The sequence below is a fragment of the Lampetra planeri genome, chromosome 5, assembly GCF_965212315.1.
Source record: "Lampetra planeri chromosome 5, kcLamPlan1.2.h2, whole genome shotgun sequence".
In the NCBI taxonomy this organism is placed as follows: Eukaryota; Metazoa; Chordata; class Hyperoartia; order Petromyzontiformes; family Petromyzontidae; genus Lampetra; species Lampetra planeri.
In genome coordinates this window covers 17,804,648-17,931,434 of record NC_136111.1, presented here as the reverse complement: position 1 = coordinate 17,931,434, position 126,787 = coordinate 17,804,648, and the positions used below count along the sequence as shown (strand labels likewise).

The window sequence follows — 126,787 nt, the reverse complement described above, 5'->3', positions numbered from 1 at the left end:
GGTTCCCGAGTCGCGGTTAGCGTCGTGGGGGGGGGGGGTGGGAGGGTGCGGCGCGTTCGCGAGGCGTTTGGGGCGTCATTGAGAAACCGCAACGTTCTAATCGTCGCCAAGGATCGTGGAAAATTCGTGGCTTCATTCTGTCGTCGAAAACCCACCTCTACCCCCTACCCCAAACAAGAAAGGCAAGGTCGGGCTCAAGTTTTAACAAAAATTAACAAAAAGTTAAGAGCGGGAAATGTGGAAAGCAAAATGCATTCGGTCGCAATGAATGAGGCGCGTTCCCCGACGTCCTCGGATTCGGTGACGGCTGATGGCGGGCACGTTTCGGTGACTCGCGCTTGGCGAACGACGACGACGACGATGCCGTCGTGTCGTGGTCTCCGTGTCGTCCTTTCGTCCGGCCAGCGGACACGAGCGCTTCCGTTGACTCCCGTGTGTCAAACGGAGCGCGCCAGACGGATTTGCGGTGTGTTTCGCGAACTCGGCGATCCGCGATTTTGGCTGTCCGCGAATCTCGCATCTGGAACTCTCCACGACTACTGCGTCGCGAGAGAGAGAGCGGGAGAGATAAAGTGATGAGATAAAGTGATGAGATGTGGTGATGCGTATTTAATATTTGAACGTACGTTTCATTTACTTCATGTTTATCACGACAATCTTTTCGTGTTATGATGAATTTTAATGTATTTAGTAGCTTATTTATTTCATGTCAATCATTACAAAAGCTACGTTTTAGTAGGCCAACATCATCTTGCGCGTAATGTGCTGGTCACGAGCATCTCCGCGAATAACGAGGGAACGCCGTACAGTGCGTCTGGCAACGCAACGCAGTATACCGGATCTCGACAAGCACAGGACATTCCGTGTCTGGTCAATTGAGAGCCGGTAGCCTGAACCCCGTGTCGCAATCACGAGCAGTCGATTCCTCAACGCTTTGCCTTGCTCCCCCAATTGAAAGGAATCGACAGGGGGAAGCTGGAGCTGCCAAGTCGTGGCGGCGACCTCGCTAGGTCGTCGCACAATTCTCACCGCCGCCCACCACACCACACCCCCACCACACCACACCACACCACACCCCCACCACACCACACCCCCACCACCCCCCCCACCACACCACACCCACACCCCCACCACACCACACCCCCCACCACACCCCCCACCACACCACACCCCCTCACACCACACAACACCACACCCCCACCACACCACACCCACACCCCCACCACACCACACCCCCACCACACCACACACCCCACACCCCCACCACACCCCCCACCACACCACCCCCCCACCCCCCCCCCCACCACACCACCCCCCCCCCACACCCCACCACACCACACCCCCCCCCACCCCACCCCCCCCCCCCCCCCACCACACCCCCCCCCCCCCCACACCCCCCACCACACCACCCCCCCACCCCCCACCACACCACACCCCCCACCACACCCCCCCCACACCCACCCCCCCCACCACACCTCCACCACACCACACCCCCCACCCACCCCCACCCCCCCACCACACCCCCACCACACCACACCCCCACCCCACCCCCCCACCACCCCCCACCACACCACCCCCCCACCACCACCACCCCCCCACCACACCACACCCCCCACCACACCCACACCCCCACCACACCACACCCACACCACACCCCCACCCCACCCCCCACCACACCACACCCCCCCCCACACCACACCCCCACCACACCCCCCCCACCACACCACACCCCCACCACACCACACCCCCACCACACCCCCCACCACACCACACCCCCCCCACCCACACCCCCCACCCACACCCCCACCACACCACACCCCCCCCCCACCACACACACCCACACCCCACCACACCCCCACCACACCACCCCCCCCCCCCCCCCCACCCCCACCACACCACACCCCCACACACCACACCCCCACCACACCACACCACACCCACACCCCCACCACACCCCACCACACCCCCCCACACACACCCCCACCACACCCCCACCACACCCCACCCCCCCCCACCACACCCCCCACCACACCCCACCACACCCCCCCCCCACCACACCACACCCCCCACCACACCCCCCACCACACCCCCACCACACCCACACACACCCCCACCACCCCACCCCCCACCACACCACACCTCCACCACACCCCCCCACCACACCACACCCCCACCACACCACCACCCACACACACCCCCACCACACCCCCCACCACACCACACCCCCCACCACGCCACACCCCACCACACCACACCTCCACCACACCACCCCCCCCCACCACACCACACCACACCCCCCCCCACACCACACCACACAACACCCACACCACACCCCCACCACCCCACACCCCCACCACCCCCACCCCCCCCACACCACACCCCCCCACCACACCCCCACCACACCCCCCCCCCACCCCACACCCCACCCACACCCCACCCCCCCCACCACACCCCACCCCACCCCACACCCACCCCCCCACCACACCACACCCCCACCACACCACCCCCCCCCACCACCACCCCACCACACCCCCACCACACTACACCCCCCCCACACCCCCCCCCACCCCCCACCCCCACCACACCCCCACCACACCACACCCCCACCACACCACACCCCCCACCACACCCCCACCACCCCACCCCCACACCACACCCACACCACACCCCCCACCACACCACCCCTCCACCACACCACACCCCACCACACCCCACCCCCCACCCACCCCCACCCCCACCACACCCCACCCCACACCACACCCCCCCACACCCCCCACCACCACCACACCCCCACCACACCACACCCCCCCCACACCACACCCCCCCACCACACCACACCCCCACCACACCACACCCCCCACCACACCCCCACCACACCACACCCCCACCACACCACACCCACACTACACCCCCCCACCACACCACACCTCCACCACACCACACAACACCCACACCACACCACCCCCCCACCACCCCACACCCCCACCACCCCACACCCCCACCACACCCACACCCCCATCACACCACACCCCCATCACACCACACAACACCCACACCCCCACCACACCTCCACCACACCACACCCCACACTACACCCCCACCACACCCCCACCACACCACACCCCCACCACACCACACCTCCACCACACCTCCACCACACCACACCCCCACCACACCACACCCCCCACCACACCCCCCACCACACCCCCACCACACCCACACTACACCCCACCACACCACCCCTCCACCACACCACACCTCCACCACACCCCCCACCACACCACACCTCCACCACACCACACCCACACTACACCCCCACCACACCCCCCACCACACCACACCCCCACCACGCCACACCTCCACCACACCACACCTCCACCACACCACACCCCCACCACACCACACCACACCCCCACCACACCACACCACACAACACCCACACCACACCCCCACCACACCACACCCCCACCACACCACACCCACACCACACCCACACTACACCCCCACCACACCCCCACCACACCACACAACACCCACACCACACCACACCCCCACCACACCACACCCCCACCACACCACACCCCCACTAGACCACACACACCACACCCCCGCACACCACACCCCTACCACACCACACCACACCCCCACCACACCACACCCCCACTACACCACACCACACCCCCACCACACCACACCCCACCCACCACACCCCCCACACCCCCCGCACACCACACCCCACCACACCACACCACACCCCCACCACACCACACCCCCACTACACCACACCCGCACCACACCACACCCCCACCACACCCCCACCACACCACACCCACACCACACCACACCCCCACCACACCACACCCCCACCACACCCCCACCACACCACACCCCCACCACACCTCCACCACACCACACCCACACCACACCACACCCCCACCACACCCCCACCACACCACACCCCCACCACACCACACCCCCACCACACCACACCTCCACCACACCACACCACACCCCCACCACACCACACCACACCCCCACCACACCCCCACCACACCACACCCCCACCACACCCCCACCACACCACACCCCCACCACACCACACCCCCACCACACCACACCCCCACCACACCACACCCCCACCACACCCCCACCACACCACACCCCCACCACACCCCCACCACACCACACCCCCACCACACCACACCTCCACCACACCACACCACACCCACACCACACCTCCACTACACCACACCACACCCCCACCACACCCCCACCCCACCACACCACACCCCCACCACACCCCCACCACACCACACCCCCACCACACCACACCACACCACACCCCACCCCACTACACCACACCCCCACCACACCACACCACACCACACCTCCACCACACCACACCCCCACCACACCCCCACCACACCACACCACACCACACCTCCACCACACCACACCCCCCACGCAGCGTATCCACAAATTGTCACAATTCGGGGGTTCCCGATGCCACTCGAGAATGCTTTCACCGCCCCTTGTGCGTGTTACGGTTTGTCTGACCCCGTTCGCTCCATCAGCTGATGTGAAACGCGGGCTACGTAGTGCAGTGTGTATGCTGAACTTCTTTCGCGCCGTACGTAGCCATCCGTGCTACGCGGAGGTGCGGGTGGAAGGGCAACAAACCAAACGCGGAAAAGTAGTTCTAAACATTAGAGTTTTCTATTTAGTAGAGTGGTGTCGTGTATAGTCGTAGTGTATTGTATAGTGACGTGTTTTGTAGTGTTTAATGTAGCATAGTGCGCAGTGTATAGCGCAGTGTGTGTAGTGTATAGTGTAGTGTATAGTACAGTATGTATGTTGAACTTCTTTCGCGCCGTACGTAGCCAACCGTGCTACGCGGAGGTGCGGGTGGAAGGAAAGACAAAACTAAACACGAAAATCAGTTCTTACGAAATTCGATTTCAATCTAGATTTAGATTGTGTCGTGAGCGTGAAGATTGATCTTGATCCGAATCGACGCGTCGCGACGCGCCGCATGGTGACCTGTCGCTGCTACTGCTGGTACTGCAAATACTGCTGCTGATGTTGCTGTAGTCTTCTCGCCAGAGGTCGCAACCGGGTACCCTATACCCGTACCCTACCCGATACCCGGCTACCCGTACCCGGCCGGGTACGGGTACCCGTTTGCGACGCTGGTGCGGCCGGGTACGGGTAGGCCGTGAGTCACTGGTGAGTCACCGTTTGCCACTCATTTCCCAACGTCTTGTCTCTTCTCACAATTCAAGTTCCTCGAATCAACCCACCCGCGCCTGCAACATGGCTTCATCCCAGAGGTCGCAATCAGGTACCCGATACCCGTACCCGGCCGGGTACGGGTAGGGTACGGGTACGGCCGGGTACGGGTACCCGTTTGCGACCCTGGTGCTGCCGGGTACGGGTAAGGAATCAAAACCCGTTTGCGACCTCTGCTTCTCGCTGCTGCCGCCGCCGCGACTGACCACCCTGCTGCTGTGGTCCCCCCCCCCCCCCCCCGTGCCCTGCTGCAGGTGCTGCTGGGAGAGATCTTTGCCGGCTTCAGCCCGTCCCGCGTCGTCGTCAAGGAGCTGCGGTCGGGCGCCCCCCCCCGATGAGCAGCGCAGGTTCCTCGAGGAGGCGCAGCCGTACAGGTAGCCCCCCACATCACCACCCTGCCCCACCGCCCCACCACGATCCTGCCCCACCACCACCCTGCCGCACCGCCTCACCACGACCTGGCCCCACCACCCCACCACGATCCTGCCCCACCACCACCCTGCCCCACCGCCCCACCACGATTCTGCCCCACCACCACCCTGCCCCACCGCCTCACCACGACCTGGCCCCACCACGACCCACGACCCTGCCCCACCATCGCACCACGACCCTGCCCCACCGCCTCACCACGACCCTGCCCCACCACGACCCTGCCCCACCATCGCACCACGACCCTGCCCCACCGCCTCACCACGACCCTGCCCCACCACGACCCTGCCCCACCGTCGCACCACGACCCTGCCCCACCGCCCCACCACGACCCTGCTTCACCGCCACGACCCTGCCCCACCACGACCCTGCCCCACCGCCCCACCACGACCCTGCCCCACCACCACCCTGCCCCACCGCCTCACCACGACCTGGCCCCACCACGACCCACGACCCTGCCCCACCATCGCACCACGACCCTGCCCCACCGCCTCACCACGACCCTGCCCCACCACGACCCTGCCCCACCGTCGCACCACGACCCTGCCCCACCGCCCCACCACGACCCTGCTTCACCGCCACGACTCTGCCCCACCACGACCCTGCCCCACCACCACCCTGCCCCACCGCCTCACCACGACCTGGCCCCACCACGACCCACGACCCTGCCCCACCATCGCACCACGACCCTGCCCCACCGCCTCACCACGACCCTGCCCCACCACGACCCTGCCCCACCGTCGCACCACGACCCTGCCCCACCGCCCCACCACGACCCTGCCCCACCGCCACGACCCTGCCCCACCACCTCACCACGACCCTGCCCCACCACGACCCTGCCCCACCACGACCCTGCCCCACCGCCCCACCACGACCCTGCCCCACCGCCTCACCACGACCCTGCCCCACCACCTCACCACGACCCTGCCCCACCACGATCCTGCCCCACCGCCCCACCACGACCCTGCCCCACCACCTCACCACGACCCTGCCCCACCACGACCCTGCCCCAACGTCTCACCACGACCCTGCCCCACCACGACCCTGCCCCACCACCCCACCACGACCCTGCATCACCACCACCCTGCCCCACCGCCTCACCACGACGCTGCCCCACCACGACGCTGCCGAGCTCCGTCAAGATCCTAACCGACCGTTGTGCTCCGCCTCTTGGTCGATTAAGTTGACAAAGTTAGAATTGGTTGACCAAAACAAAAACCGTGTAATTAATCACACGTCTCTTTTTGTGCGCTCTGTTAACTCGGAAGAGCCGTTAAAAATGGCGGCTGCCCCCTATGCGCCATGGATAGACCCTGGAACGTGATGATGTGCATGGTGAGCTCAGCAGTGGATAGCAGAGGTGTGGACTCGAGTCATGTGACTTGGACTCGAGTCAGACTCGAGTCATGAATTTGATGACTTGCGACTCGACTTGGACTTGCATAACAATGACTTTGTCCCACCTCTGGTGGATAGACTCTGGCGAGTGATGATGTGGATGGTGAGCTCAGCAGTGGATAGACTCTGGCACGTGATGATGTGGATGGTGAGCTCAGCAGTGGATAGACTCTGGCGAGTGATGATGTGGATGATGAGCTCAGCAGTGGATAGACTCTGGCGCGTGATGATGTGGATGAGGAGCTCAGCAGTGGATAGACTCTGGCACGTGATGATGTGGATGAGGAGCTCAGCAGTGGATAGACTCTGGCGAGTGATGATGTGGATGATGAGCTCAGCAGTGGATAGACTCTGGCGCGTGATGATGTGGATGGTGAGCTCAGCAGTGGATAGACTCTGGCGCGTGATGATGTGATGGTGAGCTCAGCAGTGGATAGACTCTGGCGAGTGATGATGTGGATGGTGAGCTCAGCAGTGGATAGACTCTGGCACATGATGATGTGGATGGTGAGCTCAGCAGTGGATAGACTCTGGCACATGATGATGTGGATGGTGAGCTCAGCAGTGGATAGACTCTGGTGCGTGATGATGTGGATGGTGAACTCAGCAGTGGATAGACTCTGGCACATGATGATGTGGATGGTGAGCTCAGCAGTGGATAGACTCTGGCGCGTGATGATGTGGATGGTGAGCTCAGCAGTGGATAGACTCTGGCGCGTGATGATGTGGATGTTGAGCTCAGCAGTGGATAGACTCTGGCGCGTGATGATGTGGATGGTGAGCTCAGCAGTGGATAGACTCTGGCGCGTGATGATGTGGATGTTGAGCTCAGCAGTGGATAGACTCTGGCGCGTGATGATGTGGATGGTGAGCTCAGCAGTGGATAGACTCTGGCGCGTGATGATGTGATGGTGAGCTCAGCAGTGGATAGACTCTGGCGCGTGATGATGTGGATGGTGAGCTCAGCAGTGGATAGACTCTGGCGCGTGATGATGTGGATGGTGAGCTCAGCAGTGGATAGACTCTGGCGCGTGATGATGTGGATGGTGAGCTCAGCAGTGGATAGACTCTGGCACGTGATGATGTGGATGGTGAGCTCAGCAGTGGATAGACTCTGGCGCGTGATGATGTGGATGGTGAGCTCAGCAGTGGATAGACTCTGGCGAGTGATGATGTGGATGGTGAGCTCAGCAGTGGATAGACTCTGGCACGTGATGATGTGGATGATGAGCTCAGCAGTGGATAGACTCTGGCGAGTGATGATGTGGATGGTGAGCTCAGCAGTGGATAGACTCTGGCACGTGATGATGTGGATGATGAGCTCAGCAGTGGATAGACTCTGGCGAGTGATGATGTGGATGATGAGCTCAGCAGTGGATAGACTCTGGCACGTGATGATGTGGATGGTGAGCTCAGCAGTGGATAGACTCTGGCACGTGATGATGTGGATGATGAGCTCAGCAGTGGATAGACTCTGGCACGTGATGATGTGGATGGTGAGCTCAGCAGTGGATAGACTCTGGCGAGTGATGATGTGGATGGTGAGCTCAGCAGTGGATAGACTCTGGCACGTGATGATGTGGATGGTGAGCTCAGCAGTGGATAGACTCTGGCACATGATGATGTGGATGGTGAGCTCAGCAGTGGATAGACTCTGGCACGTGATGATGTGGATGATGAGCTCAGCAGTGGATAGACTCTGGCACATGATGATGTGATGGTGAGCTCAGCAGTGGATAGACTCTGGCGCGTGATGATGTGGATGGTGAGCTCAGCAGTGGATAGACTCTGGCGCGTGATGATGTGATGGTGAGCTCAGCAGTGGATAGACTCTGGCGCGTGATGATGTGGATGGTGAGCTCAGCAGTGGATAGACTCTGGCGTGTGATGATGTGGATGGTGAGCTCAGCAGTGGATAGACTCTGGCACGTGATGATGTGGATGGTGAGCTCAGCAGTGGATAGACTCTGGCACATGATGATGTGGATGATGAGCTCAGCAGTGGATAGACTCTGGCGTGTGATGATGTGGATGGTGAGCTCAGCAGTGGATAGACTCTGGCACGTGATGATGTGGATGGTGAGCTCAGCAGTGGATAGACTCTGGCACATGATGATGTGGATGGTGAGCTCAGCAGTGGATAGACTCTGGCACGTGATGATGTGGATGATGAGCTCAGCAGTGGATAGACTCTGGCACATGATGATGTGATGGTGAGCTCAGCAGTGGATAGACTCTGGCGCGTGATGATGTGGATGGTGAGCTCAGCAGTGGATAGACTCTGGCACATGATGATGTGATGGTGAGCTCAGCAGTGGATAGACTCTGGCGCGTGATGATGTGATGGTGAGCTCAGCAGTGGATAGACTCTGGCGTGTGATGATGTGGATGGTGAGCTCAGCAGTGGATAGACTCTGGCGTGTGATGATGTGGATGGTGAGCTCAGCAGTGGATAGACTCTGGCACATGATGATGTGGATGATGAGCTCAGCAGTGGATAGACTCTGGCACGTGATGGTGTGATGGTGAGCTCAGCAGTGGATAGACTCTGGCACGTGTTGATGTGGATGATGAGCTCAGCAGTGGATAGACTCTGGCGAGTGATGATGTGGATGGTGAGCTCAGCAGTGGATAGACTCTGGCACGTGATGATGTGGATGGTGAGCTCAGCAGTGGATAGACTCTGGCGCGTGATGATGTGGATGGTGAGCTCAGCAGTGGATAGACTCTGGCGAGTGATGATGTGGATGGTGAGCTCAGCAGTGGATAGACTCTGGCGCGTGATGATGTGATGGTGAGCTCAGCAGTGGATAGACTCTGGCGCGTGATGATGTGGATGGTGAGCTCAGCAGTGGATAGACTCTGGCGAGTGATGATGTGGATGGTGAGCTCAGCAGTGGATAGACTCTGGCACGTGATGATGTGGATGGTGAGCTCAGCAGTGGATAGACTCTGGCGCGTGATGATGTGGATGATGAGCTCAGCAGTGGATAGACTCTGGCGCGTGATGATGTGGATGGTGAGCTCAGCAGTGGATAGACTCTGGCGAGTGATGATGTGGATGATGAGCTCAGCAGTGGATAGACTCTGGCACGTGATGATGTGGATGATGAGCTCAGCAGTGGATAGACTCTGGCACGTGATGATGTGATGGTGAGCTCAGCAGTGGATAGACTCTGGCGAGTGATGATGTGGATGGTGAGCTCAGCAGTGGATAGACTCTGGCACGTGATGATGTGGATGGTGAGCTCAGCAGTGGATAGACTCTGGCGAGTGATGATGTGGATGATGAGCTCAGCAGTGGATAGACCCTGGCGAGTGAAGATGTGGATGATGAGCTCAGCAGTGGATAGACTCTGGCGAGTGATGATGTGGATGGTGAGCTCAGCAGTGGATAGACTCTGGCGAGTGATGATGTGATGGTGAGCTCAGCAGTGGATAGACTCTGGCGAGTGATGATGTGGATGGTGAGCTCAGCAGTGGATAGACTCTGGCGAGTGATGATGTGGATGGTGAGCTCAGCAGTGGATAGACTCTGGCGAGTGATGATGTGGATGATGAGCTCAGCAGTGGATAGACTCTGGCGAGTGATGATGTGATGGTGAGCTCAGCAGTGGATAGACTCTGGCGCGTGATGATGTGGATGGTGAGCTCAGCAGTGGATAGACTCTGGCGCGTGATGATGTGATGGTGAGCTCAGCAGTGGATAGACTCTGGCGAGTGATGATGTGGATGGTGAGCTCAGCAGTGGATAGACTCTGGCACTTGATGATGTGGATGGTGAGCTCAGCAGTGGATAGACTCTGGTGCGTGATGATGTGGATGGTGAGCTCAGCAGTGGATAGACTCTGGCACATGATGATGTGGATGATGAGCTCAGCAGTGGATAGACTCTGGTGCGTGATGATGTGGATGGTGAACTCAGCAGTGGATAGACTCTGGCACATGATGATGTGGATGGTGAGCTCAGCAGTGGATAGACTCTGGCGCGTGATGATGTGGATGGTGAGCTCAGCAGTGGATAGACTCTGGCACATGATGATGTGGATGATGAGCTCAGCAGTGGATAGACTCTGGCGCGTGATGATGTGGATGGTGAGCTCAGCAGTGGATAGACTCTGGCACATGATGATGTGGATGATGAGCTCAGCAGTGGATAGACTCTGGCACATGATGATGTGGATGGTGAGCTCAGCAGTGGATAGACTCTGGCGCGTGATGATGTGGATGGTGAGCTCAGCAGTGGATAGACTCTGGCGTGTGATGATGTGGATGGTGAGCTCAGCAGTGGATAGACTCTGGCACGTGATGATGTGGATGGTGAGCTCAGCAGTGGATAGACTCTGGCACGTGATGATGTGGATGGTGAGCTCAGCAGTGGATAGATTCTGGCACGTGATGATGTGGATGGTGAGCTCAGCAGTGGATAGACTCTGGCGAGTGATGATGTGGATGATGAGCTCAGCAGTGGATAGACTCTGGCACGTGATGATGTGGATGATGAGCTCAGCAGTGGATAGACTCTGGCACGTGATGATGTGGATGGTGAGCTCAGCAGTGGATAGACTCTGGCACGTGATGATGTGGATGGTGAGCTCAGCAGTGGATAGACTCTGGCACGTGATGATGTGGATGATGAGCTCAGCAGTGGATAGACTCTGGCGCGTGATGATGTGGATGGTGAGCTCAGCAGTGGATAGACTCTGGCACGTGATGATGTGGATGGTGAGCTCAGCAGTGGATAGACTCTGGCACGTGATGATGTGGATGGTGAGCTCAGCAGTGGATAGACTCTGGCGCGTGATGATGTGGATGGTGAGCTCAGCAGTGGATAGACTCTGGCGAGTGATGATGTGATGATGAGCTCAGCAGTGGATAGACTCTGGCACGTGATGATGTGGATGGTGAGCTCAGCAGTGGATAGACTCTGGCACGTGATGATGTGGATGGTGAGCTCAGCAGTGGATAGACTCTGGCGCGTGATGATGTGGATGGTGAGCTCAGCAGTGGATAGACTCTGGCACGTGATGATGTGGATGATGAGCTCAGCAGTGGATAGACTCTGGCACGTGATGATGTGAATGATGAGCTCAGCAGTGGATAGACTCTGGCACGTGATGATGTGGATGATGAGCTCAGCAGTGGATAGACTCTGGCGCGTGTTGATGTGGATGGTGAGCTCAGCAGTGGATAGACTCTGGCACGTGATGATGTGGATGGTGAGCTCAGCAGTGGATAGACTCTGGCACGTGATGATGTGGATGAGGAGCTCAGCAGTGGATAGACTCTGGCGAGTGATGATGTGGATGATGAGCTCAGCAGTGGATAGACTCTGGCACGTGATGATGTGATGGTGAGCTCAGCAGTGGATAGACTCTGGCACGTGATGATGTGGATGGTGAGCTCAGCAGTGGATAGACTCTGGCGCGTGATGATGTGATGGTGAGCTCAGCAGTGGATAGACTCTGGCACGTGATGATGTGGATGGTGAGCTCAGCAGTGGATAGACTCTGGCGCGTGATGATGTGGATGGTGAGCTCAGCAGTGGATAGACTCTGGCGAGTGATGATGTGGATGATGAGCTCAGCAGTGGATAGACTCTGGCGCGTGATGATGTGGATGGTGAGCTCAGCAGTGGATAGACTCTGGCGCGTGATGATGTGATGGTGAGCTCAGCAGTGGATAGACTCTGGCGAGTGATGATGTGGATGGTGAGCTCAGCAGTGGATAGACTCTGGCACATGATGATGTGGATGGTGAGCTCAGCAGTGGATAGACTCTGGCGCGTGATGATGTGATGGTGAGCTCAGCAGTGGATAGACTCTGGCACATGATGATGTGGATGGTGAGCTCAGCAGTGGATAGACTCTGGCGTGTGATGATGTGGATGGTGAGCTCAGCAGTGGATAGACTCTGGCGCGTGATGATGTGGATGGTGAGCTCAGCAGTGGATAGACTCTGGCGCGTGATGATGTGATGGTGAGCTCAGCAGTGGATAGACTCTGGCGAGTGATGATGTGGATGGTGAGCTCAGCAGTGGATAGACTCTGGCGCGTGATGATGTGGATGGTGAGCTCAGCAGTGGATAGACTCTGGCGAGTGATGATGTGGATGGTGAGCTCAGCAGTGGATAGACTCTGGCGCGTGATGATGTGATGGTGAGCTCAGCAGTGGATAGACTCTGGCACGTGATGATGTGGATGGTGAGCTCAGCAGTGGATAGACTCTGGCGCGTGATGATGTGGATGAGGAGCTCAGCAGTGGATAGACTCTGGCGCGTGATGATGTGATGGTGAGCTCAGCAGTGGATAGACTCTGGCGCGTGATGATGTGGATGTTGAGCTCAGCAGTGGATAGACTCTGGCACGTGATGATGTGGATGGTGAGCTCAGCAGTGGATAGACTCTGGCGCGTGATGATGTGATGGTGAGCTCAGCAGTGGATAGACTCTGGCGCGTGATGATGTGGATGTTGAGCTCAGCAGTGGATAGACTCTGGCACGTGATGATGTGGATGGTGAGCTCAGCAGTGGATAGACTCTGGCGCGTGATGATGTGATGGTGAGCTCAGCAGTGGATAGACTCTGGCGAGTGATGATGTGGATGATGAGCTCAGCAGTGGATAGACTCTGGCACGTGATGGTGTGGATGGTGAGCTCAGCAGTGGATAGACTCTGGCGCGTGATGATGTGGATGATGAGCTCAGCAGTGGATAGACCCTCGCGTGATGATGTGGATGATGAGCTCAGCAGTGTAAAGGTTCTCCGTGTGGCATGGCTGAGAGGTCACCCCACGCTGCGTCTATCACTCACTGCAGTCTGCATGCGGACGCTGTGCTGCAGGGAATGTGAGGAAGTCGAACTTCTCTCGCACCATACGTAGCCCCCCCCCCTTCCCTTCCCCCACCCACCGCGCCAATCGGAAGTTCTTCCAGTCAGATTGCCACGGCAGAACTGTTTCCAAGTGTTCATTTTATTATGTTTTATTTTTATTATTTTATTACTTCCCTTCTACGTGACTTTACCGAAAGAACCAAGAAGATGAATCCCTGCAGTCACGAAAGCTTTAAATCGAAATTTACATAATATTTTATTATGTTTTATTTTCATTATTTTATTATTTCCCTTCTACGTGACTTTACCGAAAGAACCAAGAAGATGAATCCCTGCTGCAGTCACGAAAGCTTTAAATCGAAATGTTTCCAAGTGGCGACGCAAGTACTCGTCACCCGTCTCAAATGCGAGAGTCGGCGTCACGGCCTTCCCTTGCCCCGGCGCACCGAACGTCGGGTCTTCCTCGTAACCGACCGTAGCGTCCCCCACATACTCCGTCCGGACCGCGCTGTCAGGATGACCTCCGTCACTGTGGCCGTGAACGCGGCGGCCGAGCTTACTTATGTCCGAGCCCGTTAGATGAGTGTCCTAAGTACTATTCTTAGGTTTTTTCGGTAAAGTCACGTAGGTAAAACATTAAAATTAATAAAAGTAAAATAAAAAAAGAAAACGGAGGCTTGTGTTGCCTCCGAAACGCCGTGATTTTTTATTTGTTTATTTTTTTATTTTATTTTACTTTTATTAATTTTAATGTTTCACCTACGTGACTTTACCGAAAAAACCTAAGAATATGAATCCTTGCAGTCACGAAAGCTTCAAATCTAGAATGAAGTCCTAAGTACTGTTTTTTTATCGCTTGTCCTGTTTGCGCTCAGCTCTGGTGCGGGTTTCCTGTGTAATGGGTTCCGGAGACACTTGTAGAGGAAACTTCTTTATTACAATACAACAGCACTCCAACAGTCCTGATACTCTGTTACAGCCTAGGTACACAGCCTAGATACACGGCCTAGATACACGGCCTAGGTACACGGCCTAGGTACACGGCCTAGGTACACGGCCTAGGTACACGGCCTAGGTACACGGCCTAGGTACACGGCCTAGGTACACGGCCTAGATACACGGCCTAGCGACACGGCCTAGGTACACGGCCTAGGTACACGGCCTAGATACACGGCCTAGATACACGGCCTAGCGACACGGCCTAGGTACACGGCCTAGCGACGCGGCCTAGGTACGCGGCCTAGGTACGCGGCCTAGGTACGCGGCCTAGGTACGCGGCCTAGGCACGCGGCCTAGGCACGCGGCCTAGGCACGCGGCCTAGGCACGCGGCCTAGGCACGCGGCCTAGGCACGCGGCCTAGGCACGCGGCCTAGGCACGCGGCCTAGGCACGCGGCCTAGGCACGCGGCCTAGGCACGCGGCCTAGCGACGCGGCCTAGGTACGCGGCCTAGCGACGCGGCCTAGGTACGCGGCCTAGCGACGCGGCCTAGGTACGCGGCCTAGGTACGCAGCCTAGGTACGCAGACTAGCGACGCAGCCTAGCGACGCAGCCTAGGTACGCAGCCTAGGTACGCAGCCTAGGTACGCAGCCTAGGTACGCAGCCTAGGTACGCAGCCTAGGTACGCAGCCTAGCGACGCAGCCTAGGTACGCAGCCAAGGTACGCAGCCTAGGTACGCAGCCTAGGTACGCAGCCTAGGTACGCAGCCTAGATACGCAGCCTAGGTACACAGCCTAGGTACACAGCCTAGGTACACAGCCTAGGTACACAGCCTAGGTACACAGCCTAGGTACACAGCCTAGGTACACAGCCTAGCGACACAGCCTAGGTACACAGCCTAGGTACACAGCCTAGATACACAGCCTAGATACACAGCCTAGGTACACAGCCTAGGTACACAGCCTAGGTACACAGCCTAGGTACACAGCCTAGGTACACAGCCTAGATACACAGCCTAGCGACACAGCCTAGGTACACAGCCTAGGTACACAGCCTAGGTACACAGCCTAGCGACACAGCCTAGGTACACAGCCTAGGTACACAGCCTAGGTACACAGCCTAGGAACACAGCATAGGTACACAGCCTAGGTACACAGCCTAGATACACAGCCTAGGTACACAGCCTAGGAACACAGCCTAGGTACACAGCCTAGGTACACAGCCTAGGTACACAGCCTAGGTACACAGCCTAGGTACACAGCCTAGGTACACAGCCTAGCGACACAGCCTAGGTACACAGCCTAGGTACACAGCCTAGGTACACAGCCTAGGTACACAGCCTAGGAACACAGCATAGGTACACAGCCTAGGTACACAGCCTAGGTACACAGCCTAGGTACACAGCCTAGGTACACAGCCTAGGTACACAGCCTAGCGACACAGCCTAGATAGACAGCCTAGGTACACAGCCTAGGTACACAGCCTAGCGACACAGCCTAGGTACACAGCCTAGGTACACAGCCTAGATACACAGCCTAGGTACACAGCCTAGATACACAGCCTAGGTACACAGCCTAGGTACACAGCCTAGATACACAGCCTAGATACACAGCCTAGCGACACAGCCTAGGTACACAGCCTAGATACACAGCCTAGGTACACAGCCTAGATACACAGCCTAGGTACACAGCCTAGGTACACAGCCTAGATACACAGCCTAGCGACACAGCCTAGGTACACAGCCTAGATACACAGCCTAGGTACACAGCCTAGGTACACAGCCTAGGTACACAGCCTAGGTACACAGCCTAGGTACACAGCCTAGCGACACAGCCTAGGTACACAGCCTAGCGACACAGCCTAGGTACACAGCCTAGGTACACAGCCTAGGTACACAGCCTAGCGACACAGCCTAGCGACACAGCCTAGGTACACAGCCTAGCGACACAGCCTAGGTACACAGCCTAGGTACACAGCCTAGGTACACAGCCTAGATACACAGCCTAGATACACAGCCTAGCGACACAGCCTAGGTACACAGCCTAGGTACACAGCCTAGGTACACAGCCTAGGTACACAGCCTAGGTACACAGCCTAGGTACACAGCCTAGGTACACAGCCTAGGTACACAGCCTAGCGACGCGGCCTAGATACGCGGCCTAGGTACGCGGCCTAGGTACGCGGCCTAGGTACGCGGCCTAGGTACGCGGCCTAGGTACGCGGCCTAGGTACGCGGCCTAGGTACGCGGCCTAGGTACACGGCCTAGGTACACGGCCTAGGTACACGGCCTAGGTACACGGCCTAGATACACGGCCTAGCGACACGGCCTAGGTACACGGCCTAGGTACACGGCCTAGATACACGGCCTAGATACACGGCCTAGCGACACGGCCTAGGTACACGGCCTAGCGACGCGGCCTAGGCACGCGGCCTAGGCACGCGGCCTAGGCACGCGGCCTAGGCACGCGGCCTAGGCACGCGGCCTAGGCACGCGGCCTAGGCACGCGGCCTAGGCACGCGGCCTAGGCACGCGGCCTAGCGACGCGGCCTAGGTACGCGGCCTAGCGACGCAGCCTAGGTACGCAGCCTAGGTACGCAGCCTAGGTACGCAGACTAGCGACGCAGCCTAGCGACGCAGCCTAGGTACGCAGCCTAGGTACGCAGCCTAGGTACGCAGCCTAGGTACGCAGCCTAGGTACGCAGCCTAGGTACGCAGCCTAGGTACGCAGCCTAGCGACGCAGCCTAGGTACGCAGCCAAGGTACGCAGCCTAGGTACGCAGCCTAGGTACGCAGCCTAGGTACACAGCCTAGATACACAGCCTAGGTACACAGCCTAGGTACACAGCCTAGGTACACAGCCTAGGTACACAGCCTAGGTACACAGCCTAGGTACACAGCCTAGCGACACAGCCTAGGTACACAGCCTAGGTACACAGCCTAGATACACAGCCTAGATACACAGCCTAGGTACACAGCCTAGGTACACAGCCTAGGTACACAGCCTAGGTACACAGCCTAGGTACACAGCCTAGATACACAGCCTAGCGACACAGCCTAGGTACACAGCCTAGGTACACAGCCTAGGTACACAGCCTAGCGACACAGCCTAGGTACACAGCCTAGGTACACAGCCTAGGTACACAGCCTAGGAACACAGCATAGGTACACAGCCTAGGTACACAGCCTAGATACACAGCCTAGGTACACAGCCTAGGAACACAGCCTAGGTACACAGCCTAGGTACACAGCCTAGGTACACAGCCTAGGTACACAGCCTAGGTACACAGCCTAGGTACACAGCCTAGCGACACAGCCTAGGTACACAGCCTAGGTACACAGCCTAGGTACACAGCCTAGGTACACAGCATAGGTACACAGCCTAGGTACACAGCCTAGGTACACAGCCTAGGTACACAGCCTAGGTACACAGCCTAGCGACACAGCCTAGATAGACAGCCTAGGTACACAGCCTAGGTACACAGCCTAGCGACACAGCCTAGGTACACAGCCTAGGTACACAGCCTAGATACACAGCCTAGGTACACAGCCTAGATACACAGCCTAGGTACACAGCCTAGGTACACAGCCTAGATACACAGCCTAGATACACAGCCTAGCGACACAGCCTAGGTACACAGCCTAGATACACAGCCTAGGTACACAGCCTAGATACACAGCCTAGGTACACAGCCTAGGTACACAGCCTAGATACACAGCCTAGCGACACAGCCTAGGTACACAGCCTAGCGACACAGCCTAGGTACACAGCCTAGGTACACAGCCTAGGTACACAGCCTAGGTACACAGCCTAGCGACACAGCCTAGGTACACAGCCTAGGTACACAGCCTAGGTACACAGCCTAGATACACAGCCTAGGTACACAGCCTAGGTACACAGCCTAGGTACACAGCCTAGGTACACAGCCTAGCGACACAGCCTAGGTACACAGCCTAGGTACACAGCCTAGGTACACAGCCTAGGTACACAGCCTAGGTACACAGCCTAGGTACACAGCCTAGGTACACAGCCTAGGTACACAGCCTAGATACACAGCCTAGGTACACAGCCTAGGTACACAGCCTAGGTACACAGCCTAGGTACACAGCCTAGGTACACAGCCTAGCGACACAGCCTAGGTACACAGCCTAGCGACACAGCCTAGGTACACAGCCTAGGTACACAGCCTAGGTACACAGCCTAGGTACACAGCCTAGGTACACAGCCTAGGTACACAGCCTAGGTACACAGCCTAGGTACACAGCCTAGGTACACAGCCTAGGTACACAGCCTAGCGACACAGCCTAGGTACACAGCCTAGGTACACAGCCTAGGTACACAGCCTAGGTACACAGCCTAGGTACACAGCCTAGGTACACAGCCTAGGTACACAGCCTAGGTACACAGCCTAGCGACGCAGCCTAGGTACGCAGCCTAGGTACGCAGCCTAGGTACGCAGCCTAGGTACGCAGCCTAGGTGCGCAGCCTAGGTGCGCAGCCTAGGTGCGCAGCCTAGGTACGCAGCCTAGGTACGCAGCCTAGGTACGCAGCCTAGGTACGCAGCCTAGGTACGCAGCCTAGATACACAGCCTAGGTACACAGCCTAGGCACACAGCCTAGGTACACAGCCTAGGTGCACAGCCTAGATGCACAGCCTAGGTGCACAGCCTAGGTACACAGCCTAGGTACACAGCCTAGATACACAGCCTAGATACACAGCCTAGGTACACTACTGTGGCTACGCTCTGGGGTTCCTTCCGGCTACAATTACCCTAGGGGAGGCTACCTGACCCGATCCTAAGTACTGTTTATTTATTGCTTGTCCTGTTTGTGGTCAGCTCTGGTGCGGGTTTCCTCTATATAATCTGTTGTTTTTGCTCTTGTTATGTTGCTTGTTCCCACCCTGCGTTGTCCAGTAAGTGCTGCTACTACCAGCGGCCTTTCACTGTGGCCCATGAGTCTCCGTGTAACTCTACGGATCTATTTAACTCCATGTATCTCGATGAAAATCTACGGATCTCTATGTAACTCCGCGCGTCTCTGTGGAACTCTTATGTAGCTATGAACTCACATACTCGTTGGTTCTGTCGGTAAAGTCACGTAGGTAGAAAAAGAAAACAAAACAAAAAACGATTTTTTCTTTTGTGGTTTTATTCTTCTGCTTGTGTCACGTTACCAAAAGAACCAAAGAGTTTGGATTCCTGCAGTCACGAAAGCTTCAAACCAAGCGATGTGCTACTCGATGCAACTCGATGGCTGCATGCAACTCTACGGATCGCTACGTAACTCTGTGCAACTGCAACGGTCGTGGGCTGCGGTCGTCATTGTAACAGAGCCACTTATCGCAATGGGGCCTTGCTAGCTGAGTCTATGGATCTATATGTAACTCTGAGTCTTTAGGTCACTCTATGAGTCTGTATGTAACTCTATGAGTCTGTATGTAACTCTATGGCTCTGTATGTAACTCTATGAGTCTGTATGTAACTCTATGAGTCTGTATGTAACTCTATGAGTCTGTATGTAGCTCTATGAGTCTGTATGTAGCTCTATGGCTCTGTATGTAACTCTATGAGTCTGTATGTAGCTCTATGAGTCTGTATGTAGCTCTATGGCTCTGTATGTAACTCTATGAGTCTGTATGTAACTCTATGAGTCTGTATGTAGCTCTATGAGTCTGTATGTAACTCTATGGCTCTGTATGTAACTCTATGAGTCTGTATGTAGCTCTATGAGTCTGTATGTAGCTCTATGGCTCTGTATGTAACTCTATGAGTCTGTATGTAACTCTATGAGTCTGTATGTAGCTCTATGAGTCTGTATGTAGCTCTATGGCTCTGTATGTAGCTCTATGGCTCTGTATGTAACTCTATGAGTCTGTATGTAGCTCTATGAGTCTGTATGTAGCTCTATGAGTCTGTATGTAACTCTATGAGTCTGTATGTAACTCTATGGCTCTGTATGTAACTCTATGAGTCTGTATGTAGCTCTATGAGTCTGTATGTAGCTCTATGAGTCTGTATGTAGCTCTATGGCTCTGTATGTAACTCTATGAGTCTGTATGTAGCTCTATGAGTCTGTATGTAACTCTATGAGTCTGTATGTAGCTCTATGGCTCTGTATGTAACTCTATGAGTCTGTATGTAGCTCTATGAGTCTGTATTTAACTCTATGAGTCTGTATGTAGCTCTATGGCTCTGTATGTAACTCTATGAGTCTGTATGTAGCTCTATGAGTCTGTATGTAGCTCTATGAGTCTGTATGTAGCTCTATGAGTCTGTATGTAGCTCTATGAGTCTGTATGTAACTCTATGAGTCTGTATGTAACTCTATGAGTCTTTATGCAGATCTATGGCTCTGTATGTAACTCTATGAGTCTTTATGCAGCTCTATGAGTCTGTATGTAGCTCTATGAGTCTTTATGTAACTCTATGAGTCTGTATGTAGCTCTATGAGTCTGTATGTAACTCTATGAGTCTTTATGCAGCTCTATGGCTCTGTATGTAACTCTATGAGTCTGTATGTAGCTCTATGAGTCTGTATGTAGCTCTATGGCTCTGTATGTAACTCTATGAGTCTGTATGTAGCTCTATGAGTCTGTATGTAGCTCTATGAGTCTGTATGTAGCTCTATGAGTCTGTATGTAACTCTATGAGTCTGTATGTAACTCTATGAGTCTGTATGTAGCTCTATGGCTCTGTATGTAACTCTATGGCTCTGTATGTAACCCTATGAGTCTGTATGTAACTCTATGAGTCTGTATGTAACTCTATGAGTCTGTATGTAACTCTATGAGTCTGTATGTAGCTCTATGGCTCTGTATGTAACTCTATGGCTCTGTATGTAGCTCTATGAGTCTGTATGTAACTCTATGAGTCTGTATGTAACTCTATGAGTCTGTATGTAGCTCTATGGCTCTGTATGTAACTCTATGGCTCTGTATGTAGCTCTATGAGTCTGTATGTAACTCTATGAGTCTGTATGTAACTCTATGGCTCTGTATGTAACTCTATGAGTCTGTATGTAACTCTATGAGTCTGTATGTAACTCTATGGCTCTGTATGTAACTCTATGAGTCTGTATGTAGCTCTATGAGTCTGTATGTAACTCTATGAGTCTGTATGTAACCCTATGAGTCTGTATGTAACTCTATGAGTCTGTATGTAACTCTATGAGTCTGTATGTAGCTCTATGAGTCTGTATGTAGCTCTATGGCTCTGTATGTAACTCTATGAGTCTGTATGTAACTCTATGGCTCTGTATGTAACTCTATGAGTCTGTATGTAACCCTATGAGTCTGTATGTAACCCTATGAGTCTGTATGTAACTCTATGGCTCTGTATGTAACTCTATGAGTCTGTATGTAGCTCTATGAGTGTGTATGTAGCTCTATGAGTCTGTATGTAACTCTATGAGTCTGTATGTAACCCTATGGCTCTGTATGTAACTCTATGAGTCTGTATGTAACTCTATGAGTCTGTATGTAACTCTATGAGTCTGTATGTAACTCTATGAGTCTGTATGTAACCCTATGAGTCTGTATGTAACCCTATGAGTCTGTATGTAACTCTATGAGTCTGTATGTAACCCTATGGCTCTGTATGTAGCTCTATGGCTCTGTATGTAACTCTATGAGTCTGTATGTAACTCTATGAGTCTGTATGTAACTCTATGAGTCTGTATGTAACTCTATGAGTCTGTATGTAACTCTATGAGTCTGTATGTAACTCTATGAGTCTGTATGTAACTCTATGAGTCTGTATGTAACTCTATGAGTCTGTATGTAGCTCTATGAGTCTGTATGTAGCTCTATGGCTCTGTATGTAGCTCTATGGCTCTGTATGTAACTCTATGAGTCTGTATGTAGCTCTATGAGTCTGTATGTAGCTCTATGGCTCTGTATGTAGCTCTATGAGTCTGTATGTAACTCTATGAGTCTGTATGTAACCCTATGGCTCTGTATGTAACTCTATGAGTCTGTATGTAACTCTATGAGTCTGTATGTAACTCTATGAGTCTGTATGTAACTCTATGAGTTTGTATGTAGCTCTATGGCTCTGTATGTAGCTCTATGGCTCTGTATGTAACCCTATGGCTCTGTATGTAGCTCTATGGCTCTGTATGTAACTCTATGAGTCTGTATGTAACTCTATGAGTCTGTATGTAACTCTATGAGTCTGTATGTAACTCTATGAGTCTGTATGTAGCTCTATGAGTCTGTATGTAGCTCTATGGCTCTGTATGTTAGGACCCGCTGAGCTGCGTGGCTCAATGTGGCCTTGCCAGCTGAAATAACAAGCCCGAGTCTGAGCCTCTCCCTGCTCAGGCGAGCAGCACTCACCTCCACTGTCAGCCCTGAGCCACAGCAGTGGAAATTCCACATTACCATGACGGGTCCCGGTCTCCTCCACACACTTTTATATAACATACATATATATATATAAATAACCAGCCAACCGTGAGATCTGCTGGCTCGATGAACAAAGCGCGTAACGCGAATCAAATTCAAACGTCACACATTTTTAGCGCGACGGTCTAAAAACCGGGGTCGCGTGATGCCGCGTGACAGAGAGAGAGGCAGAGGTGTGGACTCGAGTCATGTGACTTGGACTCGAGTCAGACTCGAGTCATGAATTTGATGACTTGCGACTCGACTTGGACTTGCATAACAATGACTTTGTCCCACCTATGAGATGTGGACTCGAGTCATGTGACTTGGACTCGAGTCAGACTCGAGTCATGAATTTGATGACTTGCGACTCGACTTGGACTTGCATAACAATGACTTTGTCCCACCTATGAGATGTGGACTCGAGTCATGTGACTTGGACTCGAGTCAGACTCGAGTCATGAATTTGATGACTTGCGACTCGACTTGGACTTGCATAACAATGACTTTGTCCCACCTATGAGATGTGGACTCGAGTCATGTGACTTGGACTCGAGTCAGACTCGAGTCATGAATTTGATGACTTGCGACTCGACTTGGACTTGCATAACAATGACTTTGTCCCACCTATGAGATGTGGACTCGAGTCATGTGACTTGGACTCGAGTCAGACTCGAGTCATGAATTTGATGACTTGCGACTCGACTTGGACTTGCATAACAATGACTTTGTCCCACCTATGAGGTGTGGACTCGAGTCATGTGACTTGGACTCGAGTCAGACTCGAGTCATGAATTTGATGACTTGCGACTCGACTTGGACTTGCATAACAATGACTTTGTCCCACCTCTGGAAAGAGGCCCCCCCCCCCAACCCCCTTCTTCCGATGGGCGACGTCAGCTTCGGTGTCAGCGCTTTCCGTCGCTGGCCGCGTCCCAGGCAAAATAAATGTTGCGCTCGGGAAGAAAGGGGGCCCGCGGGGACCGAGAGCCGCGAATGTAATTACCCCGGGAGTTTCGTTCTTCCCTCGGCCTGGCCCCGTCGCGTCCCGCATGCGACGTCTCTCTCGCCGCTGAGGGCCTCCGCGGACAAGCTCCCTCGCTTGCCGCGTGCTGATACAGCCCCGTCCCCACGCCCGGAGCCATGGGGGACTTGAAACGAGCGCTGTTCATTTTGGGGGCGCATGGGGGAGGGGGGCATCAAAGGGAGATGCCGAGAGGGAGAAGGGGGGGGGCGGGGGTGGGGGGGCTGGCTCCCCGTGACAGTCGCTTTGCCTCGAGGGGCTGTCGCTCGCTCGCTCAGATGCTCGCCCGCTCGTCGCTCACTTAACCGCTCACTCACTCGCTAGGTCATCGCTCACTTAACCGCTCACTCACTCGCTAGGTCGTCGCTCACTTAACCGTTCACTCGCTCACTCATCATTCACTTAACCGCTCACTCACTCGCTAGGTCATCGCTCATTTAACCGTTCACTCGCTCACTCATCATTCACTTAATCGCTCTCTCGCTCACTCATCATTCACTTAATCGCTCTCCTCGCTCGCTCGTCGCTCACTTAACCGCTCACTCACTGGCTCATCATTCACTTAACTGCTCACTCGCTCACTCGCTAGGTCGTCGCTCACTTAACCGCTCACTCACTGGCTCATCATTCACTTAACTGCTCACTCGCTCACTCGCTCGCTCGTCGCTCACTTAACCGCTCACTCGCTCACTCATCATTCACTTAATCGCTCTCTCGCTCGCTCGTCGCTCACTTAACCGCTCACTCACTGGCTCATCATTCACTTAACTGCTCACTCGCTCACTCGCTAGGTCGTCGCTCACTTAACCGCTCACTCACTGGCTCATCATTCACTTAACTGCTCACTCGCTCACTCGCTCGCTCGTCGCTCACTTAACCGCTCACTCGCTCACTCATCATTCACTTAATCGCTCTCTCGCTCGCTCGTCGCTCACTTAACCGCTCACTCACTGGCTCATCATTCACTTAACTGCTCACTCGCTCACTCGCTAGGTCGTCGCTCACTTAACCGCTCACTCACTGGCTCATCATTCACTTAACTGCTCACTCGCTCACTCGCTCGCTCGTCGCTCACTTAACCGTTCACTCGCTCACTCATCATTCACTTAACCGCTCACCTCGCTCACTCGCTCACTCATCATTCACTTAATCGCTCTCTCGCTCGCTCGTCGCTCACTTAACCGTTCACTCGCTCACTCATCATTCACTTAACCGCTCACTCGCTAGGTCGTGGCTCACTTAACCGTTCACTCGCCCGCTCATCATTCACTTAACCGTTCACTCGCCCGCTCATCATTCACTTAACCGCTCACTCGCTCGCTCATCATTCACTTAACCGCTCACTCGCTCGCTCATCGTTCACTTAACCTCTCACTCATTCGCGCGCTCGTCAATTACGTAACCACTCACTCGCTCATTATTCACCTAATCGTTCACTCAGCCGCTCGCTCACCCACATAATCAATTCCTCGTTCACTCACTCGCTCATTCACTCAAACGCTCACCTATTTGCTTCTTTGCTTTCCCGCCCATGCAACCACGCACTCAACCACTCATTTTCGTGCGCGTTCGTTCACTCACTCGCTCACTTACTCAACCGCTCACTTAACGGCTGACTCACTTCCTCAATCACTCACCCGACTGCGCACTTTCTCGCTTTCAGTCTCACGCGTCCGCTCGCTCATTGGCTGGCTCGCTGTTTCGATCGCTCGCTCGCTCGCTCGCTCGCTCGCTCCGTCTCAGAGCAATTCAATCAGTGACTGACGCGCACAATTTTACTCACTCGGTCAGTTATCCACCCACCCATCCAAGAACTCGGCCATCCACTCAGACGCGGGGATAGAAGCCGCATTTATGTGGCCGTGCGTCAATAGGAAGCTAGACAGAGGCTGTGATTGGAGAGAGAAGAGGATGCAGCGATGGGAGAAAGCAGCAAGGGTAGAAGAAACAAGCGGGGATGGGAACAAGAGAGGCGGTAATGGCAGAGAGAGTTGGTGATATGCGATGGGAGAGAGAGGTGGAGATGGTGGGGAGAGGCGGGTGATGGGAGAGAAGCGGTGATGGGGCGAAGGCGGTGATGGGAGTGGGAGTGATGGGAGAGGGAGTGATGGGAGAGGGAGTGATGGGGGGGAGGTGGTGATGGGGGGGAGGGGGTGATGGGGGAGTGATGGGGGAGAAGCGGTGATGGGAGAGAGGCGGTGATGGGGGGGAGGGGGTGATGGGGGGGAGGGGGTGATGGGGGGAGAGGCGGTGATGGGGGGGAGGGGGTGATGGGGGGAGAGGCGGTGATGGGAGAGAGGCGGTGATGGGGGGAGGGGGTGATGAGGGGGAGGGGGTGATGGGGGGGAGGGGGTGATGGGGGAGAGGTGGTGATGGGGGTGTGGCGGTGATGGGAGAGAGGCGGTGATGGGGGGGAGGGGTGATGGGGGAGGGGGGTGATGGGGGGGAGGGGGTGATGGGAGAGAGGCGGTGATGGGAGAGAGGGGTAATGGGGGGGATGGGGTGATGGGAGGGAGGTGGTGATGGGGGAGTGGCGGTGATGGGGGGGTGGGGGTGATGGGGGGGAGGTGGTGATGGGGGGGAGGTGGTGATGGGGGGGAGGCGGTGATGGGGGGGAGGGGGTGATGGGGGGAAAGGCGGTGATGGGAGAGAGGCGGTGATGAGGGGAGGGGGTGATGAGGGGGAGGGGGTGATGGGGGGGAGGGGGTGATGGGGGAGAGGTGGTGATGGGGGTGTGGCGGTGATGGGAGAGAGGCGGTGATGGGGGGGAGGGGGTGATGGGGGAGGGGGTGATGGGGGGGAGGGGGTGATGGGAGAGAGGCGGTGATGGGAGAGAGGGTGTAATGGGGGGGAGGGGGTGATGGGAGGGAGGTGGTGATGGGGGAGTGGCGGTGATGGGGGGGTGGGGGTGATGGGGGGGAGGTGGTGATGGGGGGGAGGTGGTGATGGGGGGGAGGCGGTGATGGGGGGGAGGGGGTGATGGGGGGGAGGCGGTGATGGGGGTAGGGGGTGATGGGGGGGGAGGGGGGTGATGGGGGGAGGGGGTGATGGGGGGGAGGGGGTGATGGGGGGGAGGGGGTGATGGGGGGGAGGGGGTGATAGGAGAGAGGCGGTGATGGGGGGGAGGCGGGTGATGGGGGGGAGGGGGTGATGGCGGGGAGGGGGTGATGGGGGGGGGAGGGGGTGATTGGGGGGAGGCGGTGATGGGGGGGAGGGGTGAATGGAAGGAGGGGGTGATGGGAGGGAGGGGATGATGGGAGGGAGGGGGTGATGGGGGGAGGGGGTGATGGGAGGGGGTGATGGGAGGGAGGGGGTGATGGGGGGGAGGGGGTGATGGGGGGGAGGCGGTGATGGGGGGGGAGGGGGTGATGGGGGGGAGGCGGTGATGGGGGGAGAGCGTGATGGGGGGGAGGGGGTGATGGGAGGGGGTGATGGGGGGGAGGGGGTGATGGGGGGGAGGGGGTGATGGGAGGGGGTGATGGGGGGGAGGGGGTGATGGGGGGGAGGGGGTGATGGGGGGGAGGGGGTGATGGGGGGGAGGGGGTGATGGGGGGGAGGGGGTGATGGGGGGGAGGGGGTGATGGGGGGGGAGGGGGTGATGGGGGGGAGGCGGTGATGGGGGGAGAGCGTGATGGGGGGGAGGGGGTGATGGGAGGGGGTGATGGGAGGGAGGGGGTGATGGGGGTGAGGGGGTGATGGGGGGGAGGCGGTGATGGGGGGAGAGCGTGATGGGGGGGAGGGGGTGATGGAGGGGGTGATGGGGGGGAGAGCGTGATGGGGGGGAGGGGGTGATGGGAGGGGGTGATGGGGGGGAGGGGGTGATGGGGGGAGGGGTGATGGGGGGGAGGGGTGATGGGGGGAGGGGGTGATGGGGGGGAGGGGGTGATGGGGGGGAGGCGGTGATGGGGGGAGAGCGTGATGGGGGGGAGGGGGGTGATGGGAGGGGGTGATGGGAGGGAGGGGGTGATGGGGGTGAGGGGGTGATGGGGGGAGGCGGTGATGGGGGGAGAGCGTGATGGGGGGGAGGGGGTGATGGGAGGGGGTGATGGGGGGGAGGGGGTGATGGAGGAGGGGTGATGGGGGGGAGGCGGAGTGATGGGGGGAGATTACCGCAAGTGCCCTGCTGAGTCTGCGTGGCTACTGAGTGAACGCGATAACACATTTATTAATTCTTCTCTAAAAGTTCTGAAACTCTTTGTGGCATTTGCGCCGTTTGGCTCAGCCTCGTCCGGCCCAAGTGGTGCCGTGGTCGGGGCGCTCCACCCGCGATCGCAAGGTCATTGGCGTTTAACTCCCGGTCAGGGTGTCCATCCTGACCTCATCCCTCGGGGGGGGTGGATCGCATTCCTGCTACTTGGTGTGACATCACCTGTGACTGTTTAGTGGGTACAGTGGCGGCCCCTGTCATAGGAACGTGGTATTGCCACTGCCCAACCCGGGGGCTTTTTACCAACTCGTTTTTGGAGACACGGACCCAGCACTGCTGAGAACCTGGGTTCGAATCCCAGGCTCCCACCCATCCGCGATGTTAACAACTCGCTCACTCGCTCAGATGCTCATCCAGTGAGCACAAATCCAACGAGGTAAGAGCTCATCGCAATAACAAGCTGCCCAATCAATCCCGGCTGTTAAATGAGCCTCGTTGGGATTTAACCGTACAAAGAGATGCGTGCCTTAGGCACCCGTTCAACAATTACCCTCGTACGTAGCGCAATGTATCTATATACGTGTATCTATAAATCTTATAAAAATGTTTATTTTGTAAATATTTCATTGCCAAAGTCACCCAAAATTGCTAAGAATTGTCAACCTTTTACCCGTGACTGCACACCACGGAAAGGGGAGCAGAGTCAAGGATGTGATGCATGGGGGAAATTGAGTGAACGAGGAAATGGGAATAGAAAAGAGAAAGAATGGGGAATCGGGGGAAATGGGAGGCAAAGGGATGGAGAAATGTGAGCAGAGACTCCGGAGAGATGAGGATCGGGAGGAAGAGGCTCCTATCAGGGCGTCCACGCTGCTGCTGCTGCTGCTGCAGCTGCTGCTGCTGCTGCTGCTACTGCTGCTGCTGCTACTGCTGCTGCTACTGCTGCTACTGCTGCTGCTACTGCTGCAGCTGCTACTGCTGCTGCTGCTACTGCTGCTGCTGCTACTGCTGCTGCTACTGCTGCTGCTGCTGCTACTGCTGCTGCTGCTACTGCTGCTACTGCTGCTCCTACTGCTGCAGCTGCTACTGCTGCTGCTGCTGCTACTGCTGCTGCTGCTACTGCTGCTGCTACTGCTGCTGCTGCTGCTACTGCTGCTGCTACTACTGCTGCTGCTACTGCTGCTGCTGCTACTGCTGCTGCTGCTACTGCAGCTGCTGCTGCTGCTACTGCTGCTACTGCTGCTGCTACTACTGCAGCTGCTGCTGCTGCTACTGCTGCTGCTGCTACTGCTGCTGCTACTGCTGCTGCTGCTACTGCTGCTGCTACTGCTGCTGCTGCTACTGCTGCTGCTACTGCTGCTACTGCTGCTACTGCAGCTGCTGCTGCTGCTACTGCTGCTGCTACTGCTGCTGCTGCTACTGCTGCTGCTACTGCTGCTGCTACTGCTGCTGCTGCTACTGCAGCTGCTACTGCTGCTGCTGCTACTGCTGCTGCTACTGCTGCTGCTGCTACTGCTGCTGCTACTGCTGCTACTGCTGCTACTGCAGCTGCTGCTGCTGCTACTGCTGCTGCTACTGCTGCTGCTGCTACTGCTGCTGCTACTGCTGCTGCTACTGCTGCTGCTACTGCTGCTGCTACTGCAGCTGCTGCTGCTGCACAGAGTCTGTTTTCTGAGTGGGCGGCGACAGGGAGAGGGGCGGGGTGCAGAGTGGGCGTAGCCACACACAGAAGTCACGTGATTTACAGGAAGCTTTGGCTTGATTTAGTTACCGTACATGCATTTAGAGTATTTGGCTGCAATACATTTCCACGTGATTAGCCACTTAATTGAGCTGTCATTTGTGGCCAGGTCGCTTCTGAACAAGTAAACCCGTAAAAACAAAGTTTTTCACCATAAATCCTTTATATGCGTGGCGGCTAGAGTCCTCTCGTCCTCTGGCTTGAGATGGCTGCCACCTATGGGTCAGATGATTGTCTGCCACCATTAAGCAATTGGTAATTAAATATTTAATTTGTTTTCCCTAAACAGTGTAAAATTTTGGAATATTTTTTTCACGAAAATTAATTGTCACACACAACGAGTCTGTGTGGAAAATGTCAGCTCGATTGGATCACGGGAAGTGGGTTAAAAAACGACCGAAAGATTTGCACGGTCGTAAGCAAGCAAGCAAGCACGCAAGCAAGCAAGCGAACTTAATATAAAGGATTTAAAAAGAGCTATGTAGCCCAGTGGGCCTTACCTGGTAACATAGAAGAAATGTGATAATTGGTTTTTTACCCTTCTATCTGGCAACAAAACTGACACCTTTTTTTTACAAGGAGTCATGTTTGTATAGACCACAATACCTGCAGTCATAATGCAAAAAAAACACAACTCTGATAATGTATGCACTGTCCTTGAAGTTGATTGGTCCACACCCGAGACAGCTTTCCTTGGAGCCTAGTCTCACATGGTGTTGGACCAGATGACGCCAAAAGGCGCACAGCTCAAAGACAACGCACCATCAGAGTATCAGAGCTCGGGGTAAGCATTTACACCATTGGAACCTCATTTGCCAGTAAAAATATGATAATTGTTTTTTTACCCTTCTATCTGGCAACAAAACTGACACCTTTTTTACAAGGAGTCATGTTTGCATAAACCACAATACCTGCGGTCATAATGCAAACAAAAAACACACAACTCTGATAATGTATGCACTGTCCTTGAAGTTGGTCCACACCCGAGACAGCTTTCCTTCGAGCCTAGGCGAAAGCGTGAGGAGTGACTCTCACAGTTGAGTTCTGGGTTAGACCACAGAGGAGTGATGATCTGGGCCGCGGTTGTGTTGCCGAGACCCTCCACCGCCTGACGCGGTATACGAGCGTTATTTAATGACGCACAAATTACTGCTGTTTAGAGCTCGACTTGGCGATTCTCGCGACCAAAATGTAGCGATTAACCCACACCTCAATCGCGCATCGTAAGGTAGGCTATAAAACTACAAACTAAACTTTTGTTTTATTTTACCAGGTAAGGCCCACTCAGCTACGTAGCTCTTCGTCAGAAGGGACCTAGACACAAATGATAGCCCCACGAAGTGGCTCATCGTGGGGAAATGTATCGCAACCAAATACTCTAAATTCACGTCGATGATGATTCTACACATGGAGGGAAAACCCGGAGGACCTGGAGAAAAAATCCACGCGACCACAGGGAAAGAGAGAGACCTGCAAACTTCAAATGCACAACAGGGGTCGGGAGCGAACCCACGGCCTTGTGGTACACCAGGCTAGGTAGTTAACATCTCGCCACGCGAAAGTCAACGTGCAAGGTGTCTGATGGATAGACACACACGGACGGACAGACGGACCGACGTATATCTATTTCACAGGCATAGCACGAAGCATCGTGGTTCAGCCTCCCCGATTAAAAGGGGGCACTGTTTTCAAAGTGAGACTTGGGGGAGGAGGTGGGGGATGGGGGCCGGGCGGGGGGGGGCAAACAAACACATGGGCTAGGCACAGCCACCAAACGCTGTACAGAGCCCCCCATTGTTCGAGTGTAATACATTTGCCTTTGATCTTAATTCAGAAAATGGAGCAGTCGTGGAAGGAGGGCGTGCGGGTGGGCGGCTCTCCGGCACGGGGCGGAGGCGGCGAGGGTTGATGGATCAGCGCCGCGAATGGTTGCGCAACTCCCTTAACGCCTATCCCCCCGTTCCGATGACGCACGCGTACGCCATCAGTTGTTCGTCTCTTTCCGATGCCGTTCGGGATGACGTGTGTGTGTGCGGAGCCGGAAGAAGGAAAAAAACTAAAATAGAATAACTTCGATAATTGCATTTTTTAAATCCTTTATATTAAGTTCACTTGCTTGCTTGCTTGCGCGCTTACGACCGGGCAAATCTTTCGGTCGTTTTTAACCCACTTCCCGTGATCCAATCGAGCTGACATTTTGCACACAGACTCGTTGTGCGTGACAATTTATTTTCGTGAAAAAAATTCCTAAATTTTCCACTTTTTAGGGAAAACTATTTTTCATATTTAATTTAAAATACCAATGTGATAAAAATCAAACTCTTACTCAAGAAAAACAGAAATGAATAATAAAATAAAACCGATGCCACGCATATAAAGGATTTATAGTGAAAAACATTGTTTTTACGGGTTAATTTTTTACCCTTTTATCTGGCAACAAAACTGACACCTTTTTTTACGAGGAGTCATGTTTGCATAGACCACAATACCTGCAGCCGTAATGCAAACAAAAAACATAACAGTGCATACATTATCAGAGTTATGTTTTTTGTTTGCATTACGACTGCAGGTATTGCGGTCTATGCAAACATGACTCCTCGTAAAAAAAGGTGTCAGTTTTGTTGCCAGATAAAAGGGTAAAAAAACCAATTATCATATTTTTTTACTGGCAAATGAGGTACCAATGGTAGGATAACTTCATCGCTACCGAGGCTCCCACAGGGCCACGCGGGGGTTGGGGGGGGGCGGCAGCTGACGTAGAGTGTGGTTCGTGCCGCTGCCGAGGTTCTCTGCGGCGGCGAGTACAGTTGTCTTTAAAAGCAACGCCGTCACGACGCCTCTCGAAATCAAATTAACGCCAAATCGCTCGCGCGCTCCCAGATTCAGCGGTGCGAACGGGACCCCCCCCCCACCACCCACCCACCCACCCTGCAACTTGCAGTCGTCTGGGAATAATGGAAAAGGGTTCCATTCCGCCAGAAGAATAATTAGAATAAGAAGGCGGTCACAGCAAAGAGCGCGGACTGACATCACCCCTGTCGCTTTTCTATGATGGGATAGAGTGTTGCCCCCTCGCACGCAAGCGTGGGTTTTCTGCGGGTGCTCCCACACGTATAAGCACTCGTTAATTGGATGTAAACATATTCACATCGACATACATGGACACGTGCAGAGGACTGTTCACCGCCTCGCTGCTGCCTCGTAGCTTTGTGTGGTTCCCGAAGGATTGTGGAGATGCAGTTTGCATGAACAACGCTGTAGAGAACTCAACGGAGTTAGACCCTCGGAGGAGTCTGACCACAGATATTTCACATCCATCCGGGGGGTCAATCTGCAGCGCTAATGGGACCCTAATCGGTGTAAACGTAACGGTAAATATCAATAATTGAGTGTCTCTGTCTGTCTGTGCTTGTATCTCTCTCTGTCTGTCTGTCTGTGCGGCTCTTAACTCCCTTTGCTTCGCTCTCTCTATCTGTGCCTCTGTCTGTGTGTGCCTCTGTCTGTGTGTGACTCTGTCTGTGTGTGTGTCTCTGTGTGTGCCTCTGTCTGTGTGTGACTCTGTCTGTGTGTGACTCTGTCTGTGTGTGTGCCTCTGTCTGTGTGTGCCTCTGTCTGTGTGTGCCTCTGTCTGTGTGTGACTCTGTCTGTGTGTGTGCCTCTGTCTGTGTGTGTGCCTCTGTCTGTGTGTGCCTCTGTCTGTGTGTGCCTTTGTCTGTGTGTGACTCTGTCTGTGTGTGTGCCTCTGTCTGTGTGTGCCTCTGTCTGTGTGTGCCTCTGTCTGTGTGTGACTCTGTCTGTGTGTGTGTCTCCGTGTGTGACTCTGTCTGTGTGTGCCTCTGTCTGTGTGTGCCTCTGTCTGTGTGTGCCTCTGTTTGTGTGTGCCTCTGTCTGTGTGTGACTCTGTCTGTGTGTGTGCCTCTGTCTGTGTGTGCCTCTGTTTGTGTGTGCCTCTGTCTGTGTGTGCCTCTGTCTGTGTGTGTGCCTCTGTCTGTGTGTGCCTCTGTCTGTGTGTGCCTTTGTCTGTGTGTGACTCTGTCTGTGTGTGTGCCTCTGTCTGTGTGTGCCTCTGTCTGTGTGTGACTCTGTCTGTGTGTGTGTGTGTCTCTGTGTGTGACTCTGTCTGTGTGTGACTCTGTCTGTGTGTGTGCCTCTGTCTGTGTGTGCCTCTGTTTGTGTGTGCCTCTGTCTGTGTGTGCCTCTGTCTGTGTGTGTGTCTCTGTGTGTGCCTCTGTCTGTGTGTGTGTGTCTCTGTGTGTGCCTCTGTCTGTGTGTGTGCCTCTGTCTGTGTGTGCCTCTGTCTGTGTGTGACTCTGTCTGTGTGTGTGTGTGTCTCTGTGTGTGACTCTGTCTGTGTGTGACTCTGTCTGTGTGTGCCTCTGTCTGTGTGTGCCTCTGTCTGTGTGTGCCTCTGTCTGTGTGTGCCTCTGTCTGTGTGTGCCTCTGTCTGTGTGTGCCTCTGTCTGTGTGTGTGTCTCTGTGTGTGCCTCTGTCTGTGTGTGCCTTTGTCTGTGTGTGACTCTGTCTGTGTGTGTGTGTCTCTCTGTGTGTGCCTCTGTCTGTGTGTGGCTCTGTCTGTGTGTGTGTCTCTGTGTGTGCCTCTGTCTGTGTGTGTGTCTCTGTGTGTGCCTCTGTCTGTGTGTGTGCCTCTGTCTGTGTGTCTCTGTCTGTGTGTGTGTCTCTGTGTGTGCCTCTGTCTGTGTGTGCCTCTGTCTGTGTGTGCCTCTGTCTGTGTGTGCCTCTGTCTGTGTGTGACTCTGTCTGTGTGTGTGTGTGTGTCTCTCTGTGCGTGTCTGTTTCCCTCCCAGGCTTCTACAGCACCCGAACATCATGCAGTGTTTGGGACAGTGCACGGAGTCCTCGCCGTACTTGCTGGTCATGGAGCTCTGCTCGCTGGTGAGACAACACACGCACAACAAAGACAAAGATCCCCCCGTGTAGCCTTCACAGACTGTTGGGGCAAGTGCTGTTAGCGAGCACCAATGAAAAGCCGGCAGGGCACAGGAGCGGGTGGGTGGCCAGCACCACGCCCGGCCGCCTTTGTCTCCGCAGTGACGATGTTTACTACACACCGCACCAAGGTACTCATTAGGGGCCGAGTCGACCTAGGGGAGGCCCAGGACCGGTTCAGATAATCGTCACCGGTGTTGGCCGTGAGCGGGAATCGAACCCGGGTTGCTGGGTTCGTAGCGCAGCGCGCTAACCGCTGCGCCACCGCTCCCCAGACAAGACACGCACACACAGACGTGCACACGTGCACACATGCACACATGCACACGCATGCGAACCCGTGCACGTGCGTTTTGTATGCACTGTCTAGTACTGTGAGAGTCTCTTTACATTTCTGAGTGCATTTTGCACAACTCCTTGTGGAGCGTATGCAGTAGCCACGTTTTTGGGGATACTTTCAAAATATACTTGTGGGTGGAGCTACTTCCGAGACTTTTTCGGTGCATTGTGTGAATTTGTTAGTGGGAGTGGCTACCCCCAGTTTTTTGGGTACACTGTGTGAATGTGCAAGTGGGAGTGGCTGTCCCCAGGTTTTTGGGTACACTGTGTGAATGTGCACATGGGAGTGACGACTACCCCCAGGTGTTTGGGGTACACTGTGTGAACGTGCACGTGGAAGTAGCCACTACCCCCAGGTTTTTGGGGTACAGTGTGTGAATGTGTGCATGGGAGTGACCACTACCCCCAGGTGTTTGGGGTACACTGTGTGAATGTGTGCATGGGAGTGACCACTACCCCCAGGTTTTTGGGGTACAGTGTGTGAATGTGTGCATGAGAGTGACCACTACCCCCAGGTGTTTGGGGTACACTGTGTGAATGTGCACGTGGAAGTGACCACTACCCCCAGGTTTTTGGGGTACACTGTGTGAACGTGCGTGTTGCAGTGACCACCACCCCCAGGTTTTTTGGGTACACTGTGTGAGCGTGCCATCGGGCTATGAATGGTGTGGCCAAACCCTCACTGGACATCTGTTGCACCATGGGGCTTCTCTAACCTTGTTACTGACATCGTTTAGCTCCAGAGTTACAAATACCTGTCCTCAAATCTCTCATAGTGGCCATGTGTGGGCAGTGAGTTCGTGGCTGTGCGTGTGTGTCTGTTTATGTATGTGGGGGGTGGTAGTGTAGTGGTTGGTGTCCCGCGCTATGAACCGAGTTCGATTCCCGCTCACGGCCAACATCAGTGACGATTATTTGAACCAGTCCTGGGCCTCCCCTTGGTCGACTCAGCCTCAAATGAGTACCTGGTGCGGTTTATGTGGAAAAAAAAAAACATCAGCACTGGGGAGACAAAGGCGGCCGGGCGTGGTGTTGGCCACCCACTCCCTCGTGTGCCGTGCCGGCCTTCGTAGGTGCTCGCTAACAGCACGTGCCCCAAAAACGTTTTAAGGCTGTACAGGGAGTCTTTGTTTTATTTTTGTCTATGTTTGTGCGCGTACAATATATGCGTGCGCGTGTGTAAGTATGCGTGTCTATGTTAGTGTGTGTGTGTGTGTCTTTGTTTGTGTGCATATGCATGCCTATGTTTGTGTGCATATGCATGCCTATGTTTGTGTGTATGTAGGCGACTGTGTGTGTATGCATGGTGGGTCTCTACGTGTCCGCGCGTATATAGCGTGTCTATGTTTGTGTGTGTGTATGGATTTACTGCTATCGTCAGACGCACACACGCACGCACCCACACACGTTGCTGATCCACGACCCCCGGGGAGGGCAGCCCCACCTCCATGTAGGGATGGTGTGGCCGGACCAGGGACGGACCCTCAAGCGTCGAGCCGAGTACACACAACGGCGTGTGTACGTTTGTGTGGCTGTGTGCGCGTGTGTACGTTTCTGTGCGCGTGTGTACGTATCCTGTGTGTCTGTGTATGGCGTCAAAGTGCACGTGGCCTGGCACAGGTGCCGTGGTGACGTCATCGCCACTTAGTGGCGAATGGCGATTGTTGTTGTTGTGTGAGTATCTCTGTGCGCGTGTATGAGTATCTGTGTGTGTGTGTATCTGTGTGTGTATGAGTATCTGTGTGTGTATGAGTATCTGTGTGTGTGTGTGTATCTGTGTGTGTATGAGTATCTGTGTGTGTGTGTATCTGTGTGTGTGTGAGTATCTGTGTGTGTGTGAGTATCTGTGTGTGTGTGTATCTGTGTGTGTATGAGTATCTGTGTGTGTGTATGAGTATCTGTGTGTGTGTATGAGTATCTGTGTGTGTGTGTGTATCTGTGTGTGTGTGAGTATCTGTGTGTGTGTGAGTATCTGTGTGTGTATGAGTATCTGTGTGTGTGTATGAGTATCTGTGTGTGTATGAGTATCTGTGTGTGTGTGTATCTGTGTGTGTGTGAGTATCTGTGTGTGTGTATGAGTATCTGTGTGTGTGTGTATGAGTATCTGTGTGTGTGTGTATGAGTATCTGTGTGTGTGTGAGTATCTGTGTGTGTGTGTGTGTATCTGTGTGTGTATGAGTATCTGTGTGTGTGTGTATGAGTATCTGTGTGTGTATGAGTATCTGTGTGTGTGTGTATCTGTGTGTGTATGAGTATCTGTGTGTGTGTGTATGAGTATCTGTGTGTGTGTGTATGAGTATCTGTGTGTGTGTGTATGAGTATCTGTGTGTGTGTATGAGTATCTGTGTGTGTGTGTGTATGAGTATCTGTGTGTGTGTGTATGAGTATCTGTGTGTGTATGAGTATCTGTGTGTGTGTGTATGAGTATCTGTGTGTGTGTGTGTATGAGTATCTGTGTGTGTGTGTATGAGTATCTGTGTGTGTGTATGAGTATCTGTGTGTGTGTGTATGAGTATCTGTGTGTGTGTGTATGAGTATCTGTGTGTGTGTGTATGAGTATCTGTGTGTGTGTATGAGTATCTGTGTGTGTGTGTATGAGTATCTGTGTGTGTGTATGAGTATCTGTGTGTGTGTATGAGTATCTGTGTGTGTGTGTATGAGTATCTGTGTGTGTGTGTATGAGTATCTGTGTGTGTGTATGAGTATCTGTGTGTGTGTATGAGTATCTGTGTGTATGAGTATCTGTGTGTGTGTATGAGTATCTGTGTGTGTGTGTATGAGTATCTGTGTGTGTGTGTGTATGAGTATCTGTGTGTGTGTATGAGTATCTGTGTGTGTGTATGAGTATCTGTGTCTGTGTGTATGAGTATCTGTGTGTGTGTGTGTATGAGTATCTGTGTGTGTGTATGAGTATCTGTGTGTGTGTGTATGAGTATCTATGTCTGTGTGTATGAGTATCTGTGTGTGTATGAGTATCTGTGTGTGTATGAGTATCTGTGTGTGTGTGTATGAGTATCTGTGTGTATGTATGAGTATATGTGTGTGTGTGTACGAGTATCTGTGTGTGTGTGTATGAGTATCTGTGTGTGTGTGTGTATGAGTATCTATGTGTGTGTATGAGTATCTGTGTGTGTGTGTATGAGTATCTGTATGTGTGTATGAGTATCTGTGTGTGTGTATGAGTATCTGTGTGTGTATGAGTATCTGTGTGTGTGTGTGTATGAGTATCTGTGTGTGTGTGTGTATGAGTATCTGTGTGTGTGTATGAGTATCTGTGTGTGTGTATGAGTATCTGTGTGTGTGTATGAGTATCTGTGTGTGTGTGTGTGTATGAGTATCTGGGTGTGTGTGTATGAGTATCTGTGTGTGTGTGTGTATGAGTATCTGTGTGTGTGTATGAGTATCTGTGTGTGTGTATGAGTATCTGTGTGTGTGTGTGTATGAGTATCTGTGTGTGTGTATGAGTATCTGTGTGTGTGTGTGTATCTGTGTGTGTGTGTATGAGTATCTGTGTGTGTGTGTATGAGTATCTGTGTGTGTGTGTGTGTATGAGTATCTGTGTGTGTGTATGAGTATCTGTGTGTGTATGAGTATCTGTGTGTGTGTATGAGTATCTGTGTGTGTGTATGAGTATCTGTGTGTGTGTATGAGTATCTGTGTGTGTGTATGAGTATCTGTGTGTGTGTATGAGTATCTGTGTGTGTGTATGAGTATCTGTGTGTGTGTGTGTATGAGTATCTGTGTGTGTGTGTGTATGAGTATCTGTGTGTGTGTATGAGTATCTGTGTGTGTGTGTGTATGAGTATCTGTGTGTGTGTGTATGAGTATCTGTGTGTGTGTGTGTATGAGTATCTGTGTGTGTATGAGTATCTGTGTGTGTGTGTAGGAGTGTCTGTGTGTGTGTATGAGTATCTGTGTGTGTGTGTGTATGAGTATCTGTGTGTGTGTATGAGTATCTGTGTGTGTGTGTGTATGAGTATCTGTGTGTGTGTGTATGAGTATCTGTGTGTGTGTGTATGAGTATCTGTGTGTGTATGAGTATCTGTGTGTGTGTGTATGAGTATCTGTGTGTGTGTGTATGAGTATCTGTGTGTGTGTGTATGAGTATCTGTGTGTGTATGAGTATCTGTGTGTGTGTGTATGAGTATCTGTGTGTGTGTGTATGAGTATCTGTGTGTGTGTGTGTATGAGTATCTGTGTGTGTATGAGTATCTGTGTGTGTGTGTATGAGTATCTGTGTGTGTGTATGAGTATCTGTGTGTGTGTGTGTATGAGTATCTGTGTGTGTGTGTATGAGTATCTGTGTGTGTGTGTAGGAGTGTCTGTGTGTGTGTATGAGTATCTGTGTGTGTGTGTGTATGAGTATCTGTGTGTGTGTGTGTATGAGTATCTGTGTGTGTGTGTATGAGTATCTGTGTGTGTGTGTGTGTATGAGTATCTGTGTGTGTGTGTATGAGTATCTGTGTGTGTGTATGAGTATCTGTGTGTGTGTGTGTGTATGAGTATCTGTGTGTGTGTATGAGTATCTGTGTGTGTGTGTGTGTATGAGTATCTGTGTGTGTGTATGAGTATCTGTGTGTGTATGAGTATCTGTATGTGTGTATGAGTATCTGTGTGTGTATGAGTATCTGTGTGTGTGTATGAGTATCTGTGTGTGTGTGTATGAGTATCTGTGTGTGTGTATGAGTATCTGTGTGTGTGTATGAGTATCTGTGTGTGTGTATGAGTATCTGTGTGTGTATGAGTATCTGTGTGTGTATGAGTATCTGTGTGTGTGTGTATGAGTATCTGTGTGTGTGTGTATGAGTATCTGTGTGTGTGTATGAGTATCTGTGTGTGTGTATGAGTATCTGTGTGTGTGTATGAGTATCTGTGTGTGTATGAGTATCTGTGTGTGTGTGTGTATGAGTATCTGTGTGTGTGTGTATGAGTATCTGTGTGTGTGTGTATGAGTATCTGTGTGTGTGTATGAGTATCTGTGTGTGTGTATGAGTATCTGTGTGTGTGTATGAGTATCTGTGTGTGTGTATGAGTATCTGTGTGTGTATGAGTATCTGTGTGTGTATGAGTATCTGTGTGTGTGTGTATGAGTATCTGTGTGTGTGTGTATGAGTATCTGTGTGTGTGTATGAGTATCTGTGTGTGTGTATGAGTATCTGTGTGTGTGTATGAGTATCTGTGTGTGTATGAGTATCTGTGTGTGTGTGTGTATGAGTATCTGTGTGTGTGTGTATGAGTATCTGTGTGTGTGTGTATGAGTATCTGTGTGTGTGTATGAGTATCTGTGTGTGTGTATGAGTATCTGTGTGTGTGTGTATGAGTATCTGTGTGTGTGTGTGTATGAGTATCTGTGTGTGTATGAGTATCTGTGTGTGTATGAGTATCTGTGTGTGTATGAGTATCTGTGTGTGTGTATGAGTATCTGTGTCTGTGTGTATGAGTATCTGTGTGTGTGTGTATGAGTATCTGTGTGTGTATGAGTATCTGTGTGTGTGTGTGTATGAGTATCTGTGTGTGTGTATGAGTATCTGTGTGTGTATGAGTATCTGTGTGTGTGTGTATGAGTATCTGTGTGTGTGTATGAGTATCTGTGTGTGTGTGTATGAGTATCTGTGTGTGTGTGTATGAGTATCTGTGTGTGTGTGTATGAGTATCTGTGTGTGTGTGTAGGAGTATCTGTGTGTGTGTATGAGTATCTGTGTGTGTGTGTATGAGTATCTGTGTGTGTGTGTAGGAGTATCTGTGTGTGTGTGTATGAGTATCTGTGTGTGTGTGTGTGTGTATGAGTATCTGTGTGTGTGTGTATGAGTATCTGTGTGTGTGTATGAGTATCTGTGTGTGTGTGTGTATGAGTATCTGTGTGTGTGTATGAGTATCTGTGTGTGTGTATGAGTATCTGTGTGTGTATGAGTATCTGTGTGTGTGTGTGTGTATGAGTATCTGTGTGTGTGTGTATGAGTATCTGTGTGTGTGTATGAGTATCTGTGTGTGTGTGTATGAGTATCTGTGTGTGTGTGTAGGAGTATCTGTGTGTGTGTGTGTATCTGTGTGTGTGTGTATGAGTCCGCACGTGTGTATGTCGTGTGTTGGGCTATGCTATTCTGGGTGGCCCCTCCGGTGAGAAAGAGCCAGTGAACTTCCAGGCCGGTTTTTCATGGACCTAATTAGGTGTCTGACGTTATCCCTTGAGGCAGCTGGGGGGAGGGGGGGGGGCAAAAAATGCCCCCCCCCCTCCCCTCCCCTCCTTCGCAACACGTTTCACCACATCAGACACCGCGTTCAAAAATATCATCCTCACAAGCCTCCTACGCATCCAGCGCCGTCATCTCTCCACCTCCCACTCCTGCTGCTGCTGCTCCTCTTGAGCTGACCGTGAACCAAGGCACTGGGGGGGTGACAAAGGCGGCCGGGGCGGCGCGCGCAACGTGCTGTTGTGCGTGCGACGCGGCCAAGCAGATGGGACAGTGCCCCGGCGATGGACTTTGAATCCATCTGTGCGGCTCTTCGAACAGTTAGTTGGCTTCTAGATTTGAAGCTTTCGTGACTGCAAGGATTCATATTGTTAGGTTTTTTTCGGTAAAGTCACGTAGGTGAAAAATTATTTTTGCATTTTTTTATTTTACTTTTATTAATTTTAATTTTACTTTTTTTTACCTACGCGACTTTACCGAAAAAAACCTAAGAATGTAGTTAGTTGGCTCCTTCGCGCATGCGGTTGGGGGGTGGTGGTGGGGGGGCAGTCTCTCCAGGCTCTCCGGTTTCCTTTCCACGCGAAGGCAAACAACTCGTGAGATGGGATTGGCCGAGCGTCACCGACGCGGCAACCCTCCTGAAGACGGAGTCTCGGGACTCGACGAAGCTCCCTTGAGTGTAGCGGCAACGCGGTACAACAGGTGCTCGCTAACAGCACTTGCACCCCCCCCCCCCGCCCGCACCCACCCACGTGCTCTATGAGACTGCATTCCATCCGGGGCATTATCGCCTTTTCTTTTGTCCAATCTGTGGACGATGTGTCGTCATCACCCCGGCAATTCCAGAGCGGTCGTTGTTTGGACAGGCTTGCCCCTGCCATGGGAACGTGGAATGCCCCACCGCTGGCTCAAGGCTACCAATGCATGCGCGCACCGTTCAAGGCTCGTTTGAGCAGGGAGACTCGTTGACTTGGGGTTCAAAATAAACACAAAGGCGCGGCCGCACCTCCCAATCTGCTTCCTTCTGCCAGTCAGCGAAACCAAACTAACAAGCAGAGGCATTTTATTATGTTAATGACATTTAAAAAGCGCCTTCACTAAGGCGCTATTTACTACGTATGGCGCTTTGCAGCGATGATACAATTTACACGTCGCATGATAATAGTTTTAAATGAAGAATTGGGTTATTGTAAGTTCTATGCAGAACCTCCAAGTTGCTTCCCGTGTCCTCTTCCACCGCACGCGTCAGGCTCATCACAGCCTCCGCTTCCTGATTACATCCAGCACGCCTTCCTGCCACGTTTTGCTGGTTACCCTTCCCCGTACGTACACTTAAAGCCCTTCTGTTTATCCGCTGCTGGATGAGAACCTCCCCCACCCCCCCCCACACACGCCCTGTGGGTCGTGTGTGGGGGGGGTGGGGTGAGTCATTTGACAATGCTTCACCACGCCGGTTAGAACAGGTTAATGAATGCGTCCCACTTATCTCCGAGTACCGCAGAGTCACGTGACGTAACTACGGTTACAGCACGGCGTTGGATTTAGCCACCGGTGCCCTCCGCTGACCCACAGCGCAGCGCCGGGACCGCCTACGACGCCCGGGCGTGCACACGGCTGGGTCGCCCGCCCGAGCGCTCCCCAGGGTCGACCCTTGCCCGTCCACCCCGGACACCTGGCGGGCGACGTGTCGCGGCGGGTCGGTCTGTGGCAGGGGTCGCAACCGGGTACCCGATACCCGTACCCTACCCGATACCCGGCTACCCGAACCCGGCCGGGTACGGGTAGCCGTTTGCGACCCTGGTGCGGCCGGGTACGGGTAGGCCGTGAGTCACTGGTGAGTCACCGTTTGTCACTCATTTCGGGTAGGTTCGGGTAAGGAACGGCTACCCGTACCTGGCCCGGTACGGGTACCCATTTGCAACCCTGGTACGGGTGCGGGTAAGGAATCAAAACCCATTTGCGACCTCTGATCTGCGGCCCGGCCGTGCGCAGGACCACGGTACGTTTCAAGGCCACTTTGGGTGACGAGGCCCCCATCGTGAGACCCCGAGGTCCACCCCACCCCCACCCCCTTCCCCATTATCGAGGCCTCTCGTGTGGTGGCCGGCCGGCTCAATGGGCCGAGCGCCGAGCTGGCCGCACCTCCGATTAGCGCGGTTGGCTACGTACGGTGCGAAAGAAGTTCGACGTGCGTACGTGCACGGTGGCGCCAGCGAGTTCGTGGGCACGGATCAGAGTGTCGGCCGGGCTGCGTTTAAGCCGGCCTGCGTTTAAGCCGGGCTGCGTTTAAGCCGGCCTGCGTTTAAGCCGGCCTGCGTTTAAGCCGGCCTGCGTTTAAGCCGGCCTGCGTTTAAGCCGGCCTGCGTTTAAGCCGGCCTGCGTTTAAGCCGGCCTGCGTTTAAGCCGGCCTGCGTTTAAGCCGGCCTGCGTTTAAGCCGGGCTGCGTTTAAGCCGGCCTGCGTTTAAGCCGGCCTGCGTTTAAGCCGGCCTGCGTTTAAGCCGGCCTGCGTTTAAGCCGGGCTGCGTTTAAGCCGGCCTGCGTTTAAGCCGGCCTGCGTTTAAGCCGGCCTGCGTTTAAGCCGGCCTGCGTTTAAGCCGGGCTGCGTTTAAGCCGGCCTGCGTTTAAGCCGGCCTGCGTTTAAGCCGGCCTGCGTTTAAGCCGGCCTGCGTTTAAGCCGGCCTGCGTTTAAGCCGGCCTGCGTTTAAGCCGGCCTGCGTTTAAGCCGGCCTGCGTTTAAGCCGGCCTGCGTTTAAGCCGGGCTGCCTTTAAGCCGGCCTGCGTTTAAGCCGGGCTGCCTTTAAGCCGGCCTGCGTTTAAGCCGGCCTGCGTTTAAGCCGGCCTGCGTTTAAGCCGGGCTGCCTTTAAGCCGGGCTGCGTTTAAGCCGGGCTCCTGCAGTGCGGAGGGTCGACGGGCCCAGCCCGGACTCCACGCGAGGAAAGCCATCGCAGCTCCCGTTGAGATGTTTCAGTCAAGAGTGAGAATAATATCGGCTTAACCGTCGCTTGGCGAGCGTTTCTCTTCAGTGGCAGAGCGGGGTTTGTTAAAGTGCTGCCCCCTCAGTCCGTGGACCTCGGAGGTCATTCGAAGTGACCTCGGAAGCAGTTCTCCGATATCCGATTCCGCGGGGAGATTTCCCGAAGGCATTCCTCTTGGGCTCCAGACGCCGCGACGCCGATTAGCACGATCGGGATGAAAGTTCGCGGTAAAATTACCGATTAAAATGCGAAATATATAAATATTTTTTGGGAAACCAAAGGGTCCCTTTGTGAGACCGTGCGTGGCGCTTTGCGTCTGGCCCCACCCCCACCGCACTCGCGCGTGCCACCGCGCGGTTCGGTGACCCTGGGGTAGCGCGCCCCGGTAAACAGGATGTTGCATCAGCCCTGTTTACACGGCCGCCGCCACAGAGGCGTTTCAATAATCCTACGTCTAAAATCACAGCGTTAAGAAAATAAGTACGTACATATCTCTCTTCCTCTCTCTCGCGACTGAAATTCGTCTAAAATTAAACCCGCTCACTGCTCGCTGGCCAAGGCAAACGTATCGCAGGCCCAGAGAGCCGCCATTTATCCCTCTAGTCGGCTTATTGCAGTGGAGTGTTTTTGTTCGCTTGACAGCGCTTTCATGCTTTATAGTCAGAGCTATTAATATTATAAGACGATCCGATGGGTAAGGCGCACCCCAAACTTGTGCCCAGTGTAAAGTTACGCAAAAGACAAAGATCACCTTATAGCCTTAACAGACTGTTTGGGGCAAGTGCTGTTTGCGAGCACCTATTAAAGGCTGACATTGAGGCACACGAGGGGGGGCGTGGCGAGCAACACGCACCCCCCCCCCTCCCCAGGTCGCCTATGTGGCGATGTTTACACACCGCACCAGGTACTCATTTGAGGCTGAGTCGACCTAGGGGAGGCCCACAACCGGTTCAGTTAATCGTCACTGGTGTTGACCCGCGGGGATCGAACCGGGTTGCCGGGAATCGAACCCGGGTGGCCAGGTTCACAGAGCAGCATGCTTATCGCTAACCCTTACCACTGAGGTCGTCAACAAGTGATTCTCACACACTCACACACACACATTGACAACGACAACAACCGCCATTCGCCACTAAGTGGCGGTGACGTCACCACGACGCTTGTGCCAGGCCATGTGCACCTTGAGGCCACGCGAAGTGTCGAACGCCCGCTGGCAGGAGGTCACGGGGCAGACCCAGCAGGTGCCACGGGTCGACTGACCGAGATGACCTAGATGACTGGCTGATGCACCACCTGTGCCCCCTACTGTGCCAACTTGCTGTGCTTTAGCCACCCGGCGCTCCGCTCGTTGTTGTGAGCGTCGCTCCTCCACCCTCCGTTGTTGTTGGAGGGCGACTGCCTCCAACTGCCCAGTAGCAGCGTCCTTCACGAGCCTCCTCCACAGAGGCCGATCTTGACACCGCTGGTACCAGTCATCGGCAAATCCACTCAGCTCCACGTCCTCCTGTACCACATCACTCCATCTCTTCTCTAGCCCGTGCTGCGCCCGTTTAGCCCCCTCGATCCGGCCGAACAAAAGCTGTTTAGGCATGCGGTGGCTGGGCATGCGGGCTACATGACCCAGCCAACGCAGCCTTGCCTGCCGGAGGAGCTCACCGATGGGACTTTGTCCAGATCTGTCAAGGATTTGTGAGCTCCTCACACATTCCAGCCTGGTTAAACCCAGGATGGATCGTAGGCAGGCCAGCCTAAATGTTTCCAACCGGCGAAGATGCTCCATTAGGGGGGTCCACGTTTCGCAAGCGTAGAGAAGGGAGGGATTCATACACACACAAAGACACTCGCACGTGCGGGTACACACACGCACACACACAAAGTGGCATTCTTACCGCTTTCGTTTGTAAGACTCGTCTCTGCCGTTTGCTTTAAAATCGCTAACGGGGGAAACAAAGTAACGCTTTATATTCGCAGAGAAGACAGCAAGACGCGATCCCCGGTTTTGCCAAATTCCATGCATTAAATAGACAGAGGGGGGCGGAGGCCACCCCACAGAGATGATCACCCCTCTCTGTACCTGTGTTGCTCTCTCTGTGTATCTTGGTGATATCTGTCTGCTTATATGTCTGTCTGTGGTTTTCTGCTTAGATTTTGTGTCGCTATTTCATTCTACCCGATGACGTTTGCTTGTGTTGCAATCGAAACGTCGTATGCTATTATTTTATTTATTATTTTATCTTTATACGTGACTTTACCGAAAGAACCAAAGAATAATTCCTGCAGTCACGAAAGCTCCAAAATTAAGATTCCATGCAGAAGATGGCATTAGTTAGGATCGGGTCACCGTGGCGAGGAACATTCGTCTCACGATCGGAGAAAGGTTGTAAATTTGATTCCTGGTCAACTTAGACCATCATGTACATCATGGGACCTCCTTTGCCAGTGTCACAATATAGGTTTTCTCCTTTTTTTCTGGCAACAAAACAGCTGTGTTAAGATGTTAAAACAGCAAACTGAAACCTTTTGCAAGGAATCATTTGCCAGTAAAAAATATGATAATTGGTTTTTTACCCTTCTATCTGGCAACAAAACTGACACATTTTTTGCGCCTTTTGGCGTCATCTGGTCCAACCCATGTGAGACTAGGCTCTAAGGAAGCTGTCTCGGGTGTGGACCAATCAACTTCAAGGACAGTGCATACATTATCAGAGTTATGTTTTTTTTTGCATTATGACTGTAGGTATTGTGGTCTATGCAAACATGACTCCTTGTAAAAAAGGTGTCAGTTTTGTTGCCAGATAGAAGGGTAAAAAAACAATTATCACCTGTTTTGTTGCCAGAAAAAAGGAGAAACCATCATGGTCATGATGATCATCATCATCAATCATCCTGACTTTGTGGGCCGGTCAACAGTGATCGTTAGTCGTGAACGTGGAATTTCCACCGCCGCCAAACTGAGATGAGCGCCCGGCCCGTGGTCGATTGAACGCTTAGACTCTCTGAGACGCTTAAATTACGATAATAAATGATAATATACGACGGCGACGGGGTTAATCTTTGCGTTCAATAGCCGTACGATGCACGTGCTGTTCAGCCGTCATTTGCATTAATTACCATAATTGTGCTTTTAAATGCAGGATGCTGAGACACGCAAAAACATCAACGCCCGCAGCTGTTGTTTTTGTACAGAAAGGTTTTTTTTTTACTTCGTCGGATGCAAAGTGCAGTACGCACTTGCGCGCGTGTCTATTTTTACGACGATATAAGTTTTTTTTTTATCTTTACATATACATCAAAAACTAGAACATCCGAGCGCGTTTGACGACGCCACCTCGGCCCGCTTGACTGACGAATCCCACGAAACGGCCATGAAGGAATGTGTCGGGGGCCATTATCGTGGCCGCCCCGATGCCATCGTTGCGTTGTTCGGGAGGAGCGGCGGCGGCGGTGGCAGCGGCGGCGGCGGCGAATGCCCCACACTGAGAGGCAGGAAAGTTAAGGGGGGTCCCCATCGTTTGTGTTGGGGCAGTCGGTCCACGTCGCCTGCGCAGAAGCCATCGGATTCCTCCAGCCTGAGATGAAGATTCTGATCATAGGGATTATGAGCAAAGGCCTTGCCCAGCTACAAGCAGCCGGAGAAATCCAAAAGGGTTGGTCGTTGTGCAGTAACTACCCCAGGTTTTTACGTTTGGGGGGGGGGGGGGGGGGGGGGTCGGTGGGGACGCGTTCCTGCATCCGACGACGAATATCGAAACGACGTCAATGAAAGCGATTGACGGTGCAGGCTGAGAGGCGACCGGGGTAACGAGGAAGGACGGGTGACGATGCTGTCGGCCACGTGGGTGTGGGTTGAGGTCACGTGGGTGAGGGTTGAGGTGACGTGGGTGAGGGTTGAGGTCACGTGGGTGAGGGTTGAGGTCACCTGGGTGAGGGTTGAGGTCACCTGGGTGAGGGTTGAGGTCACGTGGGTGTGGGTTGAGGTGACGTGGGTGAGGGTTGAGGTGACGTGGGTGAGGGTTGAGGTCACGTGGGTGAGGGTTGAGGTCACCTGGGTGAGGGTTGAGGTCACGTGGGTGTGGGTTGAGGTCACGTGGGTGTGGGTTGAGGTCACGTGGGTGTGGGTTGAGGTGACGTGGGTGTGGGTTGAGGTCACGTGGGTGTGGGTTGAGGTCACGTGGGTGAGGGTTGAGGTCACGTGGGTGTGGGTTGAGGTCACGTGGGTGTGGGTTGAGGTCACGTGGGTGAGGGTTGAGGTCACGTGGGTGTGGGTTGAGGTCACGTGGGTGTGGGTTGAGGTCACGTGGGTGAGGGTTGAGGTCACCTGGGTGAGGGTTGAGGTCACGTGGGTGAGGGTTGAGGTCACGTGGGTGTGGGTTGAGGTCACGTGGGTGAGGGTTGAGGTCACGTGGGTGTGGGTTAAGGTCACGTGGGTGTGGGTTGAGGTCACGTGGGTGTGGGTTGAGGTCACGTGGGTGAGGGTTGAGGTCACGTGGGTGTGGGTTGAGGTCACGTGGGTGAGGGTTGAGGTCACGTGGGTGAGGGTTGAGGTCACGTGGGTGTGGGTTGAGGTCACGTGGGTGAGGGTTGAGGTCACGTGGGTGTGGGTTGAGGTCACGTGGGTGAGGGTTGAGGTCACGTGGGTGTGGGTTGAGGTCACGTGGGTGAGGGTTGAGGTCACGTGGGTGAGGGTTGAGGTCACCTGGGTGAGGGTTGAGGTCACGTGGGTGTGGGTTGAGGTCACGTGGGTGAGGGTTGAGGTCACGTGGGTGTGGGTTGAGGTCACGTGGGTGAGGGTTGAGGTCACGTGGGTGTGGGTTGAGGTCACGTGGGTGAGGGTTGAGGTCACGTGGGTGAGGGTTGAGGTCACCTGGGTGAGGGTTGAGGTCACGTGGGTGTGGGTTGAGGTCACGTGGGTGTGGGTTGAGGTGACGTAAAAGGGGGGGAGACGTGAATCGGGGTATTACATACAGACTCATAGAGTTACACAGAGACTCATAGAGTAGCATAGAGATCCATAGAGTTACACAGAGACTCATAGAGTAGCATAGAGATCCATAGAGTTACACAGAGACTCATAGAGTAGCATAGAGATGCATAGAGTTACACAGAGACTCATAGAGTAGCATAGAGATGCATAGAGTTACACAGAGACTCATAGAGTAGCATAGAGATCCATAGAGTTACACAGAGACTCATAGAGTAGCACAGAGATCCATAGAGTTACACAGAGACTCATAGAGTAGCATAGAGATCCATAGAGTTACACAGAGACTCATAGCGTAGCATAGAGATCCATAGAGTTACACAGAGACTCATAGAGTAGCACAGAGATCCATAGAGTTACACAGAGACTCATAGAGTAGCATAGAGATTCATAGAGTTACACAGAGACTCATAGAGTAGCATAGAGATCCATAGAGTTACACAGAGACTCATAGCGTAGCATAGAGATCCATAGAGTTACACAGAGACTCATAGAGTAGCACAGAGATCCATAGAGTTACACAGAGACTCATAGAGTAGCATAGAGATCCATAGAGTTACACAGAGACTCATAGAGTAGCACAGAGATCCATATAGTTACACAGAGACTCATAGAGTAGCATAGACATCCATAGAGTTACACAGAGACTCATAGAGTAGCATAGAGATCCATAGAGTTACACAGAGACTCATAGAGTAGCATAGACATCCATAGAGTTACACAGAGACTCATAGAGTAGCACAGAGATCCATATAGTTACACAGAGACTCATAGAGTAGCATAGACATCCATAGAGTTACACAGAGACTCATAGAGTAGCATAGAGATCCATAGAGTTACACAGAGACTCATAGAGTAGCATAGACATCCATAGAGTTACACAGAGACTCATAGAGTAGCATAGAGATCCATAGAGTTACACAGAGACTCATAGAGTAGCATAGAGATCCATAGAGTTACACAGAGACTCATAGAGTAGCATAGAGATCCATAGAGTTACACAGAGACTCATAGAGTAGCATAGAGATCCATAGAGTTACACAGAGACTCAGAGTAGCATAGAGATCCATAGAGTTACACAGAGACTCATAGAGTAGCATAGACATCCATAGAGTTACACAGAGACTCATAGAGTAGCATAGAGATCCATAGAGTTACACAGAGACTCATAGAGTAGCACAGAGATCCATAGAGTTACACAGAGACTCATAGAGTAGCATAGACATCCATAGAGTTACACAGAGACTCATAGCGTAGCATAGAGATCCATAGAGTTACACAGAGACTCATAGAGTAGCACAGAGATCCATAGAGTTACACAGAGACTCATAGCGTAGCATAGAGATCCATAGAGTTACACGGAGACTCATAGAGTAGCATAGACATCCATAGAGTTACACAGAGACTCATAGAGTAGCATGGAGATCCATAGAGTTACACAGAGACTCATAGAGTAGCATAGACATCCATAGAGTTACACAGAGACTCATAGAGTAGCACAGAGATCCATAGAGTTACACAGAGACTCATAGAGTAGCATAGACATCCATAGAGTTACACAGAGACTCATAGCGTAGCATAGAGATCCATAGAGTTACACAGAGACTCATAGAGTAGCATAGACATCCATAGAGTTACACAGAGACTCATAGAGTAGCACAGAGATCCATAGAGTTACACAGAGACTCATAGAGTAGCATAGAGATCCATAGAGTTACACAGAGACTCATAGAGTAGCATAGAGATCCATAGAGTTACACAGAGACTCATAGAGTAGCATAGAGATCCATAGAGTTACACAGAGACTCATAGAGTAGCACAGAGATCCATAGAGTTACACAGAGACTCATAGAGTAGCATAGAGATCCATAGAGTTACACAGAGACTCATAGAGTAGCATAGAGATCCATAGAGTTACACAGAGACTCATAGAGTAGCATAGAGATCCATAGAGTTACACAGAGACTCATAGAGTAGCACAGACATCCATAGAGTTACACAGAGACTCATAGAGTAGCATAGACATCCATAGAGTTACACAGAGACTCATAGAGTAGCATAGAGATCCATAGAGTTACACAGAGACTCATAGAGTAGCATAGAGATCCATAGAGTTACACAGAGACTCATAGCGTAGCATAGAGATCCATAGAGTTACACAGAGACTCATAGAGTAGCATAGAGATCCATAGAGTTACACAGAGACTCATAGAGTAGCATAGAGATCCATAGAGTTACACAGAGACTCATAGAGTAGCATAGAGATCCATAGAGTTACACAGAGACTCATAGCGTAGCATAGAGATCCATAGAGTTACACAGAGACTCATAGAGTAGCACAGAGATCCATAGAGTTACACAGAGACTCATAGAGTAGCACAGAGATCCATAGAGTTACACAGAGACTCATAGAGTAGCACAGAGATCCATAGAGTTACACAGAGACTCATAGAGTAGCATAGAGATCCATAGAGTTACACAGAGACTCATAGAGTAGCATAGAGATCCATAGAGTTACACAGAGTCTCATAGAGTAGCATAGAGATCCATAGAGTTACACAGAGACTCATAGAGTAGCACAGACATCCATAGAGTTACACAGAGACTCATAGAGTAGCATAGACATCCATAGAGTTACACAGAGACTCATAGAGTAGCATAGAGATCCATAGAGTTACACAGAGACTCATAGAGTAGCATAGAGATCCATAGAGTTACACAGAGACTCATAGCGTAGCATAGAGATCCATAGAGTTACACAGAGACTCATAGAGTAGCATAGAGATCCATAGAGTTACACAGAGACTCATAGAGTAGCATAGAGATCCATAGAGTTACACAGAGACTCATAGAGTAGCATAGAGATCCATAGAGTTACACAGAGACTCATAGAGTAGCATAGAGATCCATAGAGTTACACAGAGACTCATAGCGTAGCATAGAGATCCATAGAGTTACACAGAGACTCATAGAGTAGCACAGAGATCCATAGAGTTACACAGAGACTCATAGCGTAGCATAGAGATCCATAGAGTTACACAGAGACTCATAGAGTAGCATAGAGATCCATAGAGTTACACAGAGACTCATAGCGTAGCATAGAGATCCATAGAGTTACACAGAGACTCATAGAGTAGCACAGAGATCCATAGAGTTACACAGAGACTCATAGAGTAGCACAGAGATCCATAGAGTTACACAGAGACTCATAGAGTAGCACAGAGATCCATAGAGTTACACAGAGACTCATAGAGTAGCACAGAGATCCATAGAGTTACACAGAGACTCATAGAGTAGCATAGAGATCCATAGAGTTACACAGAGACTCATAGAGTAGCACAGAGATCCATAGAGTTACACAGAGACTCATAGAGTAGCATAGAGATCCATAGAGTTACACAGAGACTCATAGAGTAGCATGGAGATCCATAGAGTTACACAGAGACTCATAGAGTAGCACAGAGATCCATAGAGTTACACAGAGACTCATAGCGTAGCATAGAGATCCATAGAGTTACACAGAGACTCATAGAGTAGCATAGAGATCCATAGAGTTACACAGAGACTCATAGAGTAGCATGGAGATCCATAGAGTTACACAGAGACTCATAGAGTAGCACAGAGATCCATAGAGTTACACAGAGACTCATAGCGTAGCATAGAGATCCATAGAGTTACACAGAGACTCATAGAGTAGCATAGAGATCCATAGAGTTACACAGAGACTCATAGCGTAGCATAGAGATCCATAGAGTTACACAGAGACTCATAGAGTAGCACAGAGATCCATAGAGTTACACAGAGACTCATAGAGTAGCACAGAGATCCATAGAGTTACACAGAGACTCATAGAGTAGCACAGAGATCCATAGAGTTACACAGAGACTCATAGAGTAGCACAGAGATCCATAGAGTTACACAGAGACTCATAGAGTAGCATAGAGATCCATAGAGTTACACAGAGACTCATAGAGTAGCATGGAGATCCATAGAGTTACACAGAGACTCATAGAGTAGCATGGAGATCCATAGAGTTACACAGAGACTCATAGAGTAGCATAGAGATCCATAGAGTTACACAGAGACTCATAGAGTAGCATAGAGATCCATAGAGTTACACAGAGACTCATAGAGTAGCATGGAGATCCATAGAGTTACACAGAGACTCATAGAGTAGCATGGAGATCCATAGAGTTACACAGAGACTCATAGAGTAGCATAGAGATCCATAGAGTTACACAGAGACTCATAGAGTAGCATAGAGATCCATAGAGTTACACAGAGACTCATAGAGTAGCATAGAGATCCATAGAGTTACACAGAGACTCATAGAGTAGCATAGAGATCCATAGAGTTACACAGAGACTCATAGAGTAGCATAGAGATGCATAGAGTTACACAGAGACTCATAGAGTAGCATAGAGATCCATAGAGTTACACAGAGACTCATAGAGTAGCACAGAGATCCATAGAGTTACACAGAGACTCATAGAGTAGCATAGAGATCCATAGAGTTACACAGAGACTCATAGAGTAGCATAGAGATCCATAGAGTTACACAGAGACTCATAGAGTAGCATAGAGATCCATAGAGTTACACAGAGACTCATAGAGTAGCATAGAGATGCATAGAGTTACACAGAGACTCATAGAGTAGCATAGAGATCCATAGAGTTACACAGAGACTCATAGCGTAGCATAGAGATCCATAGAGTTACACAGAGACTCATAGAGTAGCATAGAGATGCATAGAGTTACACAGAGACTCATAGACCACAGCCCATAGGCCGCCAGAAGCGGTGGCAGTTACCGGACATCGCAGGGTGGGAATGTGCAAACTAACAAGAGCAAAAACAACCAATTATATACAGGAAACCCACACCAGAACTGACCGCAAACAAGATAAGCAATAAATAAACACGATTCGAGACACTGATCTAACGGAGTCGGACTTCACGAGCACGGCTGCAGCGTTCACAGCGACGGTGGTGGAGGTGATCGCACGTGACACGGAATCACTCGTTAGTTTTGAAAGGGACTTGGGCCGAACATCTCACTAGAAGTAGTGCTCTCCTTAAAAAAAAAAGTGTCTTGTATGTTTGTTGAATTAATTTCGCACCGTAGCCGACCGCGCTGATCGAATGTGCGGGGGGAAGATCAACAAACGGGAGATGTGGGAGAGCAAGGGCGCCACGGTGGCTAGGAGATGTTAACTACCTCGCCTGGTGTACAGGAGGTCGTGGGTTCGATCCCGACCCTGACGCCTGCTGCTGTATATTTGAAGATTGCGTGCCTCTCTCTCATCATCATCATCACCACGGTGGCTAGGAGATGTTAACTACCTCGCATGGTGTGCAGGAGGCCGTGGGTTCGATCCCGACCCTGACGCCTGCTGCTGCATATTTGAAGTTTGCCTGCCTTTCTCCCCGTGGTCGCGTGGGGATTTTTGGATAATAAAAACTAATTATTCAGCTGAAGAAAAATACTCCTTTGACATTCCCTTGCTGAAAAGAACGCGTCAACGTTGCGCCCGTGGCGCGATTAAACATCTCGGAGCGTGTTTTATTTTTAGCCGAGGGGGACAGTGTCGCTGTGCGGCGCAAGGTGCACTCAGCAGCAGCTGCCTGGCGGCGGGCGTTCGTCTGCCCGGATGAGGCGACGGGGCCCCACAGGTTAGCGCAGTCAAATAGCTTGCGAGGAATTCTTCTTTTCAAAAATCGGCAAACTTGGCCCGTGACGCCGCCTCCGAATAACGCCGTGGGGTTATTCAGCAATGTTCCTAGGGTTTTTCGGTAAAGTCACGTAGGTAATTAATTAATTTTAATTTTCTTTTTTACCTACGTGACTTTACCGAAAAAACCTAAGCGTATGAATCCTTGCAGTCACGAAAGCTTAAAATCTAGTCTTCAGCAATGTCTGCCGTGAAGCAGATGCCACTTTTCAGTGACGGTCGACGCACCCGCGGCATTGGTCCCGGACAATTTTTCCGTGGCCTCTGACCTCTGCGCCGTGACCTCTGCCCCCCCCCCCCCTCCCCCGTGCCCTCCTAACAGGGGGACGTGAAGGCGTACCTGCGCGGGCTGGCGGGGGTGACGGGCAGCGTGGTGGACGTGGAGCAGCTCCTGCGCATGGCCTTCGAGGTGTCGGCCGGGGTCACGCACATGCACCGCCACGGCTACACGCACAGGTGGGCCGCTCTCCCCGTCGCCCGCTCGACAATTCCCCGCAGCTCCATCGCTCGGTCCGTCGGTCGCTCCCTCGCAGCCGCGAATCGCTCGACCGCTCGAGCGGCCAGGGCCGCCCCCCGTCTCTCCGTCTCTCCGTCTCCCCGCTCTTCTCCGCGTCTTGCCCCCCTGGGTCTCCACTCCGCGTGTCTGTGGCGCCACTTTGCCGCGCGTGCCTCCTGCGTCTCCGCGCTGTCCCGTTGTGTCTGCGTGTTTAAGCTGGGAGCGTGCGACTCTGCTCGTACCCAGTGTGTCCCTGTGTTCCCGCACTTACCTGCATCGCCATCCTTTCCTGTGCCTCTGCTCAATCTGCTGTGTCTCCCCCCGTCCCCGTCCCCGCCCGTCTCGTGAGCGTTGTTGGGAGCGCGCGGTTCGGCCCCGTGGGCCGCGTGGCTGTTGGAGAGCGCCCCGTTGAGTTCCGACAACAACATCCTGGTGCTGCCGAGTGGCAACTGAGACTCCAGCATCAGTGATTTTGTTGCCGGAGCCAGGCACAAGCAACTTCCTCTCCTGCAACAACCACCGCCGGGCACCACCAACACCACCACCAGTCCCGCCGCCACTCTCACCACCACCACTCTCACCACCACCACTCTCACCACCACCAGTCCTGCCACTCTCACCACTCTCACCACTACCACCACTACCACCACCACTCTCACCACCACCACTCTCACCACCACCGCCACTCTCACCACCACCACTCTCACCACCACCACTCTCACCACCACCACCAGTCCTGCCACTCTCACCACTCTCACCACTACCACCACTCTCACCACCACCACTCTCACCACCACCACTACCACCACCACCACCACTCTCACCACCACCACTACCACCACCACCACTCTCACCACCACTACCACCACCAGTCCCACCACTCTATCGTGCTGTGACGGTTCCACCTGAAGACGGAAGCTTGCGTTGCCTCCGAAACGTCGTGATTTTTATTTTCATTTTACTTTTATTAATTTTAATTTTTTACCTACGTGACTTTTTACCGAAAAAAACCCAAGAATGTGAAGAGAGTGGAGTCTCGGCAGATGCAACTCTTTCATGAAATCATGGGGGGGGGGGGGGGGGGGGCTTCTGCAGCACAGCCGACCAATGTGCCTGTCAGCAGAAGCAAAGCACGTGGGTCACATCTCCTGAGATGCCCTGCAGAGCAAACGGCGATGCTACTCCTCAAGATTTCGCAATGCCACCACCTGAAGCGGGGGGGGGGGGGGCCTGCGCAGCACGTTGGGAAAGGACCCGTGTCGGTTGGACAGGAGACGCGGGGAAGAAGAGCTGTCGTCTCAACAAGACAGCCGCACACCGCCCTCTACTGGAGGACGCTCAGAGAGAAGGCTCCTCCCCTCGCCCCTAACGTCCCAGCATCGATTCAAACAAGGCCTCCTGACCCTGCTGAGAGGAGACACCGTCCGTGCGTCGAAAACCGGTCCAGGGTTTTGCTGATGCCGAATCGTGTACAATAATTCTTTGCACACTGCTGCCCTCGTACGCGAGAGCGGAGTAGTAGAATGCAGTTGGGGGCATTTTCACGCTTCCCCCCCCCCACCCCAAATCACTCCCCCTCCCTCTCTTTCTCTGGGAGCTTAAAAACCCGAATGCCCTCTCGTAGACGCCGACTTTGGCATTCGGCTGCGGAAACCGCATCGCCGCTACTACCGCTTGGGCGTCGTGCGCATGCGTAGCATCGGGTGGACTCTCGCTTTGCCGTCGGGCGGACGGCGTCGGATTGGCAGCGGCAGTGGGAACAAATCACAGTGACTGCAGAGTCGGAGATGTGCACAGAACTCCAGTGTCTGTGATTTCGTTCTCCACTCGGCTAGCCCCAAACATCGTTCCCACCTCCACCCGCCTCCACACCCGAACTGTCGACCCGCGACCTCGTCATCTCGAGCCTTTGGCGGCGGCGACGCGGCCACCCGGGGGGTAACCGCGTTCGCCTGCTCGCTTGCGGAGGTTCTGCGGTTCGAACCCTGGCCGGGCCGCCCTGGGTAATACTGCGGAGCGCGAGAAGCGTACATTTTGTTTTATACTTCTGCCGACAGTAAGTACCTGAAAAGTGCCGCTGTTAGCGGGAATCGTGTTAAGCGGAAGCAGTTTCCCTGTGAATAATGTAACGATAAACATTTGGCGAGACACAATGTACTACGCACACACGGGGGGGGGGGGGGGGGAGGGAATGGCAGGACAAATAACCGAGGGTACCGCATCACTGCATCATTCCACGTACCGCATCACTGCACGGCTCAAGAAAGTAGTTCGGTGTCGACCGCTCACGAACCGCGTTGTAATGTCGCTCCTTCCGCGTGATAACGGACGAACAAGTCGTCACGTCTTTCACCCGCCCCCCCTGCCCCCCCGCGACCCCCCCCCCCCTCCACCACCAGGTGCCGCCACCACCGCGTGTTGAGTCACGTAATGGGGTAATTGTGCCATGGCGGGGGGGGGGGGCGTGCACAGAAACTCATCCGTGGGTCTATCACGATGGCCAGGGATGCATTGCATTGCGAAGTGTGTCCGTGCGTGTGCCGGGTCAATGTGACCAATATTTGACCGTTCGCGAGCCTCCCCTAGGTCGACTCAGCCCTAAATTAGTATTGTAGCTGGTGCGGTGAGTAAACATCAGCACCGGGCGTGGTGTTGGCCGCCCTCCCTCCTCGTGTGCCGTGCCGGCCTTCATAGGTGCGGCTCGCTAACAGCACTTGCCCCTACAGTCTGTTAAAGGCTTCATGGGGGATCTTTGTCCATGCATGTGTGTGTGAGTTGTTTGTTTGGTCAGGTTTTTTGGCCGGATGCACCGCGCTATATTTAGCCGCACGTTTAACCCTCAATTAGTTTAATTGCCGTGCGATTAGTGTCGCTGTCGCGTGCTCATTCGCCCCGCGTGCGTGCGCTTTCACTCACTTCTCCACCTCACCTCATCTCGGTCACCACCACACTCGTTTCTTCACTCGTTTCTTCACCGCACTCGCCTCTTCGCCCCCCCCCCCCCCCCCACCTGTCCCCCACTTCCGTCTTCACCTCATCATCTCGCTCCCTTCGACTCACCTCTTTACCTCTCCACGTCACTCCTCTGTTCGCCTCGCTCACCTCTTCACCTCGCTCCCATCATCACCCCCGTCGGTTTCCCAGTGACCTTGCCCTGAGGAGCTGTCTCTTGACCTCTGACCTCACGGTGAAGATCGGAGACTATGGCACATCCGCCACCAAGTACAAGGTGAGACACCCAACCCTACAGCCAACCCTACAGCCAACCCTACAGTCAACCCTACAGCCAACCCCAAGTCATCCCTATAGCTACTCCTACAGCCATACCTCCAATTTGCACGGTTCATGATGTACGGTGCGAAATAAGTTCAACGTAAATACATGCCTACAGCCAAGCCGATATCCACCCCTACTGCCAAATCTACAGCCTTCTCTAAAGCCATCCCTACAGCCATACCTACAGCCATCCCTACAGCCAACCCTACAGCTACCCCTACACCCATCCCTACAGCCAACCCTACAGCCAACCCTACACCCATCCCTACAGCCAACCCTACAGCTACCCCTACACCCATCCCTACAGCCAACCCTACAGCCAACCCTACACCCATCCCTACAGCCAACCCTACAGCTACCCCTACACCCATCCCTACAGCCAACCCTACAGCCAACCCTACACCCATCCCTACAGCCAACCCTACAGCTACCCCTACACCCATCCCTACAGCCAACCCTACAGCTACCCCTACACCCATCCCTACAGCCAACCCTACAGCCAACCCTACACCCATCCCTACAGCCAACCCTACAGCTACCCCTACACCCATCCCTACAGCCAACCCTACAGCTACCCCTACACCCATCCCTACAGCCAACCCTACAGCTACCCCTACACCCATCCCTACAGCCAACCCTACAGCTACCCCTACACCCATCCCTACAGCCAACCCTACAGCTACCCCTACACCCATCCCTACAGCCAACCCTACAGCTACCCCTACACCCATCCCTACAGCCAACCCTACAGCTACCCCTACACCCATCCCTACAGCCAACCCTACAGCTACCCCTACACCCATCCCTACAGCCAACCCTACAGCTACCCCTACACCCATCCCTACAGCCAACCCTACAGCTACCCCTACACCCATCCCTACAGCCAACCCTACAGCTACCCCTACACCCATCCCTACAGCCAACCCTACAGCTACCCCTACACCCATCCCTACAGCCAACCCTACAGCCAACCCTACACCCATCCCTACAGCCAACCCTACAGCTACCCCTACACCCATCGCTACAGCCAACCCTACAGCTACCCCTACACCCATCCCTACAGCCAACCCTAGAGCTACCCCTACACCCATCCCTACAGCCAACCCTACAGCCAACCCTACATCCATCCCTACAGCCAACCCTACAGCTACCCCTACACCCATCCCTACAGCCAACCCTACAGCTACCCCTACACCCATCCCTACAGCCAACCTTACAGCCAACCCTACACCCATCCCTACAGCCATACTTACAGCCATTCCTACACCCACGTGTGTACACATGTACTTGTGCATGCCAATGCGTGTGTAAATGCATTGCTCGTGCATGCCTGTGCATTCGCACACATGTGTTGCGTGTGTGCACGCGTCTGTGTGTGTGCGTGCGTGTGCATGTGTACACGTGTGTGCGTGTGTGCGTGTCTCGCTCGTGTGTCAGTGGTGGTGCGGCAGTCAGCGCGCTGCGCTGCGAACCCGGCGACCCGAGTTCGATTGACGTTCACGGCCACCAACACCAGTGACGATTATCTGAACCGGTCCTGGGCCTCCCCTAGGTCGACTCAGCCTCAAATGAGTACCTGGCGTGGTGTGTAAACGTCGACAAAGTCGGCCGAGGCGGGCGTGGCGCCGGCCACATCACCCCCCCCCTCGCGTGTGCCACATGACGGGGTGACGTGGCCTACACATGCGCTGCTCCGAGCGGCACTTGCCCCAACCAGTCTGTGTCAAGGGCTACACGTGGTGGGGGGACCTTTGCCTTTGTGTCGCAGGACGACTACCTGGTGACGTCGGACCGGCAGAGCGTGCCGCTGCGGTGGATCGCGCCCGAGCTGGTGGACGACGTGCACGGAAACCTCCTCGTGGTCGACCAATCCAAGCAGAGCAACGTGTGGTGAGCGAGTGAGCGAGCGCCAGAGTCGTCCCGTCGTTTGTGTCGCCTCGTTTGTATTGTCCAACTCTGCTGTTCGTCCTGTCTCCTTTACGGCGTCCGGTTGTGCTGTCCGTCTCGTTTGCGCTCGACGCGCGTCGCTGCAAACCGCCCGCGAGAGGATGGCGATGGCCGCTCGAATCTCCAGAACGGCGGATCCCTCCTCGCGCGAGCGTCGTCCGCTCCCGCGCCCCCGGAGCGTCTCTCGCTCCCGCGCTCGCCACAAATCTCTCAATCGCTCGCCAAGGAACCGGCCAATGAGCTCAAGGCGTTGAGATATCCTCCCAGAAACGTCGCCGATCCTGTATCTCGTTAACGACGTCCACCCTCCCCGCCCCCCAACCCCTCCTCCTCGCGAACTCGTGTTGTCAGGTCTCTCGGCGTGACGCTGTGGGAGCTGCTGGAGCTGGGGTCTCAGCCGTACAAGCACCTGACAGACAAGGAGGTGCTCTCGTATGTGGTGAAGGAGCAGCAGGTGCGCCTCGCCAAGCCTCGCCTGCAGATGGTGCACTCGGACCGCTGGTGCGTGCTGCGCTGCCGCCACGATGATGATGACGACGATGACGACCATAACAACGGAAATGATGATGACGATGATGGTGATGACAATGATGATGATGACAATGATGATGACGATGATGACTACGATGATGATGATGATGACGATGACGACCATAACAACGGAAATGATGATGACGATGATGACTATGATGATGACTGTAACAAAGATGATGATGATGATGACGGTGATGACTATGATCATGACCATAACAAAGATGATGATGATGACGATGATGACAATGATGATGACCATAACAAAGATGATGATGATGGTGATGACAATGATGATGACGATGATGACTATGATGATGACCATAACAAAGATGATGATGATGACGGTGATGACAATGATGATGACCATAACAAAGATGATGATGATGATGACTATGATGATGACCATAACAAAGATGACGATGATGACGATGATGACAATGATGATGACCATAACAAAGATGATGATGATGATGACTATGATGATGACCATAACAAAGATGATGATGATGATGATGACAATGATGATGACCATAACAAAGATGATGATGATGACGGTGATGACAATGATGATGACCATAACAAAGATGATGATGATGGTGATGACAATGATGATGACGATGATGACTATGATGATGACCATAACAAAGATGACGATGATGACCATAACAAAGATGATGATGATGGTGATGACAATGATAGCTATGACGACGATGATTATAGCGGTGCGCGTTCCGAGCTGTAACGGTGCGAAAAGTGTGTTGAAATAGAAAAACCGCGTTGTAGCGAAAACGCGTTAAGCAAGGACTTGCCGTGTTTGTTTCCACCTTACATGCATATCGATGATTGTAATGCTGCTGTTGCTGCTGCTGCTGCTACTACTACTGCTGTTACTGCTGCTGATATTTCTGTTGCTACTGTTTCTGCTGCTGCTGTTACTGTTGCTACTCTCACTGCTGCTGCTGTTGTTGCTGCTGCTACTGCTGCTGATACTGTCACTGCTGCTGCTGCTACCGCTGCTGCTGCTGTTACTGCTATTGCTGCTGCTGCTGCCACTGCTGCTTTTACCGCTGCTCTTACGGCTGCTGCTGTTACTGCTGCTGCTCCTAATGCTGTTACTCTTATTGCTGCTGCTGCTACTGCTGTTGTTGCTGCTGCTACTGCTACTGTCACTGCTGCTGCTGTTACTGCTGTTGCTGCTGCTGTTGCTGCCGCTGCTGCTTTTACTGCTGCTCTTACGGCTGCTGATGTTACTGCTGCTGCTCCTAATGCTGTTACTCTGCTGCTGCTGTTTCTGCTGCTGCTGCTGCTGCTACTGTCACTGCTGCTGCTGTTTCTGCTATTGCTGCTGCTGTTTCTGCTGCTGCTGCTGCTGCCGCTGTTCCCACCGCCGCCGCCTGCAGGTACGAGGTGCTGCAGCTGTGCTGGCTGCCGTGTGAGCAGCGGCCGTCCGTGGAGGAGGTGCACCTCCTCCTCACCTACCTCTACAACCGGCGCCTCTGCTCCAGTGACGACGCCAGCTTCGAGCGCCAGTGGAACGCGCTCAAGCCGTGCCTGCCGCTCGCCCACCACCACCAGCAGCAGCAGCAGCAGCAGTCGGCGCCGGCGCCCGCCTACCCGCAGCTGCGCCGCTTCTCCAGCGAGGGCCTGCAGGAGGAGCTGGACGACATCCTCACTGTCACCGAGACCAGCCAGGGCCTGAGCTTCGAGTACTCGTGGGACCGGCCCTGCTACTACGGCCGCGCCAGCGGCGGCGGCGGAGGTTGCGAGGGAGGAAGCGGCGCCGGCGGCGGCGACGGCGGCGACGACGGCGCCGACGACGACGACGCCGACGACGCGGCCCGGGCTGACGACGCGGCGGGGGGGCGGCCGCGGCGCGCCAGCGGCGGCGGCGGCCGCGGAGACTTCTCTCGCCTGCGCTTCTACTCGGGCGAGGCGGACAGCGACGTGGACGCGGCTCCGTTCGCGCCGGACCCCCGGGGGCTGGCGCCGCCGTCGAGCAAGCTGCCGGTGCTGGCGGCGGGGAGCCCCTCCGTGTGCGGCGACTACTTCGTGCGGCTGGAGGGACGCGCCGGCGGCGCCGGCCGGGACGAGGACGAGGACGAAGGCGGCGGCGGCGGCGACGACGACGACGACCACGACGGCCGCTGCTCCGTCGACCTCGACGGCGCCGACAACGACCTGGACGGCGACGGCGACGGCTCCGGCGGCTGCTGCGGCCGACGGGACGACGACGACAGCAGCAGCAGCGGTAGCAGCGGCAGCAGCGGCGGCAGCGGCGCGGCCGGGGGGCCGTCGGAGCACGGGGGCGACTCGCTGCTGCGCAACCGCTTCAGCATCCTGCAGAGCGCCGGCATCGAGGAGATGCGCACCGAGTTCCTCAGTCGCCACGGCAACAGCCTGGGCAGCCCCGCCGCCTCCCTCGCCATGGAGCCGCTGATCCGCGTGTGCGGCGGGGCCGGCGAGCAGCGCGGGGACGACGACGAGGAGGGGGAGGACGGCGGCGATGACGACGGCGTCGATGAGCACCGGCACCACCACCATCACCAGCGGCAGCAGCAGCAGCAGCAGCAGCTGGACAGCCGCTACGACCGCGTCTTCGCGGACAGCTCGGACGAGGACGACGACGAGGAGGACGACGACGACGACGGGGAGGCGGAGACGGCGCACCTGCTGGGCGGGGAGGGTAGCGAGCGGGCGGCGTGCTACACGACGGCGCACGACCTCCGCGCCGGCTACCGCCGCCCACGGATGTCGCTGCAGCAGCAGCAGGCGCCGCCGCAGCCCCCGACGCCGGCCGCGGCGTCGAGCGCGGTGGCGCCGTTCTCGGGGCCGGGCCGCCTCACGCACGCCTTCTCGGCGTCGGCCGCCAGCCGCTCCTTCGACGCCGGCTGCTGCGGGCGCCTCCCTCCCGCCGGCGCCTGGAACCCGCCGGCGAGCCTCCCCGAGCTGGGCGACGGCCGCGCCGCCCCCTCCGTCCCGCCGCCGCCGCCACCGCCACCTCCGCCGACGCTGCCGCCGCAGGCGAAGGCGCGCGGCGCCGGCGTGCGGCGCTCGTACTCGCAGCAGGAGCGGCCCGGAGCGGCCCGGCGCCGCGCGCACGACTCGTCCGACTTCGGGCTGCTGCTCACGGACCGCGCCAGCATGGGGCCCTTCGCCGGTCACGCCGCGTTCTCCTTCCGCTACGGCGCCGGCAGGACCGGCGGCGGCACCGGCGGCGACGACGTGGTCGACCTGGGCGACGCCGGAGGCCCCGGGCTGCTGATTCTCGGCGGCGGCGGCGGCGCGGCCCGTCGCGCGGGGATGTGCGGGGAGCCGGAGGCGGCCGCCGGGGTGGCGGCTCCGATGCGCTACGCGGACAAGCTCGGCGGTGGCGCGGGCGGCTACGGCGACGGCGGGCGGGCGGAGGCCTGCTACTCGCCGGGCGAGTGCGGCCTGCTGCTGTACGACGGCCCCGTGCGGGCCTACGAGCCGGAGCCGCGCGACTTCTACGCCGGCGCGCCGGGCCCGTTCGGCGTCCCCGTCGCCTGCAAGGTCGCCGGCTGCTACTCCCGCTGCGGCGGCGGCGGCGGCGCCGGATCCAGCGTGATGGGCGGGGGCGGAGTGCTGCCCGTGAGCTGTTGCGGCGGAGGCGGCGGCGGCATTCCGGGGCCCGTGCCGGTGCCGGCCACGTACGCCATGGTGCCCTCGCACGGCGCCGGCTGCCCGCAGTGCAGCTACCGCTGCGGGAAGGGGTTCGCGCAGCCGGCGGCGGACGTCGCCGGCGGTCTCCTGCTCGAGCAGCGGTGCTGCGCGCTGGCGGGCGGCTGCCACCCGGCCGCCTGCTGCGATGCCGGGGTTGGCGTCATGATGCCGCGCGTCGCCGGCAGCGGCGGCTGGGGCGACGTCTCCCGGCCGTGCGAGAAGAGCTCTTACGCACGTGGCAGCTACGGGGGCGGCGGCGGCGGCGGCGGTGGCGGTTACCACCTGGAGGCGTGCGGCTGCACGTCCGTCGACGAACGGCACTTGCCGGTGCGAGGATACTGCGAGGGCGTGCACCAGCAGCAGCAGCAGCAGCACGTCCTGCTCGACCGCTACCGACACGGTGAGCGCGAGGAGCTCGCCCTGGACGCCTGCGCCGCCAAGTACCCGCCGCGACGGGGCTCGCCGGGCGTAGAGGAGCGCTCCGGCTGCTACGGGGAGGAGAAGTACGTCGCCATCACAGCCGGCGCGGGCCTCGCCGTCGGGGAGAAAGCGGACGAAGCGAGGCAGTGCGGAGGCGGCGGCGCCGGCAACATCGCCGGCGCCGTGAGACGCGTCGAGCCGGAGAAACCGGCGTTCGCCCAGGACGCGGCGCCGGTCGCGACGGCGTCGGCGGCGACGTCGGCGGCGACGGCGCCGAAGAAGCAGCCGGAAGCGCAGGCCGACCCGTTCTACGGGGCGCGGGCGATGGACGGAGGGGACTCGCGGCGCGGGGCGCCGGCGCCGGCGGCGGCGGCCCCGGACGCCGCGGATGCGGCGGCGCAGGAGGCGAAGGCGGCGCTGTCGGACACGTCGAGCCCCCCTCCGGACTCCGGCGCCGACTTCGACAGCCCCCTGTCGCACCCGTCTCTCCAGCAGGCCGGTGCCGGCGACAGCGGTTACGACACGGAGAACGTGGAGTCGCCGGCGCCCAGCGGGCTTGAGCCGGCCAAGCTGCGCGGCTGCCACGCGGGGAAGGACGACGGCGCGGATGGCGCCGTCGGCTCTCCCGCCGCCGGCGCCCTCGCCGTGGAGGTCGCGGTGACGACCGACGCCGACGAGGTGGACGAGGGCGACGAGATGGAGGGCGGCGCCGGGGATGCGATGGCGTCGCCGCTGGCGCTGGAACCGCCCAATAGGGACTCGGCGTACTTCTCGGACGGCGACGCCGACGCCGGATTGGGAGACAAAGCGCCGGTGGGGACGATGGCGCAAGGCCAGCGGGCGGGTGGAGACGACGCCGTTCTGGGCCGGGCGGTGTCGGCGGCCGCGCAGACTTTCTGCCAAATCGATTGTGGCGGCGGTGGAGGTGGAAGGCCGCGGTGCCGCGAGCATCGGCCGTCCCCGAGCGAGGGATCGGACCGGGCCGGAGGCTCGAGTGGGGAGCCGGCGCCCGCGAGGCCCCCGCTGGCGCGCGGTCACATCGTGCTTTGCGGCGATTACAACGACATTGACGCCAACGAGGAGGAGGAGGAGGAGGAGGAAGACGACGGTGCCAACGACAGCGCGGTGCCGGACGCACGAGTGACGGACGGGTGGGACGCGCGGACGGACGGCGCGGTAGGAGACGAGCGCCGTCGCGGCGCCGCGGCCTGGCCGGTGGCGGCGGGGCCGCGGCGCCGCTCGGGCGACGGCCCCGCCGGTGCCGCCGACGCCGACGAGCGGCGGGCGGACGAGGAGGAGGACGAGGTGCTTGCGAGCGATGACAGAGACGTCCGAGCAGAGGTCCCAGACGGAATCGCCGAGCAGCCGCCGCCGCCGCCGGAACCCACGGCGCCGGCCGCCGTCGCCAAGGAAGCGGTGGCGGCACGGCGCGGCGACGAAGAGGAAGAAGAGGTGGATGACGTGCACAGCGAGGACTCGGAGGAGGACATGGTGGTGTACAGCGTGCAGGGCAACAGCTCGGACAGCGACGACGACGACGACGACGACGGCGGCGGCGGCTTCGGCGATCGCCGCGGGGGCGACGGCGGCGATGGCGACGATTGCGGCGATGGAGCCAACGCCGGGGGAGCGGAGCCGGTGCCCGTGGTGGTGACGGAGTCGGAGGGCGATCGCTCTCTGCGGAGCATGCTGAGACCACCCGGCGACCTCCGCGGCCTCCCATCAGAGGCCGCCAAGGGGGTCCGCTCCAAGAAGATGGTGTCGTTCTTCGACGACGTCACCGTCTACCTGTTTGACGAGGTGTGTGGCGGCTCGCCGAGTCCCGAGGCTCATTGTCGGGGGTGGGGGGGGGGGGTCCTGCTGCATTGTGGGTAGTCACAGCTGCAATTACCAGCAGCGCCGCGGTCGCTGCTACACTCACCAGCAACACCGTGATCACTGCTACACTCACCAGCAACACCGTGATCTCTGCTACACTCACCAGCAACACCGTGATCTCTGCTAGAGTAATCAGCAACACCGTGATCACTGCTACACTCACCAGCAACACTGATCACTGCTACACTCACCAGCAACACTGATCGCTGCTAGAGTCATAAGCAACACTGATCACTGCTACACTCACCAGCAACACTGATCACTGCTACACTCACCAGCAACACTGATCACTGCTACACTCACCAGCAACACTGATCACTGCTACACTCACCAGCAACACTGATCACTGCTAGAGTAATCAGCAACACTGATCATTGCTACACTCAACAGCAACACTGATCGCTGCTAGAGTCATAAGCAACACTGATCACTGCTACACTCACCAGCAACACTGATCACTGCTACACTCACCAGCAACACTGATCACTGCTACACTCAACAGCAACACTGATCGCTGCTAGAGTCATAAGCAACACTGATCACTGCTACACTCAACAGCAACACTGATCACTGCTACACTCAACAGCAACACTGATCGCTGCTAGAGTCATAAGCAACACTGATCACTGCTACACTCACCAGCAACACTGATCACTGCTACACTCACCAGCAACACTGATCACTGCTACACTCACCAGCAACACCGTGATCGCTGCTACACTCACCAGCAACACTGATCGCTGCTAGAGTCATAAGCAACACTGTGATCACTGATAACAGTCACCGGCAACACCGTGATCACTGCTCGGGTCACCAGAATCTCTGTGATCACTGCCGGTGTCACCAGCAACGCCGCGATCGCTGCTAGGGTCACCGGCAACAGCACGACAGCTATTCCACAACACTTTGAAGGCCTGCACGGTCGCCAGTGTCAGTGCGCTGCTCAGAGAGTGAGCAGAGTGCACCCCCATTGAGGCGGACATTTCTCGAGGAAGTTCTGAATAAATTATGAATGGCTCTGAAAGGTGCTCGCTAACAAACGGCGTTAGAGGTTACTGTGGGGATAGCGGTTAGCGCGCTGGGCTACGAGCCAACACTAGTGATGATTATCTGAGCCGGTTCTGCGCCTCCCCAAGTTCTCCCCCGCCTCAAATGAGACCTCGTTCAGTGTGTGAGAACATCGCCACATGGGAGACAAAGGGCAGCCGGGCGTGTTTACTGGCCACCCCACCCCCTCGTGTACCGTGCCAGCCTTCATAGGTGCTCGCAAACAGCACTTGCCCCAACAGTCTGTTAAGGCTACACGGGGAATCCTTGTCTTTGTTTGTGTGCATGCGTCGGGCAGGAGAGCCCCACAAGCGAGCTTGGAGACCGTGGCCTAACGGAGGATGACGGCGCCGAGGGGACGCAGCTCGGCGCCAGGGCGCCCTGCTCCTCCGAAGGGGATGAAGGGGGCCATCACGAGGAAGGCAAGGGTCGTGCTGGTGGTGGTGCCGTGGTGGTGGTGTTGTGGTGGTGGTGCCGTGGTGGTGGTGCCGTACTGGTGATGGTGCCATGGTGATGCTGCTGTGTTGGTGGTGCCGTGGTGGTGGTGCCGTGGTGGTGGTGTTGTGGTGGTGGTGCCGTGGTGGTGGTGTTGTGGTGGTGGTGCCGTGGTGGTGGTGCCGTGGTGGTGGTGCCGTGGTGGTGATGGTACGGTAATGGTGATGGTGCCATGGTGATGCTGCTGTGGCGATGGCCATGTTAATGGTGGTAGTGCTGTTGCTGCTGCTACTGCTGCTGGTGTTAATGGTGGTGGAGACGATGATGGTGGTCACATTGCTGTTGCAGCTACAGCGCCTGTTGCATGTGGTGCTGGTGCTGGTGTTGGCTTTGTTAATGGTGGTGGAGGTGATGATGGTGACTGTGCTACTACTGCTACTGCTGTTGCGTGTGCTGCTAATGCTGGCGGTGATGATGGTTGTGCTCATGATGGTGTGCTGCTATGGTAGCAGCTGTGGCACTAATTTCACGAGGTAAGGCCCACTGAGCTATATCGCTTTCTTTCAGAAGCGGCCTGGCCACAAGTGATAGCTCGCCGAAGTGGCTTATCACGTGCAAATTTATAGCAGCTCAATACTCGAAACGCACGTTGATACTAAGAGTGGAGTAAAAAACCGGAGGAGCCGGAGAAAAATCCACGTGACCACACGCAAACTTCAAATTTACAGCAGGCATCAGGGTCGGGATCGAACCCACCACCTCCTGCATACCAGGCGAGGGAGTTAACAACTCGGCTGCTGTAGGAGTGGACCTGGTGGTGCTTCTTGTTGCTGCTGCTGCCAGTGTTGTGGACAGTTCCCTTTGAAGTGCCCGGCCGCTCGTAACTGGGACCCCACTCCCTTTGTCCAACAGTCGGCGGTGGCAGCGGCGGCGGCGGCGCCGGCTACGAGTGGGACGATGAAGACCTCCCCCCGGGGCCTCGCCTGGTGCGGCAGGACACGCCACGGCACGCATCACCTACACTCCGCGCCGGCGCCGGGGACAGCGATGACGACGCGGGGGCCGCTGCTGATGGTGACGACGACGACGGTGGAAACGGCAGCAATTTCGCCACGTGGTTGGGGTGTGATGAAAACGCGCAGGCCTCCGTTTTGCCAGCGTCGTCGCCGACAGGGCCTGTTCTGCTCTCCGCAAGCACCGAGGATGGCGGCCAGCCCTTGTCCGGCAACCAGGCCTCGCCGGGCATCCAGACCTCACCTGTTGCCGAGGCCTCACCCGGGATCCAGGCCTCGCCTGTTGCCAAGGCCTCACCCAGCAACCAGGCTTCACCTGTTGCCAAGGCCTCACCCAGCATGCAGGCCTCACCTGTTGCCGAGGCCTCACCCGGGATCCAGGCCTCGCCTGTTGCCAAGGCCTCACCCAGCAACCAGGCTTCACCTGTTGCCAAGGCCTCACCCAGCATGCAGGCCTCGTCTGTTGCCAAGGCCTCACCAGACATCCAGGCATCGCCTGTTGCCAAGGCCTCACCCAGCATGCAGGCCTCGCCTGTTGCCAAGGCCTCACCCAGCATGCAGGCCTCGCCTGTTGCCAAGGCCTCACCCAGCATCCAGGCAACGCCTGTTGCCAAGGCCTCACCAGACATCCAGGCGTCGCCTGTTGCCAAGGCTTCACCCAGCATGCAGGCCTCGCCTGTTGCCAAGGCTTCACCCAGCATGCAGGCCTCGCCTGTTGCCAAGGCCTCACCGGGCAACCAGGCGTTGCCTGTTGCCAAGGCCTCACCCAGCATGCAGACCCCACCGTCTCGGTTCCGGGTGTCGACGCCAGTGCTGTCCCGATTCTCGGTGACGCGCGTCTGTGATGCTGTACACGGTGAGTGACACGGGTAGGATGGCAACCATCAGCAACACCACAACAAATGAAACCCCTCCCCCCCGCCATAAGCCATGTCATACAGAGTGTGCTGTTGTTATTGAGCACATATTACCATGTCTCTCTCCAACTCTGCTGCTTATTCACTACACATGCACTCATTTGATTAATAATACCGAGATGACCAAGGGAGAGGCCTGGTAAACATGCCAACGTTGGGCCAACTCGCTTGGCTCGCAACTTTGGTTAGCGTGAAGACACCGAGGACAGTGGAACGAATATTCTCCCTGGACAGAAGCTCCCATCACTGTGCTGTCCGAATATGAAACTGCCTCCCTGAACAGATTGTCAGCGAAATCACTGATTCTGGTCTGCAGGTGCCTCAAATGCCAAGCACACATGGCACATCTCCTAACTTTGCCACACGCCTTGCATTGTAGGGACTGAGTCTTTGAGCTGCAGTGAACCAATGATCATGCCGATTATATGCACTAATGTCTGATATTGCACCAAATAAAAAGGAAAAAAATAGGGGACTGGGCAAATATTCCCAGCAGGGACCCTCACGAAAGACAGTCACGAGGCTTTCCTGTGCAAGGAAATCATTTGAATTGTCACGATACACTAATTGTGGCGAGGAGCAGTGGCGCTTTGGTTCGCACAATGCACCACGCCCCCTCCCCACCGGCTCCCGGCCACGGCTAACGTTGGTGGCAAGCGACGTCTGCAACGGTCGGTCCTGAGCAGCGTGGTGCGTTTTGTTGGCGCGGTTTTGGTTAAAAGTTCAAAGTTCATTTATTAGGTATAGCCCTGTGAGCCATTCGGCTCTTGAATCGGGTGCAACCGCAACAAAACAAAAACATGAACAAGAAAACATCTTAAAGTGACTATGTGTAAACAGAAAATCCAAGAAAAGACAGCAAAATATTGCAGAAAAATCACCGTACACCAACACTGTGCAAATATCCCAGTGGGATGCAAGTCAAACAACAACTACCCCCCACAACCGGCACGAAAGCACGAAAGTAGCGAGGCCTTCATCCAGCAGTAGATTGACGGGAGGCCTGTGAATTATTTTAATGTTCATTCCAAACGGAGGCTTTCGCCACCAATATTATCCATTACAGAGGGTTTTTTTTTGTTTAGGTCGCGTAAATATGAATGTGTCGTCAAATCCTTCACAGTCACCCCCTCTATTTAAGACCGAAAGAGACGGAAGGTTTCTCCACAACTCTGGCTGTCGCCCGATGAGGCTGGTTGTTATAATTACCAGCGAAACGTCACGGTAATCGAATTGTAATAAATGTTGTGGGTTCACTCCCCAACACAACCGGTGTGCTGAACTAGTAACGAATTGGCACATTTTTGTTTACGTGACAAACCTTAACTAGTTGACTGTGTCGGGTGGTGGCGGGTTAAACGACACACATTTATATTTACACGATCTAACCCAACAAAAAACCTCTATTATGGATATATTGTATTGTTTATTGCGCCGAGTGTAACAAGCAGCTTCACCACCACCACTGCTCACTAACTAAGGTGCAGTGGGACGTTGGGTGCATTGGCAAGCGGCCTTCATTTGCAAAGGAAATTAGGAAAATGTCCCTCAAGCGTTTCCGTCAACACCATGGGCCTTTAATCCGAACGTCTGAGGTTCGGCGCTGAGGCAACAGTCACCGCTGGTAACAGCAATGCCTCAATTTGTTCATGTACATAATTTGAGTAGAAATAAAAGCAAGATTTTAGGGTTTCCCTCCCGAAGAGAGGCGTGATTTTATGGCTGGTTGCCCAGCCTTACTCGAACAAAGATCCCTCATTTGGCCTACGCCTGTGGATCTTAGCCTGGGGTTGCACACTGCACCCCCTGGGGGTGTGAGATGTCCTTTCTGAGGGTGGCCACATTTTTTTTAAGGTAAATCATCCAAACACAAACTAAGCACGGGCACGTAAGTTACAACCTTGTTTCATGAAACCCATGTATTTATGAACGTACATTTGTTTTTTCACAATTGAGAACCAAAGGGGTGCAAGTCTGCAGTCAAGGTTAAGAACCACTGGCCTGCACAAACTCTTGGGGTTGTCAGCGAGCACCTATCAAGACCGGCACAGTGCAAGAGATGTTTGTGTGGGGCACTATTACGACACCGTGGCCGCATTTATCTCCACATTCGGGGGAGGCCCAGGACCGGTTGAGACACTTCCCACTGTTAACTGTGGTCAGGGGAATCGAAGCCCCGTGACCAGTTATATTGGACTGACCACTGGCTCGAGTGCTTCTAAAACAAACACACATACACGTGCTCCCTTTCTGGCTTTAAGAGGGTCTCTCTAACATGCCTTGTCTCAGAGCTTTGTCCAGGCTAGAGGGAGGATAGTTGTCTCTGCTGTTCAGTGTTTGTCCTTCCATCTTTGTGTTTTATTTGGCTTCTCTTCAGTGTCTATGCGCGTGCCTGTGTACGCGAGTGTGCTCGCTAATAGCACTTTGCCCCAACTTTCTGTTGAAAGCCATTCTGGGGATCTTTGTACGGGGAGCAGCGGCCTGGTGCTTTGCGCACTTGGCTACAAAAGCCGCAAACCTGAGTTTGACTCCCAGGCCATCATTAGCAAAGTAGTGTCTTAACCTTTCCTGGCCTCTCCTAAGTCTACTCAGCGTTAAATAAGTACCTGGCGCGGTGTGTTAAAAATCGCTATTGCGGAGGAAAAGGCGGCCAGGCGTGGTGTTGGCCACCCCACCCCCCCTTCGTGTGCCATGCCGGCCATCATCGGTGCTCGCGAACAACACTTGTCCCAACTTTCTGTCGAAAGCTATACGGGGGGAACTTTGTCTTTATCTGCACGTGGGCCCACAGTATCTCTTTAAGTTTATAAAACAAATACCTTAAACGGCATCGCACAAAGCCTCTGCCCCCCCCCAATCCCACCCCAGCCAAGGTAACAGCGCGGTACAAACATCGCCCTGCGTGCCGGCACCTGACTTTATTCCCACCGTGGTGGGTTGGGGGGGGAGGGGTGAGTTTACAGCCCAGGAACGTTGGGGGCATACCGCACCCTGCACTCAGAATGTGGCGGCACGTTTCCCTGCTGCAAAGGCAACACGATGAAGTCCGCGGACGATGCAGATCCAATAAACGGAGAAACGTTGGGCCAACGTTGGTCCAACGGTTCCAACCACGTGACAACGTGGGCATGTGTTGACTGGGGGAGCACATGTTTTTGTTGTCGTTTTTTTTGTTGTTTTTTTTAATTGAATTCGTGCTCTCGGTGTCAAATCGTCATGAGACAGAAACTAACTTCCATTTGAAACTCTCCCCTTTGAGCGCGTTGACGTCAAAACGCGTCCCGGAATGGCCCTGGATGGAAGCGAGCCGGTTAAAATTAAACTGAGTTATCGATTGTTCGAATCCAATCGTATGCCGCAATTTGCCCTTGACGATTCATCGAATCGTAAATTATCAAGGGCAAGCAGTGGACGCGTCTGGGCCGACGTTGGCCCAAGCGGTTCCACCGACATGTCAAACTTCGGCCCGACGTTGCGTGCTCTGGAGAGGAGCGTTGAGATTGGGACAAGTTACGGTGTCTGCGGGATGAAGGACGACGGGGTCTCTTGTTCACCGTGACCGCTGACCTTTGCATCGTTGTGCCAACAGGTGGCGGCGAGACGGCCGGGGAATGACCCCGCGGGCGCGGGCTCGCATCGACGTCGACGGCGCCACGATCACAACGCTTCGATTGCTAATTGCCACACGCGTTACTAGCGGGCGGGAGACATTTAAAAAACAAAAAAACTATTACTGTAACAGCGATAACGATGAAGAATATATCAGTAGCGCTTCTTCACGAAACACTGAAACACTCACAAACCTCGTCCTGTCGCGTCCTAAAAGATTGATCGGGGAGATGCCTGGATTTTGGGCCCCCCCTGTGTGTCGTGCGGTCAGGCGGTGTGACGGTGGTCAGAGAGTCGCATGGAGTGGAGAGCCCCTGGCCTCCTGTGGGGAACACCACGGGGAGACTTGCGATGAAGACGCGTCCACCCACGCCGCTTGCCTGCCCATCGCCCGCCCGTTAGCTCGCTCGTTAGCTCGCTCGTTAGCGCGCTCGTTAGCGAGCCACGGACGCGTTTGCACGAATTCACACGCTTCACGTTAGTGCACGGGGTACCCACAAATCTTCTCCCGAGGTGTCGTGACCCCCCCCCCCCCCCCGAGTGGATGCCCACTGCGCTGACCTGGGGAGGTCGGCGGAGGGGGTGGTGGGGGGGGCGATCGTCTCCGTTGGCGATGCTGGATCGGCGGTGGCAATTCCATGTTCCTATGGCGGAAAAGATGTCTCTCCCCCCTCCCCCACTCCCGCCACCGTAGGAACAGCCACTGTTGACTTTGCTTTGAAACCTCAGTTGGGGTGATGCTCATTTTACTGACCCCGGAGGGATGATGATGATGGTACTAATGGTATTGTTGATGGTAGTGATGGGACCGAGTTGACTCTGGTCAGGATTTCACACACTCCTGGGATCTCTTGATTGGGAACTCTGTATCTCAGCTACCCGAGCTGTTATCTTTGGCGTTGAGTGCGATCGTTATAATGCGCACGATTTTTGGTGAACAGATTGAAAAAGAAAAATGCGAAAGAGCGATCGTTGGTGAGGGAAATCGTTGCCATAATTGTGGTTCGGAGTTTTTCTAAGCACTTTTGAAAAGGTCACTTGAAACTAAATAATAAGAATAACGATAATAATCACAAGCTGTGAGCCTGTTATACACACAAAGGATGTACGTGTAACATTGGCGGTGTCTTGTAAACAGTATTTATTGATAAGTTACATTTGTCGTTGCTTTATCGATCGTACGCAAGTTGGGTTTAAAATAATTTTGACTGCCGAGAGAAAAATTTTTTAAAGGTTGAAGAGTATAACAATAAGCTTCAAATCAAGATTGAGTATAATGGAGTATAATAATTTTGACGTTTTGGCCGACTGACCTCCCATCGCGAGACACAAAAACAAAGAAAAGTCGTTTTTGAAAAGAGGTCAACTCAACCTGTCGAATAAGATCAAAGCGAACTCAGTATTTTCACAAATGTAGCGTTGATACGATGGCAGCGGCAATCGCAATTTGACTAACGTGTAGAGTTTAATTAGAGCACCATGAAAATGCAGCGACGTAACACAATGAAGAAAAGCGCCCGCCATTTTGTGTCAACACCCGGGGCCTGGGATTTGTTTTGTTTGTTGCTTCAGATGAGGGAGACCTCCGCGAATTGACCGTCGACATTGAATTTGACCGATCGATTGCCGTGGTCTGTGGTGCTTGCCCGTGTTCAATGGCGTCCGTTCATTTGCCTCAACAACAACAACAACAAATCCTTATTCACCCGAGATTTTATCCATCTCTCTTCTCTCTCTATCTCCCGCCGCCGTTCCGTCAGTGGTGAAATCGACTGCTCACTTGACTGTATTTGAGGGCTATAAAAAAACGCGATAGGAAATGTCACCGTTGCATTTACGCCAGAGAACGCAAGTCGCTCTCTTTAGTTTTGCTCGTCCTCCGTTAAAATTGAATTACGTTACATAAAAATGCGGTACGTCGTGATCTTAACATCCTTTATTTAACTTTATCATCCTGTCTCTTTCCAGTGCTTTCAAGGTACAGCTTTATCAAAAGCATTATTCCAGTGTATTAATGAAAAAGAGTCCACGTGGCGCCCATTTCCTTCGCCGGCCCCGAGATAGAGGTGTAAATTCCACGTTCATATGCCGGGGGCGAGTTTCTCGCGAAGGACATTTACACCAATTCTTAGCTGCGACTACGTGGGGAGCAATTTCCTGAACGCCCTTTCTTGCTAGTCCAGTCCACGTGTATTAACAACACGAAACGTGTAACATGTTGATTATGCTGACCTATTGGATATTTTTCTATCGTAAACGGTGTTAACGATGAAGGAGCCGAGATGTGTTTTTTCGTATTGCCTGAGGGTTACGTTAGAGATGGTGAGGTGATGATGGTTATGAAGATGATGATGGTTATGAATATGGTGATGATGATGGCCAAAACTGAGGGGAAGTTATTGCAAAAAAAACTAAATGGTGGTCACTTTGACAACCCAAAGGCAATATTTTGTACGACTTCAAGACAGAGTCACTCGTTGTGTTACAATTTCGCACGTGCCATTCGAAGCGCTGTAAATGCCAACATGCTCTAGGTTTTATGTTGAAACTTGTGGAAAGTTTGTCGCCGTTTTTGTATTTCGTTTGCCGTAGGGGACCGCGACTGCGACTGCTGCCATGGAAACGGGACGTGGGTTTTTTCCCGCCAAAATAATCGAGGTGGGGGGGAGGCGAGGGGAGCGCGCTGGGTTGTGCATGTAAACTAGAGCGGGTCACGTGACGCACCCTGAGCCAATCGGCTGGCGGGGAATCGGTCGACGTCAGAGGTGTAGCGCATAATAGTGGCACGTGCGCGCGCGTCGATGTTACGGTAGATGTAGTCGGCCCGGCAATGGAGGAGGAAGCGAGTTTCACAGACGACTTAAAATCGTATGATTATTCCGACACAACTCATCGACGTACACTTTACTAAAGCAGGGGTCGGAAAGCCTGCGGCTGTTCAAGGGACAACTCCGCGCCGTTATTTATTAATGACCTGCCGTCTCTTGTTCACCATGTGGCACCTTGAAATATTGAGTTGGTTCACCGAATTCAAACGAAAAAAACGCCTCTTGCTATTTTGGTTTTGCCCGACTCCCCCTGTGCGTCAGAGACGTGCGAGGAAGACAATTGACTACGTAATTCGACGCTAGGCGCTTTTTCTAAATATATCTTGCAACAACAAAAAATCATCAAGTACGCGTAACTATTGCCATGCCACATTTTTGTTGTTGTTGCTGCTGCTGTTGCTGTTGTTGCATATCTTTACAAAGGAGCGTGGATCGGGGTGATGGTGTAGAACACAGTGTAATATTTTGTATTGCTACGGAGAAGATATATTATAGCTATAAGATGTAAAAAAAAACAAAAGATATGCCATGGGTTTACTATCAAATTGCATATACATTATATATGATATATATAAACACACACGCACGCACTCAAACATACTTAATAAGGTGTATAATGTCGCAGTTGTCTGTGCAGTGTGTTCATGTGTAACTTGCCAAGCCTTCGCGCGCACAGTAGTCTTATTATTATAAGTTAAAGTTTTAAATGATGATGACGACGGCGGTGGTGATGACGATGATGATGTTAGAGAATGTTGATCCCACATATCGCGTGTGCGCCTCTGGTTGTTCGTGCGGGATCAGGCGAAGATTTACTCGAGTGCTCAGTCATTCATTCATCCAGTCATTCACTCACTCACTCGTTCGCTCGTTCAAGGAAGGAAATTAAGCAGGAGGACCCTACCAAAAAAACCGAGTGTATCTTCTTGTAGACGCGCATCTCGGCTGTGTCTTCATGTCCTGGGCTTCCAGCAAACGTGAAACCGTTGGGAACAACATTGGCCCAATGGTTCCAACATTGAGCCGACATTGGGCCAATCGACGCCAACGTTGATCCAATCACACACCAACATTGATCCAACCACACACCAACGTTGATCCAACCACACTCCAACGTTGATCCAACCACACACCAACATTGATCCAACCACACTCCAACGTTGATCCAACCACACTCCAACATTGATCCAACCACACACCAACATTGATCCAACCACACTCCAACGTTGATCCAACCACACTCCAACATTGATCCAACCACACACCAACGTTGATCCAACCACACACCAACGTTGATCCAACCACACACCAACATTGATCCAACCACACTCCAACGTTGATCCAACCACACTCCAACATTGATCCAACCACACTCCAACATTGATCCAACCACACACCAACATTGATCCAACCACACACCAACATTGATCCAACCACACACCAACATTGATCCAACCACACACCAACATTGATCCAACCACACTCCAACGTTGATCCAACCACACACCAACATTTATCCAACCACACTCCAACATTGATCCAACCACACACCAACATTGATCCAACCACACACCAACATTGATCCAACCACACTCCAACGTTGATCCAACCACACACCAACATTGATCCAACCACACTCCAACGTTGATCCAACCACACACCAACATTGATCCAACCGCACTCCAACGTTGATCCAACCACACACCAACATTGATCCAACCACACTCCAACGTTGATCCAACCACACACCAACATTGATCCAACCACACTCCAACGTTGATCCAACCACACACCAACATTGATCCAACCACACTCCAACGTTGATCCAACCACACACCAACATTGATCCAACCACACTCCAACGTTGATCCAACCACACACCAACATTGATCCAACCACACACCAACGTTGATCCAACCACACACCAACATTGATCCAACCACACACCAACATTTATCCAACCACACTCCAACATTGATCCAACCACACACCAACATTGATCCAACCACACACCAACATTTATCCAACCACACTCCAACATTGATCCAACCACACACCAACATTGATCCAACCACACACCAACATTGATCCAACCACACTCCAACATTGATCCAACCACACTCCAACGTTGATCCAACCACACACCAACATTGATCCAACCACACACCAACATTTATCCAACCACACTCCAACATTGATCCAACCACACACCAACATTGATCCAACCACACACCAACATTGATCCAACCACACACCAACATTGATCCAACCACACACCAACATTTATCCAACCACACTCCAACATTGATCCAACCACACACCAACATTGATCCAACCACACACCAACATTGATCCAACCACACTCCAACATTGATCCAACCACACACCAACGTTAATCCAACCACACACCAACATTGATCCAACCACACACCAACATTGATCCAACCACACACCAACATTGATCCAACCACACACCAACATTGATCCAACCACACACCAACATTGATCCAACCACACACCAACATTGATCCAACCACACACCAACGTTGATCCAACCACACACCAACATTGATCCAACCACACTCCAACATTGATCCAACCACACACCAACATTGATCCAACCACACACCAACATTGATCCAACCACACACCAACATTGATCCAACCACACACCAACATTGATCCAACCACACACCAACATTGATCCAACCACACACCAACATTGATCCAACCACACACCAACATTGATCCAACCACACTCCAACGTTGATCCAACCACACACCAACGTTGATCCAACCACACTCCAACATTGATCCAACCACACACCAACATTGATCCAACCACACTCCAACATTGATCCAACCACACACCAACATTGATCCAACCACACACCAACGTTGATCCAACCACACACCAACGTTGATCCAACCACACACCAACATTGATCCAACCACACACCAACATTGATCCAACCACACTCCAACATTGATCCAACCACACACCAACGTTGATCCAACCACACTCCAACGTTGATCCAACCACACACCAACATTGATCCAACCACACTCCAACGTTGATCCAACCACACACCAACGTTGATCCAACCACACTCCAACGTTGATCCAACCACACACCAACGTTGATCCAACCACACTCCAACGTTGATCCAACCACACACCAACGTTGATCCAACCACACACCAACGTTGATCCAACCACACTCCAACGTTGATCCAACCACACACCAACGTTGATCCAACCACACACCAACGTTGATCCAACCACACTCCAACGTTGATCCAACCACACACCAACGTTGATCCAACCACACTCCAACATTGATCCAACCACACACCAACATTGATCCAACCACACTCCAACGTTGATCCAACCACACACCAACGTTGATCCAACCACACTCCAACGTTGATCCAACCACACACCAACATTGATCCAACCACACACCAACGTTGATCCAACCACACTCCAACGTTGATCCAACCACACACCAACATTGATCCAACCACACACCAACATTGATCCAACCACACTCCAACGTTGATCCAACCACACACCAACATTGATCCAACCACACTCCAACGTTGATCCAACCACACACCAACGTTGATCCAACCACACACCAACGTTGATCCAACCACACACCAACATTGATCCAACCACACACCAACATTGATCCAACCACACACCAACATTGATCCAACCACACACCAACATTGATCCAACCACACACCAACATCGATCCAACCACACACCAACATTGATCCAACCACACACCAACATTGATCCAACCGCACACCAACATTGATCCAACCACACACCAACGTTGATCCAACCACACACCAACATTGATCCAACCACACACCAACATTGATCCAACCACACTCCAACGTTGATCCAACCACACTCCAACGTTGATCCAACCACACTCCAACGTTGATCCAACCACACACCAACATTGATCCAACAGCACACCAACATTGATCCAACCACACACCAACATTGATCCAACCACACACCAACATTGATCCAACAGCACACCAACATTGATCCAACAGCACACCAACATTGATCCAACCACACTCCAACGTTGATCCAACCACACTCCAACATTGATCCAACCACACACCAACATTGATCCAACCACACACCAACATTGATCCAACCACACCAACATTGATCCAACCACGCACCAACATTGATCCAACCACACTCCAACATTGATCCAACCACACACCAACATTGATCCAACCACACTCCAACATTGATCCAACCACACACCAACATTGATCCAACCACACACCAACATTGATCCAACCACGCACCAACATTGATCCAACCACACACCAACATTGATCCAACCACGCACCAACATTGATCCAACCACACTCCAACATTGATCCAACCACACACCAACGTTGATCCAACCACACTCCAACGTTGATCCAACCACACTCCAACATTGATCCAACCACACACCAACATTGATCCAACCACACACCAACATTGATCCAACCACACACCAACATTGATCCAACCACACTCCAACATTGATCCAACCACACACCAACGTTGATCCAACCACACTCCAACGTTAATCCAACCACACTCCAACATTGATCCAACCACACACCAACATTGATCCAACCACACACCAACATTGATCCAACCACACACCAACATTGATCCAACCACACTCCAACATTGATCCAACCACACACCAACATTGATCCAACCACACTCCAACATTGATCCAACCACACACCAACATTGATCCAACCACACACCAACATTGATCCAACCACACACCAACATTGATCCAACCACACTCCAACATTGATCCAACCACACTCCAACATTGATCCAACCACACACCAACATTGATCCAACCACACCAACATTGATCCAACCACACACCAACGTTGATCCAACCACACACCAACATTGATCCAACCACACACCAACATTGATCCAACCACACACCAACATTGATCCAACCACACACCAACATTGATCCAACCACACTCCAACATTGATCCAACCACACTCCAACATTGATCCAACCACACACCAACATTGATCCAACCACACTCCAACATTGATCCAACCACACACCAACATTGATCCAACCACACACCAACATTGATCCAACCACACTCCAACGTTGATCCAACCACACACCAACGTTGATCCAACCACACACCAACATTGATCCAACCACACACCAACATTGATCCAACCATACACCAACGTTGATCCAACCACACACCAACATTGATCCAACCACACACCAACATTGATCCAACCACACACCAACGTTGATCCAACCACACACCAACATTGATCCAACCACACTCCAACATTGATCCAACCGCACTCCAACGTTGATCCAACCACACACCAACATTGATCCAACCGCACTCCAACGTTGATCCAACCACACACCAACATTGATCCAACCACACACCAACGTTGATCCAACCACACACCAACGTTGATCCAACCACACACCAACATTGATCCAACCACACACCAACGTTGATCCAACCACACACCAACATTGATCCAACCACACACCAACATTGATCCAACCACACTCCAACATTGATCCAACCGCACTCCAACATTGATCCAACCACACTCCAACATTGATCCAACCACACTCCAACATTGATCCAACCACACACCAACATTGATCCAACCACACTCCAACATTGATCCAACCGCACTCCAACATTGATCCAACCACACACCAACATTGATCCAACCACACTCCAACATTGATCCAACCACACTCCAACATTGATCCAACCGCACTCCAACGTTGATCCAACCACACACCAACATTGATCCAACCACACTCCAACATTGATCCAACCACACTCCAACATTGATCCAACCACACACCAACATTGATCCAACCACACTCCAACGTTGATCCAACCACACTCCAACATTGATCCAACCACACACCAACATTGATCCAACCACACACCAACATTGATCCAACCACACTCCAACGTTGATCCAACCACACTCCAACGTTGATCCAACCACACACCAACATTGATCCAACCACACTCCAACATTGATCCAACCACACACCAACATTGATCCAACCACACTCCAACGTTGATCCAACCACACTCCAACGTTGATCCAACCACACACCAACATTGATCCAACCACACTCCAACGTTGATCCAACCACACACCAACGTTGATCCAACCACACACCAACATTGATCCAACCACACACCAACATTGATCCAACCACACTCCAACGTTGATCCAACCACACACCAACATTGATCCAACCACACACCAACATTGATCCAACCACACTCCAACGTTGATCCAACCACACACCAACATTGATCCAACCACACTCCAACATTGATCCAACCACACTCCAACGTTGATCCAACCACACACCAACATTGATCCAACCACACTCCAACGTTGATCCAACCACACACCAACATTGATCCAACCACACACCAACGTTGATCCAACCACACACCAACATTGATCCAACCACACTCCAACATTGATCCAACCACACTCCAACGTTGATCCAACCACACACCAACATTGATCCAACCACACTCCAACGTTGATCCAACCACACACCAACATTGATCCAACCACACACCAACGTTGATCCAACCACACACCAACATTGATCCAACCACACTCCAACATTGATCCAACCACACTCCAACGTTGATCCAACCACACACCAACGTTGATCCAACCACACACCAACATTGATCCAACCACACACCAACATTGATCCAACCACACTCCAACATTGATCCAACCACACTCCAACGTTGATCCAACCACACTCCAACATTGATCCAACCACACACCAACGTTGATCCAACCACACACCAACATTGATCCAACCACACTCCAACATTGATCCAACCACACACCAACATTGATCCAACCACACTCCAACGTTGATCCAACCACACACCAACGTTGATCCAACCACACACCAACATTGATCCAACCACACTCCAACGTTGATCCAACCACACACCAACATTGATCCAACCACACTCCAACATTGATCCAACCACACACCAACATTGATCCAACCACACACCAACGTTGATCCAACCACACACCAACATTGATCCAACCACACTCCAACATTGATCCAACCACACTCCAACATTGATCCAACCACACACCAACATTGATCCAACCACACTCCAACATTGATCCAACCACACACCAACATTGATCCAACCACACACCAACGTTGATCCAACCACACACCAACATTGATCCAACCACACACCAACGTTGATCCAACCACACACCAACATTGATCCAACCACACTCCAACATTGATCCAACCACACACCAACGTTGATCCAACCACACACCAACATTGATCCAACCACACCAACATTGATCCAACCACACTCCAACATTGATCCAACCACACACCAACGTTGATCCAACCACACACCAACATTGATCCAACCACACACCAACATTGATCCAACCACACTCCAACATTGATCCAACCACACACCAACATTGATCCAACCACACACCAACGTTGATCCAACCACACACCAACGTTGATCCAACCACACACCAACATTGATCCAACCACACTCCAACATTGATCCAACCACACTCCAACGTTGATCCAACCACACACCAACATTGATCCAACCACACTCCAACGTTGATCCAACCACACACCAACATTGATCCAACCACACACCAACATTGATCCAACCACACTCCAACGTTGATCCAACCACACACCAACATTGATCCAACCACACACCAACATTGATCCAACCACACACCAACGTTGATCCAACCACACTCCAACGTTGATCCAACCACACACCAACATTGATCCAACCACACACCAACATTGATCCAACCACACTCCAACGTTGATCCAACCACACACCAACATTGATCCAACCACACACCAACATTGATCCAACCACACACCAACGTTGATCCAACCACACTCCAACGTTGATCCAACCACACACCAACATTGATCCAACCACACACCAACATTGATCCAACCACACACCAACATTGATCCAACCACACTCCAACGTTGATCCAACCACACACCAACATTGATCCAACCACACACCAACATTGATCCAACCACACTCCAACGTTGATCCAACCACACTCCAACATTGATCCAACCACACACCAACATTGATCCAACCACACTCCAACATTGATCCAACCACACTCCAACGTTGATCCAACCGCACACCAACATTGATCCAACCACACGCCAACGTTGGGTCAACGTGATCGGGCTTGGTCGTGACGCTCCTTGGAGCCTCTTGCCATCGTGACGAAAGCTTCAACATCCGTGTGCGACAGCCCGAGACGCAGCCTGGTGCTTGCGTAGCGATCACTAGAGACGAGTCGTTTCATTTGGGGTTCGGATTTCCCCTGGCGAGCGAGCGAGCGGGTGCATAGCGCTGTGATGAGAAGAGAATTTAGTTCGTTGTAGCCCTAACTCCTAGCCCCCTAGCACGACCCTTTAGCACTCGCACTAAACCAGCACCTATAGCTCCAACATCATCGCAGCCTGGCCCCCTTTCTACAACTGTAGCTTCAACCTTAGCCTCAACCCTTAACTCGTCAAGGCCTGCATTGACACCTGACCCTGGATACACGAACCCTCCCGTCGCCCTCACACTCTCACCCTACGATCTCTCAACCACGCGGTGTTGAGAGCTTGCTGTCAGTCGTCGTTCGCTGTCTTATAATCGATTCGCGTTGCTTGGCTTTCTCTTTTTTCCTTTCTCCCTTGCCTACCGCGTAACGTCAACGGCGTCTTGTTCCGAGCGGACTGAGCGACGCTTACGGATATAGTTGGAGGGGTGGGGGGGGGGTTTGTTGTTGTTTTGTTTGGGCCTCGAACCTCGCTTCTCTGAACGGTTTCGCGTTGGAGGCACGGGGTGGGCACGTGGTGGGTTAGGGTGGGAAGACGGGAGGAGAGGGCACGACGGCTAAACCCCCGTGCGGTGGTGTCATCCTCGCTGACGGACGAGTGCGGTCACGATGCGACCCACGTGGTTAGCTTGAAACTATTTTGACTCTCATCTCGAGAATGAAATCCGCGTGGGGATGATTCGCACGTGTTTCGAGAAGTAATACAGCTGTGCAAAGACGACTATTTGGTCGAATCACTGTTTTTAATATTACAAATGCACCTGCTGCTAAAATTAGGGGGGTGGATGGGGGGGGAAATCACACGCGCACGCTGCAAGTTGAGTTGATATTCAACAATCACACCGCAATTAAAGCAAAAATGCGATTTAAATCCGATGTAGAGTTTCGTCCTTGCCCGAAAGCTCACGCATACACCGCAGCAATGGCAGTCCATTTCCTAGGCACGGCTCACGCACGGTGCCTCGTGAACACGAAGACCGATTTCGAGGACCCCGGCCACCTCCTCGGCTGTTTGGACGCGTGTCGGGCTTGGCTTCTCCGACGACCTCCGCTTGAATTTCGATGTAAAGCTTTCGTGACTGCAGGGATTCATCTTCTTGGTTCTTTCGGTAAAGTCACGTAGAAGGGAAATAATAAAATAATAAAAATTAAACAATAAAATATTATGTAAATTTCGATTTAAAGCTTTCGTGACTGCAGGGATTCATCTTCTTGGTTCTTTCGGTAAAGTCACGTAGAAGGGAAATAATAAAATAATAAAAATAAAACAATTAAATACAATTCTCACGACGTTTCGGCCACAACGCAAGCAGCCGTCGGGTGAAGAACAGGTCTGTCGGAAAGACAGCGTCTGAATGGGCACCTGTTCTTCACCTGAGGACGGCTGCTTGCGTTGTGGCCGAAACGTCGTGAGAATTATTTTATTATGTTTTATTTTTATTATTTTATTACTTCCCTTCTACGTGACTTTACCGAAAGAACCAAGAAGATGGACCTCCGCTTGTTTCACGAGATCCCAGACGGACAGCGACAGACTCTGAGGTTGTCCGTAGCAGTTTGCAGCTGTCGCACGGCTTTTTAAAATCCTTTATATTAAGTTCACTTGCTTGCTTGCTTAGGACCGTGCAAATCTTTCGGTCGTTTTTAACCCACTTCCCGTGATCCAATCGAGCTGACATTTTGCACACAGACTCGTTGTGCGTGACAATTAATGTTCGTGAAAAAAAAATTCCAAAATGTTACACTTTTTAGGACAAAAATATTATATTTAATTACAAATTGCTTAATGCCGCCATGCAATCATCTGACCCATAGGTGGCAGCCATCTCAAGCCAGAGGACGAGAGGACTGTAGCCACCACGCATATAAAGGATTTATAGTGAAAGACTTTGTTTTTACGGGTTATACTTGTTCTGTGATGATCTCCACCATCGGAATATGTATTCATTACCGAAGGAGGAATCCCATGAGCTATGAAGCGCTTGTTCGCGTATGTCCAGTATGGGGCGGGTCAGCAAGTTACAACAACAGCGACAAACTATATGATGATGATGATGATGGTAATAATTCGTACAGGGTTGAGATGTGTCCAGATCTGCAGTACAGGCTGTCAAATTGGATTTCTTAAAAAGGTCCCGTCGGTCAAAGCCATCCGAGATCACTCGGCGAGCACTCTTCTCAATTGGCATGTGGTGATGGTGGTGTTGGTGGTTTAGCGATTCAAGTATACTGTGCAGTACCGTCATGAAGCTCACGATACAAGCGTGGAATGCTCGTACGGGTAAACGCTCGATTATTTATACGTTTCGTGCACAACAGATCCTAACACTATATATTGTTGCCAGCATAAAAGTATGAAAAAATAGGAATAGGGTTGATCCTTTTCTGGCAATAAAACAGTTGCGTTAAAATGTTCAAACACCTAATTTTCTACATTTTGCAACGAGTCAAGTCTGCGTTGACCACACACGGGTACTTGTGGTGAACATGATCGCCTTTTGGTGTTTTTCCCCGGTCTAACACCGGTGAGACGATGACATAAATAAGGCTGTCTCTGGTGTAGGCCAATCCGTTTCAAACACAATGCATGTAATATTGTTTGCATGTTCACAAGTACGCGTGGTCAACGCAGACTTGATTCTGTGAAAAAGGTCAACTCTATTTGGCGTTTGAACATCTTAACGTAACTGTGTTCTTGCCAGCAAGGGGGTAAAACAGATCCTAACACTACTGACGATTCGATAGTTTGGTGAAACGCACGAGGGTCAATTCTGTCAATGACGAGGAACTCCCCCCCCCCCCCCATAACAGAATAACGTAAAATAAAAACTTAACACATTCGTCAATAACAACGTGTGCCTTTCAAAAGGGGGAGGGGATATCTATAAGGCGACTCTTGGGACAATGACCCTTCGTCGTTAGCGTTCGTCGTTGATGAGCTATGGAGGGCCATTGCCCGAAACGTCACCTGTTATATTTTCCTTTTTAAGGTTACAGGTGTTGCGTCTAGGTTGTTGTTGTTGTTGTGCGTCAACGCAGCAGCATCACCACTGATATGATTTTTAGTAACTTTAATTAGAGAACAAGAGTTGCAGGCTGGAGGAAGAAAACCACAAAAAAGTTCCATCAAACAACTCAACAGAAATGTGTACACAACAAAACAATTACATATATACACACCGTCACACGCACTTACATTTATTGCGACGGTGACTTCAGGCAAGGGGACCACAGTTGCAGTTCTGCAGGAACTGCTGTTGGGACGCAGCGGTGACGAGATGTTAACCATCTCGCGTGGCAAGCAAGCGGGTTCGTGGGTTCGATCCCGACCCTGACGCCTGCTGCTGCTGTATATTTCGATTCTAGATTTGAAGCTTTCGTGACTGCAAGGAATCATCTTCTTAGGTTTTTTCGGTAAAGTCACGTAGGTAAAACATCAAAATGAATGAAAATAAAATAAATTTTATTTTATTTTCATTCATTTTGATGTAGGTAAAACATCAAAATGAATGAAAATAAAATAAAATCAAAATGAATGAAATGAAAATAAAATAAAATTTATTTTATTTTATTTTCATTCATTTTGATGTAGGTAAAACATCAAAATGAATGAAAATAAAATAAAATTTATTTTACATCAAAATGAATGAAAATAAAATTTATTTTATTTTCATTCATTTTGATGTTTTACCTACGTGACTTTACCGAAAAAACCTAAGAAGATGTATATTTCGAGTTTGCGTGTCTCTCTCCCCGTGGTCGCGTGGATTTTTCTCTGGGTCCTCCGGGTTTCCCCCTCCACGTTTAGAATCAAATGTCCACAAGACGTGGCTATCATTTGTGATAGCCACGTCGCTTCCGAGAAAGAGCTACGTGGCTCAGTGGGGCCCTTACCTGGTAAAATAAAATACATATCTAGTTTAAATAGTTTAGGAACTTGCATAAGACACTAAGGCTGGCTGTGTGCTTAATCACACGTTCCTGAGGAAGACTCGGACACAGACGATGCGAACGAGACGAGAGCGAATCGTGACGATTAGGTGAAATCCCATTAATTAGCACGCTTCCTTGGCATGAACCGATGCTGTTAAATAATCGACTTGAAATCGATTATTTACACAAAAACACCGAATATTTTTTTTGTTAAATCGATAGTTGTACATTTTTTTCGATAATCCATTTCATATTTTTTGCAAATATATAGTCGATAATAATGAGTGGAAAATAATCGATTTTATCTTTAGTTCTATATTAATCGCACCTCCGATTAGCATGGTTGGCCACGTCCGGAGCGAAAGAATTTCAACATACATACATACATACATGGAAAAAATCTAATTATTTTGTATCGATTATTCTCTGGTGTTTTTGCATTCCGTTTATATTTCTCCCTCTCCCGTTTCTGTCTCCTTTTTAGTTGTGCTACCCGCACACTTCGCCTAAATGTAAGCGTAGACCCTTAATTCCCCCCTTTTATCAAACATGGATTGTCAATAATCGATCATACACACACGATTCAATGCACTCATCCTGAGCGGTGTGTCCACGCATCGTGATCGCACGCGGATCCACGTTCACGGAGACCTTTCACACCCTACGCTGACGATCCTCCAGCAGAATGCAAAGTTGGGAAATTAAAGACGCGAGCCAGAGTCGTACGATTGTGGCCATACGACTCCCACACTATTGGCCATATCGCGAAGCCAGAGATACACAGAGAGAGATATACATAGACCCACAGAGACTCACGAAGATACATAGAGACTCGTAGAGACACAAAGACTCATTGATATACATTCAAGACACGAGCCACAGTCGTGTGATTGTGGTCATTCAACCCAAACTATGGACCATATCGTAGATCTGGAGCAGTGGTTCTTAACCTGTGGTGCACGCACCCCCTTGGGGTTGAGAGATGCCCTTGCTGGGTGTGCGAGACATGGGCAGATTTTTTTTTAGAAGGAAAATAATCGAAAATACAAATTAAGCACGTTAAGTTACAACTTACTTTGTTTCATCAAACCCCCGATGCGTTTATGAACATTATAAAACATCATTGGAACCTTATTTGCCAGTAAAAAATATGATAATTGGTTTTTTACCCTTTTATCTGGCAACAAAACTTTTGGCGTCATCTGGTCCAACACCATGTGAGACTAGGCTCCAAGGAAAGCTGTCTCGGGTGTGGACCAATCAACGTCAAGGACAGTGCATACATTATCAGAGTTATGTTTTTTGTTAGCATTATGACTGCAGGTATTGTGGTCTATGCAAACATGACTCCTCGTAAAAAAGGTGTCAGTTTTGTTGCCAGATAAAAGGGTAAAAAACTATTATCATTATAAAACATTTTTACGATAGAGAACCAAAGGGTTGCATTGCTGCAGTAAATGTTAAGAACCACTGGTCTAGAGACACAGAGAACCTCTGAAATTCAGAGATCCACAGAGAGGCGTGCAGCTACCTCGCGACTTAACGGAGATACGTGGAAGACGACCCACTGCGATGATGGCCGTGCAACCGAAACGAGCGAACGAACGACGCAGTGAAGCCGTTGTCGCCTGCGATGTTCCTTCAGACGAGGAAAAGCAACACGACAGGAAGTCTCTGCCCTGAAGCCCTCTCGTCGTCGTCGGCAGCAGACGTCGCCATTGGACATTTTATCTCGTCAACTGCTGCCATTTTTCGATTTAAAGCTTTCGTGACTGCAGGGATTCATCTTCTTGGTTCTTTCGGTAAAGTCACGTAGAAGGGAAGTAATAAAATAATAAAAATAAAACATAATAAAATAATTCTCACGACGTTTCGGCTACAACGCAAGCAGCCGTCTTCTCATTCTTCACCTGAAGACGGCTGCTTGCGTTGCAGCCGAAACGTCGTGAGAATTATTTTATTTTATTATGTTATATTTTTATAATTTTATTACTTCCCTTCTACGTGACTTTACCGAAAGAACCAAGAAGATGAACTGCTGCCATCTTACGCAATCAGCCGCATAGTGGATACGGGCGGTCCCCGGGTTACAGAAGATGCTACTTACGGAAGGCCCGACTTACGGGAGACCCGACTTTATGGAAATTCTCCCGTAATTCGTGGGGATTAAAACATTTTTTTTAATTCCAATACGCGGAAATGTTTGCGTTAGTTACGTAAGCGCAAATAGTGCGGCGCGGTGAGGTTGGGGGGTGGATTCCGCGGAGCGAGCGCTAAGGTGGGCAAGCCACCTTTCATCTCCTTCGCTGAGCCTCACGAAGATTCAGGTAAAATAGAATATAAAATTGAATTGTTAGTAGCGCTACGTAGTTCCATTTTTTCTTTTGTCGCATTACGTAATTGTTTAGAGAAGAAGAAGAAGAAGAAGAAAAAAAACAAGAATAGATTTCTACCATTTATGCCAATAAAACAGGGGTTGTTTTTAGATCTTCAAACACCAAATCATAGATTACACCTTTTTGCAAGGAATCAAGTCGCTGCCGTTAAACGCGTGCGGTGCGTGTGGTGAACATTGCAAACAACAACACGTGGCTCTGATAACATTCGATGCATTGTCTTTGAAACTGATTGGTCTACACTTGAGTTGGAGACGCTGCTGCTGAACCTGGAGCGTGCCACTAAGAGGTTTACCATTAGCCCCACCAAAAACACATTGTCCTGCGGAGGGAGCTGGTAGGGACGTTGGGTTGCTCGGTCAATGGCCTGCAGGGTCAACGGCGGCGTGGTGTATTCCGCAAATATGGCCGGCTGTGAGGGCGGGCACAAGCCGGCGTGAGTAGGTTAAACGTTGAGTTTTATAAGGGCACCACGGGGTGACCAGCCCCTCCCCACTCAGCCCCACCCAGCCCCACCCCTCCCACCCCCCACCCAGCCCCTCCCCACCCTCCCCTCCCCATCCAGCCCCTCCCCACCCTCTCCACCCAGCCTCACCCCTCCCATTTTTGGGTGCACGACGGACGGACGGACACAATAATCCCCTGTGGGCTGGTGTAACCAGGAGGTTCCTAGCAGTACTAAGCACCTGCCTGGGTATTTTGTACCATCGGACACTCCACCCCCACAACTCCAAATTGGTGATGGGGCAGTTGTGGAGAGTTTCCCATACCTGGGCAGTGTGCTCATGACCGGCTCCAGTTTATCAGCAGAGGTCTCACTCCGAATCAGTCGAGCGGCAATATCTTTTCATCGGTTGCGTGACGCTGCTGTGTGGAAGCTACCTGGTCTGTCGCTCCGCACGAAGCTTCGGGTCTTCTCTGCCACGGTCATTCCCTCCCTTCTCTACGCTTGCGAAACGTGGACCCCCCTAGTGGAGCATCTTCGCCGGTTAGAAACATTTAGGCTGGCCTGCCTACGATCCATCCTGGGTTTAACCAGGCTGGATTGTGTGAGGAGCTCACAAATCCTCGAAAGATCTGGACAAAATCCCATCGAGATACACAGAGAGAGACAGACAGAGAGAGAGACACAGAGAGAGAGAGACAGAGAGAGAGACACACACACAGACAGAGAGAGACACACAGAGAGACAGAGAGAGATACAGAGAGAGAGAGAGACACAGAGAAACAGAGAGAGACAGAGAGAGAGAGAGACACACATAGTGACACACAGACTCAGAGAGACAACAACCGCCATTCGCCACTAAGTGCTGTTGACGTCACCACGGCGCTTGTGCCAGTCTATGTGCACCTTAAGGCCACGTGAAGTGTCGAACGCCCGCTGACATGAGGTCACGGGACAGACCCCGGTGCTATGGGTTGACTGACAGCGGAGACACAAAGAGATACACAGGGACACAGAGGCACACAGAGACACCGAGAGAGGCCGTGAACTCGTGCGTTCGCGAAAACCGTGGCTTTTCCCGGCACTCACAATTTGTTGTCGTTTAACAAACAAACAAAAACTAAACAAACAAAAGAGTGGATTTTTTTAATTCACGTGTTGGCGAGTTTACGTCCCAAAAACGCATCGATTTGGTGGTGGTGGTGGTGATGATGACGACGATGACGATGATTATGATGACGACTGTGGACAATTGAGAGAGACGTTGATTTTGTAACGTTTTGGTAACGCTTTGATAACGTTTTCCTCGCCCAAAAAGCAAAAGAGACGCAGAGCCAGCACTTTGAAAACAGGGTGGCGAGGGGCTCCACAACAACAACAACCAAAACAATTACCCGCGGGTGAAAGACCGGGGGAAGCTTGTTCGAGCGCACGAGTCACGATTGTGGTGGTGGTGGTGGTCAGACTCTGTTGGTGGTGGTGGTCACACTGTTGGTGGTGGTGGTCAGACTCTGTTGGTGGTGGTGGTCAGACTGTGTTGGTGGTGGTGGTCAGACTCTGTTGGTGGTGGTGGTCAGACTCTGTTGGTGGTGGTGGTCACACTGTTGGTGGTGGTCAGACTCTGTTGGTGGTGGTGGTCAGACTCTGTTGGTGGTGGTGGTCAGACTCTGTTGGTGGTGGTGGTCAGACTCTGTTGGTGGTGGTGGTCAGACTCTGTTGGTGGTGGTGGTCAGACTCTGTTGGTGGTGGTGGTCAGACTCTGTTGGTGGTGGTGGTCAGACTCTGTTGGTGGTGGTGGTCAGACTCTGTTGGTGGTGGTGGTCAGACTCTGTTGGTGGTGGTGGTCAGACTCTGTTGGTGGTGGTGGTCAGACTCTGTTGGTGGTGGTGGTCAGACTCTGTTGGTGGTGGTGGTCAGACTCTGTTGGTGGTGGTGGTCAGACTCTGTTGGTGGTGGTGGTCAGACTCTGTTGGTGGTGGTGGTCACACTGTTGGTGGTGGTGGTCAGACTCTGTTTGTGGTGGTGGTCAGACTCTGTTGGTGGTGGTGGTCAGACTCTGTTGGTGGTGGTGGTCAGACTCTGTTGGTGGTGGTGGTCAGACTCTGTTGGTGGTGGTCAGACTCTGTTGGTGGTGGTGGTCAGACACTGTTGGTGGTGGTGGTCAGACTCTGTTGGTGGTGGTGGTCACACTGTTGGTGGTGGTGGTCAGACTCTGTTGGTGGTGGTGGTCAGACTCTGTTGGTGGTGGTGGTCAGACTCTGTTGGTGGTGGTGGTCAGACTCTGTTGGTGGTGGTGGTCAGACTCTGTTGGTGGTGGTGGTCAGACTCTGTTGGTGGTGGTGGTCAGACTCTGTTGGTGGTGGTGGTCAGACTCTGTTGGTGGTGGTGGTCAGACTCTGTTGGTGGTGGTGGTCAGACACTGTTGGTGGTGGTGGTCAGACTCTGTTGGTGGTGGTGGTCACACTGTTGGTGGTGGTGGTCAGACTCTGTTGGTGGTCAGACTCTGTTGGTGGTGGTGGTCAGACTCTGTTGGTGGTGGTGGTCACACTGTTGGTGGTGGTGGTCAGACTCTGTTGGTGGTGGTGGATACACTCTGTTGGTGGTGGTGGTCAGACTCTGTTGGTGGTGGTGGTCAGACTCTGTTGGTGGTGGTCACACTGTTGGTGGTGGTGGTCAGACTCTGTTGGTGGTGGTGGATACACTCTGTTGGTGGTGGTGGTCAGACTCTGTTGGTGGTGGTGGTCAGACTCTGTTGGTGGTGGTGGTCAGACTCTGTTGGTGGTGGTGGTCAGACTCTGTTGGTGGTGGTGGTCAGACTCTGTTGGTGGTGGTGGTCAGACTCTGTTGGTGGTGGTGGTCAGACTCTGTTGGTGGTGGTGGTCAGACTCTGTTGGTGGTGGTGGTCAGACTCTGTTGGTGGTGGTGGTCAGACTCTGTTGGTGGTGGTGGTCAGACTCTGTTGGTGGTGGTGGTCAGACTCTGTTGGTGGTGGTGGTCAGACTCTGTTGGTGGTGGTGGTCATACTGTTGGTGGTGGTGGTCAGACTCTGTTGGTGGTGGTGGTCAGACTCTTGGTGGTGGTGGTCAGACTCTGTTGGTGGTGGTGGTCACACTGTTGGTGGTGGTGGTCAGACTCTGTTGGTGGTGGTGGTCAGACTCTGTTGGTGGTGGTCAGACTCTGTTGGTGGTGGTGGTCAGACTTTGTTGGTGGTGGTCAGACTCTGTTGGTGGTGGTGGTCACACTGTTGGTGGTGGTGGTCAGACTCTGTTGGTGGTGGTGGTCAGACTCTGTTGGTGGTGGTGGTCAGACTCTGTTGGTGGTGGTGGTCACACTGTTGGTGGTGGTGGTCAGACTCTGTTGGTGGTGGTGGTCAGACTCTGTTGGTGGTGGTGGTCAGTCTCTTGGTGGTGGTGGTCAGACTCTGTTGGTGGTGGTGGTCACACTGTTGGTGGTGGTGGTCAGACTCTGTTGGTGGTGGTGGTCAGACTCTGTTGGTGGTGGTCAGACTCTGTTGGTGGTGGTGGTCAGACTTTGTTGGTGGTGGTCAGACTCTGTTGGTGGTGGTGGTCACACTGTTGGTGGTGGTGGTCAGACTCTGTTGGTGGTGGTGGTCAGACTCTGTTGGTGGTGGTGGTGGTCAGACTCTGTTGGTGGTGGTCAGACTCTGTTTGTGGTGGTGGTCAGACTCTGTTGGTGGTGGTCAGACTCTGTTGGTGGTGGTGGTCACACTGTTGGTGGTGGTCAGACTCTGTTGGTGGTGGTGGTCAGACTCTGTTGGTGGTGGTGGTGGTGGTGGTCAGACTCTGTTGGTGGTGGTCAGACTCTGTTGGTGGTGGTGGTCAGACTCTGTTGGTGGTGGTCAGACTCTGTTGGTGGTGGTCAGACTCTGTTAGTGGTGGTGGTCAGACTCTGTTGGTGGTGGTCAGACTCTTGGTGGTGGTGGTCAGACTCTGTTGGTGGTGGTGGTCACACTGTTGGTGGTGGTGGTGGTCAGACTCTGTTGGTGGTGGTCAGACTCTGTTGGTGGTGGTGGTCAGACTCTGTTGGTGGTGGTCAGACTCTGTTGGTGGTGGTGGTCAGACTCTGTTGGTGGTGGTCAGACTCTGTTGGTGGTGGTGGTCACACTGTTGGTGGTGGTGGATACACTCAATGGACACGTTTTGTTGAGCGTGACAAACCTCTCTATTTGGCTGTGTCGGGTGGTGGCGGGTTTAACGACACATTTGTATTTACGCGATCTAACCCTCCCCAAATACACCCCTCTATTAATATTGGTCGCGAAAGTCCAACTACTACTACGTCGTGGGACCTCCTTTGCCATTACCAAAATATTATTGTTGCCAGACAAAAGGGGAAAACCCCTATTAGTATATTGTGGTACCGGCAAAGGAGGTCCCATGATGGAGCTGGCTCTCATTACTCTGGTAGTTGCGTTGTCTTGAACTGTGCGCCTTTTGGCGTCATCTGGTCGAACATCATATGAGACTAGGCTCTAAAGAAAGCTGTCTCTGGTGTGGACCAATCAGTTTCAAGGACAGTGCATAAATTATCAGAGTATTGTTTTTTGTTTGCATTTGACTGCAAGTATTGTGGTTCATGTAAGCATGATTCCTTGCAAAAGGTGTCAGTTTTGTTGGCAGAAAAAAGGGGAAAACCCCTATTAGTACTACTCCGTGTTAAACTTTCTTTATCTCTGTTGCTCTGAACACCCCCCCATCACCCCCTACCCCGTGTGCTTATCCACCACCTGCTGCTGTTGGGGATTTTTTTTTGTAATAACGCAAATAAAAATTCGAGTTACCCGCCTACAGATCGATTCTTTTCGCGTTGCTCCGTGGATTGATACCGCCCTTGCCTTGGCTTGGCTCTCGATGGGGGCGCCACGGCGGCTAGGAGACGTTAACTACCTCGCTTGGTACGCAGGAGGTCGTGGGTACGATCCCGATCCCTGACGCCTGCTGCTGTGTATGTGGAGTTTGCGTGTCTCTCTCGCCGTGGCCGTGTGGATTTTCCTCCCTCCACATTTAGAATCGACGCGCGTTTCGAGTATTGGGCTGCTGGAAATTTCCACGTCACAAGCCACTTTTCGATGAGCTGCCATTTGTGGCCAAGTCGCTTCTGGAAAAGGAGCAATATCGCTCAGTGGGCCTTACCTGGTCAAAAAATATAGTCATACATAGGATTGGCTTTACTGCCCGGCTTCGCCCGACACTTGGATTATTGTCTTGGATTAATCCACGGTCTACGCGGAGGGTGGTGGGGGGGGCACACTGCGTGACGCTGCCGCATGCGGGTGACATCACAGATGTGACGTCACCGCTCACTTGCCGTGCAAAACATATCCATTATTGCCCCCCTCCCCCCGCCGCCCATTTTGTACAGTCTGGAAGCTGCCCACGTGCCAAATTTGAAGTTTGTTGCATGTTGGGAAGTATGCTAAACATTTTGAACAGACACACATATTCACAAATTTCCCTTTTATATATATAGAAGAAGATGAGATGTCTTGTGGTGGAATGCGATTAGGGTTCTATATGGGATAAGCTAGGGGTTTCTGTATGACAGATTAGGGTTCTGTATGGGATGAGCTGTGAGGTTCTCTGTATAGAGAGTGAACCACGCCTTTATTTATTTCAGCGACTTGTTGGAGGCAGGGTTGGTGGATCACCAAGAGATGGGAGCCACCACTGAAGCGGCAACGAAGTGGGGTCTAATTCTAGATTTGAAGCTTTCGTGACTGCAAGTATTCATGTTCTTAGGGGTTTTCGGTAAAGTCACGTAGGTAAAAGATTAAAATTAATAAAAGTAAAATAAAAATAAAAATCACGACGTTTCGGAGGCAACACAAGCTTCCGTCTTCAATGTTAATCTTTTACCTACGTGACTTTACCGAAAAAAACCTAATAATATGAAGTGGGGTCTGTAATAACAGGGAGTAGAGCAATGTTTAACAACACGCATGTTAAGAATAGCCTTAAAAATATGCCTGTTCAGTTACAGCGTTGAATGCCTGCGAGACTTGGACATTGAAAAAAATCGGACAGAGATAATATATTGGCATTCGAAATGTATTGCTACAGAAGGACACCGCGCATCTAAGCTGCGCCCAAAGATTGACCCACGTGGAAGCGAGGAAAAGGTTGCACGTTAAAGACCCGATGATGCAGGCCAGTGGTGAGAATCAAACTGGCACTATTTGGACACGCATGTGTAGGACAGACAACAACAAGTAAAGTGTGTTGTTCGAAAAATTCGGAAGCAACCGGTTAGAGAGGAAGAGCTAACAGAGGATGGCTTAAATTTCGATTTAGAGCTTTCGTGACTGCAGGGATTCATCTTCTTGGTTCTTTCGGTAAAGTCACGTAGAAGGGAAATAATAAAATAATAAATGTCGATTTAAAGCTTTCGTGACTGCAGGGATTCATCTTCTTGGTTCTTTCGGTAAAGTCACGTAGAAGGGAAATAATGAAATGAAAAATTTCGATTTAAAGCTTTCGTGACTGCAGGGATTCATCTTCTTGGTTCTTTCGGTAAAGTCACGTAGAATGGAAATAATAAAAATAAACATAATAAAATAATTCTCACGACGTTTCGGCCACAACGCAAGCAGCCGTCCTCAGGTGAAGAATAGGTCTGAAGAATAGGTCTGTCGAGAAGACAGAGTCTGTCTTCTCGACAGACCTATGCTTCACCTGAGGACGGCTGCTTGCGTTGTGGCCGAAACGTCGTGAGAATTATTTAAAATGTTTTATTTTTATTATTTTATTATTTCCATTCTACGTGACTTTACCGAAAGAACCAAGAAGAGGATGGCTTCATTCGTGATTGGTGCCGGACAGATGTGGCCACTACTTGAGCTTACTGGCACAAGACAAAGGAAAAGTGGAAACAAATGACGACATTTGCAGCGGACGCCTCGGTGCCACAGTGATGATGTAAGCAATTAGGTTACTTTATACAGGTGATATCCACACTTGAAATCCCAACAGATGTCGGCTATTGATTATGTGCTGGAAACTACCGCAGGTTGGGGGAGGGGGTGTGTTGGACAGTGATGGTATTTTGGGATGATGGTTATTGGGTAAGTGATGGTTGTCACGGCGGTAGGTAACAGTTGATGGTGGGTTGGTAGAGAGATGTGGTGCGTGATGATGGTGATTGGTGAGTGAGGATGAAGACGATGGATCGTGTTGGGTGATGATGGTGATTGGTGATTGATGGGTAGTACTGTAATGGGTGAGGATGGTGATTGATGGACGATGACAGTGCTCGTATTGGGCGATTGTGATGATATAATGTGATGGTGGAGAGAGATGGGTGATGGTATGGTACAGTGTGATGGTGGGTCGGGGATCTTTGAGATGGTGGGGCTGGAGTTGAAGGAGGGTGCAGTGTATGGGAGTGATGGTGGGGGTGGTGGTGGGAGTAGTGATGGGGGTGGTGGTGTGAGTAGTGATGGGGGTGGTGGTGTGAGTAGTGATGGGGGTGGTGGTGTGAGTAGTGATGGGGGTGGTGGTGGGAGTGGTGGTGGGAGTAGTGATGGGGGTGGTGGTGGGAGTAGTGATGGGGGTGGTGGTGGGGGTTGTGGGAGTAGTGGTGGGGGTGGTGGTGGGAGTAGTGATGGGGGTGGTGTGAGTAGTGATGGGGGTGGTGGTGTGAGTAGTGATGGGGGTGGTGGTGTGGGTGGTGGTGGGGGTGGTGGGAGTGATGGTGGGGGTGGTGGTGTGAGTAGTGATGGGGGTGGTGGTGTGAGTAGTGATGGGGGTGGTGGTGTGGGTGATGGTGGGAGTGATGGTGGGAGTGGTGGTTTGAGTAAAAATGGAGGTGGTGGTGTGGGTGGTGGTGGGAGTGATGGTGGGGGTGGTGGTGGTGGTGGGAGTAGTGATGGGGGGTGGTGGTGGGGGTGGTGGGAGTAGTGGTGGGGGTGGTGGTGGGAGTAGTGATGGGGGTGGTGGGAGTGATGGTGGTGGTGGAGGTGATGGTGGGAGTGATGGTTGGGGTGGTGGTGGGAGTAGTGATGGGGGTGGTGGTGGGGGTGGTGGTGGGAGTAGTGATGGGGGTGGTGGTGGGGGTGGTGGTGGGGGTGGTGGAAGTAGTGATGGGGGTGGTGGTGGTGGTGGTGGTGGGAGTAGTGATGGGGGTGGTGGGAGTGATGGTGGGGGTGGTGGTAGGAGTGATGGTGGGAGTGATGGTGGGAGTGCCGTTACTGAGCAGTTGAAGGCAGTCGCCCTCCAGCAACAACGGAGGACAGAGAAGCGACGCTCACAACAACGAGCAGAGCGCCGGGCGGATAAGATGCAGCAAGTTGGCACAGTAAGGGGTACAGCTGGTGGGCATCTCCCAGTCATCTCAGTCAGCCAACCCATGGCACCAGCGAGCCTTCGACACTTCACGTGGCCTCAAAGTGCACCTAGCCTGGCACAGGCGCCGTTGTGACGTCATCGTCACTAAGTGGCGAATGGCGGATTTCGGTATTGGTGATGGTGGTGGGAGTGATGGTGGTGGGAGTGATGGTGATGGGAGTGATGGTGGGGGTTATGGTGGTGGAAGTGATCATGGGAGTGGTGATGGTGGGGGCAGTGTTGGGAGTGGTGGCGGGGGCGTTTTGGGTTTGTGGTTGGGTGGTGGTGGTGGGGAGTTGTGGGGGCGTAGGGGGTGTGGGTGGTGAGGGTGGGGGGAAAGGTGTTGTACAGGTAGGAGAACACCTGGCACAGAAACGTCCGCACACAGCTGAGGAGGGTTTTACAACAAAAAAGAGGTGAGCCCATCATCTTTACCATCACCTGTCGTCTTCAGAATCATCAAGCCAAGTTTGTCTGAAGTGTTTTCTTCCTTTAAATCAGGTAAGTGTATTTGTTTTGTTTCAATCTTTGTTGAGTTTATGGATACATGCAGCATTGTAATTTTGGTGCTTTCGTGGTTAAAGTGTCCCTTGTTTACCCAACAAAGCCGTGATGAGTTGATCAGAAAGCCACCGGAGCTGTGTGCTGCACTTTCAAATCATCTCGGATTTAAAACTAACTTCTCTCGAACCGCTTTTTGTGTTCAGTTTTGTTGTCCCTTTATCACGCTTGGCGACGTGCGGTGCGAAAGAAGTTCAACATGCGTTCGTGCAAGACTCGTTTTGTTTTAAGGAGAGCGCTTCTTCCATCGAGATGTTCGGTCCAAGTCCCTTTAACAAAAAACATAACAACGAGTGGGTTGTGTTTCGTCTGGGATGACACGCGAGAGCCAGGAGTAAACTCAAAAGCAAAGATAAATATCCCCCGTATAGCCTTAACAGACTATAGGGGAAAGTGCTGTTAGCGAGCACCTATGACGGCTGGCAACTGTTGCACACGAGTGGATGAGTGGCCAGCACCACGCCCGGCCGCCTTTGTCTCCGGGGTGGCGATGTTCACTACACACCGCACCAGGTACTCATTTGAGGCTGAGTCGACCTAGAGGAGGCCCACGAATCGGCTCAGATAAGCGTCACCGGTGTTCGAACCCAGGTCGCCAGGTTCGTAGCGCAGCGCGCTCACCGCTACCCGACCGCTCCCCACTCATAGCACGTACACACGTGCACACGTACACACGTACACACGTGCACACGTACACACGTGCACACGTACACACGTGCACACGTACACACGTGCACACGTACACACGTGCACACGTACACACGTGCACACGTACACACGTGCACACGTGCACACGTACACACGTGCACACGTACACACGTGCACACGTACACACGTGCACACGTACACATGTGCACACGTACACATGTGCACACGTACACATGTACACACGAACACCACTGCAGAGGGGGAGGGGGTCACGAATCCCACTTTCTGTACTGCATTGCGGACGTTTTCAACACAACATGTGCGGTTGGCAGGAGATTCACGGATTGTTGCAACCACCTGTAAGGCGCTCTGCGATATCTCGTTGCGCGTCGTGGTGGCGTTTCTACGCTTTCGATTTTTTTCTTCCGACTATCAGGTCACGCAACTCAAAAAAAAACTCCCCCCCGCCCGCCTGCCACCCCTTCGACGAGCGAACGTCTCAAAGTGGCCGGAAACCCTCCACGGAAAACGAGACTCGGCGAGGCTTTTCCTGGGTGCAATGAAGTGTAACGTTCCATGTGGCTCAAGGCCGTAGCCATGGAGTCAACATTGGGGGGGACCAAATCTTTCAGGGGGTCTGGAGGTCCCCCCCCCAGAAAAAAAATAAAAATTTGAAAACGAATTTCCTGCGTACAATATTAAAAATTCACCAACACACAGGATGGACCTTTTATTTATGTTTTACAATAATGTCTAATAGTGTATTGTATTACATTGCTCTGTTTTTTCTTTTTTACCTTTTCTTGTTTCATTGTATGTAATGGCAGAGATTAGGGATTAATAAAGTACAACCATAATCACAATCACATAAACATGAATCAATTTTATAGCAATATATTGGGGGGGACATTTTGAGCATATTTAAATATTGGGGCGGTGTGTCCCCCAATATATATTATCACCAGCATAAGTACCCGGCGTTGCCCGGGTGAAAAATATATTTCTTAATAACCTTACATATATACACAGATGGGCTGCTACCCCTGCGCCCCCCAGCCACGATCTCCTGGGCCGCTGTGCAGTAATATGTACGGCCTATAGTGTGGTGGGGTGTCGAGGCCTAGTACCGTGCAGAGCCTCCGCCTCGCCTAAATTGCCCACCCGGCTGAGGCTGGGTACAGGGGCCGTTACCCCCCCCCCCCGCGCTACAATAATACTGTCTAATCGCTATAATTTTATTATCTACCGACCCTATAATAGTAATTGCATACATTGTGGTGGGGGGGGGGAGTGAAGAGGACGTGAAACTTTGATGAATTTACCTCAGAGTCGCGTGTTAATGCGTGCGCATATTTTTAACGGGAATTAAAAATGGCGTCCACCCCGCAGCGAATGCGTCGCTACCCGTTGCCAGGGGACGACCACCGTGTTCCGCGCCGGTCGTCCAATGAAACTGCGTATGGTCCGGCGACACACAGAAACACACACAGACAGACAGACAGATTTGCGATTTTATATATATAGATTACGGCCTTGCTGTGGGTGTTAGGACGTCGCCCTGGGTTTCTCGTTGGCGCTCCCTGAAAAAGGGGAATCCCACGTGCCGCGGCACCCCCCGAAGAGAAGCCAGCGAGACGCGGCGAGGCTTCCCTGGGGGGTACAAATAGGAAGCCATGTAGAGCGGTGGCCAGAGCACCCCGTCACGCTTGAGGGAGCCTCGTTTCATTTGGCGGCGGGGTGGCCACGGGTGTGGTAACGCTTGTGCTTCACGGCGAGAAGTTCCCAGGTTCGATTCCCGACTGGGGCCACCTTTCTGCGTGGAGTGTGAAACGTTCTCCCCCATTCTCAGCGTGAGGTTTTCCTCCGGGGTCTCCTACGTGTTAAACAAGCAGAAAACAACGTGCCCCCCCCCCCCCCCCCGCCCAGTGAGCTGCGAGCTACTACTGAAGACTCGAACCCAGGCTTTCGGAGGTGCGGGCTCACTATCTCTTCGAACGCGGCCAACCTCCATTTTTGAAACGTCATTCCGATATCTGCTCCGGTCTTTGATGTTGTTGCAGGTTCTCCTGACCAGCACCGCTGCTTAGCAGTGACACCCCCCCCCCCTCGCCCCAATGCCTCAGCGATCGAGCACGCGGGGCCGTGGGCCTCCAAGCCGTGACCCCGTGCCCCCAGACCAATTCGAGGCCCTCTGCTCAAGTGACGGCAGTGAGGACCTGAGACCGGCGATGAAGAGGAGGAGGAGGCGGAGGAAGAGGAGACCGGCAATGGCGGCGGTGGCGGCGGTGGCGGCGGCGACGGACACAGAGCCGGTGGTGAAACGGCCAAAGCGTCGTGGCAGAGACGGGGTCGGGGATGAGCCGCCGGCCGTGGGGTCACGGTCACGATCGGGGTCACGGTCGGGCTCAGGCTCGGGGGACTCCGCCTCGCGAGGAGACGCCGGAGACGAGAGGACGCTGAGGCGGCTGGAGAGCAATGAGAGGGAGCGCCAGAGGATGCACGGCCTCAACGACGCCTTCCAGGGCCTGCGCGAGGCCATCCCGCACGTCCGCCGCGGACGCAAGCTGTCCAAGTTGGAGACCCTGACCCTGGCGAAGAACTACATCGAGGCGCTCACCGGGGTGATCGGGCGTCTGGCCGACGGGGAGCGAAGGTTGGAGCAGCTCGTGGAGCAACAGCAGCAGGACCAGCAGGAGGAGCAGGAGGAGCGGCGAGGTGCAGAGGGAGACCCCGTGACGAGCGTCCCCGTGAGGGGAGTCCCAGTAAACGGGTTTCCAGTGAATGGGGTCTCGGGGCGAGGAATCCCGGTGAGAGAGGTCCCAGTTTCTGGCCATTTTCGTCGCAAACAGCAGCGGCGCTCGTGCGTCGGGAAGTAGGGCCCAGGGGTGACGGTGGCTCTCTCCGCGTGGGCAAGGAGATAGGGGGGGGGCCTTGTCTTGGTCATCTTCAGCATCTATATCGTCGTCGTCATCGTCTTACTCTTGGAGATGGTGAAATGTGCGCCGTGCAGCGAGGTTACAAACCCTGGTGGTGGAGAGGTTGGAGGGGGGAAGGAATTGAACAGTGAGTTGCACTCCTGTGGATAGACTGGTCCCCGTCATAGCAATGTGAAAGTTCCACCGTTCGATTGGTCCAAGCTCATTTTAGCGCGGAAACACTGACTTGGGTATATGCTGCGTATATCGATAATGATCAAAGTAGGGGTTCAAAAAAATAATAGGCTTTAACCTTTCCAGCAATCATATAGGTGTTAAGATGTTCAAAATGGTCCCATAGGTAAAGTAGGGGTTACCAGTGTGGTGTGTCTGTGTGACAACTGGGCTTACACTGCGTAGGGTACGCAGCCTGGAGGTTCCGAATAGAATGGGTGAGGAAGGCGTTGTGGATGTAATCAGGAAGAGGAGGCTGTTATAGGCGTAACGTGTAGAGTGGAAGAGGACACGGGAAGCAACTTGGAGGTTCTGCGTAGAGGAGGGCAGGTGACCGAGAAAGCCATTGGAGTGGCACCCAGGGGTCGGTGACCACGGGGAAGGCCTAGAAGAGCCATGTGATGGTGGCGATGTTGAGTTTGAGCGCTCCTTGAAGGACCTGTCAACCCTCTTACAAACGCGAAGACATGAAGCGAGAGCGACATTGCGGCGATGATTATGGCAGTGCGAGAGCGGTGCTTGCTGACCCGCCCTCACTGGACATCTGTGAAAGAGAACTTCATAGCCGGTTCCTCCAGGACGAACACATCGCCTGCTTCTGTGCCGCCTGCGGAAGAAGAGGTCCACTCTGAGGCGTGCGGTGACGACGACGTCGAGATCGTGACCGGTGCTCGAGGGACGTGTCCCGTATACAACAACGAGGAAGACCTCAAGCCAGGCCGTCGTGGCGACGAGACTCAGGTCAACCGTTGGGGGAAGGTTGATCGTCGACAATACGACACCGGAAGGATCTGGCAGAAAGAAGGAAGCGATGGCGACGTTGGATGGTAATGCAGGGTCGCTTTGACCTGGACTTTGGGTTCTGTGACCCGCGTGTATATTAGGTGAACTGAAGTGAAATTTGTTTGAATTTTGTGTAAAATTTCACTTTGCTTGCATCTCAGACGAGAGACGCAAAATGGCGGGTTCTGAATCTAACGAGGAGTGATGTTGCCGATGACAGCGTTTAATTACGAATGTTTATTAATGGTGAAGACCATGCGAATGAGAATGATCGTGGTGATTTGGGGTTTGGTTATTATGTGAAATACCATAATAAAGAACACACACTTGATGATGAAAGATATTGACTACTGGTCATGGTTATTGATGAAGACCATGCTACTGATGATGATGTGTATTAGAGACCATGCTACATTGCCGATTCAGAAGTAAGGAGTCAAAATTAGTTCTTGGTTCAAATTACCAAATGAGTTGGTGTTTATTAATTAATTACAGCTCTGGTCCATTGGAGGAAAATCCACATTCCTATGGCAGATGGTCGAGTGTATCCATAAGACAAACCAACTGTCGACCCCCCTGATGGAAAGATGATTGGTTGAGTCAACACACACGCCCCAATCAGGATTTTAACTCAACTCAAACCTCCGATTGTGAGCTACTCACTCTACCGTCGAGTCGCGTGGCCGGTAAAATTAATGTTCTTCTGTATTGATGATCGATAACCGAAGATGAATTATATGTCAGCAATAATCATGGGTGTGATTGCAGTGCAGCAAGTATGTGTGATAGCGCTCGTTCCCCTCACGCCCCACAACACCGTCACTTTGAGCGGTTTCATCTTCTTGGTTCTTTCGGTAAAGTCACGTAGAAGGGAAATAATAAAATAAAACATAATAAAATAAATATTTTATTTTATTATATTATATTATTATGTTTTGTTTTATTATCTTTTATTTTTATTATTTTATTATTTCCCTTCTACGTGACTTTACCGAAAGAACCAAGAAGATGAATCCCTGCAGTCACGAAAGCTTTAAATCGAATTTTTTTGAGCGGTTCCTTTTAGTTTGTCACGAATCAAACATCTGCCACAGTTCACATCGTGACGCTAGAGGTTTTTTGTTGATGTAATCATTAACCCGGTTATGAAGCCACCCAGCTACTGGGTTTACCCTCCACATTTAGAAACATGCGTTTAATAAGTAATTAGGCTGCTGTGAATGTCGCCGTGATAAGCCACTTCGTCCAACTATCATTTGTGGCCAGGTCGCTTCTGGAAAACTGAACTATTTGATCTTCTTGGTTCTTTCGGTAAAGTCACGTAGAAGGAAAAAAAACCTGAGGACGGCTGCTTGCGTTGTGGCCGAAACGTCGTGAGAATTATTTTATTATGTTTTATTTGTATTATTTTATTATTTCCATTCTACGTGACTTTACCGAAAGAACCAAGAAGATGAATCCCTGCAGTCACGAAAGCTTTACATCGAAATTGAACTATTTTAATTTGGCCAGGTAAGGGCCCACTCAGCTTTGTCATCACAAATGATAGCTCAAACAAGTGACTTTATTGCAGCCAGAAACTCGAAATGCGGAGGGAAAACCCGGAGAAAAATCCACGCGACCACGGGGAGAGAGAGGAAGACACAACGCAAACTCCACACATACACAGCAGCAGGCGTCAGGGTCGGGATCGAACCCACGACATCCTGCAAACCAGGCGAGGTTGTTAACATCTCCTAGCCACCGTGATGATGATGATAGAGAGACACGCAAACTCCACACATACACAGCAGCAGGCGTCAGGGTCGGGATCGAACCCACGACCTCCTGTGCACCAGGCGAGGTAGTTAACATCTCCTAGCCACCGTGATGATGATAGAGAGACACGCAAACTCCACACATGCACAGCAGCAGGCGTCAGGGTCGGGATCGAACCCACGACCTCCTGTGCACCAGGCGAGGTAGTTAACATCTCCTAGCCACCGTGATGATGATGATAGAGAGACACGCAAACTCCACACATGCACAGCAGCAGGCGTCAGGGTCGGGATCGAACCCACGACATCCTGCAAACCAGGCGAGGTTGTTAACATCTCCTAGCCATCGTGGCGCCCACAGTCTTTTGGGGCCGTCCATAAATGACGTCACGCACCTAAGGGGGTGGGGGGGGGTCAGACATTTGTGACGATGTGTGACGAGGGAGGGGGGGGGGTTGAGAAATGTGACGTCACATGAAAATGCACAACTTTAAATCAATATAGACAACACGTTCTACGTAATTAAGTAGATGTTTTATTTTGGGGGGGAGGGGGGGGCAGAGCTTTGTGACGTCATATTTGAGGGGGGGGTCTGACTTTTTGTGACGCCGTGTGACGAGGGGGGGCGGTCAAAAATCGTCCAACATCGCGTGACGTCATTTATGGACGGCCCCTTTCTCCCGTGTGATGGTGACTTTGTAGGGTGAACGTTGCGATGTATAAGGGGCACGGGGTGACCAGTAAGGTCTGCATTGGTCCGTAATAAGGTCGGGCACTGGTAAAGGGTTGACGGGTTTGCAATTATCGATCAGTGGATCGATAATTGCAAACTGCTGGATGCCGGCTCCGGTAAACGGACCTCACCCCCGCTCTTGTGCGGATAATTAATCAATAACGATCGATTCGATCTATCAATCCACGGTCGGATTAGCGTTATCAATCGATTATTTTGTCCAGCGGTGACGTCATTCGATTAACGTATTGAATAACGTAACGGGATGGGGGGAATCGATTCTCGCGGTATGCTCAGCGAACGGAATCGATCCACAACCTCCCTCGTACAGTCGGAGCGCGCGCGCCGCTGCGTTTAATTAGCGACGGACCACGTGACCCCAGCGTCATGTGACTGCGGTGACGTCATCCCCGGAATGGGGGAGGGGTGAGTGGAGATGGGGTGGGTGGGGGGTGTGGGTGAAGGAGGGGTAGAGGGAGGAAGGGTGAGTGGGTGGGAGGGGTGAGGGAGGAGGGGTGAGGGAGGAGGGGTGAGTGGGGGGGGTGAGTGGGGGTGAGAAGGGCGGATGGGTGAGTGGTGGGGAGGGCAGAGGGTGAGTGGGGGGGAGGAGGGGGGTTGGGGTTAATGGAGGGGAGGGGTGAGTGGGGGGGAGAGTCGAGGGGGGGGGGAGGAGGGGGTTGAGGTTAGCGGGGGGGAGGGTGAGTGGGGGGAGGAGGGGGGTGGGTGAGTAGGGGGGAGGAGGGGTGAGTGGGGGGGAGGAGGGGGATGGGGTGAGTAGGGGGGAGGAGTGAGTGGGGGAGGAGGGGGTAAGGGGTGAGTGGGGGGGGTGAGTGGGGGGGGGGTGAGAAGGGGGGAGGGGTGAGTAGGGGGGAGGGGTGAGTAGGGGGGAGGGGTGAGTAGGGGGGAGGAGTGAGTGGGGGAGGAGGGGGTAAGGGGTGAGTGGGGGGGTGAGTAGGGGGGAGGGGTGAGTAGGGGGGAGGAGTGAGTGGGGGAGGAGGGGGTAAGGGGTGAGTGGGGGGGGTGAGAAGGGGGGAGGGGTGAGTAGGGGGGAGGGGTGAGTAGGGGGGAGGGGTGAGTAGGGGGGAGGGTGAGTAGGGGGAGGGGTGAATAGGGGGGAGGGTTGAGTGGGGGAGGAGGGGGTAAGGGGTGAGTGGGGGGGGGTGAGTAGGGGGGAGGGGTGAGTAGGGGGGAGGGGTGAGTAGGGGGGAGGGTGAGTAGGGGGAGGGGTGAATAGGGGGGAGGGTTGAGTGGGGGAGGAGGGGGTAAGGGGTGAGTAGGGGGAGGGAAGGGGTGAGTAGGGGGGAGGGGTGAGTAGGGGGGAGGGGTGAGTAGGGGGGAGGGGTGAGTAGGGGGAGGGAAGGGGTGAGTAGGGGGGAGGGATGAGTAGGGGGGGGGAGGGGTGAGTAGGGGGGGGGAAGGGGTGAGTAGGGGGGGGAGGGGTGAGTAGGGGGGAGGGGTGAGTAGGGGGGGGGAGGGGTGAGTAGGGGGGGGGAGGGGTGAGTAGGGGGGGAAGGGGTGAGTAGGGGGGGAGGGGTGAGTAGGGGGGGGGAGGGGTGAGTAGGGGGAGGGAAGGGGTGAGTAGGGGGGAGGGGTGAGTAGGGGGAGGGAAGGGGTGAGTAGGGGGGAGGGGTGAGTAGGGGGGGGGAGGGGTAAGTAGGGGGGGAGGGGTGAGTAGGGGGGGGAGGGGTGAGTAGGGGGTGGGGGCTCATTGTTGACATCAAAGCCGTGGGGCGGCTACCAGCTACGGGAGCTGCTGCTGCTGTTGGTGGTGCTCCATCTCTCTCCACTGCTGGCTTGCCGCTCTTCCTCCTGGTCCCGGCTACAGCTTGTTGGGGGAAGGGCGAGGCGACACCGCTGTGATACAGCCGGCCCAGCTGAAACACACACGCTGCTGCTGCTGCTGTTGTTGCTGTGGCCTACGACAACACTTGGGCTAGCTAAGAGGTACGTTGTGGCTGTCTGTGTGTGCCTGGCTTGGGGCTACGGCTGGGACACAGCAGCCCTGGACGGGTGCGGGCGGAGGGGACACCCACAGCTCGATGTTTGTCAAGGCGACAGCTGTAGATGTTGCTGTTGTAGCTGTTGTTGCTGTTGTAGCTGTGGCGACACGGATCTCCAGCAGGCCTGGAGAATTACTGCCGCTGCTGCTGTTGTTGTTGTTGTTGCTCTGGGCTACAGATGATAGTGTTGGTAACGGTAACTTATCATTGGGCTGGGTTACAGATGATAGTGTTGGTGATGATAACTTACCATCGGGCTGGGCTACAGATAGTCTTGGTAATGGTAACCTATCATCGGGCTGCGCTACAGATGATAATCTTGGTAACGGTAACTTATTGGGCTGGGCTACAGATGATAATCTTGGTAACGGTAACTTATTGGGCTGGGCTACAGATGATAGTGTTGGTAACGGTAACTTATCATCGGGCTGGGCTACAGATGATAATCTTGGTGATGGTAACTTCATCGGGCTGGGCTACAGATGATCATCTTGGTAATGGTAACCTATCATCGGGCTGGGCTACAGATGATAATCTTGGTAACGGTAACGTATCTTTGGGCTGGGTTACAGATGATAATCTTGGTAACGGTAACTTATCATTGGGCTGGGCTACAGATGATAACCTTGGTAATGGTAACTTCATCGGGCTGGGCTACAGATGATAGTGTTGGTGATGGTAACTTATCATTGGGCTGGGCTACAGATGATAATCTTGGTAACGGTAACTTATTATCGGGCTGGGCTACAGATGATAATCTTGGTAATGGTAACTTCATCGGGCTGGGCTACAGATGATAATCTTGGTAATGGTAACTTATTATCGGGCTGGGCTGCAGATGATAATCTTGGTAATGGTAACTTATCATTGGGCTGGGCTACAGATGATAATCTTGGTAATGGTAACTTATCATCGGGCTGGGCTACAGATGATAATCTTGGTGATGGTAACTTATCATTGGGCTGGGCTACAGATGATTATCTTGGTAATGGTAACTTATCATCGGGCTGGGCTACAGATGATAATCTTGGTAATGGTAACTTATCATTGGGCTGGGCTACAGATGATAATCTTGGTAATGGTAACTTATCATCGGGCTGGGCTACAGATGATAATCTTGGTAATGGTAACTTAACATCGGGCTGGGCTACAGATGATAATCTTGGTAATGGTAACTTAACATCGGGCTGGGCTACAGATGATAATCTTGGTAATGGTAACTTACCATCGGGCTGGGCTACAGATGATAATCTTGGTAATGGTAACTTACCATCGGGCTGGGCTACAGATGATAGTGTTGGTGATGGTAACTTATCATCGGGCTGGGCTACAGATGATGGTGTTGGTGATGGTAACTTATCATCGGGCTGGGCTACAGATGATAATCTTGGTGATGGTAACTTACCATCGGGCTGGGCTACAGATGATAATCTTGGTGATGGTAACATCATCGGGCTGGGCTAGTCCGATGATAGCAATTCTTTGAACCGGTCCTGGGCCTCCCCTAGGTCGACTCAGCCTCAAATGAGTACCACGGTGTATCGGTGTGTAGTAAACATCGCCACTGGGGGAGACAAAGGCGGCCGGGCGTGGTTTCTGCCCACCCACTCCCTCTGTGTGTGCCACAGTGCCGCGGTGGCCTTCATAGGTGCACTTGCCCCAACCAGTCTGTGAAGGCTACACGGGGGATCTTTGTCTTTGTAGCCGGTATCACGGCTTCAGCTTCTGGTTAATTGCTCGAGATTGGAGCTGGGTACAAGCTGGTCGTGGCACACTTGACTTTTACTATTACACACTTTCATTTCACTCTGTCTGTTGTTGTTGTATCCTCAAATCTTGTAACTCAATTTTAACACGCTTCCCAATGTGGTATCGACTGCAAACTTGGTGTAGGTATGTCGTACTGATGACAATACTATATTCTATCATTAAAAATTTTTATATTTTTAAACAATCTTTTTTACGGATCTAATTGTCCACGCTCAACTCACGTTGCCTGTAAATCACCACGTGGTCCCTTACGTCACGGCAAGCCTCGGGGAGCCACGCCCAGGGGCGGGGGATGTGGAAGGAGGGGGAGGGGCGATGGGGGGAGGGGGCAGGGGGAGGGGCAGCTCGGACAGTACATTTCATTAAAGCGTGTTTAACAAAATATATTTTTTAATATTTTATTATTACACGCTTTCATTTAACTCACTCTGTCTGTTGTTGTATCCTCAAATATTAGAACTCAATTTTAACCCACTTCCCAGTGTGGTTTCAACTGCAAACTTGGTATACTTATGTCATACTGATGACAATACTATATTCTATCATAAAAAATTGGTATTTTTAAACATTCTTTTTTGCATGTTATGTTTCGGCTTGAGTCTAATTGTCCACGGTCAACTGACGTTGGCCACTTCCTGGAGTCGTGGAGCTCTTCCATTACTAGTACATTTAATAAAAGCGTGTTTTTTAAAAAAGTTTTTGCAAATATTACTTGTTTTTTTTAAAGGCGTTTTGCTCTCCCAAGGCTGAAGGAGGCAGGAGAACGCCGTCGCTGTGTAATCGCGTCCAATATAAATGTTGTGTCGCTAAACCCGCCACCACCCGACACAGCCAATCAGCGAGGTTTGTCACGTCAACAAAACGGGTGCCAATTCGTTACTCCAGAGCGTAACCCCCCCCCCCCCCAACTCTCCAACACGCCGGTGTGCTGAACTAGTAACGAATTGGCACGTTCTGTTTACTTGAACACTGCGAATTGTCTGTGTCGGGTGGTGGCGGGTTTAAGGAAACAACATTGATGTTTACCCTCCACCTCTTATGGCTAATATTGGTCGCGAAAGCCCAGCTACTCACGACTACGCGTTACACTGACAGGCGTTGTTTGTAAAGTCGTCTTGAGTTTGGTTCAACTCATCCGAGCTGTGTGTTGCCGCCCCGGTGCACAGAAGCGTCGCCTCAAAACGAACAACAACAACATCATCATCATCATCGACGACGGTCGTCGCTGCTGGGGACAAGCGGATTGATTGAAGGTTGTGCAAGGAAGCGAGGAGAGAGACCGTCTTCTGAGGCACTTGATTCACAGCAGCAGCAGCCGCATCGCCATCGTGGCGTTAGCGAGGGGTGAGTTTCGAGGTTGAGCATCATCATCAGCAGCGCCTCTGTGTCCACCGCCACCGTCTGCGCGTGGGGAACCACGGAGGCGATTTACAACGTCGAGGAACTGTTTAACAAAGAACAAGGGCCGCCTCAACACCAACGTGCAAAGACTACACAACAACAAAAACCTCAACAGCTGAAAGTCAACAACAACAACTGCTAACTACATCATCAACACCGTCAACAATAAACCAGCAGCAGCAGCAGCGGCAACAAGAAGAACAAAAGTCGACGACGACTTCTACACAAACTGCAAGAACTTCATTATCAACAAGAAGATCGACTACACCATCGTCACCACCACCACCATCAACACCACCATCATCGTCATCAAACTGCATAGACTTTAATCCGAGTGCCGTGGTATACATTGTAAACACACAGACAAGGACGAGTTGTCAACCTTACCACACCACCAGCGTCGTTGGGCGAGTCGCTCCTCGCGTCGTGAAGGAAGGCGGCAGGGAGGGAGCGAGCAATGGAGAGCTCGAAGCCGTTGCTGGATGAAAGACCCCCTCCCTACACGCCTGGTCCCGTGGGAGAAGGGGGGGGACCCCCACCACCACCACCGCCAGGGTACCACCCCGGTGGTGGTGGTGGTGGCGGCTATGGCACCATGCAGCCGGCACCACAACAGTACCAACCCCGAGGCCACCCCTACCAACATCAGCAGCAACATCAACCGCAGTTCCAGCATCAGTATCAACCGCAGCACCATTCAGGTGAGCGATGGAGAGGGGAAGACGAGTGGGGTGTGTGGCCACTGCTATACGTTGCCACGTGACGGTCAGCCAACTTCGTTGAGCTGACCGTTTGTGGCCAGGTCGCTTCTGATAAAGAGCCATGCGGCTCAGCGGAGGGCCGAACCTGGAAAAAAAATATATACAAAAATTAACCCGTAAAAACAAAGTTTTTCACTATAAATCCTTTATATGCATGGCGGCTGGAGTCCTCTCGTCCTCTGGCTTGAGATGGCTGCCACCTATGGGTCAGATTAATGCCTGCCAGCGTTAAGAAATTGGCAATTAAATAAATAAATACAATTCCTAAAAAGTGTACCATTTTGGAAAAAAAATACATTGTCATACACAACGAGTCTGTGTGCAAAATGTCAGCTCGATTGGATCACGGGAAGTGGGTTAAAAAACGACCGAAAGATTTGCACGGTCGTAAGCGCGCAAGCAAGCAAGTGAACTTAATATAAAGGATTTTAAAAAATAGCAGTGTTGGAGCGTGCTGTTGGCAAATCCACTACTGGATGATGGAGGGCCTTTGTCCCGCACTCCATGCCAAGTTGCCAGGGATAAAATATTGCAACGTTGCAGCCAACGTTGGAATCTGGTTTGGCACGTGGTTGCAATTGGGTTGGAACCGTTGTACCAACGTTTGTCCGTCGTTATTTGTTTATATACTGGGTTTGGGTGGGGTGGTTTAACCATATGGGCGCCGTGGTGGCTTGATGTTAACTACCTCGCCGGGTATACAGGAGGTCGTGGGGTTTGATCCCGACCCTGACACCTGCTGCTGTATATTTGGAGTTTGTAGGTCTGTCTCTTTCTCTCTCTCTTTCTGCCCCCGTGGTCGTGTGGATTTTTCTCAGAGCCTTCCAGCTTTCCCCTCCACATTTAGAATCAAACCGTCCGTTTGGAGTGTTTGGCTGCTGTAAATGTCCACGTGATGAGAAGCCGCCACCAAGTTGAGCTGTCATCGCGTGTGGCCAGGTCGCTTCTCCAAAAGAGCTGTATAGCTCAGTGGTCCTTACCTGGTAAAAAAAAACAACTAGTTCAGTTCTTCTTGGTTCTTTCGGTAAAGTCACGTAGAAAGGAAGTAATAAAATAATAAAAATAAAACATAATAAAATTATTTTATTATTTTATTACTTCCCTTCTACGTGACTTTACCGAAAGAACCAAGAAGATGAATCCCTGCAGTCACGAAAGCTTTAAATCAAAATTTAACTAGTTTAGTTTTTAGTATATTTGACCACCCTGGTTGGTAGAGGCAGGGAGCCATGGACGTTGGAATACAGTACAGTACAGTAAATGTGGTTGTCTGTGCTGCCATCTGCTGACAATGGATTCCAGCCACGTGTTTGGCAGGGCGGTTAGTGGTCCAGATGTCTTGTAACCCACATTTAATTCTCTCAAACCTCATAATTGTTACGGTTTATTTAAACACAGAAATTAATATGCAAAGGGGGGGTTCTTTTTCAGAGGTCAATTAATTGCCGGTCACAAGACATCTGGACCACCGTGCCCTCTGGCATTGGAGTTGTGGTTATGAGATGCCTCGTTTCACCCCCGTCATGGAAACGTGGTATTGTCACCACTGGCTCAGGGCACAGTGTGAGAAGCGGAGTTGTGATTGTGTGTGCCACACAGCACACCTGTAACACACGCATCTCCCTCCGTGAGAGATGGTGACCGCTGCTTTTCGTGGCTTATGATATAAGCACATGACGTGAGGTGGCGAGGTTTGTTTGAACAACATCGGGGTTGACGATTGACCCCGGGTCAGGGTTTTGATAACTAGCTTCAGGCCTAACCCAAACATAAACCCATCGAAATTCTAAACGGCGGGTTGGTGTCGTGACTGCATTAAGTCCTGACCATAAATCCATCCCACCCCGAGCTGAAACCGGGTAAGGGTTTAGACTGGGTTTAACTCTGGCCCGAACCCTAACAGGAGGTTAACCTGGTTTATAGCTTTCTCTACACCTGGGTCTGTGTGCTCAACTTATATGTGTTCGTGAGCAAGTCTACACATGTATACAATTTTTGCGTGCCTGTGTGTGTTCACACCTGTAGGCCTGTCTGTGTTCACACGTGTAGACCTGTGTGTACCTGTATGTGTTCACATTCGTACATCTGGACAGATCTACATGTATGTGTTCACATCTGTGTGTACCTGTGGGTGTGTTCATATGCGTATACTTGTGTGTGTGTGCTCACACCTGTACACCTGTGTGTTCCCACCTGTGCACCTGTGTGTGTGTGTTCCCACCTGTGCACCTGTGTGTGTGTGTTCACACCCGTACACCTATGTGTGTGTGCGTGCTTACACTCGTACACCTGTGTGTGTGCGTGTGTGCTCACACCTGTACACCTGTGTGTGTGTGTACTCACACCTGTACACCTGTGTGTGTGTGTGTTCCCACCTCTACACATGTGTGTGTGTGTGCTCACACCTGTACACCTGTGTGTGTGTGTACTCACACCTGTACACCTGTGTGTGTGTGTACTCACACCTGTACACCTGTGTGTGTGTGTGTTCCCACCTGTACACCTGTGTGTGTTCCCACCTGTACACCTGTGTGTGTGTGTGCTCACACCTGTGTGTGTGTTCCCACCCGTACACCTGTGTGTGCGTGTGTGTGCTCACACCCGTACACCTGTGTGTGCGTGTGTGCTCACACCCGTACACGGTGTGTGTGCGTGTGTGTGCTCACACCCGTACACGGTGTGTGTGCTCACACCTGTGTGTGCTCACACCTGCACACCTGTGTGTGTGTGTGTGTGTGCTCACACCCGTACACGGTGTGTGTGCGTGTGTGTGCTCACACCTGTGTGTGCTCACACCTGCACACCTGTGTGTGTGTGTGCTCACACCCGTACACGGTGTGTGTGCGTGTGTGTGCTCACACCCGTACACGGTGTGTGTGCTCACACCTGTGTGTGCTCACACCTGCACACCTGTGTGTGTGTGTGTGCGTGTGTGCTCACACCCGTACACGGTGTGTGTGCGTGTGTGTGCTCACACCCGTACACGGTGTGTGTGCTCACACCTGTGTGTGCTCACACCCGTACACCTGTGTGTGTGTGTGTGCGTGTGTGCTCACACCCGTACACGGTGTGTGTGCTCACACCTGTGTGTGCTCACACCCGTACACGGTGTGTGTGCGTGTGTGTGCTCACACCCGTACACGGTGTGTGTGCTCACACCTGTGTGTGCTCACACCCGTACACGGTGTGTGTGCGTGTGTGTGCTCACACCCGTACACGGTGTGTGTGCTCACACCCGTACACCTGTGTGTGTGTGTGCTCACACCCGTACACCTGTGTGTGTGTGTGTGTGTGCTCACACCTGCACACCTGTGTGTGTGTGTGTGCTCACACCCGTACACCTGTGTGTGTGTGTGTGTGTGTGCTCACACCTGCACACCTGTGTGTGTGTGTGTGCTCACACCCGTACACCTGTGTGTGTGTGTGTGTGTGTGTGTGCTCACACCTGCACACCTGTGTGTGTGTGTGTGCTCACACCCGTACACCTGTGTGTGTGTGCTCACACCCGTACACCTGTGTGTGTGTGTGCTCACACATGTACACCTGTGTGTGTGTGTGTGTGTGCTCACACATGTACACCTGTGTGTGTGTGTGTGCTCACACATGTACACCTGTGTGTGTGTGTGTGCTCACACGTACACCTGTGTGTGCGTGTGTGTGCTCACACCCGTACACGGTGTGTGTGTGTGTGTGTGTGCTCACACGTACACCTGTGTGTGCGTGTGTGTGCTCACACCCGTACACGGTGTGTGTGCTCACACCTGTGTGTGCTCACACCCGTACACCTGTGTGTGTGTGTGTGCTCACACATGTACACCTGTGTGTGTGTTCCCACCTGTACACCTGTGTGTGCTCACACCTGTGTGTGCTCACACCCGTACACCTGTGTGTGTGTGTGTGTTCACACCCGTACACCTGTGTGTGTGTTCCCACCTGTACACCTGTGTGTGCGTGTCCTGCAGGGTACACTGTGATTGCCCCTGCGGGGTACGCGGGCGCCTACCCCACCATGGTGCAGCCGGACTCCTCGCTCATGCAGCCCCCCATCACCTCCGTGCTCGTTGTGGGGGGCTGCCCCGCGTGCAGGTACGGGGTGGGGGGGGGAGGTCTGCACCCCAGGGGGTCCCCTCACACCAGGGGCCCCTCACGTCACATACACCTCACCCCGTGTACCCCACAAACCTATTAGACCAGGTTCTCAGCAAACCAGGTTTCCTTTTCGACCAGGTCTCCCTATCCGACCAGATCCTCTGCCAGACCAGGTCTCTCTAACAGACCAGGTAACCACCTATTAGACCAGGTCATTTCTGACATCGGGCTTGGCGACATAATCCCCACAGACAGACAGACACGCACGAACAAGCGTATGATAATAATTATTATATAGATTTCTCATTGAACAGAGTGGACCACGTGAAAGCTGCCACCTTATCTGGCTCAACTTCAACCCACAGTCACTGTCGACTTGTTACTCAGCGTCAACATGATCCACAAGGAAGCAGGAGGAGGAGACCCAGGTCCCTTTTCCACTGCTTTATTTCAAATTAGTGCCATTTGTAGAAATGTTGTTTCGAAATTCACCACGATGGATAACAACTTGTGAATTGTTGGCCACGTTTTTGTTTTATGTTATTCGATAACTGAATATGCACACTTGTATTAAGCCTCTTTAAACTGGCCTTCACCCGCCGGTTCTGTCCGTTCACTCCTGTTGTGTTTATTTCCTGCCTTCCGTACATGGTGGCGCATTGGGATCTACGGACGAAATGCACCTTTCAAATGTAAATTATTATAACATCGCCTCCGATCAGCACGGTTGACAACGTACGGTGGTGCGACAGAGGTTCAACATGCAAGCGTGCATATTGAAGTTCTTTACGTTTTGTCAAATAACCGCACGTAGGTATGCAGTGCAGTGAATGAGTGTGAAGCCCAAATGAGGCGACTGTGACTCGCGCTGCCCAATCACCGACGGCCCCGAGTGGCGAGTGAACCTCCCAAACGAGCGCAGACACACTCCGGGTGGCTGTCTGCACCCGCACGTAAGGTCGCACTCGTCACGCACAGTGTGATTGCCACATGAACCACAATACCTTTGCTGGTATTGTCAAGGAGCAAAAAAATTAACCCGTAAAAACAAAGTTTTTCACTATAAATCCTTTATATGCGTGGCGGCTAGAGTCCTCTCGTCCTCTGGCTTGAGATGGCTGCCACCTATGGGTCAGATGAATGCCTGCCACCATTAAGCAATTGGCAATTAAATAAATAAATAAAATTCCTACAAAGTGTAACATTTTGGAAAAAAATTTTCACGAAAATACATTGTTACGCACAACGAGTCTGTGTGCAAAATGTCAGCTCGATTGGATCACGGGAAGTGGGGTAAAAAACGACCGAAAGATTTGCACGGTCGTAAGCGAGCAAGCAAGTGAACTTAATATGAAGGATTTAAAAACCATCACGCCAACATCCTGGCAGCGGCGGCTTTTTTGCTGGCCATCGAACAAAGACGGTCACCACGTCGCTCGCGTTCAGATGCGCTTTTGCGGCCATCTGGAACGCTCTTCCAATATTAGAAAGCCACTGGAGCTATGCACTTTTAAACATGGAGTGAAAACGAATTTCTTTAGAACTGCCAGTGCCAAAATATAATAAGAGTGGTTTTTGTTTGCATTTTGACCGCAGGTATTGTGGTTAATGTAAACATGATTCCTTGTAAAAAGGTTTTAGTTTTGTTGCCTGAAAAAAGGGGGAAAAAACTATTATTATATTTTGGTCCTGGCAAAGGAGGCCTCGTGATGTAAATAAGAGAATAATCTCGAACTTAGATCGTGACGGCATGGGGAGACCGCCATCCAGGAGCGGATAGAACATTGCTGATGATCATGATGATGTATTAAACATATTCACAGCTATGAGAAGTACATTGAATTGCAGCTTTTAGTTCCAAATCCCAAACTTTAAATAAAAAAAAAAACATAAAACATGTTTTCGGAAAAAGCCACCTAAAACCAAAGTTCGAGCCCAGGATCGTAATCTGACGAAGACAATGCCTAAGACGCGGCCATTGTGAACCCCGCGAGGTTGTCTGGCGGCCCTGTGATGGTGCGATTTGGAGGGTCTATTTTAGTGAGCGCTTGAGTATTGTGCTGCACGCTGATATTAATAGGGGCGACTGTACCGATACTTGAGCCGCCAGCCACAGCGGATTAGAATGCTGCACGGCATGAGAGTTTAAACCCGAGTCTGGGCTTGGCTTTCACTCTTCCCTCCATGGGCGATACAATGAGCAGTGCCAATTGGTGGGAAGTCAACGGTGATCATTGTTGATTGGATAGACTTGCCCTTGCCGCAATAACGTGGCATTTCCACCACTGGCTCGCAACTGTGAGTTCTAAGCACCGCCACATGCTTGTTTCGAGTTGGAAACCACTTTTTTTTTACCTGGCGATGACGTTATTGATGCAACGGATTCACAAATCCATCCGTGTGGAGTTTTGGGCGTCACCCTCTCGTGCGCGTGAGTTTTATCAGTGTTCTCCAGTTTCTGCCCACAAGGGAAAACGCACTCGCCGGTGAAATTTGGCCAAATATTCCAATATCAGGCCCTACGGAAAAAATATCCCCAAGCCTTTGGGTTCTCCTGGATAAATGGCATTACAGTAGTTCCCTCGATTAGCGTTTTTAATCCGTTCCACGAAAACTACTGTTCACCAAAAAAACTGTCAATCGAATATGGGATTGGCATGTTAAAACCATTAATCCATTCGAAGACGATCAGAAGTTGACCTTTTTGACCCTAAAACTAAGTTCGTAACATTTAAACACTCAATGTTAATAAACTAGCCTTTTTGCCCGTCCAAGGACGGGTGTATTGCGGTGAATCTGAAACTTGCACGCGAAAAGCAGACCACGACGTGATATTCATTGCATCAATGCGTGTGTGCAATTTGTGAGGGCGCGGTGACACAGACCTATTTCATTTTAAGGTTATAATCCCTTGTTCATCATGACGTCCTTTTTACTTTGAGGTCTCAACAGCGTTACGGAGATCGGGTGACGTGAGGGTTATAAGTTGACGCTGAAGAGGGGAGAGGAGGCGCCTCCCCCCCCCCCCCCCATGTGGAGTGACGTCACCCGCTAATAATTATTAATGAGGGGGGAGGGTGCTCCATGTGGAGTGACGTCACCTCATCATTATTAATGAGGGGGCTGTTCGATGTGGAGTGACGTCACTTGCTCATGATTATGAATGAGGGGTGGGGGAGTGTCCATTTGGAGGACGTCACCTGCTCATGAATATTAATGAGGGGGGATGGTCGATGTGGAGTGACGTCACGAGCGTTAAGGACATTCCTGGGTGATTATAGTAGGTAAAAACATGATAACAACACTTTAAATAACGCTTTGTTTTAAGGCTAAATGCTCTCCTACTCTTCTCCTTTTTGCGAATTCACTTTAGGGGACATTGCAATCACTACGAATTCACTTGTGAGTTGAAAATGTTAAAAATCAAATCACCGAGTCTGCAAGAGAGCTGTTTCTACTGCCAAAACAGAAGACGTATCATGTAATAAACGGGCATCCCTGATTGGCCGTGGGCATGGCTCAGCCCCACTTACGAGCACTCGGATTGGCCGAAATTGGCGCCCGCGTGCATCATCGAAGTACCGCTGAATTTAAATTTCAACGTTAATCGAAACCATGGGTGGGTCCTATGGAAGGCGAAATGTTAACCGAAAAACCATGAACCAATGTCACTGTTAACCGAGGGACGACTGTTGATTTTTTGTGCTCATACTAGTTGTATTGTTATCTTAACACGTAGGCTTTCGCGACCAATGTTATTCATAATCAACGTTTTTTGGGTTTAGTGTCAGATGGTGAAAGTCTAGTGAGAGAGATTAAACATGTTAAAGAAGCACTAAGACAGAATGGCTACAATAATTCTCAAATTAACAGAGCACTAAAAGCCAAATCACGATCGCAAAGCAACACTGCTGAAAGCGATCAGATTATTAAAACAATAAAAATACCATTTATCTCAGGAGTAACTGACAAATTAGCCCGTGTTTTGCAAAAGCAAAACATTACAGTAAGATTTGGTACAGTACACAAAATTCAACAACTAGTAACATGCACTAAAGACGAATTACCTAAATTATCAACAGAAGGTGTATATCGGATTAATTGTGTATGTGGCAGATGCTATATTGGACAGACAGGGCGTAACGTTAGTGTAAGACTAAAAGAACACCAGAGAAATATTAAACTATCACAAACACAACTGTCGGCAGTGGCAGAACATGCATGCCAACAGGGACACTCAATTGATTTTGACAACGTTGAAGTGTTGTGTAAAACTAGTTACTACTGGCAAAGACTAATTAGAGAATCGATTGAAATTGAGAGAAACAGAAATAACTTTAATCGCTCAGACAGCTACAGGCTTAGTGCGGCCTGGAAGTGTATTATTAATTAAGATACATTACAATTCCTTATAAGGGAAACAAACACTAACTGATTACTAATGTAGCATAATCACAATAAAACACATTCCAAATGATTACTAATCTACAACTCGCATCGTAACAATAGCCTTATTACTAATCTAGTATATAATTACAATCACTCCCCCCTTGAATCTTTGCACCTGATGAGTTAATGAGTTAATGATGACGTCACCCTGCTGCTGCTCTATATAAGAACGGGAGACACAGCAGAGCCTCACCATTCTGGCGAATTGCCCGATGATGCTGGATGCAATTACCAGCGAAACGTCGTACTCAAATTGTAAATGTTGTGGCTTCAACACACCGGTGGGCTAAAGCAGTGAACTATTTGTCTTTTGTCAACGTGACACATTTTTACTGATTGGCCGTGTCGGGTGGTGGAGGGTTACGACACATTTATAAATAACGCGATCTAAACCCAAAAAACTTGATTATGTATTGTTATCATCACGCTTGTTACCCATGCAAGCCTCGCCTAGTCTCACGACTCTTCTTTCAGGAGCCTCCTGCCAAGTTGTCGCTGTGGAGGCAGGGGGGTGGCATCATTGCCAAGCGGAGTAATCCCAGGCCAAGTCGCCGAGAAATTCCAGTTGAGAGTTTGAATTCCAATTCTTAATTCCTCCGCTAAACTGCGGCGAGGGTTCCGCACTCTTTGGGCGTGCTTCGTGTGGATGTATTGCACACTTAATCGGCGTCTGGCGCTGGTGTTGTTGGTGGCGCTGGTGGTTGTGGGGAGCGGTAGTGCAGCGGTTAGCGCGCTGCACTACGAACCTGGCGACACGAGTTCAATTCCCGTTAATGGCCAACACCGTTGACTCAGCCTCAGATTAGTACCTGGTGCGGTGTGTAAACATCGCCACTGGGAGAGACTAAGGCGGCTGGGCGTGGTTGCTGGCCACCCGCCTTGTGTGCCGTACCGGCCTTCATAGGTGCTCGCTAACAGCACTTGTCCCTACAGTCTGTTAAGGCTACACGGGGGATCTTTGTAGTGGTAGTGGTGCTGGTGATTGATGTGCGGTGGCAGTGGTGGTTTGGGTGTGGAGTTGTTGGGGTCCGTGCGCCTTAGTTTGCATTGGTTACATTTGTTGTAGTTCGCTTAATGTGGTTTTGTTGTGGTTGTAGTGGTTTGGGGTCGATGGCTACGACACTGATTGCCACGGTTATTCTGCTGCAGTTACATTGCGTCAGTTTCCACAGTTCATGTATGCAAGTATGTTGAACTTCCTGTGCGCCGTACGTAGCCAACCACGCTAATCGGAAGTGCGGGGGAAGAACAAACTAAACACAAAAAGCAGTTCTAAATAAATTGGTTTTCAGTCTAGGTTATTTAAAAGTGCATAGCTCCAGTGGCTTCCTAATATCGGAAGAGAGTTGCAGACGCCCTCCGAAGCGCGTCTGAAAGGGCGCGACACGGTCACCGTCTTTGTTCAATGGCCAGCCAAAACCCCGCCGCTGCTCGGATGACCAGAGTTCGCGTGATGATGGTTTATGTTCCTTGACGAGATCGGCAAAGCTCTTGCGGCTCATTCGTGGCAAGCACTTTGGAGGCTACACGGCGGAGGGTGCGAATCGCCGTCTCTGCGTGCCGTGTATGTGCAGGGTGGGCGTGCTGGAGGATGAGTACACCTGCCTGGGCATCTGCTGCGCCATCCTCTTCTTCCCGATCGGCATCCTGCTCTGCCTGGCGCTGCGGGAGCGCCGCTGCCCAAACTGCGGCGCCGTCTTCGGCTGAGGACGCACCCGGACTCGCCCACGGAGAGAGAGGCCCGGGGTTCAGCCTGAGTGTAACCCTGACCGCCCCCCTGACCCCACTCCCAACTCTGAGCCCCTAACCGTGATTCCAACAATAAACCCATAACCATGATATGTACAGTTGCCCCCCCCACCTCGTCTTGATGCGAACATTGACACCCCAACCCTAAACCATTGACCCTAACCCTGGCTCCTAACACAAAACCCCTAACCCTATCTATGCCCCTAACCCTGACCCACTAACCCCAACTCCCAACACTAAATCGCTAACACTAGATCTGAGGCTAACTGTGACCTGAGCCTTTGAGTGTAACCCTCGCTCTTAACTGTCCGTCACTCGCACCGCACCACTCGCATCACACCACTCGCACCGCACCACATACAAACTCAACTCGCCACGCCACCTACATGCACACACATCACCATGCTGCTTATCAAACCACCATACCACCCATCTGACGCCTTGTCACCCAACTTGCCACTAAACTCACAATACCACCCAACTCGCACCACACCACCCAGCTCACCACACCACTCACCACCACCCAACACACCACCCAAATCTCAACACACCACCCAACTCACACCACACCACCCAGTTCGCCAAACTACGCATGACCACCCAACACACCACCCAAATCTCAACACGCCACCCACACTGCCCCAGGCGCCTGACTGCAGGGGTGTCACAGAGTGGACGGTGGGTCTGTGCGTGGGTGTGTTGTACGCGTGCAATTTGTACTACAGTATTTACCTTTGTAAAGTGTTTGAATGCCGGAATATAGGGGGTGGTGGATGTTGGTTATTCGTGGTGTGTGTGTGTGTTCCCTAAATGACATCGATGTCACCATATTTTCTGGATTATAAAGACGCTACAGAAAGTAAGAGAAGCACTCCAACCTGGTGCCCTGATGCTAAAAAATTGTTGAACACGTAGTAGTGGTAGTAGTAGTAGCCGTTCGCGACCAATATTGTCCACAATCGAGGTTTTTATTTTTTGGGTTTCTCCACAACTCTGGCTGCAGCCTGATGAGGCTGGTTGTTGTAATTACCGGCGAAATGTCGTGGTGTTTGTAACCCAACACAAGCGGTGTGCTGAACTAGTAACGAATTGGCACGTTTTGTTTACTAATTGGCTGCGTGGGGTGACGGCGGGTTTAACAACACACATTTATATTTACGCGATCTAACCCAAAAGAAACCCCCTCTATTATGGATAATAAAGTTATAACAAATCTGGTCTCTCTCACGTGCAACAAAGACAAAAGTCCCCTTACAGACTGTTGGGGCAAGTGCTGTTAGCGAGCACCTATGAAGGCGTGCACACACGCGTGTGCACACACGCACGACTTACCGGATTATACGATGCCCCCCTTTCCAACCTCTTCTTAAACATTAGCAGAATCGGTCATGACGGCAGTGTGTAGACGCACGCCTACTTTTATTTAATCCCGAGGCTCAAAGCCGGGGTTGATGATCATGCAATGATGGGAGCTTTGATTTAGTGTTTCTGTCATCGGGAGGCGCAGAGGGTGGTGGTGGTTTGTGTGTGAGCCGTTCTCCTTCATAGCCTGTGAGGCATCGAGCTGTGGGAGGCAGTACAGCAAGCGGGTGTCGAGGCACGAGGTCCGCGTGGCGGAGAGTGTGCGACTGGGTCTCTGCGTGGGTGGCTTCTCCCTGGCCACTGGAAAGGGTAATTGGGCAAATTTCGCAAGCAGATCTCCAGCCTGGCAGTCTAGTACAGTCTTGTAGGAGATTCTGGAGCTTTTCTGGCTCAAGATTTTGAATCGAAATGGTCTATATCAGTCGGGAGGGGCCCACTATCGCTGATAAGACACAATGAGTGTGAGGGCCGCCACGCATTTGAAACCATTGGGGTTTGACAGCAGCACGATGGGGGGGTTGTTTTTTACATTTGTG

The 126,787-nt window shown here is 52.5% G+C and overlaps 4 protein-coding genes across 4 annotated transcripts in view; all 4 read left to right on the top strand.

Moving 5' to 3' along the window:
- LOC144718583 (regulatory-associated protein of mTOR-like) overlaps window positions 1-4,583 on the top strand; it is a 63,641-nt gene extending 59,058 nt beyond the window's left edge. The window contains exon 27 of the mRNA XM_078593957.1: window positions 4,575-4,583. Coding sequence (XP_078450083.1) covers window positions 4,575-4,583 — 9 coding nt within the window. The remainder of the gene's footprint in view (window positions 1-4,574) is intronic.
- Window positions 4,584-5,563: 980 nt separating this feature from the next.
- On the top strand, window positions 5,564-72,694 carry LOC144719064 (uncharacterized). The gene is made up of 9 exons (XM_078594830.1): window positions 5,564-5,663; window positions 34,992-35,079; window positions 55,675-55,808; window positions 58,993-59,077; window positions 60,893-61,014; window positions 61,423-61,572; window positions 63,006-67,506; window positions 68,930-69,053; window positions 69,979-72,694. Exons 2-9 carry the CDS (start codon window positions 35,014-35,016, stop codon window positions 70,941-70,943), a joined length of 6,147 nt encoding a protein of 2,048 aa, XP_078450956.1. The 5' UTR covers window positions 5,564-5,663; window positions 34,992-35,013; the 3' UTR covers window positions 70,944-72,694.
- Window positions 72,695-101,398: 28,704 nt separating this feature from the next.
- BHLHA15 (basic helix-loop-helix family member a15) lies at window positions 101,399-106,521 on the top strand. Its single transcript, XM_078594829.1, has 2 exons — window positions 101,399-101,540; window positions 104,309-106,521. The coding sequence occupies exon 2, from the start codon at window positions 104,363-104,365 to the stop codon at window positions 105,122-105,124; it is 762 nt and encodes a 253-aa protein (XP_078450955.1). The 5' UTR covers window positions 101,399-101,540; window positions 104,309-104,362; the 3' UTR covers window positions 105,125-106,521.
- Window positions 106,522-110,374: 3,853 nt separating this feature from the next.
- Window positions 110,375-126,787, top strand: part of LOC144719062 (uncharacterized) — a 16,912-nt gene continuing 499 nt past the window's right edge. The window contains exons 1-4 of the mRNA XM_078594828.1: window positions 110,375-110,614; window positions 113,607-114,542; window positions 118,565-118,688; window positions 124,715-126,787. The exon at window positions 124,715-126,787 is cut by the window's right edge and continues 499 nt beyond it. Of these exons, the coding sequence (XP_078450954.1) occupies window positions 114,299-114,542; window positions 118,565-118,688; window positions 124,715-124,847 (501 nt within the window). The 5' untranslated portion in view covers window positions 110,375-110,614; window positions 113,607-114,298 and the 3' untranslated portion in view covers window positions 124,848-126,787. The remainder of the gene's footprint in view (window positions 110,615-113,606; window positions 114,543-118,564; window positions 118,689-124,714) is intronic.

What these genes read in the sequence shown, in the direction of transcription:
- LOC144719064 (XM_078594830.1), top strand. Translation starts at nt 35,014, where the DNA reads ATGCAGTGTTTGGGACAGTGCACGGAGTCCTCGCCGTACTTGCTGGTC. An exon ending in ATGGTGCACTCGGACCGCTG is followed by an intron (nt 61,573 to 63,005) that starts GTGCGTGCTGCG and finishes CGCCGCCTGCAG; the next exon opens with GTACGAGGTGCTGCAGCTGT. An exon ending in AGGGGGCCATCACGAGGAAG is followed by an intron (nt 69,054 to 69,978) that starts GCAAGGGTCGTG and finishes TTTGTCCAACAG; the next exon opens with TCGGCGGTGGCAGCGGCGGC.
- BHLHA15 (XM_078594829.1), top strand. Translation starts at nt 104,363, where the DNA reads ATGCCTCAGCGATCGAGCACGCGGGGCCGTGGGCCTCCAAGCCGTGAC.